The 106,979-nt window shown below is 46.3% G+C and overlaps 4 protein-coding genes and 1 long non-coding RNA gene across 8 annotated transcripts; 2 read left to right on the top strand and 3 right to left on the bottom strand.

Annotated features, from left to right (window-relative positions):
• Window positions 1-3,037: 3,037 nt before the first annotated feature.
• NTN4 (netrin 4) lies at window positions 3,038-39,551 on the bottom strand. Of its 2 annotated transcripts, none has more exons than XM_072036384.1 (10): window positions 39,325-39,551; window positions 35,891-36,420; window positions 23,692-23,964; window positions 16,200-16,326; window positions 15,603-15,791; window positions 11,694-11,910; window positions 10,970-11,085; window positions 10,028-10,096; window positions 8,306-8,476; window positions 3,038-4,681 (listed from the first exon to the last, which is right to left on the bottom strand). In XM_072036384.1, the coding sequence occupies exons 1-10, from the start codon at window positions 39,425-39,427 to the stop codon at window positions 4,545-4,547; spliced, it is 1,932 nt and encodes a 643-aa protein (XP_071892485.1). In that variant the 5' UTR covers window positions 39,428-39,551; the 3' UTR covers window positions 3,038-4,544. The 2 variants fall into 2 exon arrangements, with proteins under 2 accessions (XP_071892485.1, XP_071892488.1); XM_072036387.1 differs by having other exon boundaries at window positions 10,970-11,082.
• Window positions 39,552-41,691: 2,140 nt separating this feature from the next.
• On the bottom strand, window positions 41,692-44,298 carry LOC113842873 (uncharacterized). The gene is made up of 2 exons (XR_003495715.3): window positions 42,878-44,298; window positions 41,692-42,356 (listed from the first exon to the last, which is right to left on the bottom strand). It is a non-coding gene; the product is annotated as an uncharacterized lncRNA (long non-coding RNA).
• Window positions 44,299-73,274: 28,976 nt separating this feature from the next.
• SNRPF (small nuclear ribonucleoprotein polypeptide F) lies at window positions 73,275-74,557 on the top strand. The gene is made up of 4 exons (XM_027452307.3): window positions 73,275-73,434; window positions 73,546-73,671; window positions 73,783-73,847; window positions 74,427-74,557. Exons 1-4 carry the CDS (start codon window positions 73,432-73,434, stop codon window positions 74,491-74,493), a joined length of 261 nt encoding a protein of 86 aa, XP_027308108.1. The 5' UTR covers window positions 73,275-73,431; the 3' UTR covers window positions 74,494-74,557.
• Window positions 74,558-78,408: 3,851 nt separating this feature from the next.
• On the top strand, window positions 78,409-94,847 carry AMDHD1 (amidohydrolase domain containing 1). Of its 3 annotated transcripts, none has more exons than XM_072036372.1 (9): window positions 78,409-78,603; window positions 79,693-79,799; window positions 80,679-80,743; window positions 81,323-81,600; window positions 83,694-83,919; window positions 84,870-84,994; window positions 87,622-87,715; window positions 88,119-88,279; window positions 93,750-94,847. In XM_072036372.1, exons 1-9 carry the CDS (start codon window positions 78,467-78,469, stop codon window positions 93,787-93,789), a joined length of 1,233 nt encoding a protein of 410 aa, XP_071892473.1. In that variant the 5' UTR covers window positions 78,409-78,466; the 3' UTR covers window positions 93,790-94,847. The 3 variants fall into 3 exon arrangements, with proteins under 3 accessions (XP_071892473.1, XP_012955825.4, XP_071892474.1); XM_013100371.5 differs by lacking the exon at window positions 93,750-94,847 and adding an exon at window positions 88,782-89,055 and having other exon boundaries at window positions 78,410-78,603; XM_072036373.1 differs by lacking the exons at window positions 80,679-80,743; window positions 93,750-94,847 and adding an exon at window positions 88,782-89,055 and having other exon boundaries at window positions 78,463-78,603.
• On the bottom strand, window positions 92,057-105,566 carry HAL (histidine ammonia-lyase). The gene is made up of 20 exons (XM_005020346.5): window positions 105,189-105,566; window positions 104,678-104,738; window positions 104,474-104,501; window positions 104,093-104,167; window positions 103,916-103,988; window positions 103,752-103,818; window positions 103,529-103,566; window positions 103,324-103,449; window positions 101,750-101,889; window positions 100,261-100,308; window positions 98,657-98,804; window positions 98,480-98,575; window positions 98,304-98,362; window positions 97,736-97,816; window positions 96,784-96,849; window positions 96,532-96,697; window positions 94,965-95,099; window positions 94,050-94,158; window positions 93,875-93,944; window positions 92,057-92,888 (listed from the first exon to the last, which is right to left on the bottom strand). Exons 1-20 carry the CDS (start codon window positions 105,433-105,435, stop codon window positions 92,739-92,741), a joined length of 1,983 nt encoding a protein of 660 aa, XP_005020403.2. The 5' UTR covers window positions 105,436-105,566; the 3' UTR covers window positions 92,057-92,738.
• Window positions 105,567-106,979: the final 1,413 nt, after the last annotated feature.

Here is a 106,979-nt window from a genome sequence, read left to right as displayed (position 1 = left end):
GGAGAACCACCTCTTATGAAGAGCAGAAACAGAGCAACTGGATTTCTACAGCTATAAATTTTAAGGTTATGATGTTAAAGATATTGCCTACTGAACCACATAGAGAAGACATGTGAATCCAGCATGGGAAATACAGGCATGGGAAATACAGTGATGACAGATCTTTACTCCTGTCCTTAGAGGTTAATGCTAGCCTTATGGATGGATGCCTGATTTTAATCTCTTTTTCCTTTGTTTCAGTACCTCAGCATGTGTCCAATGCCTGAAGCTGGACTGGATTTTGCACCTGCTGAAAGGGGTGCACATCCACAGCAAATCAGTTCAGGGAAACATCATTAATGTTTTAGGAAGCAATTTTATTCTTCTCATTAATTTTCATACAGACCCAAGGGCCTTTTGCCAGCCCTGCTTTCCAGATGACTTAGAATGCAGGTCCTGTGTTCAGTGAGTGCACATGAAGTCTACGCACAGCACTGACAGAACAGACCAAAGGAAGAAATGTTGGCAGTGTGAGCAGCCTGCCCAGGCCAGCGAGCTCACAAATGTGAGCAGAGAAAAGATATATGGGAAATACAGCAGCAAGGATCCCATTGGGATGCATGGCATCCAAATTAGCCTTCTTGTATGCCTCTCCTACTGCTCAGAAAGTGTCCCCATAGAGCTTGGAAATGCCTTGAACTGCAGGTCACATTGCAGGGAACAAGACTTGGGCATGCCAACATCTTCTTCGGCCTGTGTGCATCAGTGGGGCTTCAACATATCTGTGAGCACATCACCTCTGTGGGCACATCACCTCCATGAGTACAGCACGTCTGTGAACACATCACATCTGTGAGCACTCAGCGTTGCTCTTGCTCTGAACAAGCCACTGCAGTGACAGAGCAGTGAGGGGCTGGGCACGGCCTGGAGCTGGGCTGGGCATGCAGAGCAGGTCCCCAGCGCCTGGTACTGCACGTTACCCTCTTGACCACACTAACATTTGCAATAAGCCAACAAGTTTTCCATATATAGTACATTTCCCAGCTCGTGAGTCTTGCTGAGGCCTCACTGCCCTCCCTTGCAGCAATAAAAGGCATTTGTAATGTTTCCGTGCTGAACTGTGGGAAAAGAGCGGCAAGAAGCGGTGACCCCTGGGTACAGGCATGCTTTGGAAACACCGTCATCGAAAAATCAACACATCCGTCCAGGAGGGCCACAGGCAGCCGGCCTCCTCCTGCCGTACCACAGCCAGTGCTCCTCTGGACGCCGGGGCAGCAGCCACTGGACATTTCTGAGATGTTTATTCTGTCCGCTGTTGATACTGCATGTCAATACAATAACTAAAAATAGAGATTAAAAAAATAATAAAGCAAAACAAAAACAAAAAAGCAAACCCAACCACACAACACTGCAGCTATTTGTTCCCGACTTGTTCTGTTTACCCGTACTGGCCCTGCTCTCCATTTGGGCGGTCTGGTACTACCAGATGTTCAGTCACATTCAGCAGCATGGTCGCATCCCAGAAGGTTTCTCCCTGCAGCACATCTACATTAAACACGCCTGTAACTTTCCATGGTGGCTGGAGGGGTGCCTTCCTCTGTGGCGAGCGACGCCTGGCCAGGACAGGCCCTGCGCATGTGCCACCAGCCCAGCCCTGAGCCCTGCAGAGCCAGGGGAAAGCTCACCCTGCCGGCAGGGTTTTACTTATCAAGAAACTGTGTGTGTAACATCATGTCCCTGAGGGAGGACATGGGGTATCCCAAGAACACGTGGGGTGCGGCCTTCTCCAAACACCAAGCGCCATGTTAGTGAAAACTATTGGGCAAATCTGGGTGGCCCGTCCTGCTCTTTTTTCCACAGGTAGCAGTGACTGCAGACAACAGTGGAGAAATCTGCACGTGCTCAGCAGATTATTTAGTTTAGTATGTTGTCCTGACAACCCTCATGTCACGGGATTTGGGTTTGGAGATACACAGTAGAAGGAGGGACTGAAATCCCGTAAACTTGCGCTGGCAGGGCTGGGTGTCCGCCTTCTCTGAAGAGCTTATGGGTGAACACACCAGAAAGAGCAAAGAGGTCTCCTGTGTGTATCTTGGGAAAATGTAGGTTTGGTCATACCTGAACATGCTGGGTGGGCTGGATTTGGCAACCTGGTCTGGTGGGAGGTGTCCTGCCCATGGCAGGGGAATTAGAACCAGGTGGTCTTTGAGGTTCTTTCCAACCCAAGCCATTCTATGATTCTCCATGGATCTATTTATTCTATGATAAACTCACTCAGTTGCAAAGATTTATGTCCAAATGTGCTTTTCTGGCTGGGAAGGGTTTGCCTGGCCACCTTGCTACTGTGAGGTGATCTCACATGAATGGAGGCAACTACTGATGTTGGGTTGCTTTCCTGCTTTGCAGATGGCTTAACTCTGTGCTTCACTGCAGGTACAGTCAGTTGTACTGTTGTGACTTCAGACTGCATGACAAACTTCACACCACAGGGCATGGGAGCTGAGACTGCACCCAGCTCAGTCAGCTTCAGAGTCTACATCCAGAAGTCAAGGTCCCTAACAGCACCACCAAGAGCCTCTACCTCCTCGCTGCTCATTTCTGGTACTTAATTTCACTCTGCAGTGCCCTTGAACACATTTTGCCACAGTGTTTGCTTCCTACAGTTGTTTTTTTTTTTTTTTTCCTTTATAGTTTCAAATATTTCAAATGTAGGCAGCGAGCCTGGTTTCATCTGTCCTTGACTTGGTGTTTATTGGTTACTGCTCTGCAGATCAGCCACCAGGTTTGTACAGATGCAAGGATCCAGACAGCATTGAAAATATTTAGGTAGCAATTCCCCCTCTTCTGAGAAGAGCCTATGACTAAGACTCCTCAAAGAGACCTGAAGCTAGCTTTCTGTGAGCCATCCAAGTGACTTGGCTTTTTATCATATGGCAAATGTTACCCCCCAGGGAGGAAAACATGCCCCACAGCAGCTTCTTTTCACACTTAGCTGTGCTCTTCAGTAGCACGAAGACCACAATGCCAGCAGTATAAGCAGGAGCAGGAGACCAAGATGTTGAAATCATAATATATTTATTACATAGATGAGATATAAAAACAAATTACCAAAATAGTATCATTTTTTTTTTTGTGAGTCCACAGGACCTTGAAAGAAAAATACATACGTAAAGCAGATTGGTAGACTTGTAGCTTTTATGATGTTTTAAGTCTGCCTTTTCTTTCCTCTCATACTCCAGAACAAAATACACTCTATGCAAGGTGGTTTAAAGATGCTTTACAGAAAAGATATACTTTAGTGCTGAAAACTGCAGTAAACTGTGCTATATTCCATACTGGTGTTAATGAGGAAGTATAATGGCCATATATATTGCAAACAATAACACAGAAGAAAACAAATCAAACATTCAGTTTTAAATACTAACATAAAAATAAAATAAACTCCAGGCCCATCGTGAATCACTGGGTAGGGATATGTGAATGGGAGTCCTTTCCATTCTCCGGATCCACTCCTTCTCCTGCAGGCAGAGTTTCCTCCTCTGGCAATTGCATTTTTATTCCAAAGTCTCTTCTTTTCGTACTGCTTGCCAAGTCTTGCTGGAGTCCTGCCCATGGAGTCCGAGCGCTGGTCTGAAGCTGGGACTTCAGTGCAAATGCTTACTATCTTTCAGACTGCACCCTGGGATGCTGTGAGCGGCCAGTGCCAGGCTGGCTGTTCCCTTTATGCCGTCAACGCTGTCCAGCTGGGGCGTCTTCAGGAGTGCTTCTGTTTCAAGGTTTTCTCAAGTGCCACCTTCAGCCTCTTCGTTCCCCAACACAATCCGGCCTTCCACACCGTGAAGTGGCAGGTAGTAAAGTGCTTTATACTATGAAATATTTACAAGGGGCTGGGTTCATATTTTAACACTTCAAGGACAAGTGCTCAGAGACGCCGTGCCCTGCGGAGCCGGCTCTTCTCCGCAGCGAAGGCGAAGAGCCAGCACCCGCCCTGCATCACACGTGCACGAGGGCAGAGGAATTCATGCCACCTGGCAGATCTGCCCGCATGAGCAAGAGCAGGGGCTTGAGCCCCTGCAGCCTTCAGCGGGATGGCGAGGTGAGGAGCAGGCAGCACCCAGCCCTCTGCCACGGGCGCCTGCTGCCAGCCCTGCCCGCCCTGCAGCTGCCTCTGGGAGTGACTCCAGATCCATGCTGGTGGCACTGGCAGCACTTCCCAGCTGCAGATCATGGGCAGGCTTTCCCCCTGGCAGGTGGAAAAATAGGTCGGGGTGATGGGTGGCTTCGTGGGTGTTGCTCTGGCACTGCCCTGGAGCCAGACCAGAGGCCCCCCTCCCTTCTGTTCCCCTCAAAGAGCCAGGCTCAGGGAGCGCCTGACAAGGAAGCTACAGGCGAGTGAATGGGCATTGACCAGGAAGGGTTAAATTAGACAGTGCCTACAAATCATAACGCCTCGCTACGCGTTTTGGCACTATTTTCTTACGTTCCAGTTTTCATCCTAGAGATCTTCCCTCTGTGAAGGCTTTTGCATTTTGTGCATGAAGAAATGCCCTAGGGGTTGTGCACATCTAGTTGCAGTCTCTCTTCAAAATCTCCAGGACCTTTCTTCCAAGAGCTGACTTCCACTGGTGGACAAAGCTTTTCATGTTGACGATGAGCCTGCCTGTCCGCACATCCTCGTGTCCTGCCACCAGGTACTCCAAGCCTGCAAACCAGCAAAGTGGTCAGGGACTGCACAGCGCTGTGCTCATGAGGGCTATAATTGTGGCAAACAGCCTGAACTATCTAGTCCTGAGTAAAAAAGCATTTATACAGAGAAATATTGGCATTTATGGCTTTCAACTATGCCTGCATATCTACACCTTCATCTGTATCTACGCAAAAACGATCCCAGAGGTACAGCTGTCACAGAGATGCTATAAGCAAGCTTTGATTGTGCTGGCTTCTAAATATAAATTGAATTTGAAGTCTTGGGGCTGGCAAGACAAGTTTCTGTACCTTGTTTACAAACTGATGCTGCACTCATTTGGCAGCCACCTGCCTCAGGCCTCCCTTAATACCTGGAAATTGGTCAGCTGAGCTCATTCCAGCAGTGACCGTGCAGGATGGCCCCATGCTTGTGTACTGCTCAAAATCCTCCTGATGCTGTGGGGTAAATGAAACATAGAGGGGAGAAAAACTTTCCTTTCAGCCTCCTTGTAAAAGTGCATTGCATTTTCTCAGAAATGACATTCCCAGTGATTTCCACAGTGTTTTTTTGGAGCATTCATGTGCCTGCGTATATATGAGTGGCACGCGAGCATCCTCCCTGTACCCTGGCACTGCCAGGATGTCATGCACCAGCCCAGTTTTCCAGCTGGATGCTGGTGGGAGGGTGGAAAGGTGCTCCTGGCTCTGGGGCATGGCTCACGGGGCACTTGGAGCCACGCAGAGGTTGCCTGGGGGGAGGACGGGGTGAGGCTGCCCCGGGGCAGGTGGGGACCCAGGGCCCTTCCAGTCTCCCAGCTCCAGCCCGGCCGCAGCAGGCAGTCAGCTCGTGTTTTCTTGGGTTTTTGTTTTGCTACTCATAAGGGAATGCTGTGGCAGGGGGACAGTGTCCTCTATTTAAAGGTCAAGCATGTTTTCTTTAATTCAATACAATTTGTTATCTACTCCATCTGAGCTTCTGGGCACACACATCCTCTCTTCTGCCAAGTAAAAACAGGATATGTGCCTGGCAGGAATAGCCTTTGTGAGACCTTCATTTTGGCCATGTCAATCCTGCTGCTGTAAACATCACTTTTCAAGGGCTCCTAAAACTACTTGCTTGAGAGAAAAATGTGGCACACACTCTCCAAGAGAAAGCTATTATTGCTTTGGCTGCTGATTCTCTTTCTGTAGGAAGATACAGCCCCCTAGATCATCAATTTGGCTTTACAGAAGTGTAAAACCAAAACAAAACGAACTACCGAGGTGCTACAAGCCAGCTCTAGAGGCTGTCAGCTTTGCCTGTGTTGCTAGCAGGGAGTGCTCTGCTTGTGCGTGTGTGTGGCAGAGCTGAGATTCGGACAGGTTCCTGCTCCGCGCAGACAGCCAAGATGTTGGCATCTTTCTCTGTCCTCCCAAAAACCCAGCCTGCCCTGGTGAGCCTGTGTGCAAAGGAAGGTGTGCCAGTGTGGGGAACACCCTCTCTCAGGAACCTCAGCACATTTATCATCTGGAAACAGCCTGTGGAGATCTGATAAATGCAGGGAGGTTTTATTTTGTGTCAGAACATTTAAGAGCCTACCCTCCATTTGGTATCACATCAGCACTGTAAAACACAACAAAAATTTGTTTTTCTTTCTTCTGCTTTTATATAGTTTTTAAAATTGCCTCTATGTTTTTAGGAGATGTGATCTTCATTACAGCTAGAAATTGCTTTATGTCAGCCTGGATTTTTATCCTGCTGGTGGTGGTAGTTTACTCATCTGGAGGTCACAAGCTCTACTCCAAGAGAGGGTTAAGTCTGCTAATATGGTATTGCCAACCACCCAGAAATGAATGTGGTAGCTAAAGGAAATCATGAGACTGTAAAAAATATTTGGGATCCCCCCCCCCTTTTTTTTTTTCATTTTGAAGTGATTGATTGATTGGTTCTTTAAGGTGCACTCAGCTGATGTTTTCAAGTTTCCCACCAGGACCAAGAGATATTCCGAACTCCAGCAGCTGCATTTCAAGAAAACATCAAGCTTTGTGAGGTAAGTCATGAGAGCTGGCAACACTGCAAATACAGGAACGGGCTCCCTGTTTGGGACGGGACCAAAGCAGCACGCACCACTGCCATGAACCAGCTGCTGCGACTCCTTCTGCAGCTGGCTGAAACTGGCTCCTCTGCAGCACCACGGGGAGAGGCTGGGCTGCTAAAATGTAATGGCCTGCAGTGGAGAGAGCTCAGAAGCCTAAAATATCATGGAGGTGATGGTCGTGTGGCGTGGCAGCGATGTTGTGAGTGGCCAGGAAAGGGATAGCTCCTGATGTGTCAGACGCCTGAAGACAGTCGCAGCCCCACTCCTCTGCTGATGTCTAAGCAGCAGCAATCTTAATGGACTGTGTTCGCTGCTCTCTTCTCTGCTGGGGGAAATCAGGGAAGCTCCCTGAAGCTTACAGACGCACAAAGCTGGGTGTCAGGTGCAGGGCTGCCCCGTGCAGTTGGTGTCTGAAAGCTTATGTTGCTTTCCTCCAGGTTTGTATTAAGGCAGATTATGCACTGGGCTTTCTGGCTTGTGTTTGCATTGCATACAGAAAATTAAAACATCTGTATCTATTTCATTACAGATTTATGGTGTTTTACCACTACCCAAAGTCTTGCTGTGCTTAAACAGCGAAGTCCTGCCTCATGCTGCTGATCTGTCTGACCCTTGCACCTGACCAACTGCAGCCGTGCTATCAGGGCAGGCTGCCTTCAAAGCCAAATACTCCGGTGGACATGAAAGAAGACTGCAAATGCCTCATCAATGAGTAACCTTTCTGTGTGATACAGCCTTGCAGACAGCACCATCCCCTTAAGGAAGCTCCTAATGCTGCACATGTAGAAGAAATCTCAGTACTGAAGTCAACGCTTTGATCAGTGATTGCCAGGCAATGTATCTAGAGAAAGAAAGTCTCCTTTATCTGAGTTTGTAACTCTTGGTTTGTCTTGGAGTTGTAAAGAAAGCTGTGTCAACCGTATCTTGGTTTTGCTCTGTTGAAGAAAACCCTGACTATGCATTTCCCCTCCTAATGGGACTACATGCACAGTTTAACCAGAACTGATTATACTTCATTTCAGTGAAAGATGAGAAAAAACTATGCAGCCAAAGCTTCCCTTGCACTGCATAAGAGAGGCTGTTATGAGAGCCATAAGAGAGGCTCTGAACCTTGCAGATGCTAAGTAACGTTAGTTTGAAAGAGACATCTTCCCTTGAGATTAGACTCTATCTTCAGTACAATATAATGACACAGATTAGATTTAAATGTGCTTTTATGGATTCCAATTAGCATTAGTTTTGGAAAGATCTGACATATAGTCATGGTGCAACATCCATCTACCTCCCTGTGGGAACACACTGAGACTGGTACAGCTGTAATGCTGTTACTACGCTCCAGGAAGAGCAATTGTACTTGCAAAAGTCTGCAGAATGAACCAAGGTTTTCTCTACAAAATTGAAATTTGACAGAGATTGCTGTTGGAATCCAAATGATTTAGAAGCCAATACTTTAATGAGCACTGGGTTGCAGTTTTAAACTCATTGGCATGAGGGGACTGAGGACTGAGGATGAAATCTGTGTGAATACGGTGGGGATGTATTTCCTGGGGATTCAAACCTACCAGGATTGAGGATTGGACAAGTGCAGCCTCTGTTAGTCCAGGACTCAGGGTAGAGCGTCCTCTTGCCCCGCAGGATCTTCAGCTTTGTAGATTTCAAGACTTTCTTGATCTTCACATTGACTTCAGCATGAGAGCCCTTGTCATGCGCTGACAAGATCTTTGTCTTTATCACTGAGAAGATAGGAATTAAATACAGCAATACAGCATTAGGTCAGAGGTTGGACTTGATGATCTTGAGGTCTCTTCCAACCTAGAAATTCTGTGATTCTGTGATTCTGTGATATATAAATAATTTACAGTGGTCTTTTTTGTGTCTAGTGCAGGTCTGGGTGAAATGGTGAGACAAATGACTGTGCTACACTGGTGTTAGCCAGATGCTCCTTGCTGGGGAGCACAGCTGCAGGGGGAATGCCCGTTTCCCCACAGCTGTGGGCAGGGACACCACCAGATGGTCTGGCCACGGCCCCTGGACTTGCCACGCAGGCAGTGGGAGAGGCCCCGTGACCTCATTTTCAAAACTTGTAAGAGTCAAGTGGTGGAGGCTCAGGGCCCAGGTTCCACACATCAGCCAGCCCTGGACCACACTGATGCCTCCAGCGGTGCTTTATTCAGCACTGCATGTTATGAACCACGGGGAAACCTTTCCTCTGACGGTATGGCCTCCTGAAACTCGTGATGAGCCCCATAACTCATCTGTCTCTCCAGCTGAGCTGACACCTTTGCATGTTGAGTGATGAAAGGGTGGGAAGCCTGAGTGCACTTTAGATAAGATTTATGAACTTGGGTTTTTCGTGCCTTTTTTTCATTTCTTATCTTTTGCAAGATTAAACACAGTCACTATCGCAGCCAGGAAGCAAAGCAAAACAAAATCAGATTTTTTCTAATATCACTAAGCCAGAGCTATATTTCAACAACTAGCGGCCCCTTGAACTTCTCTTTGTGGGCTGCTTCACAGCCTGCAGAGGTGTGGATTATCTCCCTGCACATTTTCAACTTTACTGCAAGACAAAACAGGTGCAAGAAACCTCTGGAAGGCTTTGACGGGAGGGAGTGCTGCACAAAGCATTCCTTGCTCTGCAGCAGTATGAGGGAGGTGGTTCGCTGGCACACACCAGAGAGGTCTTGGGGAATAAAGTGCCTCCTCTCATTCATTCAGATCCAATGTGCAATGCCCACATCACCCCACTGCATCAGCTGAGCTCTGCCAACAGGGTGAAGCTCCCAGTGGCTGCCAGAGCTGTCTTCTCTGTGTGTTGTCTTCTGTGGTGATCCCTGTCTCTTCTTCCACTCACTGTAAGTCAGATTTAGTGATTCAGTGCTCAGGGCCCTTCCAGCTCTTGCCTTCCCATGATTTCGGCACAAGGGTACTTTGGTAGCAAGAGGGGCACCTAACAGCAAGATGCTTCACCCAGCTTGACTAGGCACCATGGGATCTATGTTCCTTGGGAAGTGCAAACGTCTGTCCTGAGACTAAGTAGCCCATGGGTCTGCAGGGCAGACACACTGCATTGCTGAGTGCATGCAGAGGTGTTAGGGGACACAGGGGCTTGGGACACTGCCTCCCTTATCCCCTGCACAGTGATTGAATGTCAGACTGTGTCTGTGTGCTGGAGTTTGCTCTTAGGGGATGCTGCTCCCCTCTTCAGAGGCTTGGTCCAATACCATATACCAATACTTCTGTAGGACCTCCCTGTAGGCCCCCACCACCTCACCGCAACTCACCATAGGTATACTTCATCCCACAGAAGACCTTGGGATTGCCCAAAACTTGTTCTTTACACTCGCATTTACCTGTGGGAAGAAAGCAAAGTGAACGTCTGTGAATCATGCCTCCCAGCAGGGAGCTTCACAGGGGTCAGGAGCAGGTAGGAGACCTTTGCCACCACCTGTGGTGAGTTATGTGGGCCTGGTTGGGGAGAAAAGGAGGTGTTGGAGATGGCTGCTGTGATGGGCAGGATCATGGTCCCAGCCCCCCTGCTACAGAAGGGGCTTGGCCACACCACAGGGACCTGCCAAGGGTTTTTCATGAGGTCCACAAGCCCCTGCAAAAAGCCCTGTTTTCAGATCCAGGCTGAACACACAGCCTTAGTCCAAGGGCAATCATTCCTTGTTTACAATTTGAAGAGAAGGGAAACAAAGGCCTTATTATGTGGCCTCAGGATGCAAATAACATGCATGTCTTTCCCTGTGGTATTTTCCACACTGTAATGTACCAGACACGATTCTAGAAGGAAACGTCGCAGAGGTTAAGGCAGATTAATGACTTCCGTGCTCTTAGAACAAAGAATAACATGATATACTTATTTATGCTCCAAATTAAGTTGCCCGGACAAATGATGGAGCTCTCTCCTCAATTAACTCAATTACCGTATCTGTAAGATTTTATCGTGCCGTTCTGTGCAAACGCAGGCAGTTACACCTGCCTGCCTGGTTGTTTCGCAGGAGGCCGAGGCCGTCAGCAGCCACCAGGCCATGGCAGTGCCTCGTCCAGCCCGGCGGGGCAGGGGGCAGGAGCCTCCCCAGCTGGATCTGCAGCCGAATACCAGGCAAGGGCGACTCGGCCCCTCAGCACAGCCCGTGCCAGAGCAGGGCCTAGCGGGGCGCTGGGCACAGCTGGCTGCTGGCAGTGGGATGTGGCGGGGGCACATGGGGCCCTGGTCCTACCGGAGTGCCGCAGCGCTGAGAAGCCCTGCTCGTCCTCCCAGCCCCAGGCGGGCTCGCTCTCGTTGAACACCGGTGGGAAGGGAAGAGCTTCCTGCTGCCAGCTGGGGTCTGAGCTGCTGGGGGAAAGCAGAGGGTCAGCCAGCCGTCCTCCTGCCGCCGGCAGAAAGCAGTGTAACTAACAGCCCGTGCCGCTCCGCCACACGCCTTGGTGGTGATAAATGCACACAAGTGAAAGGGGTGACCGAGGGTTGTCAGCCTGGGCCATTAATCCAGTTTTGGTTTAAAATATGCTACAGGAACTTCTGTGCTCTAAATATCACTGGTATGGTAGAAAAGCATGCTATGAGATCCAGACAGTGGGCTATCATCCAAACATGCCGCCTTCTAGAAATCAGAGCTCAACCACCCAGCACAGTCAATGCAAACTGAGTTGCAACAGCAACTATATCGAGCCTTTGGTCTCCGTGTGCTCACGTCTCCCTGAAGCTCACAGAGAGGAAAAAGCTGTGAAGGGTATGGAGAGCACCCACTACATTCACACCAGCACCAAGCACCAGCAACACCACCGCAGCAGTGCCCACCACCCAGAAGAACCACGGCATCAATGCCCCTTCCACCCAAAACCCCAGACAGCTTCAGATGTGGTTATTTCGCAGTTATTTCACACATGAGAGCCAGGCAGGAGCCTGCCCTATGCCAGGGGACAGCCAGGACCCCCACTCACCTGCTGCTGCGGCAGTCGCCAGTGCGCGGGTGGCAGCTGCGGGCGCAGTCACAGGGCCGGCAGCCGTCAGCACCGAAGCCCCAGTACCCGGGCAGGCAGCGGTCGCAGCGGGGCCCTGCCACACCGGGCTTGCAGGGGCAGTCACCGGTGCTGGGGTCACAGAAGGTGCGGGGACCCAGGGGCAGCGCGGCCGATCCCAGCGGGTGGCAGGAGCAGGCTGCGGGGACACCGCGGGAAGAGTCAGTCTGGAGTACCAGCAGCTCTTTGGCCGCCAGGAGGTTAAAAAGCCCATGCCCAACAGTCATTTTAATTAAAGTCTGATTTTCTTTAAAAGCCATCATTTCAAAATATCAAAGGAAGAAGGATGAGGACACTAGCAGCCCAAAGAGGCACTTTTCTGCATGCTCTGAGGCATGGGGCATGGGTCTGCAGAGCATGTGTGAGCAGCTTCTCCTCCAGAACAGTGCCCACTGCTCTCCTGCCCTCCCTGGCACCCTGATCACAGGGAGATGAACTGGGAGTGCACTGGGATGTGCTGGAAGAAATGACCAGGCTCACCAGTCAGAAATAATACCCTAAAATAGGTGGTTTGTAATTTTCCTTGCCTGATTCTCTCTCTCTTTTTTTTTTTTTTTTTTTTTCAGCAGAAGCATAATTCATACCCATTGCAAAACAAGGACTGTTTTCCCTTCTAGGATATTAATCTTTTTAAAAATCAGAAATATGGTTATCAAAAGTTCAAGCCCAACGCAGGGAGGCATTACCCTGCACCCAGGCTGGGTCTCTGACCACAGCACCCTGTGTCACCCCGGTCAGCCCCGTGTGTGATGGCAAAGAGCCCAGGGGGAAAAAACCCTCTCTGAGCAGGGGAGCAGCCGCTCAGAGCATGGCCATGAAACCTACGGCATTGCTTTGTGTTCATAAATCATTCAACTTTAGCAACCCAAAAGATGAAATAAAAATAAAGATCCCCTGTGGAATACTAGAATATTTTTGTCTAAATCTCTGTTTATATATAAAAAAAAATGGATTTCCTGAGGAAATTTCATTTGGAGGGAAAATTTTCACCAAATTCTAAAAATATTTTTATTTTGCAACTGTGAAGGCAATAAAACAGAAAGGCCACTGAGTGTGACACAACCCCTCTTTTTTTTTTTAAAATCCTTACTGCTGTGCACATTTATCTAGTTTTGATCTGATGACAGGTCTGTGGTTTCAGGGCTCTGACATATCTGGAGAGCAGTTTCAAAATATTAAAGGATGAGTTAATATTGGCAGTCAACTTAGAGGAGACTGCAATTCCAAAATCTTTGCCAAAGTAATCCCCAACTTTTCCCCACCCTTTCCATTCCCAAACAAATATAATTATATAAAATTAAAAGATTAGAAAGCCTCTCTGCAAACTGCATAACTAGCTGCAGGCAGTGAACTCTGGTCCCTTTAATAGCATAGTTTTCAACAGCGCTCAGCTCGAGTCGCATACCTTTCTCCTGAAGTCTGTGAAGTTTCTTACACCTGACACATGTATCCAAATGCTCTATTTTCCTCCTAGATGCAGTGGGTATTTATGGCATTCCTCAGCCCCTCCGGGGGAAATACTGAGCCTTGACACTCTCCTGTCCCCACGCACCCAGTGCTTGGAGAGAGGGAGCCCAGTCCTGTCTCGGTTGAGTTTCAGCTGAGTTTCACTCCCAGCCCTGTTAGCGTTTTTATGTGGCTTTTTATGTTTTAGGCGATGCTTTTTCATATACTTTTTTTTCCCTAATGGAAAATTTAATGTCAATGACAACATCATGGTGAGGAAAGAACATTAAATTTACAAAAGTCCTTATGAAAAATGCAGGCCTCGTGGAAAATGCACCCACTGTTTGTGGGCTTTTGATCCTGAAGACACTGAGAGGATGCACAGGCACAGAGCACGAGTGCCAGCACGAGGCTTGGGGACAGCACCCACATGCACACCGCTGGCACCCCTCCAGGCTGGGCACTGCTGGGCTGGGACTAGGGAAAACCTGCCACAGGCTCCACCTGGCTGCTTTCCTTTCCATTCCTAAGCAGCAGCAGCATTAAGATGGCACTTTTCCCCCCTGCAATACATGGTTGCATGTGGCACAAGACCTCCACGCCCATATAAACGGAAAGCTGCCCATCCCTGCGCCCCAACGGGGACTGAGAGGCAGTGAGAGGGATTCCTGAAGGGTGGATTTCACCCCCCGACTGCTGATACTGGTGTGGTTTCTTGAGCTGACAGCTTGCCTTTGGAAATGACAAATATTTACCCTCAAAAACCTACAGTTTAAAAGCAAAAATAAACTCGGCAGCTATAAAGGCTGATTTATTGTCGTTAATCATACTGTAGCTGAGGCTTAAAAATTCATGGGGGACATAAAGAAAAGGACCGATAGGTATGGCGGGGGGAAAGAGTCATCAGATTGCTCTTTTAAACAGCAGAACGTCTTGTTCTATCTGGTACACACCTACTCCTGAGCAAATATTATATATGCTCTTCGCCTACAAGAATCTTTAAAGTATCCTTAGAGATTATGGCTTAACAACTCCTTTATTTACTTTGACCTTGGTATTTTAAAATTTTCATCACGGCTCCGCGGTTGAGCAATAACAGGGGTTTGAGCCAGAAGCAAGTAAGCAACGCTGTGGCCTTCCCTGAAAGAATAACTGGGCATCTCCCTTGTCCCGTGTTATTGCAAACCACGGCACGGTCCTTGGAAATGTTCCAGCTGAGGGCCGTAATCAGTCATATAATTTAATTTAACAGTCATTAGTCATTCGCTGTTCAGCTGGAGCTACGGTACATAGCCCTAACCTGCTGTAGGGCTTAGAAAACGTCGTGGTGGGAGAAAAAAACACCACAGCCTGGCCAGGGCAGCCCAAGGGGTAAGAGGGCTTGTGGGCAGCACCTGGCATGCACCAGGGTGGCTGCAGCAGCACCCTCCTGGCAGCCCTAAATCAGCCAGTGGGAGCCCAGGAGGGAAACTGCAAAGGGTCTTAGGGAGGAGAACATCTGTGAGGGGTTCAGAAGCCTGGGGAGAAAAGATCTGTGTGTTTGTAGCAATATGATCTTTGAAGGGACAGCATGCAGATATTCCCTGCATTTTCATGGAAGCAGTTTGTGCTGGGGAAAGTTGCCTCCCTGAAATGCTTGAGTACTTTATGCTCTGTAAATTGTCAAAAAAAAATAGATGTACTTGACAAAATCCCTCAAGCTTTGAGTGTAATTGTAAGATTTAAATGTGTTTTTTACTAATGAGATTCCAAAATAAAAATACTTTGATTAAGTTCTGACAATAATTGCTGAGGGAAAGTTGCTGATGTTTCAGATAAGGAGACGTGGGACTTCAGTGTACACAAGTAGGTAAAGAGACTTGAAAAAGTGATGACATTCACTGTCTAAAAACCGAATTTGTGTACATAATACAGCAGTGAAATAATTATTTACACAAGTAATGAAGATGTGATTCCTTCTGCAACGCCCCTTCGCTTGTGTTCCCATGTCCCCCCCATACCCACCTGCTGCTGCGTGGGCGATGCTACTCGCCAGCTGCACCCCGTGTCTGGGGTCGCAGCACCACTGAACAAGGAAGCATGCAAACATGATGCAGCTCTTGCTCTCCAAAATTAGCAGGAGAGCCAATGAATCATCTTTCTTCCCTCCACCCCCAAGCTACAGGGATCCTCTGGAGAGATTTGTCAACAGCATCTGCAGACTTTTGTCCTGCAAACTTCTCCGTTGCTTTTTGCGGACATCATCAAAAAGGAATTCAGATCCTGAGAGCTCCCATCCCTCACTGAAACCAGAAGGCTGCTCCAGGCGGGAGCAGAAGGATCTCACCTTTCCTCTGACACCCTACTCAGCGGGAGCAATTCACTGCTGAGAGGTTGCTGACTTACGTTTGCAGGCGTCGGGGGCGGAGAAGGGCTTTCGCAGGTCCCGGTAGAAGCCCGGCTTGCAGCGCTGGCAGTGCTGCCCTGCCGTGTTGTGCTGACAGTTGTCGCAGACACCGCCGCTGCGGTTGCCCGATGCCAGCCAGGCATCCATGTCAAAGTGGCAGGTGTCGGCATGCCCGTTACACTTGCACGCTGGGACGAAGCCAAAGGGAACAGGAAGGCTTGTTAAGGCAGTGAGGGAGGTTGGTTTGTGGAAGAGAGAGGCAAAAACCTGAACCAGGAACCTGTTGGAGTGCGGGTGGGACATGTTGCACACCCCGGCAACAGATGCTGCCGGTGGAAGTAAGGGCTGTGCTGCCACTGCCCTGGGGAACCGCAGCGAGGTGGGACTGCAGCCCAGCACCAGGAGGCCGTACCTCCCCAAAACGTGCCTGCCACAACGCTGGCTCCCTGTGGGCACCCACCCCACAAATGCATGGTGGCATGGGCTCTCCCCCTGCCCCTTCTCATCTGCTCTCTGGGAAACACATAAGGAAGCACGGGAGGAAGCATTTGGCTCCTGCAGAAACTCAGGGACGCTGCTCCCGGCCGGGCACTTACACTGGCACTCCCTGGGGGCTCCGGTTTTGCCGTCGGCAGCCTGCCAAGGGCGGTCGTTGTAGAGCGGGGCACAGAGCTGGCAGTGTGGCCCTGCTGTGTTGTGCTTGCACATGCACTTCCCGTGGACCTGGGGGGAAACAGAGCGAGGTCAGATCACCCGCGGCAGTGCCCGGCGCGTCCCTGGGCACCGGGACAGGGCGAGCACAGAGCCTGTCCTGGCGCCCAGAGGCAGTTCTGCAGTTACACGTTCAGTCAGACTGGTACTTGTGGGTTTGCATGTCATCCTATCATGTAATCCTTTTTTCTTGTTGAGATCTAAAAGGATCACCAGCAGAGTTTCCAGCTGCAGTATGAATTTCCAGGAGAGATTAAAAGAAGCCAAGGTCCAAAGCGTCCTTGGGAAATACTGTCAAACCTTTCTCTTTTTCTCCCTCCCAGACAGTGAGACACCTATGCCATGCTGCAGCAGCAGCGCTCACCGTCTCAATGCCAAGTGCCAACACCAGCGAGCACAAGAAAAAAGAAATGAACCCCCCAGGAACATAGACACCTACTCGTCCTTGCGTTGCAAGGGAAGAACTGGAGACAGCACAAAGATGGTGAGGGACTATACTCAGATAACTACACGACAGACAGGGAACTGACCAGCTAGAGAGCACAGTACAAGGGGGTAATTAGAGACGAAAAGCCAGCGTAGCAAGCCGGGTGCCAGCTGCCCGGTCAGCCGCTGGCATTCATCACGCTGCTGGCAAAGGCAAAGAAAACAGGACGCAGCCAGAGGGCAGGAGCCGGCAGCCCCCAGACGTGACGGCACGGAGCCTGGGGCAGTGCTCCCAGCCTGCTGAACCCCAACCTGCCCCCAGCAGGGGTTCTCGGTGCTTCTCGGTGCAGTTTCACTCAGAGCCCTCTGCTGCCCGGTGCCTCGCCACCCGCTGCCCCTTCCTTCACCACCCACGGGGAAAGCCATGGCCAAGGGGATGCAGCAAAGGGTTCCGCTTCTCCTGCTGCTGCAGAACCCTAAGGGCAGAGCAGAGGACCTGGAGCACCCAGTGAACAACCCCTGCTTGCTGCGTAGGCGCACACCCATGCACGCCACACGTGCCCTTGGCTAATGATGACTTTGTGGCTGCTTTATTTTCATGAACAGATTTCAGCTCCCATTGCAGGGGGGTCAGAAATAACCAGTGCAGATAACACTCCAAAACTGGCCTTGAAAGTCCTTGAAAGACTTTTCAGCAGCAAGGCAAATAGTGAAACCTCCTGAAAACCTTTCAAGTGGTCCTTTCCTGCCTTATTAAAATATCTGGATCACTGAAGCGGGGACAAGTAAAATGCAGCACAGCGATCAGACGGTGTAAGCAACGCACAGATACGGACAGAATTTGACAGAATGCAAAAGTGTCTGAGCTAAAGTGGCAAATGCTAAGATAACACTGCTTTCTGTGCTATTTTGGCCTCACTGCAGATATCCATTGGTCTGTCTGGCTTATGCAAGTGAGGTCACCTATATGCTTCAATGTGTGATAACGTGTGAAAAGAATGAGAAGCAAATAGAGAAAGGAAACAAAACTTATTTGCCGATGGAATATTTAACTCTCAAAGTGTGTCTTGTGCTTTCACATTTTCATTTTTGCTACCACTTCTGAACATCCTTCTTCAAACCCTCACTACCCTGAATTCTCCCCCCCCAAAAAAAAAACAAACCAAAACACAACACCTTCTCGCTCTTACACCTGCTTCAGGTAAAGCACAAACCAACATTACAAGCTACTTCACACACTTCAAAAGCATCTAGCTGCATGGAAGCAGAAATCTGCTAAACCAGCATTGCCTGTGGTTAGTGCTACCCCGGCCGTGGTAGCCTGAAGTACATCTGTGGCCAGACAAATCCTCACCAGCGTGCCCTGCTGCTTGGGCAGAGGCACCTACCAGAGCTGGGAGGTGCGTGGTGAGGAGGGGAAGGCTCCTGAGGCTGCCAGAGGTTGCTGCTGTCAAACTCAGGTGGTCCCCTGGTGCTCTGGTGAGCGTGAGGCCAAAGCAAGAGAGGCATGGGAGAGAATGTGCAAATGTAAAAAATAATAATTAAAAAAAGACCAACAGTCTGTGGAGGGGTGCTTCATCCTGCCGCCGCGAGGGCAGTTTTATGGGCTCTGAGATGGTGCAAGCCGAGGCAGCCGGCCCTGAGAGAGCCAGCAGGGCCAAGCAGGGCGTGATGCGCCTTGTAACGATGGCTTGTAATGCACTTGGGGGAGGGAAATGAGTGGTATGGGTGAAAAGCTTGAAAAGTAACTGGAGAGACACTCAGGGTGAGCTGGGGGCTCGGTGAAGGACCCCGGGAGGTGCGGAGGGGAGGGGAGGGAAGCGGGCTCTCTAAGAACCTGTTTCTCACAGACACAGTTTAGTTAATACCTTTTTTCCCTATTCCTTTTTTTCCAGAAACGTAATGAAAGTCAGACCTAAGTACTTCAAAAACCTTGCCTCGGGCTGATGTATTTATTCTCTTTCAATAGCATTATAATGATTACCCCCAAAACAGCTCTGCTTTAAAACCCTCTCCATCCTAGCTTTATCCCATTGAAAAAAAATCTCTTTTTTTCTTCTACATAATTCCAGCATGACAGAAAAGGTTTTTATGCATCGGAAACAACAAAAGAGCTGCATATTAGCAAGCCTTTTCTTGTAACCCATGGGCAGACAGGTATTTTTTTGAGTTTTCAAGCAATACTGTGATGGCTAAGGGCAAAAGAAAGGAGAAGAGGCAGCAGAAGGAAAAGAGAAATGGCAGCAGGTGAAAAACGGCCAACAGGCTGTTTGCACCGGGTGAAAATTCAGGCTGGTAAGAGGTGTGTGAGCGCCTGATGCCAGGTGAGGTGCCCTGAGCATCCCTGAGCCAGGGCTGAGAAAGCAGCCTGGCAGAGTGGTGCTGGCCTGGGGCACTTCTCTGGCATCTCAGCATCTCTCAGAAGGCAGGGTGTGAGCCACACGGGCTGACGGTGGAAAGAGCAGATTTTTCCCCCTTTTCACTCACCTCGATTTCCATGTAGCTGTAGGGCGTGCCCATTTGGGGTCATTACGGAGCACTGCTAAGTACACAAACACAATTCCCAGTGCGTCTCACCGCTCTAAGCATTCACACGGCTCTTGACTCATTTAAGCAGAAAATCCTTTTCATACCATTTTTCATTTTGTCATGGGGTCTTTACATCCCCGTTGGCTTTCACACTGCTTCCCTTCTTAGCCTGACAGCCCAGTCGCAGCGTCACTCATTAGAGGGCACAATGCAAACAGTGTTACAAAAGTTGACTTCTGTAAGATAAACGAGCGGCTGATTTCTATATACAAAGACAGTTGCTAGGGCATGCTTCCTTCCATAGCCTTTTGTTGCTGAATTATTACCTTCCAGCGCTTCCTTTCACACTGCAAACACACGGGCTTTTTGGTCGAATCTTATAAAACGCCTCCCCCCCTATTTATCGCCTTCCAAAAAGTTGCACAGGGCGAAAGAGGTGCTGCGCTGAGGATAAAACACACCGAGTCACCTGTTATGGATCCATTCGCATCACGGGAACTCACGCCTTGCAGAGAGCCCAGCAGACACACACTAAAGGCAAATTAATGTCCCAAAGGCCTGATTGTCTAAATAGGCTAAATAGCTGGGAGGGGCAACAGTTTTTAATAGACTTGCTTTCTTGGAACCGTTAAAAATGTATTGTAATTATCATTTTTTACTTTCTTGGAGAACGGGCACGATATTAGCCTAGAGGAAAACCATGCCATTCACACCGAGTCCCTAACAATGGCTTTTAAACCGTGTTGCACTCAAGCCACTGTGCCAGTTTTAGAAACTGCCTGCTGGCTGCTGCCCGCCCGCAGGAAGGTATTGTCTCCCAGAGCACCAGACAACCAAATTTATGCATGAGAAAATTCTCATATCCCATCTCGCTCTTGTGAAAGAATACAAAGTTTGTTGTTCAGGGTGTGGGGGCTGTCTTTTTTTTTTTTTTTTAATTTTATTATTATTCCTTGTACAATAGGCTTCTGTCAGAGGCTCTGGGGAAGACCTTCAGCATCTTTTGATGTCAGTAACATGACAACAATTTACAGCAGCCACTGGGCTGGCCATGTGGGAAGGGAGAGAGATATTCCCACTGCCCAGCTATGCAGCAGGGCTCTCGCAGCCTTGGACTACTAAAGAAGTGTCTAAGCACATTTGCAACAGTACCAGCTTGGTACGGTAGCAGCACCACACCAAATTTCTTTGGGCACTGCTTAAGCGTGTTGAAGCTTCTTCTTCCCTAGGTTGTCGTTTCCCATTTCCTCTCTTCAGATCAAAGATGCATACAGTATTGTGTAAAAGGGGTAAAAGCAGGTGGCTCCAGCAAGGGCACAGCCCTCTGAGACCAACAGCTCAGGCCAACCATGCAAACCACCTTGGTGCTGCAGGGCTTTGCAGTCAGGGAGGGCCAGGGAGTCTCTGAGGCAGATGAAGCCCTGCCCTCACCTTGAGACTGAACTGTGAAGCCCAGCTGAGGGACTTCTGCACTTGGTTTCCTCACTACACAATACTACACTGCAAGATCCTGCCTGTCTCCAAGCTGATCTCTTTTGCGACACTTTCTGGAGTTGCAAGCAAGCCATTGGGATGCTTTAGCTGGTAAAGGGCCAAGTAGGCACTGAAATAACTCAGTGCACAGCTCCTGAGCTGGATGGATCAGCCCCAAACCCAGTCTTTCATTGGCCGCTGAACACTGGGGGGATCGCCTGTGTCTGTGAATCCATTTCTCTACTTGCACCATGCAATCCTGCTCACAGGCTAGTGCAACTACATTGCGTGGTACGGTGTGAGGTGTGTTTGTTCATGCACTTTTTTTCTTGGCATGCATTGGGCAGATGGCAAGGTTTGGGTAGTGACCCTTTGAATAAACGATGTGGGAGGAGTGAGAAAGAAAAGGCAGAGTAGCCTTGACGTGAAATAGTTTTTTTTTTTTCTTACAGCAACTATCTGGAGTCTGTAATGCCCACTTTTTCTCTGACCTGACTCAGAGGGATCCCAGAGGAGCCTATCCCGCTCCGGTGGACAGAGCTGGACCTGCTTCTGCTGGGGTGAAACGAGCTGTTCTTCATCCACGGAGCCACCCTATTCGCATCCGCCCCCGCACCCAAGGATGTCCTAGGTCAGTATTATCTCATGGCCGAGCCAGACTTTTAGCCTCCCTTCAGCCATTCAGAACATTTTTTCTTCAGAACTGTCAGATTCCCAGCACACGATGGCCCAGCCACCGAGGAAAAATTCATACGATGGGAGGAATGCCGCAGCAGCGGGACAGGACGAGGTCTCAAGCTGAGCGGGGCACCCTGGCCCTAAACTCACCCGGGAAGCAGCCAGCAGCATCCGCGCATCCCTGCATGGCTTTGTCAGACTCTATCACCCTCACTGCCGGGGCAGGTGGCCAAAATGCTTCAGGGTTCAGGAGACCTGGCAGCCATGCCTAGTGCTACCAGGATGCGGCGGCTTACAGCCCAGCAGAAACACAAATACACTGCGTCCGGTTCTTCTGCTGGCCAAGCAGGCTCTGAAAACAAGCCTACAGATAGGATTTTGCCTCTAGGCTAAGAACAAGTGGCGGGTTGAGGAAACTTGCACACACTTTTTTGGGGAAAAGTTTCTTTTTTTTTTTTTTTGAGAAGAAGAGGAATCATAAACTCTCATGAAATTTGATGCTGTGTTTGTCTAATTTAGGGGATGTCCTTCAGGAGTGTTCTGAAGTACTAGCACAAGAACCGAGCCAGATTTTGTATTCACATCAGGAAACGGTAATGTGTTTCCCAGCTTTTGCTGTCCCTGGTTTTACAGTGAAGGTTCTGCTAAAACCCCACGTAGATACAGTTACATACAGAAGACATCTCATGCCTGAATGACTGACCATAATTCTTCAGAACTGTCACTTATGTGACTGGCTTTTTCAGGTGAAATGCACAAAAATGCTCCCTCTCTGAAATCTTCCTCTCTTTTCAGAAATTTGACTTCTTCTAGCTAGGCAGCTGCGGATCCTGCAGTCTTTCTGCTCACACACATGCGTGAACAAGTCTTGCTGCCATCTTGGACACGACACAACCCCCTGCTCCCACCTCAGAGCAACGTGCTGGCCAGCCCCTGGCACGGCTGAGGCTTGGCCTCAGGCTTCCTGGTCTTATGGTATAAAAAGGGGCAACAGGAGAGGAAACACCTCAGCACTCGAGGAGACACCTCAGCACACCCCGACCCTCCAGCAGAGCCCGTGTTGCAAAGCATGGGGCTAGGTCACCCTTAGGCTGCCCCGTGCCCCGTGGGCCATGCAGAGTAAGCTCTGAGGCACCGCAGAATGAGTCAGCCTGACTGCACACACGTCACTGTTGGGACTCTTGCCACATTTATAACTGGAGTTTACTTTCCCAGTCCCCTGGGGCTGGTGCAAGGGCTTGCTGCTATTTCTTGCTTTGTTTTTCAGCCCGATTCTGGCAGCGGCTCCTTCCCACAGCACCGCCTGCTACCTGTGCACTGTGATTTCCATGGGCTGTAGCTGTCCTGGAAGCGTATTTGGCTGCAGTCTCTGCTCTAACTCTCAGCGGTGCTCAGGGGCACACTCCCGTGCAATTGTATCACACTGAAATAATCCCAAGTAAACAGCTCCTTTCAAAGGCTTTCACTCAGGGAACATCTGGGAAAACCAGAGCAGTGCTACTTGAAACAGGCTTATCAATCATAGTGCTGCATGCTTTCAAATTTGTATATTTTCAAGATGTTGCAAGACTAGCTCTATTAGAAGGGAAACATGATGTCTGCTTCATGTTTGAGACCATAATTTAACTCAAATGAGAGTTCCCCGAAGAGCTGGAGAGATGCCAGACCTCCTTACCTCAAGTAATTGGCTTACATTTTTATGATCTTCCCCTTTTTCACATTGTTCACTGCAATATATTTAATGGCCCTGGCTTTCCCTACAGCTCCTCTGCCAGCACAGCCAGTCCCTTTAGGGCTGGCCAAGAAGAGAAGAAAGGACACAGCGCATTGGGGTGTCCCCGGGCTGGCAGGACGCAGGCACGCCGCTGCTCGGGGAGGCACTGGCATTGGCCTGCCACGTCTGGGCTTTGTGTCTTGGTCGGTCCCAAGGGATTTTAGCTCTGAGCTCCTGTGATGGGAGTGCCCTGGAAACCAGATAACAAGGTTTTTACCCACAGGTGGTATTGCAAAGTGCAATGGAAAGCCTGGGAGTGAGAGCCAGCCCTCCCGCCCCTCAGCTCAGGACCCAACCCTGTCTCTGAGGATGCTCCAGGAGCAACGGCAAGCACAAGGGTCCTGCTGCCATCGGGGCAGCTCTGCTCCCCCTCGGTCATCAAAATGCCCTTCATTTATTGTATCAGATATTGTGCTATCACTAGTTAGCATCCAGGCTGAGAAGGGAGCCAGAAACATTAACATTTTAAGGAGCCACCGCCGAGCGCGTGTACGTACCACTTGGAAAACACCGGCTGCCTTGACGGGCCGGAACCCGCTGACGGGGACGCAGCGGTCGGCGTGGCCATTGCAGAAGCAGCTGCCCTTCACGATGAAGTCGTAGACGGCGTAGTGTGGGGCCGGTGGGGCCTGCGGGGCTGGCAGGAGGCAGGGGCAGCTCTGCCGCTCCAGCAGCCGCACGCGCAGGTTGGTCACCTTCAGCTGCGCCTGGGCTTCCGCGCTGTAGGGGTCCTGGGCAGCGAGGGGCGGCGAGAGGGCTCGGTATATCACCTGCACAGAAAGGAGGTGTCAGCGGTGTGGGACCATCTCTGGGACACGTGTCCCTGTCCCCCTCATGTCTCTAGGTGCACCCAGTCTGGTCCCTGCGGTGTCACCAACTTAAATTTGGCCATTAACACACCGCGGCTGACCGGCAGCCCTGTGGGTGGTCATCGGGCGGGGGAGTCCTCACCGACATCTCTCCTTCCCTCCCCGCTTATTTTTTAACAAATAAAGCTTGGATTTCCAAATATTTGGCTCCTGTCAGTCCCGGGCCGCTTCCTAGTGGAGAAGTGACTCGGTGTGGCAATTAGTGACAGCGAGCTGATAGTCGAGGAAACCGAGATAAGAAAGAATGAAAAGTTGGGAGCTCCAGAGGCTTAAACAAATACTTATCAGTCAGTCTTTAGTTTAACTTCGGTCTGATTGAATAGGTAAATATTGTCTCAAACTGAAAATCAAGAGCACTAGATAAAAATAACTAATTTTCGTTAAGAGGTTTATTTTAAACTTGTTGGGCCGGCTGCCTGCAGTGTGACACAGAACCAGCGTGGGACCCGCGCAGCTGCCATTCACACAAAACGACACGCATATGACACATGTATTAGTCACCAGAACTTCTAATTTATGGTTTGCGCTTTTTAAATGGTTAAATACCCCTCCGCTGACTAGCTCCTGAAGGCGTGATGAATCACAATATTTGCCAGCACCAGTTAAATGAGGCTCTTGGCAATGGTTTGTGTGACACAGCCTCGTGGGTTGAGGCTCTGCTTCCAGCAGCGGCTTGAATCCACCTGAAGGGCTGGGTAGCGGTGCCCCTTGTGCGGCAGCAATGAGCCTGATAAGGGGCACTACCAAATAGCAACGCATTTCAAAAGCTGTCTTCTTTCCTCTCTTTCAGGAGCATAGGCATTTTTCCTGCTTTCCTAAAATACATATGGAGCCAGTATGAACAGAAACCCAGATGAACCAAGCGATCAGGCTCTGTGCCTCTCCCCAGTGCAAGTTATTCACCCAAACTACATCAGTGTCCTTCTGATTGCATTTGCTCACTAGTGGCTTTGTGAACACAAGATGTTTTCAAGCATGGAAAGAAAATTCCCTGGAAAACATCCACACTGGAGACATTGATGCCTTTTTAGTGGAGACGATGGAAAATGCCTGGCTGAGAATTTTCTGTAAAATCTAGCATTTTGGGTTCCTAGCATAAATTGCATCTCAGAGAAGTCTTTGTTTGTCCTGACTCAGATGGGAGTGGTGAAGGAAATACAAAAACGGGAACAATTTATGCTATATGCAGCTACAGACTTTCTTCTGATTATTTTCAGTTTAACTTGTTTATCAGTCCCATTTTAATGCATGTGACTGATGCTTGTAACCCCAGTAAAGGCAATGCGGAGAGAAATCAATAACCCTGAGCGCCTTCGCGCTGAGGAAGTTAAATCATGCTGGTGAGGAATTCAGGGGGAGTCACACCACTGATCTCCATGAAGCCAGTATTTCAGCTCAGGCCCTAAATTGTTACAAACATGTCTTTTTATGGCTGCTTGAAAACAGTGATGCTAAACATGAGCCCTATCTGCAGTCCCCAGGGGCTGCAAAGAGCAGTCTCCCAGCTGCTGCCCCGCACCGCTCCAGCCGGGCTCCAGCGAGCAGCACAGGACAGCGGGGGAGCCTGGCCTCAGCCCTGCCACTGCAGTAAACACCCCTACTCCCCCCACCCAATGCCAGTGGGTTTGTTTTAATAAGATACAAAACGGTCATTATAACATGTAAGTCGCCACACAAATCGCAATTCTCTGCTCTGTCCCAGCAGATTGAGCTGCAGCCCCTAGAGGCTGCACAATAAGGTCAAGGACGTGTTTCCCAGCAGGATTTCCCTGGTCAGCTGTTAACCCTGCGGATTCACCCCAGCCCGTCTCTGGAGCAATCCCAGCACATCACTGGGGTGACACCACCCCCATGGGGGCTGCACATGGGGGCTGGCTGCTGCCTGGCCAGGGTGTCTCTGCCTTCAAAGCCACTGTGCCTGCTACTCTTTGTATCACAAAAACACTGTAAGGAGTCGTGCCCGAGGCTCCTGCCAAAGAGAGCTTTGTCGTGATTACAGAAAGATGCATAGCTCATGAAGGTGCAGAACAACATCCTTTTTGATAAATGAAGCCATTTCTGTTCTCACAGTGCAAGGCCCCTGCCTTGGAGGGATGGAGAGTGCTCCACCGTGCACAGGGAAATGCACCTGCTCAGCAAAGGGAGCAATGGCACCAAAATCTAGTTTTCTGCACACAATGAGCCTCACCAGGAAGCACCCCACGGTGAGCAGAGCTCTGGCTTGCTGGCCTCCATGTAAGTGCTTTACTGACAATATGCCAAAAATTAGTGTTATGATGTGAGGTAGATGGTGTGATTCCTCCCACATGACAGTCAGCACCGCACATGATAGTGAAAGGTGGGAGGATTGGATCTCTACATCAGCAGCTGTTTGGTGTGTGCATTACAACTAATTTCTATTTTGTAGAAAAAGTAGGAAGTGATAACTTGAAAACTCACAGCACTTCTATGCTGCACATGCCATAATACATCCTATCAGAAAGGCATTTTCATCCCATTGCTGTGAGCTCACTGTAAATCTTTTGATGTTTGGGATTCTTCTTAAGCACATTCCCAAGAACCAAATCTTTGTCTGAGTTTCCATTTAAAAATAAGTATCTAGCAATAGGTTGTATCTGAGAAGCAAATGTCACTAGCTAGGAGGGAAACAAAATGAATATCTGTCTTCGAAACAAAATACCAAGTGATTTTCAGGGTAATGTTCCTTTGAAGCCACGTGGAATTGTGCTGTTGTCTCCCATGTCCATAAATGTGATGTTTGCAAGAAGCAATGTCAATAGAGGTGTGATTTAAGACTTGCACAAGGATATCTGTGTGTGGGGATAAGTGTCTCTGCACAGCCAGATAGGGTGCTGAGGAATCCTCATCCCCAGGAAAAATGTCCAAGGAAAAGGCAATGCTTTAATTAAAAAATGGAAATGCAGACTGAAATCCCTGCATTAGGCCATGACCCTGTGATGTGTCCTGATGCCAGACACCACAGCGTGGTGCCCGGAGCCCGCTGCCAGCCCCGGCCAGGCGCTGCTCCTCTCCCCACATCCTGGGGGTCGCATCCCAGCCAGCCCCACAGTGGTGCTTGGCTCCCAGTGGGATGGCCAGGGCTGTATGGGATGGCTGAGAGCACCCCATGCATGCTGTGGGATGGAAATGTGCTGCTCTTCAGCCAGGCTGCCTGCGGTTTGGGCACACAGAAACATTGACACCCCCTAATTAATTTTCACAGCATTTCAATTTCCTCACGGGGAAGCTCTGTCATGAGCAGCTCTTGATCTGCTGATTATTTCACGTTTTTTTGCTCGAGTGGCGCAAGAAGGCTTAGCTACTTTCCATTCCCCAGATGCAAAAATGTAGCCCTGAATATAAATAAAACGGTGGCTGCGAGCATGCTGCACTCAAGTAACCGCTTGCACCACAATGACCTTGATTTATAAATACATAAAAGTCCCTTTGCAAGAAGTACCCTACTATGTTTACACTCGAAAGGCAATGAAAGGGCATCTTTATATATATATCCACAGTGGGAAGGAAAATGCTAATGAATGATGCTGAGAACAACAAAATAGGCTCTGAAGTCACAGAGACCCAAGGAAGTCAACAAAACCAGGGCAAAGCCAGCCACATGAGTCACGGGCACATCCCAGGCCACCACAGCCTCCACCCGCCACAGGCCTTTGTTGAGATGCACGGGGCTGCAGCGATAAAGGGGGCTCTTCGGGTCAGAAAAACCCCTGAGGTTTAAGAGACACCTACAGGAGAAACAGGCACCTGTGGAGGCAGGGTGCAGGGACACACAGCTCTGCGTGCACGCCCCATGCCTGTGCTCTGCGCTTCCCAAAGGCCTCGACCCAAAGGCATCACCCTGAGCCTGGAAGGCATCAGGAGATGGTTTGCAAACAGCAATAAACAGCAGCAGCAAATAACGCAGAACGGGTAAGTGGATGGGGGAGTCAACGAGCATGGAAACAAGCCAACAAACAAGTAAAACAGCAGAAATAAAAGCAATTAACAAACATTACAAACATCACCATGCTGTTATTAGGTTGTAAAAGCCAAAGCAGTGACACTGCATGAAGTGGTCTGTGGTTTCTTTCCAACACTTTTCTTCAAGGCTGAAGAAATTTGCCTTAATGTCCAGTCCAAACCTCCCCTGCCACGACCTGAGACATTTGCCACGTTCCTTCTGTGGCTGTTCCCAGAGGCGAGGGCTGTGTCTGCAGAGCAGTAGGAGCCTTCCTGTATCTTTTAGGTTAGCTTCCTACTGAAATAGGCTTTGTGCCATTACTCCGTGTGTGTAGCTATGCAGCTGCTTATCAGTGCCCTCTTAAAAATGATGAAACTACCAGCTAACTTCAATCATATCTGACAGATATCTTAAAAGCAGTAAGTTCTTAAAAGGTTTACAGAAACAGTCTTGGTCCTTCACAGAATCAGACCTGGTGGACTCCTCTCCCCGGGAAGGCCATTACGAGCCCAATGCTGGTACCCTCAATTATTTGATGTATTACCCCCACAACAAGCAAAAGAGCTAGTAGAAAAGAAACCCACACATATCTGTGTTGTGCTGTGCTCATTGCAATGACCTGAGGCTAAAAAAAGACTCTTTGCAGGTGCTGTAAATAATTCACATGATGTGAGAAGTTCATCAGCCTAAACCAGGCAGGTGGCACCCACCAGCTCCTCCAGCACACAGCTTTGCTTCTCTGCCTGTGGGACCACACGGACTGCAGGGAGAAGGAGCCTCTCTGTTCCTTGGGGAAAGGTCTGGCCACCCCCTGCACAAGCACAGCATCACCTGGGTGAGACCAAACAGTCAGAGAAACTGGGGGACCTGCCACAGTGTGAAACACTCTGTCGACATCCCCAAGAGATGGCCGCACCACCCTGCCACGTGCCACCAACAGCAGTCCACTGAGCTCCTAGAGATGCTGGAGAAACGGCACTCCTGCAGTTATGGACATCTCATACATGTTGACAAAGAGGAACATGTGGCCTGTGCCTACAGCCCTTCTGCAATCTTTTGCAGCACATAAAATGAGGCAAATAACCCCTTGTCTCACCATCCAAGAGTTACACAATCTTACAGAGACTTCTAAAAGAAAACCCAGCTATTTCAAATAACTGTCTCCTGTGAGAGCCTTGACAAGTTAATTTATACCAGTGCAATGTTTGTCTTTTGGGAAACTCAAGGCATTGCCCTGCCATTCTCAAAAGTGAGAAGCTGTGAGGGAAAAGCTCCTACTCCTACGTGGCAACCTACACAGTGAGGGGCTGAAAAAGGCACAGGGAGAACTGGGCAAGAGCCCCAGTGTTCCTCCAGCATCCTTTACATCTCTGGCAACCATCAGTCAGGCAAGGGCCATCTTAGCTTCCACTCAAGATCCTGGTGCACAGTTTTATCAGATGAAAAGCAAACCCTGTGAGGTCGCGCCTGTCTTCATTCAAGTGATGATCACAGAAGTAATGTTTGGGTATGGAAGAGCAAGAAAACCTGGAGCTACATCCAAGGAGGCAGAGAAAGAACTGGATGTGCTCGTCCAGCTGGCTGGCTCCCCGGGGCTGCAGGACAGCCCTCACAGCCTCTGCTGCAAAAGCCTGCAAGGCAGCAGGTTAGCCTGGAGAAACAAATGCCTGCAACAGTGCTGGGGATCCAGAGGATTGCTTCCAGCCTAAGTGTAACTTGATTTCATGAATATTTTTAAACTCCTTTTGTCTATAAAGAAAAGGCTTTGTGTCATCAGAGCTGGCTGCTTATTATTGCAGTGGAAGCCATTCAGCGCCCAGGAGCTATAGTTAATTTGGGGAAGAAGAACATCTGTCTGAATTGTATGCAAATATGCACAGTCAGAAAGGCCGTGAGAAACAGCATCCCCCTTTCAACCTACACTACAGATTTTGACAATGGCAACGGGACATGGGGGATGCAGCGCAGAGACTGGTTATAGAGAGGAGAGCCATGGCTTGCGTCTCTGGTGAGTTTGCTTTGGATGTAAACTTATTTTCTTCCTGGAAATGTTGCCCAGGCAGAATTTGAGGTCTTTGACACTTGTGTGGGATGTTGAATGCTGGTAAATGCTGGAAACCTCATGCCAGTACCTGTTGTGCACGTCGATTCATCTCAGATTAAGTCCCCATCAGCTTTTGATCCAAGACTTGTGGGATGTGGCGATTCACTGCTTCAGGTTACACACCTCTCACGTGGCCATTTGTGTCCAGGAAGCCCAAAGAGAAATATGGCAGCCGCACTTTACAGCCAGCTAGCTGGGAGCTGAACAAGTGATCCAGTCTTCCCTTCATGCCAGCAAGGAGCAGTGAAGCGAGGCAGTGGGCTGCAGTGCAAGAAGAGAGGCTCCAGCTTCACGGCTAAAATCCTGCAGCCCTTTTCTCAAGGGAAGCAAGAACCCTGCTAACAAGGCCAGGTGCCAATTTAGAGAATTAAATTCTCCCTACCCAAATTCCTCTGGTTTCACGTGGGTATGGTGCTCTTTACTTCCTACATGAAGACCTAAGTTTGGAAAGGGTCTCCTGGAGCCCTGGAGCCCACTCCTCCTCTTGCTGGCAGCGGACAATATACAATATATCCCCTTTCACAGACTGGTCAAGCTCCCTCCTAGGAATAATTTGTTTTAGCCATAACTGGAGGCTGATCTTGAAGCCCTGATCTGCAGTAGTTAGAAACTTGCTGTTTTAAACAGGGGACTGCCGGCACGCACTATTAAACACTGGCTATGCGCTATGCTCCATCCCAGAGGTGGCTGCATTTCAATAGCTGGCCAAGCCGAGGGCCAAACTCCAAGTGCCAAAAACCCTGGGACAGCCAGGGAGAAAAGGAGACAATGAGGCCTTCCTGTGGGCAGGCTGCAAAGGGGGAATCAAGCGGAGGATCGCTGGGCAGGTGGGACAAGCTTCTTGCCCTGGTCCCTGGTCCACCAGCAGTGCTGAGCTCCCCAAGAGGCCCAGCAAAGGGACACATCTCTGCGCCAGGACAGCTGCAGTCCACAATAGTCCCAGCCTGGCCCAGAGACCTGGCAGGATCATCCCTGGTCCTCCATGTGTGGAAAACTTTATAAGCAGGTGTTGGTGCCCAGAAAACCGTTCTGTCACTCACTCCTGGTGATGCCCAAGCCCTTGAGGGCAGGTGCCTTTCGTGGTAAAATTCCCAGGGTACCAAAGGTTCATCTCAGCATGTTCTTGGAGCTGTCCTTGTACTGTGTTCTCTTGGACACAAGTGAAAATAAAACTGAGGTTTCCCATTTTTACCTGAATCTACCTCGCATTGAACTATCAGCCACCAAAGCCTGGGATTTTTAGGTTCCTACATCATATCATTGACTCTGACCTGACTTCATTTACTTTGTGTCATTTATATTTTCCCTAGAAATCCTCATTTTTGTACTTATGAAATAAGGACCCCTGTATTTCACAAAATTCATGGACACAATGCAAGTGCAAAGAGCTGTGCTGCATCTGGCCATCACCCCCATCACTCCCCGGGTAAACAGGCTGTCCTTCACACGCAGCACTTTTGTACAGAGCCCAGTAAGGAGCATTTTCCAGAGGATAAAATGATCAGGAAGATGCTGTTTAAAAGGTTTATTATTATTATTATTATTATTATTATTTGTATTATTTCCTTCAAAATGTACTTCTACAACTTGTAGAGATGGGACAAGGTATGAAAATGTAATTCTGCAACTATGCCCTCACCTGTCCCATGCACTACTGAACAGGACCAGCCAGGACCAGAGCAATGTATATTTACCTTCAGTTAATAATGCCAATCATAAGTTTAAAACCAAGCTTATTTAGGCCTAAAAGGCAAAAAATGGGCAAAAGCTCCTGGGCTGCAGCAGATTGTTCCTACAACCCCAACATTAGGGTACCAAAATAAAAGCCACCAAGTATCTTTAACTCCTGTTTGTGTTACCAAGTGTTAACACTGCTCGCTGTCTGTCAGGGCCAAACTTGTGAGGAGCAGGACAAAACTTAAGTTTTGCTGTGCAGAGTTAATTTCAGGTAGAACCAGTAGGGCTGGTGTGCAAATCGTTCGGGAAGGGAGGCAGGCTGCATGCAGTAACAGTGCAAGGTGAGGCACTGCAAGGTTTCTCTGCTACAGAAAGCACATGAGATCAATAAAATGCTCAGTAAGACACACACATGCACGCCCCACAGTAAAAGAGTGGTATGAGATGTTTCAAACGTCAGCAGCGTGTTAGAGTTTGTTGCTGGAAAACAGTCAAGCTGCAAATACGCCTCTCCTATTAATAGCAAATAGCAACAATGGCTAAGTCTCAAAGTGATTTATTAGCAGTATTCTGAATAGATGAACACTCAAATAAGTTACTAATTTACTAAAATCTTGTCAAGGAGACTCTGCTTCAGTAGGTCCTTTTATCCCGGAGCTTGTCTAAATGGGGACACTCAGGCGAGCTAATCTGAATTGACCACAGATGGGAATTTAAAGTGAATGAGATAATTGCATTGCAGAGTGGACAGTCACCCTCATGCACAGTTACAGAACCAACATCTGCTAAGGGCCCCTTCTAGATGAGCCTTTAACATGGATCCCTAGTCCAGGAGAGTTTTAAGATTAGCCTGTACAGGAAGAAACATTAATATGAGCCAAAATATGGGAGGGAAGATGGCCTTTTACACGTGCTAATAAAAATGGCATTCCTGTCTGAGCACAACACTGAAAGAGTTTATTTCTGCATCTTGTTTACATAGATCAGATTATATTTGGCTGGTGAATCAGTTTTGATTTCCCTTGCAGTAATGTGGCCGAAGAGTTACACCCCAGAAAACCACAAAAATACCCTGGGTTTGTGGCACATTTGTAAGATCCAGGCTAAAACTCGGTCCTAGCCTTTCTCTTAAAACACTGATAATGTAAGGCCGGCATTCAGAGGTTCCTGCCTAGGTTAAACGAACCACTGCTGAGAGACAATTCACTAAATTGAGCATGGGGAGAGTCTTCAGTGACCTCTCCGCATGCAGCTGATCCAAAATTATTCCCTGACAGGGAAGGGGTTTGTTTTCCCTTTCACAGTGGTGCAAGCCTGGCCCCTCTGCCTGGCAGGTGCCTGAGGCTTGCTGGAAAGCCGGGCTGGCTGTGGTGGGGCTTCCTCCTCCTTCCTGCCCATGCGGGAAGGGGACAGCCTGGCCGTACGTGCGGAACCACAGGAGCTCTGAGCACACGCTTACCTGGAAGCACGTGCTTAATGCCACTGACAAAACCTTTAAGACCCAAAACCGGGGCATCGGGTTCCTGAAAGGAACTGCCAAGTCCTTGGAGGGCAGAAAAAATGCAGAAGGTCTGAGTTTTCTTTCCTTAAAGAAGCACACAGTAAAAAATGAAGCAGACACACCTTTGCTCCAAATTAACACATAGGACTTGCTAAAAAGAGGCCACGACCCACTGAGTACAACGAGCTTCTGCCTCTGCTGCCCTGAAATGGGGCTTGCAGGCACCAGAAGTGTGGATCATAGAACCATAAAGGTTGGAAGAGACCTCCAAGATCATCTGGTTCATCCATCACCCTACTGCCAATGTCACCCACCAAACCATGTCCCTAAGCACCACGTCCAACCTTTCCTCGGACTCCCCCAGGGACAGTGACACCACCACCTCCCTGGGCTGCCTGCACCTTGCAGACAGTGAAAAGCAGGGACCACCAGCCCAGGTCTGCTGAACTCTGATGATCTTTAGGGGTGAGCAGCCACCTCCTGAGACCACCCCGACCTTTGCAAATTACTCATCCCAAGGGATGGGCAGCAGTCACTGAGCTGCCAGCAGCAAGCAGAAACCCCTCCGTCCCACAAAACACTGCCAGATCCTGCAGGCCCTGACTCCGTGCCTGGAAATGCACATGTGGTGTTGATATGTTTGAAGTGGGAGAAAGTGGTATATAGATGGTGTGATACGCAGTCTGGATCATGGGTTGTAGCTGTTACATGGCACTAAAAAGCTATCGAAAGTTTAAAAAGAAATCCAGTAGCACTTATGGAATTTATGTTTGTGCTTTAAAGAAAACTGTGGAAACTGAGCTGCAATTAAATAATACCCTTGGACATTTCAGATGACTGCATCTTTAAAACCACTGTTTCAAGTGAAATTACTGTTTCCATATGTCTGGAATTAGGTCCAGCCAGAAGTGGGAGTAAAGCACTGCATAACTCCGAACAGAACACAAAACTCCGATGTTTCTTTAGGTGAGATACATGTTGCTATTGGCAGTTAGGAGTAATTGCTGGAATGTAGCACACTGTAATAAATTAAATGCGATATTTGCTAAGCATGCACGCTTGCCATCTGGTCACCAGAAAGTTGCTGTTATTACTTTGCAGGTAAACAGAAGTGGTTTTTAAGTGCAGGGAACTGAAGTGTGCCATGTAAATAAAATCTTATAAGCTCCAGCCTCTTGGACTCAACTTTTGTTTAAGCCCTGGAATAATTAAATGATCTTGACTTTTACAGCTTCTCTGCAATAACACAAACTAAGGCAATGCCAGAAGAAGGGATCCTGCAGGAGCAAGCTCGGTACACAGCTTGTTTTGCAGCAGGCTACCGCAGACGCATCAAACAGTACCAGATTTCTGTCTTTCTTGAAACAGGCACTGGTTTCGACATACAAGAGCCTCAGTCCTGCTGTGCCCTCACACTGCACCGACCTGCAGAGGGATTTGCAAGGCCAGGATTTGCACAGGTTGTTGCCAGACACAGCCCTCATTCTGGGTGCTGACACATTAACTTCTATGGGAAGATGGAGGGAGAAGAAGAGAAGAGATCACTTTCTCTTGTGGATCCCTTCCAACTCAGCATATTCTATGATTTTATGTTTCTCTTGCACACCAAGTGAGTGTGTGCTACTGCCCTTTGCTAGTCGAATGGAACAAGAGTGGGCCAGTCTGGCATGTCCAGAGATCTTTGTTTCTAAGCTGACAAGAGCATTACCCAGCTTCTCCTAGAGCAGGATGTTGGCTGCATCCTGAGATGCAGCTGAGATGCAACTTGGTGAGCAGCTCCCTGCGTTTCTGCAGAGAGGGGCTCTGAGCATGGCGAAGGTGACCCTAAAAGATGGGGGTAGGGTGGGAAGCCATGAATGGGGGATTCTTCTGAGATGTGGATGCTGGTCTGCAAGGACAGGACCTTCGCCTCAAAACATGTTATCAGTGGAAAAATGCAATGACAGCATTTATCAGTGGAAAACCGGCACCCTGATTCATGAATCAGGTTTGCTCCTCTCTCTGCATGCATCGGAGTGAGGTTTTCCTTCGCCGTTCAGCCCAGCCCGTGGGATGAGGCCACTAGAGGGAGCAGCCTGGCGGCCAGCGATGGTCCCGAGGGACCCCTGCCCGGGTGGGGACCCCATGGAGCAGTGGCCAGGCTGGGTGACCAGTGTGACATTGCCAGTAATTCCCATCAGGATGGGGAAGGGTTCTGCTTGTAGCACCTCCAGATGCACCATTTACTACCTGTAGTCTCTGCTACTGAAAATATCTTGTTTTTCATGTGTATTTTTTTCTCTTATATTTTTTTTCCCACATTATTTCCACACGGGAGTAAGCGTGAAGCTGGTGAACTCCCACGTCTTTGGACCTTCTCAGTCCCCAAGCCCCCACCGTGTCCATGCTCATTCACCAGGTGAGGGATGAGCAGCTTTGGGGGAAAAACAGCGGGACTAGGAGCCCAGAGAGGCGAGGCACAGGAGGATGCCTACATTACCTGGAACACACCTTGTGAAATAAATGGGGTTAAAGGGGAGCCCAGTGCAGCAAAACGAGCAACACAAGCCCCAAACGGAGCAGAGGGCTGTCCCGGCAGACTCACCTCTCCTCCGGTGCAGGGGAAGGGGCTGGAGTATCTGGAGGTGCAGAGGGCTCCCTTCCTCGCCACGTCGTCCTCCAGCCCGAAGGCTGCGGAGCAGTTGGCAGCAAAATACTTGTAGGGCTTCCAGGTCTTGCCGAAGTCCTGCGAGCGCTCCAGCACCATGGCCGCTGGCCGGGGCGACTTGAAGACCAGGATCAGGTGCGTGAAGTAGAAGGCGGCCTCCAGGTCCAGCCGGATGGTCTCCTGCGGGGTGTCCCCGGCCGCCTGCCACCACGTGCGGGGCCGGCGGAAGGGGGAGTCGGCCATGGCGGCGGGGGGATGCGCCAGCCCCGCGTGGGCCCCGCTGCAGCGGCCGCAGGCGGGGGGCTGGCAGCGGAGCGCGGTGTCCTCGGTGTAGGCGCAGAAGGACTCGGCGGCGTGGCGCCCGCAGGCCGTCTCCGTCCGCAGTGCCCGCCCGTGTGCCAGGTTGCCCATCCGGGGGTTGCAGGCCTTCTCGCAAGGGCTGCCCGCCCCGGCTGCACTGCCCAGGCCTGGAAGGAAAATGAAGTGACTGCGGGATGTGTTTTGGGGCCCTGCCACACACCCCGAGGCTGTGCCGCGCTCAACCACCCGCCACCCGAGCACAGCTACGTGCCTGGTGCCCATCAACCCATCAAGGAGATGCACCGCCACATGGCGCTCTCCTTGCAGCTTAGCACGTCTAAAACAGCAAAACAAAGCAAAAAAAATAAAATAAAAAAATGCAACCCCACCCTCAGGGCTTCCCTGTGCTTGGGAAAATCCCAAGCAAGAGTTGTAAAGGGATGAGAAGGGAGAGAGGGCGGGAGGAGGGACGCCTGCACCTCGCCCTCCTGTCTCAGGCAGCTGGGCAGGGCAGGGAGGAGGCCCCCAGGGACTGCGGCCACCCATCCCCGAGGCCCTGGAGGGGACCCAGGCAGTGCTGGGGATGGGAGCAAGGCAGAAGAAAGGTGACGTGCTTCTGCCGCATGTGTAGTGCCCCATCTCACCATGGCATATTGGGTGTGGGGGCACGGGAGCTGCTGCGAGCATCTCCTTCAAACGGTGACCCCAAACTCTCACCCCCATTTCCCTCCCCTCCTTTCCAATCCCAGATCTCCCCACAGTCCCAATCTGCAGCACAGGTTGAATCGACACGCTGCTGAAGTTTGGGAAGCCTGTCACCGATGTGTGTAAAGCAGGGCTGGGGGGGGGAGGAATAAATCCTTGGCTGAAATGACGCTGGCAAGCTGCCTCGCAGCTGAGTCTCTGCGGGCTGTGTTCAGGTTTCTCTTGTCGGTTTAAAGATCACAGTAAGAGTGTTGAAGGAAAACAAAATCACTGTGGGGTTCGGAGTGAAACCCTCCGCACAGCAACCCTCCTGGTTCGGGAACGCGTGATGAGGGGCTTTCTCCTCTTCGTTAATAAATGTAGCAGGAGGCCAAGGCTGTATTTTATGAACCACGACTGTTTAATATAATAATAAAAAAGAAGAAGCTCTGATGACTTGGATGCAGGCAGGCCAAAATATCCGAAGTGCATAATGTCTTCTTTATCACTGGGCCAATCGTACATAATCAGCTTTGTGCACCAATTACTATGGCTTCTTCTTGGCATTTTTGTTATGTCCAAAGGTCATTTCAGTTTAGCATCCAATAAATCCTTTATTTGGGCTTTATTCAGCCTTTGTCTACAGTGTCATAGTTGCAATTAAGCTATATTATCCACTAGCAGAGACTAAGCCTCTGAAGAGCCTGACAAATTTCCCCACTCCTGCTCTTTAAGGAGAAACACCCTGGAAACAACACATTTTTACCACCATCAATCTATGCAGGTTTTCTGTGCTGGTTATTCGGAACAGATGTGGACCGCTGCTTGTTATGCACCCATCACAAAGCACTTCTCATTCCAGTCTCTGGACTTCACCAGGTAAAAAGTTTCGGGAAGTTTTTAGTGAGCTGAACAGGCTCGGTGAAGTCAGCTTCCTACAGAGACAGAAGCACTACGTGTAGAAGTGTATCTGAGATGATCTGTATTAACTGTGCAGCACACATCTGCTCCAGAAAAGTACACAAAGCTAACTGTAAAATTCACACAATGTCCCTTACATCTCCTGAAGACACTTTTCAAAGCCTCGTGTAAACACTAACTAACCTACACGGCTCTCCGGAGGGAGAGGCAAGTGTGTGCTATTATCATGTTATCAGGCTTGCCGCAAGTTGGCCTAATTTATGTGTTTGGCTGCTTTCCTAGATTCTTTGGCTACACGTAGCACAGCGCAGCTAGCCGCTAAACAACTAGGTGAGCTTTCGCTGCGGTTCCCTGAGCTGTGGGACCGTAAGGTGGGCTCGGGAAGAGGCAAACACAGCGGGGCTCAGCCAGCACCCTGAACTGGGACCAGGTTATTGCTTGTGTTTGAAACCTTTTGGTTTCTTTGCACAGCAACAATTGCTGTCCCAGGGAGGCAGTAGGGAGGGTCCCTGGGGCCCCCGGTGGTGCCAGGGCTCGGGGTGGCTGTCCCTGGGGTGGCTGTCCCGGGGGCGGCTGTCCCTGGGGCAGGGGCAATGCTGTGCCAGGGGGGCTGGCTACTGAATTCCGATGCAAGACACTGGGAGCTGAAGGTACTCGACTGCCCCCAGCAGCATTCAGCTCCTCATACCCTCCGGCCCCGGTCACTGACTGCAGCTGGTCCCTTCCTAACCTGCAGCCAGACTTGGGGCCAGGGACCTCAGCTTCAGCAAGATTTTAGGAAAGCTGCCAGCATGCAGACCCTGCTGCTCATCACCGGGGCAGGAAGGGGGGAAAGGAAACCCCCTGTAAAGGGTGTTTGTTTGCACTTGAGTTAGAGTCGCGTGACGGAGGCAGAGCACCGCATGCTATGCAAAGTGACAGCTTTCCAGTTTAGTGCCGCATGCGAGAGGAATTCGGCAGAAAGACAGATGAGAGCGTAAAGGTTTCCACGCCGTGAGCCACGAGCTCATGACTGCCGTGCCACAGCCCCGGAGCGGTGCTTTGCCTTACTTGCACTAAAAGCATCTGCCCAGCTAAATGCCCCGTTCCCTGTCCCGTGCGTGCTGCTGCCCTGGGACCTTCCGTAATGAGCAAGAGCACGCAGCGAATACCATGACTCACCTGTAAAACATCCACGGAAAATCATATGCTTCCTGCTAAAGCATTTTAGCAACCCTCGCCTGGTGATGTTCCACTTGCGCCCCGTGCCCGACCAAGCCCCCTCTCCCCAGCCGGGTTTCTCCTTCTTGCTACGGGGTCCTGGCGCTCGGCTCGCCGACACCCCGGGGATCGCAGCACAAACCTGATCACCCCCCCGAGCAGCAGGGGATCCTGCCAGGCGGACACCCCTTTCCCCCGGGGTCCCTCTCCCCTCTCCCCACTCCCCCCCTTTTCCCACGGGGCTTTCCCGGGGGGTCGCGACCCACCTGCAGCAGCGGCGCCCGGCGCCAGCAGCGCCAGCAGGACCAGCAGCGGCACCGGCAGCGCGGCCAGCAGCAGCAGCAGCAGCCGCCGCGTCCCGAGCCCCATGGCCGAGCCCCCGGCCGCGGCGCCGCCCGCCCCGCCGCCCCGCGGCGCTCCGGGCCCTGCGCGGCATCAGCGGGGGCCCCGCGCGGCCCCGCCGCCGCCCGCCCGCCGCGCTCCGCCGCCCGCCGCCGCCCCGCGCCCCGCAGCCACCGCCCCGCTCCGCCCCGCGCCGCTCCGCCCCACCCCACCCCACCACATCCCACCCCACCACATCCCATCCCATCCCACCCCATCCCATCCCATCCCATCCCATCCCATCTCATCCCACCCCACCACATCCCATCCCATCCCACCCCATCCCATCCCATCCCATCCCATCCCATCCCACCCCACCCCACCACATCCCATCCCATCCCATCCCATCCCACCCCACCCCATCCCATCCCATCCCATCCCATCCCATCCCATCCCATCCCATCCCATCCCATCCCATCCCATCCCATCCCACCCCATCCCATCCCATCCCATCCCATCCCACCCCACCCCACCCCATCCCATCCCACCCCACCCCACCCCATCCCATCCCATCCCATCCCATCCCATCCCATCCCATCCCATCCCATCCCCTCCCACCCCATGCAGGCTGGCTGATCTCAGCCACCTTTCTGATGTTTCAGCGCTACCTTGCACACCGCAGAGGCGTTTCGCTGGCATCTGCCCCGTGCGCATGCAGACAGCGACCTCCAGCCCCGGGCACATGCCGGGACCCCGCAGCCTCCTGGTGATGCTCAGAGCCCAAGCAATCGTTGCTGCACCCACACGTTCAGCACCAGCACGGGGGAGCAGCTGTCTGGGCAGGGGGAGTGGGAGATGCTGGGGGGGAGAAAAGGCTGGTGGGGCACGGGGGGCTCTGGAGGAGGCACTGGGCAGGAGGACAAGAAGTTGTCCTCAGACAACAGAGTCCTGAGAGGGGAGATGGGTGGTGGTGTCAGTGAATGGAGAGGGAGAGTGCAAGTGGACCCTGCATTGATTTAGAAATGAGTGGGAAGAGCAGCGGCCAGTGATGGGAAAATGGGAGGAGAGAGGCTGTGTGCTGGGTAAGGAATCACTGGGACAGGAGGAAGAGCGTGTGGTCAGCACATGCTCACAGCAGTGGCAGAGGAAGGCAGGCTGACACTGCTGGAATGGACCCATTGCTTGGACAACAGGCGCAAATAAAGGAAAATTTCCAGATGACCACAGGCAGGACATCCAAAAATCAGCCTTAGCATGCAAGGTCAGCTGCCCTCACCTTGCTCCTTCCAGATGTCACTGGCTCACAGGCCTTGGTGCTCAAAAGCCAAACGGGGTTGCACCTTCCTTCTTGCCCAGCAGCTCTGCAGCCTGCTAAGGCTTGCTTGTGCTTCTGGCTGAGTTTGTGCTTCCCCTTGACAGCTGTGGTCCTCCTGGCCCTTTGTCGCAGGAGCAGGAGCAGGAGCAGGGCAGGTCCCGTGGCAGCTGGACAAGCACAGCCCTGGTGGTGGCTCTGTAAAAGCCCACCACGGAGCTGTGCAAGACATCGAGCTGCTGGCACCTCCCCAAGGCAGGTGTGGGTGACTGCGGCTTCACAGATCTGGTGGGGGGTTCAGCAGAGGGTAGGAAGCCCACACGGATGTTTCAGCATGGTTTTGTTTTCTCTGTCTATCAGCATTGTCTCTTGAGGTGCTAGAAGAGGAAATCACAAAATCATGAGGACCAGAGCATTCGCCTCTCTCCAAAACTTCTTCAGGATCAGAGGCGTATAGGTTTTTCATCCCATTCTGCTGGGTCAGTAAAAATGAGATTTTTCCAGCTGTCATTTGTCTGCAAGGTGGTTGTAGATAGACAGGCAACAAATAGAAACAAACAAACAACAAACAACAACAACAAACAAACAGAAATATAAAGATCAGCCTGCCTTTTGTATTTGTGTCTCCTGACTGCACTAACCAAACCAACTGCTTGAAGAGCAATGATTTTCCCTGAATATACATGTCCCAGGAAGAAGGGGTGATGGCTTAGAGCTCATAGAGGTTCCCTCAGAGGTCCTTTGGTGTCCCACCCCTAAAGGAAGCCCTTCAGCCTTTTCCATCAAGGCGAAATCCTGGGCCATGAATCAGGTGATGTGAAAGAAGCCAACAAAAAAATTCTTCCCCCAAGCTCCCTGCCCAGGAGAAGGATGAGCTGGGACTGGCATTTTAAAATGAAGATGCAAAGCTAATTTTAGAAGCAAAACACGGATGGAATACCTCACCCCCTGCCTGGCCAGACCAGGCTGGCCTATGCTTTTGTCATAAAAACGTCAAAAATTCAAAAGATCAGATTTACTTTTAACTAGAGGCTTGTTCAAAGATCAGCATTTTGTATACTGGCACCTGTGTAAGTACGCAGGACTCCTGTTACAGTTTAACAGGAGGCCCTCGGGGCCGATGCAGCCCTTCGGGTATGTCTGGCTATTTTAAGTGGTGTCACATGCGCCAGATGTGTCTGCCCGCACGCACGGCTCCCCCGAGGGCCAGGCATGGCCCCTTCACCGTGTGCCAGGAGCAGAGGGGTTACCCCGCGGAGCATCGCCCTGTGGTGAGGAAGATGAGGGACTGGGTCCAAGAAATGTGGTCAGAGAGCTCTGGATTCCCACGCACACCGGTGTGAGGTGTGTTGTGCTGTGCTGTGCACAGAGCCACCACAGACCTGTACAGGGTCCTTCCCCACGGCAGCTTCAGCTTGCCCTTTATCATTTTGCTGATGTGTTTTGTCTTTTACCAGTGTTCCTGGTGTTCAACGTAAGGTACCAGGGTGGTGGAGGTGATATGTCTCTGTCCCTTTGCTCCACCACGTGAGATGGTGATGGTCTGCCTCAAAGAGTGGCCCACTGGATCAGCACAAAGTGCTTCAGAGAGAATGTGGCTCATCCAGGTCTGGTGGCTGCTGTTTGCAGGACATGATCCGCTCCTCCCTTCCAGAAGAGGTGTTCCTGTACCACATACATGATTTAAACATGTCAAAAGAGTTTGGTAAAAGGAATCTAAATTGATTTGTTTCAAGAAAAAAATTTGGTCTTCATTCAAAGTCTGCTGAAGTCAATGCAAGGGGATTTTGGATGGGGGCTGAAGCCACCTTCCTCTCATCTGTTTTGGTACTACATCATTAATCCGTTCTATTAAAACCCACTAATAAGTCTTGCACTTTTTTTTTTTTTCTTTAATGAGTAAGGAAAACATTTTACTGACCCATCATATTTTGAAGCAGTTTGATTCCTAAATTTTCTGCATGAAAATAAACCAAAGGATAAGCTGGAGTGATAAATACTGATTAAAGCTTCACATTCCCTTGCTTAAGTTACTGTTAAATCTGAGTTCTGCTACAGTGCAGCACTTTACAGGAGAATGAAGGAACCAAAGTGCCATTACTTTTCAATGTACCCAGGGATCAACTTCTTTGAGCCAAGTGTTTTGCATGCTGCACCAGTGTGCATGCAGGAATGAGAGCACTTACATGGGATTTAGTGTAATTGGAAGTCAAGTCACAGAAGCATCATGGCAGTGATGGCACCATTCTTCAGAAACCTGTAATAAGGATGGAAATCACCCCATTTCTTCCCTACCACAGGGAAAAATTCAAAGGATCAGTAGGGAACCTGGAAAAGGGAGGAGGGAGCAAAGCTGAGACATCCACAGTCACTTGGGTAGACTCCTGCATGTTGCTTGTCACAGTAACTCCCTTTATTGAGCACATGCAAATCCACTTACCATGTGGTCTGCTGAAGATTTGAACCCTTTTCCCTCTGATTATAGCATCGATCCTTAGCGAGGAGAAGGGTCCCCCTGTGCAAGTCGAAGGGACCCCATGCTCCAGCAAGGGTTCCTCACCTTGTCGCAAAACAGGGCAGCGCTTCCCCGTGCTGTCCTCTCTTCAGGTTCACGGGATGGAAGAGAGGGCCTGGGATTGTCCTGGTGTCCTGAAGATCCAGTAGTTGCTACACCTCTGACTAACAGCAACCAAAATGCCTCTGATAGGGCTTTGCTTTAGGAAGGTGTCTTTTAGGCTCTGTCATCCTTCTGGAAGCAAGGGCTGAGTTGGCATTTTATTCTCCAAACTGCAGTAGTTTGAAAACCGCATCAATTATTTCTCACGTGCAGCTGTTTTTTATCCACAAGCTATGGCTCCAGGCATTTTGAGTTTTTTTCTCCCCTCTCTCTCCCTCTTCTTACCGTACATTTTGAACAAGCAGGAATGAAGGGGAACCAGCTAATCTGCACATGTTCCTTTTACAGGGGATTCAGAAGAAAAAAAAAAAAAGAAAAAAGAAAAGAAAAAAAGAAAAAAAAGCAAAGCACAGGAGAGAAAGAGGTGGGAAGGACTGGCTGAAGAAAGAAAACTGTTGGTAGGCAGTCAGCGTAATTTCTGCAATGGAACCTGCACTTGCTGGATTATTGCCACCGCTGTTTACTTAGCTCCCACGTAACCTTTGCCCCTCCTGGTTCCCTACTTTTCTTGGCAATTGATATGCAGATAGCAAGACAACGATGAAATTGAAATGCCATAGAAACCCACAGCACCAATGCTTTCCGCGTCAGCTCTCCACTCCATCCCGCACTACAAGTGGTGATGGGGATTAACCTGCTGGCTGCTTCCCGTGTGCTGCCAGCCTCAGCATCTCCCGGGCAGAAAGCTGCTGGCAGCCGGGGCGAGCAGGCTCGGGCTCAGGGTCTTGTTTCAGCCCTGGCACCTGGCTCAAGCCCTGGGTGCAGCTGAGCTCCGGCAGTGATGGATAACGCAGACTTGTTCCCAGGCTCATTGTGCAGCCTTCAAAGGGGGCCAGAGCCCCCCAAGTCCTGAAGATACCAGCCCTCTCTCTCTCAGGCCATCTATTGCAATGATTGTGCCTATCCTGGCACAGAAGTCTGGCTTCTAAGTAGCCCTAAGCACCGTGACTTCATGCCCTGCCCACCATTTTGCAGCGGCTGATTCATGGTGGGATGCTCTGGGGATGCGTCTGGCAGATACATGGACCTGTGGAGCATGGGCTGTGTTTCAAATACCGAGCTCCAGCATGTTAGAGAGATGTGTCCATCTCCACAGCCCTCCCCATAGTATCAAAATCTCAGCTCAGATGCTGCTTTTACTTTTGGGTCTTGTCAGCCCTTCCATGCTGATTTAGGCATGGTTTTGCTTTCTGCTGGATGTACACGCAGGGTGACTTCATGCCTATTTCTGGTCTCTGACAACAATCTCCTCTCTTTTGCTAAGCAGAAGACAAAGCCAGTTCATATTTAAGATTCCTTGACCCATATGAGGCTGATGTACAGGAGAACGTGTACAGTAAGAGTCATCACATTGTGATGCAGTACAAGGACTCGGTGCCAGAAAGAGCTCGTGCTGGACTAAGTGCACTAATTACAGTCAGGCTTCATGGTACAGGTTACTGAGTGTGACTGTTGCTGAGGGCAGGCATAATTTGTAGCAGAAAATACTCTTTAGAGGGGGAATTTCTTCTTCTACGTGTCTAACATGCATCTACAGAGTGTCACATAGCCAAATGAATTACCTTCTTGGAAGTGGAAATGGAAGACCGCTTAGCTCTTTAAACTAGAAGGGTTTCATAATGTGGAATGTGCAGTCTGTGCTGTTGTGGCAGCGCAATGCAGCAGAGCTACGGACTCAAGTGGCTTGTGCCTACGAGTCTGCATTTAGTCAAGTCACCATTTGGCTGCTTTCGAGCTTGGATCACTAGGGAGCTTTTAAATATCATTTTTTTCTAGGTGGTTAAATATGACAACTCTGGTTCTTGGATGTGTCCGTGGATGTAGGACACGTATGGACTGGGAAGACAGCCAGGGAACCATCCTATTCCCAGCTGCCTTATTCTTACAGATATTAAAGATGCCAGGGGCCCCATGATTTCTGCTCTGGTTGAAAATTGAGGAATTAAGCTAAATTAGCCTGTATTAAGCTCCTACTTACAGCTAGTTTTGGTATCTCAAAACCATGCTGCAGGCAGCAGTGAAGACACGACATACCAGCACAGGCAGCAAAAAGCATGAACTCCTTTGAAGGAGTCCTCCAGGGGGGATCTCTATCCTCCTCAAAGCAACTCTGACTTTCAGGCCCTAGTGTGTTTGCCTCTGATTCACAACATCCAGCAGGAACGTAGGGATCTGGAGATGATTTGCAGCAGATAGCAGTAAGATGACAGATTGTTGCCAGAGGTCCCACTGGCCTTTACCCAAGAGGGTTTAGGATTTGGTTCCTAGAAGCTCTCAGAGGAGAAAAATGGTTTGACCCAGCTTCTGGGCACCTCCTTACTTGATGTGACTGTGCTTGAAAGGGGATGAAAGAGCACTCAAAAAGGGGCAGATAGCAGCCAGATGCTAATTTGTTTGAAGGAGATCATTTTATAAACAGCCCTGCAACTCTTGCTCATAAGGGTATGTGAATTCAGCAGGTAACTGGGATGTTTTTACAATATTTTTGAAGGAATTCAGGTTGCTGTATGCTTAGCCTGGGACAAGCCAAGAATGGTGGTTGTGGGGAGGATTAGTCTTTTTTTTTTGCCTTTGTTTTTGACCTGTTTCCCTGCCAGGTTTTCTGTTTAGTCTTAGGTAGGGTCTATGCTTGGGGTCCTTTAAGGTTTGATCGCTTTTTATGTTTATGGTGGAAAGATTCAGCTTGTTCATCTACTGAGACTGCTGCAGGTCCATGGAAGATATTACAGACTTACTCCTTGTGGATTTCCATGCAGTCCCAACAGTGGGTCCCTGAAATCGCTAAGGGTCAGGGTGCTTCTGTGGCACTTCCTGGCCATGGGACCATCATCTTCAAGAAAGTCAAAACCACATACCTAAGAGTGAGTCAGTAGCTGCTTTTTTTATTACTATTATTTTATTTTCATTTTTCTTCTGTTCATCATATGATCAGAAATGTGTTTGTTTTCTTCTTGGGCAATTTCACATTAAACAACAGGGACAACATTAATTGTACCAACTTCTTATCTTGAAATGAAAGTCTGCCCAGCTCTTTTAATTATTATGATTTTTGGAGCAACTTTCTGCATATCGTTAGATGTCGTCACTGACTAGGGTCCCTGAGAGTTTTGCTATTTGCTGTTTTCAGTATTCTGAAATGCCAAATTCACAAAGGAACTGAAGGGTGTGAAAGATGCCTTCACCTGTAACAGCAAGGTATTGTTTTGAGTATCAAGCAGAATTAAACTTCATTCTTAGAAAAGGATGCTAACCAACCAGCTACTGTAAGCTGAATGTTCAGATTTATTTAGCAAATTCCATTGCCTGCTGTAGCAGAGAGATTGCACATAAGAAAACAGTAATATCACCTGGCGCCTTGGGTAGAACTAGGTAGGACGTCCCATCTGTACAATAATGTATGTTCAAATGCAAAGCAAATGTATACGCCAAGTGGCACTGTGTCAGCAGAAACAAGCACAAGCGGTACACGCCAAAACACCCACCAAATCCCAGAGCAGTGTGGTAGGAGATAGGGGTACAAATGCCTGCAGGCAGTGAAAGGGCTTGAACTAAGGTCTTCCACATCCTGGATGTGCTGCTATTTCCACTGGGATGGCACCAGTAGCAGTCAGTGCCAATGCTGTTGCTGCTTCCGTTTGGTCTTCTGCCTTAATCACAAATGAGTCAAAAAAAGCTGCTGTGGATGTTATGAGATTTATTTCAGCATTTCTGAGTCATTATTTCTTGTTGCAGTGAAATCTATGTGCTTAATCTACAAACGCATTCAGCTACTCCAAACTGCATCTTTCAGTGAATGAAAGCTTTGACAAGGATTTTATTGCCCTGCCCTGAACTGATCAGCTGAAGCAAATATAGTCAACATGAAGGAGAATACATTTTGTCTCTTTGGGCTGGAAAAGAAAAAATAAAGGATCGCTCATTTCTATTGTGTCTTTTCTTGATCTCTTCTTCATGTTTTCTTTCTCAGTAACAGTTCTTGAGTCTCAAACTTTCTCTGCTTTCCCATGTTGTGGCCTAAATCCACCCTTTGCCTTCGCTTCTTGTCATCATGGTCTTTAATTCCCTCCTGTTCACAAAACTGTCCCTACTCCTGTAGCCTACACCTGATTTCTAACTGTGTTCTCAGCCCCTGACCTTTCATATACATCCATCCTATGCATCCCCACGTCTTTCTCTTTCCTCATTACCTTTCTTCTGGTATTTTTTATACCAAGCTGTTATAATATTTTGTGTAAGAAACTACCCCTGAAGAATATCAGACAATCAATCAAATAATAAAGGAAATGTTAAAGCGTGAGAGACTATACTTTTCTGGGTCATTGTAACATTCTTTACTCTGTGCTCTGAAGCATGAGTCCAGAAGCCAAATGATTCGTGGAACTCAAAACTGTGAGACAATCAGCCTTTGTGCTTTCTGTCTTTATAAATTGAGTCTAGACTTCTTGGAAAACATCCTATTGATAGCCTTGAAACCTCTCCTTCACAGCACAAGAATATTATTGCAGTGACAGTGTAATTTTCCAAACGCCCAAGCTAGGTCCCAGCACTTCAGATCTGTACCCACATCCTTACCTGATCAACAGGATAGTCCCACAGAAGCTGGTGGAGTCTCATGCCTAACATTTTGCACATGAAAGAGTGTTGCAGAGACCACTGTCTCTGTCCTTCTGTGCAGATTTGTGCTTAGCATCTAAAAATAATGAAGTACAGCAGAACAGTGGCAAGTTTCCACAATTATGCCCATAAAATCTCTGAAAGACAAACTTGGGAGCAGTCCTGGCACCGCAGGAGTGGTAGGGCAGTTTGTAAACAAGTTCATTGATCAATTCCACTCACTGCTAACTGATCTGATTCGCAGAGCAGTTTTGGTACATGAGAACTGGACTCCCCTTGAAGACCACTAAGCCCAAGGCTCTGCTCCAGGAGGGCAGCACCCAGGGGCACACGCGGGTTCGTGTGAGCGACCAGTCATTTGGGCAGCTTTCAGCAGTGTGCATGATCAGGGTGTCAGAGTACAAAGGAAAACCCCTGGACACGCTTAAGGTAGATGCTGCTCTGGTCTAATGGTCAGCCTACCACGATGAATTACCTGCTCATGTCCTGACCCACCAGTGTCCTGTCCCCTAGGGTCCCATTCCCAGGCACCTAGTGATCTCCAACCCTGTCGCAGGGAGCAAGGACAACTCAGGTCAATGTGGACCAGCAGATGGCATGACGCCTGAAAAGCAGATGTCAGGACACTCCGATTTGCAACACTTCTGTCTATTTGTGGCCCCAGTCCCAGTGGAAATTACATTCCTACTCACTGAAGCACCAACTGAGCCCTCCAACCCTGGTCCTTTAGTTTGAGTTGTATGATGCCAAGGGGATTGGGCTTATTGCCCACTGAAAGCACAGGCAATGAATTAGTGTTCCTTATGCAGTAGATCTTTTCTATAAAGAAAAAACTCCCTAGACAGTTCCTAGAGGGCTGTTCATAGCCTTGGGAACCTGTCGTTGGAAAGGGAATGCTGAAGAGAATCCATGCAGGAGCGGGAAGAATGAAAGGGGGAAGACAGACCTCTGCCAGATGGACAGAGAACTAAATCTGACCTGGATAAAGAGCAACTGAAGAGAAACCCTCCACATAACTGATGGTACATACATGCATGGTATGGTTGTTCGAGACAGTGTAGTGTACAATGCAGCTGAGCAAAAGAAAATCAGGACTGGATGCCGAAAAAAATCTAAATAAATAAATTAAAAAATGTAAGAAGAAATAAAAGAAATGAAAGCAAAACCAAGGAAGTTTAGGTGATTTCTAACTCCATTAAAATATTTTAAAGGATAGTGTAGGGATCTCACAACAGTGAGAGGCAGATGACTGTTTTTCCATTTCCAGTTTCTATGTCTTTGCAGACCATAATGTACAGAATGTACCGACCTACAAAGCTAATATTTTTGAGAAGCAAATAAACACATACATAGTTGCATATGAATGAACAGTTCATAGCTGTAGACAGGGTAAAAAACTTTTTAAAGACACAGACCAGACACTAAACTCTGGGGAATATCTCTAACTATGGTCAAATAATTTCATCGTTTTCCATTCCAGGCTCGCTTGGCTCTTCCCCAGGTCTCAGCCATTCTCAGAGATAGGATGCTGAATTAGGACTGAATTAGGACTGAGATAATGTTCTTCCTCGGTTTAAAAACAGAAAGCGCCGGAAAAGCATGAAGGGAGATAAGCAATGCTTAAGAGGAAAATTCAGAATGATCCGGAGTTAGTAAGGCTGGGAATACTTTTTATAGCTTTATAATTTTGGCACAGGGCAAAATTCTAAATACATTCCTGAGAGATGAGATCCCCAAACATCTGCAGAGATATGAGCTGATAAGACAGCACTTATTCGCATTTCATAAAAGACAAATTTAGAAATTTCTAACAGCTGGAGTGACTGTGAGACTTGGACAGAGCCCTGGATGTAAGCTGTCAGAAGCTCAGCACGGAAAGGCTCTTGCAGCCAGATGGGAGAGCAGGGCTTTACCATGAGAGCCCCGCCGGGCCGCCCGCACGGGGAGGTTTTCCCAAGCACGAGGTGGTGCAAGGGGGTAACGAGGCTCTCCCTGTGTCACTGCAGATCTGGGTGGTGGGAACTAGCTGCTGTAGCTCCTGTAGGCCAGTGGTATCCTAACATGGAACAGATTTAATAAACCCTATTTCTCTGTTTCTCCCAGTTCAGTGTTTGAAAACATGAGCCAAGGGTACCAGACACAGGAGTCCATGGACTGCAACAACAGCCACGAAACCCGACTCCTCATATTCTCCCCAAAAAGCATTGCTTTGGGGTTTCTAGCAACCCTGTCAGGGACATGGTGTGCTACCAGGTCCCCTTTTTGTGCTGGGCCCCAGTCATGGGCTCCAGCAGCCCCATGTAACCACAGCACTCACAGCCCTGAACAGCCAGGAGACAGCCAGGACAAGCCTTGGACACAAACTAGGAGGTGTTTTGGCTCCTTAGTGCCCTTGACTAAATATGTCTGAGCTTCTGGAAGCCAGGCAGGAGTGGGAACAGAACAGAACAAGTGGTTTGGATTTTTAATGGGTTTAAAATAGGTTTGAAATCAAAGCAGATGAGATCCAGTGATCCAACAATGTCAATTGACGCTTCTGAGAATCAGCCAAGAAAAACATGCTGCCGTTCAGAAACCCGCCAAAGAACAAAGAGGAGAAGAAGGAGATGAAAGGGAGAATGGAAAAAAAGCATGAAGCCATCAGCCTAGTGCATGTATCTAGTAGAGGACTGCCACATCAGCACTACTCTCTAATAAGGTCAGATGTAACGTGATTTTTTGGTTGATACAAACATGTTGATGTGTTTGAAAGTTATTCTGATTTTAATAAGAAAATAATTCCTAATGAAAATACGTGTCTCAATGCATTCAAGCCATGAATTGCCTCTCTAGGTTGGATGGAAGCAGAAAAATTTGGGGGTTTGACACAGTTTTAAGGGACTAGAAGAGGTCATTTTTCTTTCTACTCCCACCCTCCAATTTATAGAGCGGTATTGCCTTCACATTTGGTGATCTAACCTGAGGTATCTCCATTGCCATGTAGTCTATATTCCTTCCTTCTAGTGTAGAAAGTTCAGAGGAAAGGAAGAAGCAAAAATGAAAGTCATTTTTTTCTGTAAGGGCTGAAATTAAAAATAAAACAATAATGATAATTAAAAAAAGGTTTATAGTTGTCAAAAACCTTATTTTTCACTTTGAGCCATTTTACTAAAAAGCTTTTCTGAAGCGTTTCAACAGAAAATAATACTCATTTTGACCTAATGTTTTAATAAACATAGCAAGTTCTCAGTTGCTGCAGCTGTATGTCACTACATCTGAGCAAGCTCCACTGTTCTTTGAAAGGCAAGGAGATGTGGAACACATCATTTCTCTGTTTCATGAATAGGAATGCAGAGACAAAGAAAGTAATCAAACTATCCCAGCCTACACAAGAAGGCAGAGGCAGAACGAAGCACGCAGGTTCAAAACAGAGGCATGAGGAAAGCCAACAGCAGCTCGTCAGATTGCCTTTGTGAAGGGTTGGTCCTAGTCTTCATCTTCAGTGTGGTGACTCACATTTTCTTTGGACAATGTTTATTTATTTATTTATTTATTTTCTCAGTGAATAATTTTTGGCATTATGTGGCCTTGACTGAAGCCTCCTACGCACAGCAGCTCTGCATTTTGTGAAAAGTGATGTCCATTGGGAATGACGCTGAACTGTCTGATAGCAGATGTCAACGTTCAGTGAGCAGCAATGAATGCTTGTATTTTTGAAAGTAAGGATGTATACCAAACACAGTTTGGGTTTCTTTTTTCCTAGCTAGCTTTCAAGGTTATTCAAAAACCAAACAAAAACAAAACCAAACCACTACCACCAGAAAAAAAACAAAACCCAACACAAAAGCCAGAAAGAACTATCCCCCAAACTCATAATCATCAGTCTTGCATATGTCCATTTTACAACCACAACATCCATGATGTTGCAGGGATATGCAGTGTCTCTACAATATCATGGGCTCTTGGTGTAAGAATTTTAATTAATCTTAAGTTAAAGGTATAAAGCTTGTGCTAGCTTGTTCCAAAGAGCTTTTGTAATATTAACTGAATTATGTCAAGCATTTTCTGTCAGCTCTCAGATTTATCATAAATCACAAGAAATCTTGTAATAATGTAGTTCTGAGCATTATGTCTCCCCCAAACCCCTTTCATAATGGGAAATACTGTCTTATGTTTTTAATGTCTTTCTCTCCTCCCTTCCCTTGGGCTGTGCTTTTTTCTTTCATTTGTCCTTTCTAGAGAAATTAAAGCCTTCCTTTTGAATGACTGGAGAATACCAACCATTTAGTTAAAATCTGTTTGTATCTTCTCTATCTCCCTGTAATAGAGGCGATTTCCTTTCATCTGAATGAACATTTAATACACTGGACTCCACACTTACCCTTTAGCTTCTCAGTAGTTTCCCACTTGAGTTCTTTTAGCAAAGATGGGCATGAGTAAGCTTATGGAAAAGACTAATAGACCCTGGGGACATTCAGGCCAAAGCCAAAGCCAGCTCTTGTGAATGACCAACAGCACAATCATCCAAAACAAAATACCAGAACTGGGTAATGTTGTTGTGTGTTGGGGCAGATTCTCCTAACATAAAGAGATTTCCTAGAAGTTGCCCTCATTCTTGGGAGGCCCAGGGCAGTGGGTGTCATCCAACCAGCACAAGGATGTATGGAGCAAAGATGAAGAAGCTGAACTGGGCCACATGCCCATTTGCAGAATTTCATTCCCCTGGGCAGTGAGTTCCTGGGAGTGCTCAGCAGTAAGCTAGAGCTGTGCAGTTCAGCCCCTAGCACTGACAGACTATGTGAAACAGAAAAAAAAGGAAATGCTGGCATTAACTAAAGCCAGTGGACAGCTGTCTTTGAGGAGGAACCCACCCAGGACCAGCTGATGGGAGAGGCCATGTCAAGCTGACGTTACCACTCTGCGGTGACTCAAAGCAGGCAGCAATTTTGGCTAAGCTGCATGCAGCAGAGTCATTGGGATATGGCCATTTACTTGTTTTGCATCAAAGCATGAAAGGAACAGCTGCTGCAGCCTCTTCAGTTTGAGGAAAAGTCTTGCCAGTGTGTGCAAGTCTTTGCAGAATATGACTGTGCAACGCTTGCGTGTTGAGTCCTATACTGGGGGCTTTGATGTACTTCTGCAGCAGATCGAACCCTCTGGTTTGATCAAGTTGCTTCACCTTTTCTTCGTACTCCTTCAAAGAGCTGCTGGCCCTGTCACTGTATAACAGCAAGCTTTGAGGCTGTTCAGATGATCAAATGAGAGTCCTCGATGTGAAGCAGCTGGCTCCTGCTCAGAGCCACCTCTGTGTATGAACCTCACCTTCCAAGAGGGACAAGCAAGCCCACATGAGCCCACAAGCCCACATTTCATTGCTTCATGTGTCTCTGTCTCATGTGTCGTGTCACCACATGAGACAGAGACACATGAAGCAATGAAATGAAGCAGGAGCTGATACCAGGGCTCTGCTGCAGAGCCTTGTTGAATGTGGTGTTTAGGGCCTGAAGTACCCCTGAAATGTCATGTTGCCACTCAAAAAGGCCTTGAGCAGCAATTAAGAGCCTAGCGCCAGCCCTTTACAGATCCCCTAGTCAGAGCCACTCACGACAGTCATGCAGTACAGACTGTGTTATTTTGGGAAACAAGTCTGAAGCAGTTTTTTTTGCTGTTGCTCTTTGTTTAAACATTACCTGACTGTGTGGGCAAATAATTTTCCAGCTACAGATGTCCTTCAAAATGTTAGCTACCATGGTCCACTGGTAGATCTTGGGGAGTGGGGTGCCTGGCAGGTGAGCCCGTGTGATTTCTGTTCCAAGCAGTCACTGACGTTTCCTAGCATGAGCAAGTTGACTGGTGAGCAGTGACTAATGAACAGCTGGTATGAATTCTTGACACTCCTGGAATCCAGAAATATGTTGATGAATTCTGGCAGAAAACCAAGTATTTGCAAAGTAATGACTAAGGTGGTAATGAAGTACAGCTGACTGGCTTGTTTGCGCTTGGAGGCTCAGCGGTTTATTCCAGTGCATATCCAGCATCTCTGGGCCCGTTCTGGGTCACCTCTTCATGTCTGGATGATGGTGGGTGCCTGGGAGTGCTATAAGCACCACTGTAAGACAAAGTCCTCCCAGGAGGGCTGGTGCTCTACTGCATCGTGAGCATGCTCCGTCTGAAGGCTCTCGGGATCTGGGGATGTGTAAGGGCTTCACGCCCTTTCCTAGCTGCTGGGAAGAGGATTATTCTCTGGAAATACAACCCCTAGATAAACACCAGAGAAGGAAGGGAAAAATGTATGTTAAAGAGCATAGCTTCTACATTGCAAATGTACATATACAGCAGCTGACAGGCACCAATAAATCTCTTCTACTAGGTCACCTTTGAAAACAGGACCTTGGGTCACTTAAGCATTTCTGAACACACTGCCTCCTGGTGCCAGAATCATCTCCATGTCTTGATTTCTGTGGGGTTTCTCTTGATGTGCACAAAGACAAACACATATGGCCAGGACATCCCTCAGACAATCGTCCTTCATGCAGCCATCTCAAATTCACCTAAACTCAGTACATCAAATGGCCTCACTTTCCCTTTTCCATTTCCAGAAGGGATCTATTCTAATGATAAATGAATTTAACTGGTAGGACAAACCACAGATGGGTGAACATGAAAGATTGATGTAGGCAGATGGAGGCATGTTTGTTTTAATCCGCCATCAGCAGGAACAGCAGCGACAGCCTTTTAATGCTGCTTTACAGGAACCAAGCACCCTGAAACTTGATTGAAATTATGTCATGAGAAATAAATAACCCCAAGAGAGCCAGTAATAGCAGCAAGTGCAAGGCGATGGTGGTGTAACACTTTTGCAGGGGGCAAAAACACATTGAGGAGTGGTTAAGTGTGACCAGCCCAAGGGCTGGGAGGGAAAAGATGAAATCAGGGAGCCTTTTAGGGGCTGCTGGCCCCCACCAGCCATCAGTGAACATCTTTGCAGGACTCAGGAGCAATGAGGAGGTCTCTGAGCATGGCTGAATGTGCACTTGCGTGTGCAGCATGACCAGCGAGAGGTCTTCCCTCACATTAACAGAGCAGTGTGAGGCATCTGTGACGAGAACAGGAAAAAAAAAGGGATTTCAGGAAATCCACCCAGAAACAAAGCCCAGAGGGGGAAAGCCCAGGCTGTTGTGAGAAAATTTCAGCCATGTCAGCCACTGCTCCCAGGGTGGCCATGGTGGGACCCACAGGCCTGGCCTGCTGCTGGCTGCAAGTGGTGGTATGCACGGCCCAGCGTCAGCCCCTCCTTGCCGGCCACTCAGGGCTGTGGAGCTGGAGGGGAGCACAGGCCCCACATAGCAAAAGATATATCTTGGCAAGTGCCATTTTCGTGCTGTTACAATCTCCTGCCACGGGCGAGAGACCAGAGTTGTGAGCAGTGCCCCATGTGAACCCTGCGGTCAATGGGTCTTCTCCCAGGCAGGTGGCCCTTAGCTGGGGCGTCCCACCTGCACGTAGGGGCTCTGGGCTGGGGGCAGGTGAGCAGCTGGGAGCCCTTTTACTATGGGTTCACCGTGATGGAGGCCTCCCCACGCTCCTCCCCAGAGCCCCTGGTGCTCTTGTGACGAAGGAGCCCATTAGCACTTTCCAAGAAAAGCAGCGGGTTGGCTCTGGGTTTCTTTGTTAAAAGATGACAGCGCTTACGTCTTCCAGGAGAAAGAAAAGTCCTACTGACATAATAATATCATGCCAGGCAGACAGCCCTGCCTGTGTAATCCGCCGGGAGCACAATGGCGTGCTGTGGCACGGGCATTGTTCTCAGCTGACAAGTGGCCGCAGCGTGCCTGGCCGAGGACGTGATCCTGACTGACGGCTCCACAAAGGGAGAGGGAGGCCGGGGATCCCACCTGAGGTCCAGGGGATGGTGCAGGAGCCCTCAAGGCTGGAGCTTCGATACCTTATCAGAAGCGGGATGATGCCTCTGATTTGGTGCCTGCCCCAGCCGAGGCTTCTTCTCCCTGCAGCAGCCAGACTTTCCCACGTGTGCTTTGCATGGGGTTATTGCTGAAATCCTGGTATTACAGGGAAATAGCAAAGCTTTGACTTTGTGAAAGACTCCTAATGTCGCTGAGACCTTGTTCTTCCTTTCCTTCCTTTCCCAAGCATACAGAATTACTCGCCTTAGACTCTGAAATGTCCCTTTGCTCTCAGAGCTATGATCACTGAGAAAGTTTGGACATTTAAAGTGTTAATTGGTCATTGACAGTTGCCAAAGGCACTCAGGTTTAGGATGAGTTGTTTATTACTGAGGAAAAGTCAAAACTGAAATAATAGAAAAATATTAAAATACTGCCTAGCAGGCAGTTCTTTGTCATTACAATTTACCATTACTATGCTAGCACTGTCTTGTTCAGTCAGATATCCTAGAAGCCAGAGTAATCAATGGAAAACATCAGCAAAGATGTGTTAATTTTGTATACCACTAAGAAGAGAGCTTTTTATGTTCAAAGGAAAATATATTGATAGTTTCTGCCTATCTATTATTAGTGATAGCTGAATACTGAGATTTCTAAATCCAACATCAAACAGAACTAGAAACTGTATACAGAAAATTTGATTTTTACTTTGCCTTTTTTTTTTTTTTAATGAGTTTTGCTGTTTACTGGCTATTGAAAGACAAATTGGTCAACACTCTCAATAGGTGTGATGAATGTGACAGTGTTTATATAGAGCTGAAAGACAGTACTCTGACATAGGCAGGGTTTGTCTTTGGTTTAGATCTGTAAATTGCTCCTTCATCTTCTCTCTCTCTTTTTGACTTTGTCACAAGCTTGAGTGAAATTCAGCTGAAATAAGGAGGTAGCCATGATTTCAAGACATTGACCCTGGCTTGCCTTGGACCAGACATCCTTTCCTGATGAACCTTGTGGACGTTTCTATTACCAGACAGGTTGAGCTTTCTGTTTGTAACATGGCTAGGGAGTTATGGAGTTGTTAAAACCTCATATCAGAAAACTCACTGCAAAGATTTGCATGTGTAACTACTAACCATTCTCAAATTGTACAGTATTTGTATTTGGCAAAATATTGTCTTCTATGTAAAGTGGTTTATTACGGTCCCTTGTATTGTAATGACCTAAGCTGTTCGCAAAGCCTTATTTAGGGCTGAACTCAGCTATCAGGTATGCAGTGATAAATCTGTTTCCTACTGAAGTCTTTTTCAGGTAGTTCATGGGTCTCATGCCAGCTATTTACAGAGGCTGACCGTCAGGCACATGCGAGAAAGGTGTATCAGCAGCATGGTCAGATGAGTGCAGAGATCAGGAGGATAACCAAGACAAAGATATAGGGAAGAAAAATATTGTTCTCACATTTGGAGCTTGGCATTTTAATCAACGCCTTTTCTGTAGCAAAACATATTTCAATCTTTTAATGATGCTAACTGAACAGAATTTCTGTTTCTCACCTGACTTGAAGTGCATCTGTAGCATCCCAGCCTGAACACTTGGCATTTTCATTAGGTATTCAGGGGATGGCACTAGCAGTAAGTGTGGTGCAGATGGCCAGCACACATGCTCATAGCATCAAAGTCCCTCTCTGTACTCCACATAGGGAGTTTGAAGATTTAAACACCATGTAGAGCTGAGCTAGTCTTCAAAACCAGGTTGGGCTTCCCCCTTTGCATGGAAAGTAAGCACAAAGAGCTACGGACACAGTTAAAATGAGCACTGCTCCAGACATTCAGAACTGCTGAGCACTGAGAGAACTGCATCACCTGCAGCCTCTGAGACCACTCCTAGCTAAGACAGATAATTTTTGACAGCTTTCCATCCAAGTAATGACCAGGCCTGAACACGCTTAATTAGTGAGATCTGATGAGTGCGAAGCCTGAGGTTGTATTAGTCTTGTTTCTAAATTTGGACACACACTTTGAACTAGTAATAGAGGAGTTAAAAGCAGCACATAAATGGGATTAGACTTGGCTCGCAAAACCTTGGCTTCTTCTTTGTCTGAGAGAATAAGAGACAGCGAGAAAACACACGGTGTAGCAGATGCTTCATGCAAAAAAATGGCTAGCAACTCAGAAAACACACCTTTCAACAGCCATCTCTGAGCATGTAAGGACACGGCATGCCTGGGGTCCCGTGATGGGAGTCAGCATGCGCGGGCTGGAGGTGCATGGGAAGGCAGTGGCATCCAGCTGCAGCACGAAGGCAGCCTGCCTGCGACCCCGCTGAGCTGGTGTGACCGACCCCTTCAGACGTAGGAGCCGGTGATACAGCATTCACAGGCTGCAGGGCTTCCCAAAGCTCCAGCCTTCCCTCCAGAGAGCCGCAAGGCTGCCCTGCTCCAGTGCCACGGGAAGGTCTGTCATCTCGTGCAGTGGAGCAGCCTGAGAAGGTGCAGCTAGAGAGTGACTTTGTAGGAGAGCATCTTCATGGTGTAAATTCAGTGTAGCACCTGGGAATTCAGGTTCTGATCTGATCTCTTGGCACTACATGATAATTTGTCTTGTTTTCTGAATACAACCATGGATGCCCCCTAGTTTTGCAGCTCTGGGTGACATAGGTGCTCTTAGAAATACATGTTCACATTGTTTCTGTCTAGTCTCCAGAATTGATCTCTGTGAGAAAGGATGTTCCAAGCTAGCCAGAATCCTTTCATTTGCAATTCTACTACTTCGGAGAGAGCTAAATCCACGTTACGTGCTGTTTTGTCTTCTTTTCTTCTCCTCATTTATCTGATGTTTCAGGACTGGAGTAGAGTGCTTGGAAGAAATCTCCCAGCTGATGAACAAAAGACAATATTTAGTGTAGTTACTTTCAAGTAATCCACTCAAGCCATCCAGAGAGTTGGTGCCAAGGAAGATCATTGAGGCTAAGAGGCTTGTATATACTATTCCCATTTTTCCAGTGAGTTATTTGTCTTGTACTTAGAGCAGTCTGTAAACTATTTCTCTATATAATGAGAAGGAATTTTATACATGTAAAGAATTCTCCATACTTTACAGATGTGATTTTACAGTTCTTGCCATCAGAGAGCTTGGCAGAGGAATATCTGAGGTATCTAAAATATTATAGCAATGGCACTGAGAACTTAGGGCTTTTTAGGACTCGTTCAGTCTGCTACAGTGAAAGAAGTGCTTTAGCTTTGGGAAAGATGTGTAGAAATGACAAAACCAATTCCTGGACAGTGTGAAAAACATCCCCTTTTCTCTTTACATGTTTACTTTTCCATTGAAAAGTAGTTTTAGAGGAACATGTTGAAATGGCTTGCTGTGAAGGCTTTCCAAAATTATTAAAAGACCTTTCACAGAGAGCCTCCATATCATAACGTGAGAAGACTGTCCTCCTGAAATATTTTTTTTCCTGGTCTTATATACTTCCATATGATCACACATCCAGAAAGTGGAGCTATTCACACACTAGGAAAAGTAATATCAGCTCCTCCCTTTGTCCCAGTGAATATCAGATGAGTTGCTGGTTGTTGAGTTCACCAAGGTGGTGGCCCTTAGCACTAGTCTCCTCTAAGGGATTCTCTCCTCTGTGGGTTCCTGCTGACTTGTTTCCCTCCAGACTGCTGCATTTTACCAGATACTTTTGTCTTCAAGCATTGAACTCTGCCTTACTTGCAAATTTGTGGTCTCAATCACGGCGTGAAGAGTATTGACACAGATATTTGAGGCTTTAAGATGCATGTATCATGGGGGTTGCAACCAACACAGTTCTATTAGCGGCTCAGAGATGCAATGCTGAAATCTTTGCTTGTTTGGGCTATGTCTCTGTGTTGCTTTTGGATCAGCCAAGTTTTGTAGTTCCTTTTTCGCAGTCTTTTTGAATCCATTTCAAATTCAGTGCTGAAAATGAACTTGGAAACAAAGCATCTTTTTTCCTAGTTACGGCTGTACCATTGGAAGATGTGGAAACATCAGCTAGAGTCCATCCACGTGCAAATGCAGAAACCATTTCAAGCAACAACCTTTAGCAGCAGTGTAACAACTTTAAAAACTGAAGGAAATTCAAAAATGTGCAGTCATGTTCAGGAACATCAATATTTTCCACTCTAGAAGAAATTTTCACACCCAAGGAGATTGTTATTTAGAAAATACTTAAAGAAAAATAAATACAACAGATTGTGTGTATTCAGTCATGTATTATTATTATTATTATTATTAATATTTACTAAATGAGCAGGTTTTAATACTTGAAGTTAAGCTCCCTTGTTGTTAGTTTGCCAAGCTAGAAATAAAAGCTTGTTCTCTACTCTGTACTGAGCACTTAAAGGCAATCCATGAATATGAACCTGCTCCAAAAAAAAGGACACCGGAGTTGTTGGTGAATCTCCTGAAGGAAGGTCTCTGGGGGAAAGCATTTCAGCTGTACGTGACTGCCTCCCTTCCAAGACCGTTTTACTGTGTACAAAACCCCAGCTGCACTCCTGACTGCATTGCTGATCTTAATTCCTCCTTTACAAAGTTAGAATTTCTCCTTCTAGCAACTAACCCGTCTTGGTGGGAAGGACAAGGCACTCTGGTGGTTTATCCCAGCAGCAGACTGACTTTCTCTGCCTTTGACAAAACACACATTCATCTTTACAGCCATTTCTTTGCTCTCCAATTTGAGTCTTCCATGAAAGACTACATCTGGGGGCTTTTTCATGTCTTTCCCAAGCTGGACAACATGTGCCTTGTTTCCTTAGCTGTATCTGACCACTGCCTTAGACTGTTTCAGCCAGTCTTTTCATTTGGATTAATTTAGTGTTTTTTGTTTGTTCATCTGATTGATTGATTGTTTGATTTTTATTTTTTCCCCCCTCTCTCTTTGCACCGTTTTCCATTAATAGGTATGTTTCAGGCCACTGGCAAAGTACAGTTGTCCCTTGCTAACAGGCAATCTCACCTTGATGTTTGTCTCCTGGGCCTGTTTTTTTTTTTTTTTTTTTTACAGGAGATCAGTTCCCCTGGCTTTCTGGACAGATTGCATGTGTTGTAAGGAGCAAAATATTTGGTTTTCTTTTCAATAGTTAACAGTTCCTAAAATTTAATGAGTTTATATTAATTCTGCCTGATCATATTAATCTCCACATTTGTCTTTGAGCATTTTTTCTGCCTGTAACACACCCACATTTAACATTTCCTACTAATGTCATTGACATGCACCTCCCTTTCCATTTCATTAATAAAGTTGTTAAAAACCTTGCATGAGCCTTCAACATGATTTACTATGTGTTGCTGCTTCCGTGACTAAGGGGGACTGTTAGTGGGTCTGGAACATCTCCAGTGTGCCTGGAATATCTCTGTAAATGTATCTCCATAGTTTAAGGGCCTGCCCACAAGATAGACTGCTTACAAGACTGAAACAATATAATAACAGTTTTAGTCAGCTGCAAGCTTTCTTCTCATTTTCCTCCCTTCTGTCAGAAGTTGTTTCTTTGCAATTGTACATCCCCTCAAAATTTTAGCAATGTCCACAAGTCTTCTCTGGCCACAATGCTCACGTACTTTGAGAGGTATGGCTTATAAATTCTTCATTATTTTTTCCAAAGGAGCTGAGCAAAGGAAACAGCTCACACTGCAATGATTCTTCTTATTTATTTACTTTTTTTCTGGTCTGAATAGTTTTGTTCGTTTATTTGTTTTTTACATTTTTTTTTCCTGTCAACTTGGGTCTTGATGGCATTTTCTTTACAGTGACTCAATTCCTGGCAGATGGTATTTCTCACTAGTAGTGCCAAACATTACTTCCCTTAGTGAAGCTGTTTCTTGTTTCTGCACTGAAATTTGTAGAAAACTCATTAAATGTTCATTGTCTACCAGTATAAGCCACACAAAGACCTTATAAATCAACTGTTTTTCTCTTTCTGATCCTAATGATTATACTTGAAAATGTCAGAGGAAATGCACTCCAGGCTTTCAGTTTACATAGAAAATTGCCTCTCACATCACAAGATACACGTAGCAAAGGCAAAATGAAAAAATACGATTTTTTCAAAGATTTCCCATGTCTTGCTCCCATCACAAGAGTATCTCTTGCCTGTAATGAGAAATCTACTCCGTATTGCCCTTGTTGAATGTTTAGGATGAAGCCTTCACCTTTCTATGCATCACTCTCCAAGCTGGGAGTATGGTAACAACACCCGACAGCCAGAAAAATGGCTCTTCATGAAGAGCCCTCCACATCCCCTGCTGCTGAACCAGCCTAAAGAAGTTCTTGTGGGTGTTTTTTATAGGCCACGTGTGCCCCAAAAGCAAGGTGAGGAGCAGAGTCTAAGCTCAGACCTCAGAAATGCCCCACCATCTAGTGACACAGGGGAATGGGCAGGATCTCATCTGTAGTTCTTGACTGGGCCAAATATCACAGTATAGTTCAATACATCTGATTTTAAAAGACAAGCTACAGAGATCAGTGAGATGCCTATCCAAAGCCATATTTAGTAATCTTCCCAGTTCTTTTCTTAATTTCTTTTCCCAAACTGATACGCTGATCATGATGTCTTGGTCAAGCCAAAAGAGAAAGCAAGAAAGCAGTATGAAAATTAGACCCAGAACCTCAAAACTGGATTGCTACTGTAAGGGTGGACAATGTGAGCATGTGTGCCTCTGCTGATGGTAGCCTGCACCCTCCTCAGCAGCTATGGTTTCATTATAGTATCATACGACCCCCTGCTGGCCTCATTTTTCTCCTGAGCACTTCTTATGCTGCCAATTTTTCTGTTTTTCCCCTCGGGATTCTTCACAGAGCCACCCTCCTTTGTGAGGAATAAACGTCACTCCTGCAGCAGCGGAGAGCCCCGCGCCGACCAGTGCTGCCCAGTATTGTTTTGCTCCCGTTGCAGCGGTGGTGGCGATCCCCGGCAGGAACCGACTGTATCTCAGGCTAATGAGTTGTCAGAAATTCGGCTCCGTCCCTTGCCTCCTGGGCAGGTTATTATTATGAGGGCTGTCAGTGGCGGGTGAGGATGGGGCAAGCCGTCCGTTCTGCAGTCAGCGGGGAGCTGCGAATCTGTTCACAGGGGATCAGCGGGGTGCTGTGGGAACTGGCCTGCCCTGCAAGCGTCCACCAAGGACGACCATTCAAGTGGGTTCATGGCGAGCTCAGCGAGCTTGCCTCTAATGTATGCCCTAATGAGCCAGCGGAGGGTGTTCTGCCTGCCTGAATGTCTTTAGTGTGGCAAAGCGGAGTGGACATTCCCATACAATAGTGGGCTTAAATTCAGCTTCTCACCGACGCCTAATTCATGGGCGGAACAGCCTTTGTGATACCTATAGAACAGAAGTACAGTAGGTCATTTCACCAACTAATTGGAGTCGACAATTGCATATCTGTCCATATCTCAGGGCCATTTACACGCCTCTGGAAATGGAGGGGGCATTTCATCTTTCCACATGTGGTCAGCCACCGAGGAGGGAAAAATATGGGTATCCTTTTGTGCTTTAGACAGTCACAGAGCTTTGCAATAAAAACCAGTATCGCCTGGCAATGCCTCTTTCACTTCCAAAATGGCAGGTAAAAACAAACAAACAAACAAAACAAAACAAAACAAAAAACCAAAATACTTCATTTTCCCCACCCATCGTTCGATATCTCTGCAGGGGACAGCCTGGCACACTCCTCGTGTTTGTCAGGTGTCCCACACAGGGACAGATTACGATCCTCAGTCTTGCATGTCTTCTAGGTGCTATCATTGCTGTAACAATATAATGCAATGATGGTCGTAATAGCGACCAAAAATGTTCCTGCTCCACAAATGAGAACACAGAAATCTCACAGCTTGCTGAAGGCCACTTGCTAGACCAGTGGCAGGGCAGAGACCAGCCCCTGACCCCACACCTTCAATGTCAGGGTACATCAAACCACCATGTGCTGTGGTCTTTTGGGGCATAGCATGAATGGTCTCAGTAGACCATTTTGTCCTCAAAAACACAACTAAGTCCTATCTCCATGTATAGCATTCTTTCAGAAGATTTAACACCTGTTTGAGCCAGCTTAGGAGATTTCTATTTTTCACTTATATATATATATAAATATATATATATATGTATAAAAGATTGGTTTTGTCCATTTATCTTGCTGAAACCTCCAGGCTTTCTCAGTGCAGCCCTCAACTCAGTTAACAGTGTATTATGAAATCATATAATTAAATTAATGGCTTCTTCTGTTCCCTGAGAGTTTATTCCACATACGATCAGAAATGGTAAAATTGTCTGGTTTATCCTGGGGCTGAGAGAGAATGGAAATGGCATTGGGATGGAGACAAATGAACTTTATGCTTTGACCCTATCAACCCAGAAGCAATTTAGTTGTTCTTGATTTGACATGGAGGTTTTCTAAGATGCTGTAGAGATGGAAGCTGTATAAAGCCACACAACAAATAGAATAAAGGTAAGGTAAACTGCCACAACTTTTTCAAAATATGTTCATTAAGGATATTGCTTTGCTTAGGATGAAAGAATTTACAATATTTTTGCTCTTAAAAAGTAATGACCTGCTAGAAGTGTGGGAAATATGTTTTAAAAAATCCAGTAAATGGAACACACGTCAGTAAAGACAGCTCAATTTCGTTACGGTGGTGTGATCACAAAAACATTTTCTACCATGCAACTTTTAATTAGTCTCGCAAAAAATTATTCTGCTTCACTTATACAGAGTACAGTAAATGGCTACATAAATGCATAAGGAATAAAATAAATACGCTTTGTTCAAATGTGGTGACCTTTGGAGACAAAGATGATAAGAGAATGAAGTTTCTTTCTGTTCCCCCTTGTATTTATCATGCAGCAAGTCAATGTTCCCTCATGAAATACAGTAATTATGATAAAAAATAAACTGAAGTGAACTTCTTCACTTCACACTTCAACAATCTTCCAGCCATACAGACGCATTCATGCATGTATGGCTGTCATTTCCAATCCAGACAATTTTTGATAAGCTTTAGCTATTCTGAGGTGCTGCCAGTTTGAGTGACAACCTTGATACCTGCAACTAAATGGTTAATCTGTTCACCATTGTGAACGTAATCAGTGGTCTCAGACACAGCAGAATCCCACATTTTTCTGCTGTCTGAAATAAAATGGTTGTTAGTAAATAATAATAGACTATACATACACATTATGTGTAGTACATAAATATAGATTGGTATGGATGCACTGTTGTGGTATCATAGTTATATATAATACACATGTGAATATTAAATCAGAGAAAACATGGAAAGTAAAACATTTTAAAATGATATAAAGTGGATCTAACTTTTCCATAAATACAAAAATAATTACGTGATAATTTTGATTACAACAACGTTTCAGACGTACAATGTAAGTCTGAGTCATCTGTGCTCTATGGATTTTTAGTATAAGTCAACATCCAGTTCCCATGGAACTCAGGGGCATTCTGCCCTTGAAAGCACAGTGATTACTCCCATCCTGCTGCTATTTAAATGCACTTGAGATGATGTGTACTTCCAAATGTGAATAAAGCAGAAACAGTGAAGGCAAAGGTTATGTAGGCAAAGGTTGTTCAATTTCCCTCATTTGCTAAAGACATTACAGCTCTGATCAATGTGCTTAGCCTGCACCTTTTAGCCCATTATCCAAGGTTGAAGTCAACCTGGCAACTTTACAAACGGTGCATTTTTCATTTGTACGAGCTATTGTATACCCACATATTCGCTCAGCATCAGAAACACCAGTCTGCAGTATTTTTCATCTATACTTAATTTACTAATGTTGACTACTAAGGGAAAAAATCCACATTGATGCAAATGAACATCATATTTTCAGAATAAAATCACTGAAATTCTGAAAAATTTAGGACTGCGAGTAATGGACCCATAAAGAAAACCTAATGTATGACTAGCGTATCAGAGAAATGGAGATTACTTATACATAACCTCTAGAGATACCTCACAAAATTCAGGTTCTTTAGTCTGGTAAGCTTTATAGAGGTACTCCCAAACACCACAGGGAGTGCAGCTATAATATTATAGAGGTCAATGTCAGCTCATTTTTGTGGAAAAATCCCTCTGCAGACCTGCATCCAGATACTCAGTGGTGAAGGAGCACCACAGCAGTTAGGTTTCCAGCCACTCTTCTGGACGGGCAATGCATCTGCTGGGGTCTTCTGGTGGAGGTGGTGTGAGCCAGTGCCACCACCATGGTTCTCTGCAGGCAGTGCTGTGAGGCATGGGACCAGCCATCTGCTTGGCTCCAGGCTGAATCATCTTATAAGCTACTCAGCACAAAGTCATACTTCCATTAACGTTCTTGGGGTCCCAGCTGAACAGTGCTGCAAAGTAAGCTGAACCAAGATTATTCACCTGTGGATCTGATATCTATTGTTAAATACATTTTAACTGTATCATTTAATCCTCTAAATCTCCTTTCCCAGAGATAAAAAATGATAAGAGAGCCTTCTTGGAGCATTTCAAGTGAGAACCTACAAAACCACAGGTGAACCAAAGTGTTTTATGTCCAATTCACAGAAGCACGTAAATCCATAAAGTGTCGCAGGTATGAACTAGCCCCTTTCCCCTTCTAATTACAGATCTTTAACAATCTGTCAAAACAAGTAGTTGCTTGCCTTATGCATTATATAAGAGGAACACAGTATCAGTCCATTGCGACCTACAACTGATCAAACAACCTTAAAGATAATTTTAGAAACACAGCATTTGCCAGAAAATATTCAAAGCTAAGCAGGGATATTCTAAACCTTTGCTTACTGTGTAGCAAAAAAAAAAAAAAAAAAAAAAAAAAAAAAAAAAAAGTACAATAGTTTCATATCTAAGCTAGTGTTTATTATATATAATCCATATTAAATGCATCTGTTTATTAAGTGAGGTTGGCAATGTTATTATTAAGGTTTCACTGTTTTCCATTCTAAGCTCCTCTTTTTTAGCCGCTTATAACTTTGGCAGACTTTAGCCGTCTGTATAAACATTTACAAGAGGTAGATCTCTAGAAAAGCTTTCCTGGAAAGAGGGAAATATCTGTGCTGAGCTGATATTTTTCAAGAAAATTTCAGCCAAAAGGTCATTTCCAAGAATGGTGCTTGGGGAAGAAAAAAAAAGTTACTATTCATTTATTTAAAAAAGTATCGCACAATTATTCTGGAAAGATTACAGTGAGCTTTGGAGCAAAGACTTGGATGTCACAATAAATGTTCTTTGTTAAGGGTGTACCTTTGGCTGTGCTTGTGAAAATCTGCTGAAATGCGGCCACAAGCTAACCCCTGAACGTACTCTAACTCTCCAGATAATCAGTCTGCACGTGCTGGTGGGAGCAAGCTGGCTCAGATAGAGCAGTCTGTTTGTTGGCAAAGAAGCAGGCTTATTCCAATTGTTTTTGTTACCCAAACTGGCTTAAGTATCTCTATCCTGCACTGCAGTAAACAGTGCAGTCAGAGCCTAATCTCCTCTTCACTCCTCTGGCCGGTGCCAACCCTCACAAGTGCATCTGTCACTGCGCTCCTGCGCAGCAGTGTGGGTCACCTACTGACCACCTCCAAGCCCTGCTTATCCCCCTGGCTCTTCTTGTTACCCAAGGTGTCAGCTGCTGTAGGGGGAATTACCAGCAAGGCAGTGACTACAAAGAAGCTGAAAATGGGGAGAAAACATCTCATTCTCAGAGGCAGAAACAAGAGGCAACATGAGGATGCCTACCCAAAGCGTAGCTCTGGGGAAGAGAGGCACCAAATCGAGGCGAATGTCTCTGAGACCTTGCAGTGCTGCTTAGGCCATTGGTGCTGCAGGGCAGGTAGGTGACGGCAGCTGCTATAACAACCATAAAGGACAGAAAAGGGCCTGGAGGGAGCAGTATGGCAGAAGGGCCAGGTCACACGGAGTGTGCCAGGAGCACCAGGAGGTATCAGTGCCTCATGGGCAGCACTGCAGCTGCTGGTCACTGCTCTCTGGGCTCTTCATGCCCTAGCAGGGAAGCCCACGGAACACCAGAGGCCTCCTCAGAAACACCTGCTGGGCAGAGAGAGGCCAGCTCCCATCCTCTGTGCTTATCAGAAAAAAAAAGCAGTAGTTGTATAACTGAACTAAGAGAGTACTCACCGAAATGAAGGCAGACAATAGCATAAGAAATAACAATCTGAAGCATTACAGAAAGTACTCATAGGAAAGGAGAACCAGCACACAGTCTCATGGCTAGAAATGTATCATGCAGAGCTGGTTACACTGCACATCATTGCTATTAACGCAACTAAGGGAAAGTTTGCAGACCAAAACTTCAAGTTACTGAACCCTCAAAGCATCTTAGCATTTAAAAAAAAAAAAAAAAGGCATTTCTGTGGTAGCACCCTGCACACAGCACATACAGCCAGGTGCTGCCCCAAGCAGCATGCAAGTCAGGGCACTAGTAATTTGGGGTGTGTTGGCATAAACCCAGTGTAAACAGCTACGGCCATACTCTGTCTGCTGGCTCTGCATCAGATGGTGCATGCCGAACCGCGGGAATTTGAGTTACTTTCGCACTGAGCACGCCACAGTCCTTTTGTGACACCTGCCTCGAGTGCTCGGCCCTCATCCACTGGCCATCCCCACAGCCAACTCCTCATTCCCACAACCCTTCCTATCTCGGGCAGGCGAAGCCTGTGGGGTTTGTGGGTCTGGGAGAAGCTTGCCCACTACATAAGCTTGGACTCCTGCCTGCTGCAGGGCGGCTATGAGACTCCCAGAGGCTTGGCTAGCCAGCTGCTGGAAACGGGCTGTGTGGAAGCTCCTCCTGCTCCCAGCTCCGTGGGGCCATTAGCACAGACACGCCTGGCGTTACAGCAGGCCCTCGCCTCACCCTAGCCCTAGAGGGGCCCTCACCAAAGCACCGCGGGTTTGGCAGAGGGGCGGACAGCACCGGTCTCAGATGCACGGCAGGGCTTGCTGCCTCCCAGCTGAGACATGGGCCCTGGGCTCAAGTTCAAGCCAAACACGAAACGCAGACATAGCCTCTGGAACATTTTCAGAGAATGTGGGGCCAGGGATTTTTTTTTTTGTCTGCAGCCCCTTCCTGGAAAGGCTTTCTGGCCTGGCTGCCCCAGGACCAGCACTGGCTCCACTGGGAGAGGCACAGGCAGCAAACAGCCAGGCAGGCTCTGCAGAGGCTCCCACCCCAAATCCCTCTTCCCTTCAACTACCACAAGAATAGACATATCTAGCCAAATCAATAATTAATTCAGAGCCTTGCAGTGCTACGGATGGAGTTCAGGACATGTTTGTCCCTGCAGCTGCCAGTCAGCCTTGATGACTCAATGGTTTCTTTGGGAACTGTGCCCCTGTTTATTCACCTCATCACTCTGGAATATCACTTGGGCTCTGAGAGAGTTTTCTAAGAAGTTCAGGGATCCTGGATTTATCTCAGTTTTTTAACCCAGTAGTGTTTCTCTCTCTAACTTTCTCCTCTACAGCTATTTTCCTCCTGCTGTCTCTAAAATGGTGAGGGAACCTCTTGTACAAAATCTACTGTCCTTCCACCAGTGGCCCCTGGTGATCCATACACCCAACTGACCGCCCTGTTGCCTTACCACGGCTTCCTCTCCTCCCCCTCCCCAAGATTCACTGTTAAAAATGTGTTTCCTCTGTTTGTCAGGGGGACTGTTTGTCTGAGAGGGCTTCGGTATGAATAAAGGATCATTAAGGTGTAGAAACTGTTGTTGGGTTTATATCCCCATCACCAGAATTTCAGCCAGGGATAGAGGTAAAAAGACAACAGAAGAAGCAGACAAGCTCCTCTGTTAAAATAGTTTGCCACCAAACACGGGGTCTCCAACATTAGACAGGTTTTCTGAGCTCTGCTCAGACTTCTCAAAACACCAGCTCTCGAACCACTTCACTGATCTGAAGCCAGCTATTAGTTTCTATTAAGAAGTTTGTGTGAAAGCAGTTTCCAAATTCCTTCTGCACAATGCTTGGTTCCCCCTCCTTTTTTGACACGCAGAAGAATTCCAGTTTATTATTTATACAGATCACTTTGTTTTCCTCGGTACATAACTTCAATTCCAATTCATTAATGTCAAAACATAAAAGAAACAACAGCACATAAAGCAACAAAAGTTTGCCAAAACCAGAAGATAACAGCTGATAATTAAGGAAGTCCCATTATTTCTTGGCAAAGGAGTCCGTGTTTTCAGAGACACATTCTTAAAGGGCCTCCCTTTAGTGTGGCGGCATAATTCGCATGACTACTGTTTGCACGAACAAATAAAGGTTTTCAATATGCATAAAAGGAGGCTTTAATGTTCTCATAATCCTGTACAATACCCATCACATAGCATCCAAACTCTCCCCCTGCTCCTCAGCACAGTTTAGCCTGGTGGAAAGTTCATTGCAGAGCCACTCCAGAAACCCCCCCTTGTGGGGAGCAACAAGTTTTTATGACTCCACCTTTTACCTGGGCTCTTGCTAGCACACACCTACCATCCCCAGCCTCATTTCATACCAACCCCAGTATGCAGGAAAAAGGCAGAGTGATGCCTAAGATCCTGTATGCCTGCCTCACAGCTTAGCTTGGTTTTCAGCGGTGGGGATCTCAGAGCACTTGCAGACCCCTCTTTTAGATGTCACTACTGGAGCCCAGTCCACATCCCTGGTGAAGATCTGCGATGGGTGGTTATTGCCTCATTCGTGGAGATTTGGTCACAGACAGTGCCATCAAAAAAGACAAGTTGTCAGGAAAAAGATGTTTTACTGGTAGAGATCTCTGTGAAAGTCAACTGCTTGATGAGAAGTTATCATGGCAAAGCCCCAGAAGGTGATGATTATGCCTCACGTGAGGGTTGTGGACAACCTACGCATACTACCACAGCAGTTCCCCAAGTCACCAAGAGCTGATTCAGACCTTCATGTATATTTGTTTTCTTTGTTGGAAAGTTTTTTATACAAAATTTTAGTCCTACTTTTATCTGACACTTTCTACAGAAAATTTATGGGAATGAGCTGATTTCCCATTTCAGCATGTACAGCAAACCTTCTGTTATCCGGGGGTGTCTTTGGTGTGATGTCAAAGTTGGCACTGCTACTGCTCCAGTGAGGATGGACTGTGTGATATCAAAAGCAACTTGCTCAGTGTGGGAGAACACTGTAGCAGAGCAAAACCTCATTGACGCTGGCATTGCCTTGGGAAAGGTGCGGGATGGCCACGCCATACACAGTCCAAAAGTTGGAATGCGAGGCAGCTCTGGAAGTTTCCTTAAGAAATGTGTTTATGACAGGCAGCATGAGGTTATTGCAGGGAGTTCCTGTCTCAGTAAACTCAGCTCAATCAGGAAATACTTCTGGACAGCTCAGCTTTCTCTCAGCAATGTGAGAGCACAGGAGCTGGTCCCCTCTGCCCAGTATTTGGGCGACATGGTGTTTTAATGATGTCAGTGCAGATTTGCACTTACACAGATAATGCTGTCTAATGTGTCCCTCCACCAGACATGCTGCTGCCATCGGATGACCCGCTGCTTACCGCTTTTCCTTAGGAACAAAGTGTAGGCAGTCATGCTAAATGCCCACTCCTGAGCTGTACAAGGAACCCTATCCATCCACCCAAGATCTAAGGTTTGTATTAATCTACAACAAAAACTCTTTCCTGTTCATTTCCTGTTGAGCAACATCCTAAATACCCTGACCCAACGACAGAAAAGAATGCAAACTATTACTTCCCCGATTACATGGGGAAACACAATGAGGACAAAAGGTGAAATTCACTCCTGTGCTGAAGGTCAAGAGAAGACCCACGTAAGCAAACCATCTCTGACTCAGAATGATTCAGTCAACAAAGGAAACAGCAAATTCCTCATGGAGGGGGAGAAAAGCTATCTTGTTTCCTGATTGACCAAGTTACCCAGTCACCTATACCAGACGTAGTCATGCGTTGTGCTTTTGGTACTTCTTCCTACCCTACCACCACGCAACACCCAGGCAACAGCTGAAGCGATTACTGACACATGAATTCATGCACTGATTATGAAACTAGAAGTCAAGCACTCCCACTCTCTACTTTGACTTCAATACTGGTATCTGTGACCCTAAGAAACTCTTCTATTTGTTGGTGATTTTAATAACAACAGGGCTGGAATATTTACTCATCTATCAGAGGAACTGAGTGTATGAAAAACTGGAAGTAATCAGCCCTGCATTTCTTGATACACAGTTTTTCTAACACAAGTAGGTGATATTTGTGATCCAAATTGCTTCAATACCTAAAAATAAGTGTTGTTTACAGATAAAATACTGAAACTGCTACACTGTCATTCACAAATATACACGTTTATCTTTAACAATTGTCAGGAAAGTGCAAAACTGACTCCTACGGCATTATTTTATCCGAGACTCGCACTAAACTCATTGCACCCTGCTGACCCACTGTGAGTCCTGGTGTCAGAAAGCCTATTAGCTTAATTTTGATGTTGTGTCTGTTGCCCAGCCAATACATGAGGAAAACCACTTGGTTTAAATGACCAGAGAAACAAGCATCTGAGTGCATTTTTGACACTTGCTGGCTGAAAAGAATCGTAATTCCCACTCTACCCATCCATAAAAGTATCATAACAGTATCCTAGAAGTATGTAGAGCTGTAGACAGTTAGGATCTGGATAAGATAGGCTGAATCAACAGCACTACCACTCAGATTAATGCAGGTGATGATGGCTTTGCCTTCAACACTTGGGCACTAGTCATTTGGAAAGGCATGTGCACAAAAAAATGAATAGACCTATTAGGGAAATGTATTTACTGAATGTACATGATTTTCATGTTCAGCATTAAATAACAGACACAACAAATAGCAAACAGCACTAAGATTGCCTCATTTATTTGCCTGCCCAAGGTTAACAGCCACAAACGCCGGAGCAGCAGGGTGAGGTTTCAGGAACGTGAAGGGACTGACGCTCTCCACAGCCAAGGAAAAGTTGCGGCAACTCCTCCACCTGAGCCAAGCGCTCGCAGGGACAGTGCGCAGCCGCCCCCAGCCCCTCCCGCCCGCAGCCCGTGAGGCCGCAGGTGCGCACCCGAGTCCTGTACACGAACGGGAGCCCCCTGGCGGCGTCGCAGCCGCACGGAGGCGGAGCGGGGAGCACCGCTGAGGCGGCGACACCCGGCGGACGGGGCGCGAAGCCTCCGCCGGGCTCGCAGCGCCCGAGGGCTGCCCCGGGGCGGCCCCGGGGCAGCGTCGAGGAGGGGGGCGCGGAGACACCCGCCCGGCCCCGCCGCCTGCGCGAAATGGCGGCGCCCGCAGCGCTCTCGGCGCTAACTGCGGCGGCGGAGCGGCACGCGGCACCCGCTATTGGCTGCGGAGGGGCGGCGGGCGGCCGGCTCGGCCAATGGGGTGGAGCGCGCGGCCCGGCCGAGCCAATGGGAGGCCGCGCTTTTCCCCGCGGCGGGTGAGGGGTTAGAGGTCGGCGCGGCGCCCGGAAGGGGAAGCGGCCGCGGCGCCGCCTCCCATTCTCCCGCCGCTCCCGCGTGCGCCCCGCGCTGCTCGGGCCTCGCCGCGCGCCCGTTGCCATGGTGAGGGCGGGGGGGGGCGGGGGGCGGCCGTTAACGGTCGCTAACGGTCCCGGGGCGGGGAGGGGCGGGGGGGCCGCGGGCGGGCGGTGCTGACCGGCGGTGTCCCCGCAGAGCCTGCCCCTCAACCCCAAGCCGTTCCTGAACGGGCTGACGGGGAAGCCGGTGATGGTGAAGCTCAAGTGGGGGATGGAGTACAAGGGCTACCTCGTCTCCGTCGATGGCTACATGAACATGCAGGTGAGGGGCGCTTCGGGAGCGGGGCGGCCCCTCCCCGTCACTGGGGGCCGCGGGGTAGATCCGCTGGGCACGGCTCCTGCGCGGTAACTTTGCTGCTGGTTTCTTCCCAAGCTCGCCAACACAGAAGAATACATCGACGGGGCGCTGTCGGGACACCTGGGCGAGGTTTTGATAAGGTAATTGGGGTGCGTGTAGCGGGGGCAGCATCTTGCCAAACCTTTTCTTATTGTGTGTGTTAAAACTCGTAGTACCAGGTACCGTGTGTCTCATCTATTCTGAAGTGCAGAGTGCTACTGAAACGCACAAAGATTGTAATTTTTAAGCTGAGACCCCATCTGAGGCAGGAAAACAAAAGTATGCGTAAAGTATTTATGATCCCATCTTCAGGTAATTAAATACCTCCTGGGGTTACTGCAGATTTATTAATCTCTTGCCAGTAGTAGAGTATATTAGGGTACCTACTTCGCTGTTGCTGCTGAAAGCATTTTGCATACTCGCAAATTACAGCTATTGCCCATAACTGCAGACTCAAATGCAAATATTTCTTATACATCGTTATTTACTACTTCTACAAACTTTTTTTCCTATTTATAATGAACTTACTGGGAAAGCTGCATAAAGTCAACAGCATCAGTTTGTTAGGCAGGATTTGGCTGTTGCCAGGTCGCAGTGAAGTAGGAAAATGCTTAAAGCAGCGTATATGTGGGGAAAATTGAAATGCTTTCAGCTAAAGTAACTCTTGGTTCTATTTACAGGTGCAATAATGTTTTGTACATCAGAGGTGTGGAAGAAGAGGAAGAAGATGGAGAAATGAGAGAATAGGTGTTTTGTATATCTGGGAATAAACTTTTCTCTTTTTTTTTTTTATTTTCCACAACTTTTGTAATACGGTGTTTACGTGTTGTTGTTACTGTATTCTAACATGGGGGAAGTTAACCCTTTAAAAAGTCTCTAATCTTCCGTTGATGTCCAGAAAAAACAATGCTGGTGGAATAGGCAATGATGTCAACATAAAATGGAAAATTGTAGAATGAAATGCGAGTATTTTAAAAAAAAAAAGAAAGAAAGACAACACATACAAACAAAACCAAAAAACCCACAACCAAAAGTTTTTATTACTAAATATTACTAAATATTGTTAAAACAACACACTGCAAAATGGGACTGTATATACTCAGTCTCATACCTCCAAAAAAAATGAAAAGCCCTTTGTTATCATGCATCCAGGATACTAATGTTTTGGCAAGAACACAGTAACCAGTTTTCAAATGTTGAAAGCAAACACAGGTTAACTGAACCTGTTCCTTACCTGTCTGCACTTCCTGGTGAAAGGAGGCCACTGCTTTGCCAGTGCTGCCAGCACTGAGGGAGCTCAGAATCTACCTACAGGTGGCTGGCGGGGCATTCTGCAAACCAGAACCTAAGCAGCTAACTGGTGGGTACAAAGTGGGTGCAGGTCTCCCAGTACCTGGGTGAGGATCCTGTCCTTTGAGCAATGACATGTGAAAGAGTGGCAGACACAGCTGGATTTGGATATACTGATTATGTACATTGGGGGAAGAAAAAAGGCAGCTACTGCAGAGAAAAATTGCCCTGTTTCTTGTGATGGAAGTCACCCCTGTGGCTATGCACATGCTCCTCTAATATTTACAGCTGCAGGTTGCCAGAAGGAGTGAACAGCCACATTGGATGTACTTGTGAAGGGCTTTCATTATTCAGATCAGCTCCTCTTTGGCAGCCTGAAGGCTTACTTCACAATTCTTCTGAAGTATCTTACAGTCCCACTGGGAAAGGGAAATGAGCCATTTAAACTAAAACAAGCACTAGTACATGAATAAATCAGTGCTTTTAAATCAGCAATGGACTTAGGAAACCTCCAAACAAGTAGAGCAAAAGTGTTCGATGTGTTCTAGAATATTTTGAGTAGCAGTAAGGAGGGGCAAACCCATGTCTGGTTTATGATACAGCATGCGCAGTTTAACATACATGTAATTGAGAGCAGTGCGTTCTCCGTGTTCTCATTGATAATTACAGCAGGATCAGGATCAGAGGGGAAGATGCTTGGGCCTGTCATCGTAGCATCCAGCTGCTTCCTTGCCTGGAGTGGCCTGGCACTGACTGAAAACTGCTCCTCTGTATGTGGAGGAAGTGGGGCTGGAGGTGCGCTGGGTAAGGTGAGCACTGAATTCAGGTGGTGCCATCCTCACGACAGTCTTACAGCTTTTCAGAATAACTTTGGGAAGCCCTAGTGTATGCTGAACAAATTATGTATATGTGAATCAATGTGAATAGTTCCTCAGCTGAATAGAGAGAAACGTCTTGACTTGTGCTGCACGGCCAGCAGCCTAAGTCATCACCCTGAGGGTAGAGAATACGTTTTTGCCTTTTCAGAGAGAGCTAAAGCCTTCCTGTGATCCATAGCAAGCGTTCTTCCGCCCATTGCCCTCCTAAAGGGAGGGAGTTCTTCAACATAGCACAGCGATGCTTGTTGATGCTTGAGAAATATCACTGAAAAAATCTTCAAACAAGGAAGGTCCAGTAGCAGGTTAAAATGAGTAGAAAAGTTTTTTTTGTTTGTTTGTTTGTTTTTTTTTTTTTTTCCCAATAAAATCTCTGGCAGCAAAATAAATGGGAGAGCATTTTGCGTATGCTGTTCTGACCGCGGCAGACACTCCCTAACTTAAAAATGGGCTGTTGATAGTCCAGAACAGACATCCTATACCCATCAGCTGGAAAGTGGCCACATCTTTTCTGTTTGCTTTTGCAAGGGCTGCTGAGAAATGAATCAAAATGCTAAGACGTTCATGCATGACCACCATCAAAAAGAGAAGAAATCTCTTAATAACCTGATATTCCATTTACTTTTACATGTATCTTTTTTTTTTTTACCTATATTATTTCTACTATACTACTTTGCTTATTTTAGTGAAATGAGTTATTTTCTAACAAAAACTTGCAGACTCAAGAAACTTAAAATACCCAGAGATAACAACAAAACCATTATGAGCATAGGATATTATCCTTCAAGCTGATTTAAGAACACACACCTTTTCAGTAGGCCAAGACCCAAGGAACTGTCTTTCCATATGTTACTGTGAAAGGTTATATTCTTTTGATTGCTTTTATCAATATCTAAGCAATTTTGCAGAGAAAAAAACAAAAAAAAAACCAAAAAAAACCAAACAGACACTATATTTTAAAAATCTTTTCAAAAAGCACTTCCACTGTAACATTAAGGCAGTGATTTAAATGTACTACATTTATCGGACTCAGTTCCCTGGTAGATTCCTTGGGCACTCTACCTTCCCGTTTTTACTTCCAGTGAAGTCTGACATTAATGTCTTTATAATAGAGCCCAACTTATCGAATCTCTTCTATCAAATTCAAGAATTTCTTGAGGATGCAACCTAGAAACCACTTTGTCTCTCTGGGTAATACTTAAAAAAATGTATCAGACACAACACGTCATAAGCCACGGGCTTTGCAGTAGATTGACCTTGTTCTTCATTTTCTTGCCTATTAAAGAGAAGAATCCTCAACAGAAAACAAATACTATATACAATGTGTGCATACAAAACACTGAGTTTTCTGCAAGCAGAGCACAAGGCTGAGAATGAAAATACTTGCGAATACAAGGAAGGTGATTTTGCAGTACTTAAAAACTGCCATAAGACAGTGCAACGGGGAAGCAGTTCTCATTCTAAACCTCTTTATTTTCCTGCCATCCCACCACACAAGAGGTGAGCTATGTGCTGGGGTGTGCTTCAGCTCTGCTGCTTTTATGGGCAGGACTGAACCGGCAAGTGCCAGACCCCACCACAGCGTGCGGCACTGCATTCCTCACACCCCAGCTCTCACACCACCTCTGCTGCTGAAACATCATCCCATGCGGTGTCTTGCCCTTGCTATCACTCTCTTGAGAGGTTCCTCGTTAATTTCTGCTTTCATACAAACTGTGATACTGCCAGGGAAAGCCAAAATAAGCAGCAGGATCTCCTGGAAGAAGCACAGCACCACCTACCACCTCTCATGTCCACCTTTTGTATTCCTGGTGAGAGAGAATGCTCAGAAGGAAGACACAGATTATGGTGTGCAGGATTTGAGCCAACAAATCCATCTGTTTCTGCTATATAGGAGTATGTGTATGCACGGAAGTGTGTTTTAAGCATTAGACATCAAGCCCCTTTCTAAAAGATAATAGAGTGTCTGAAGATTGCCACCATCACAGAGGTGTTTGAGGGACCACCTACTCAGAAATCCACTCCGTTTGCCAGCTGGGAATTACTGGAGCCCCACACTCGCTGTGAATACCTGAAGAGAGAAGAAAATTGGAAATCCACATGGAGAGCGTTTGCTCCCCAGCTCTCCCATCCCGAGTTCTGTAGGGGGCAGCAGAATCTAACAAACCTTTGATCGTGGACTCGGATAAATTAGCATCTACCCAGATAAACGAGTGTCTGCCTGGATATCCAGGCGCTGAGAGGTGTTAGGCTCCCTCGGGGGCTGCAGCTGGCAGGCTGGCGATGCCACGGGTGCCAGCACACGCACCCAGCTCAGAAGCTCCCCATTCCCCTGCGGGGGTCTGGGCTGTGCTGTGATGGGGAAAGCAGCCCAGTGACCCTGCCAGCAGCACCCTGAGAAACCCCACTGGGGTACTGGGCACCGAGTCCCGGCCCTGCCTGCCAAGGGGGCCGCCCCGGGGCCCCCCTGGGTGCAGGAGGCGCCATTTCGCGCACCGCCCCGGGGGACTTTGAGCCGAGCGGCGGCCGCCCCCCGGCCGCCATTTGGCGCTGCCATGGCGGGGGAGCAGCGGCTGCTGCTGGAGAACGCCCGGCAGCTGGTGCTGGTGTGCGGCCGGGGCGAGAAGTACCTGCTGCAGGCCGGCATGGCCGGCCTGGCCGTGCTGCAAAACGCCAGCCTGGTGGTGGGACAGTGAGTGGCAGGGCCGGGGGGCTGCAGGGCGGCCAGGTGCCCTCGCCCCCGGTGGGCAGTGTGGGGATGGGGTCTGGGTGGGGCGAGGCTCGGGCTCCGGGGTGTGCAGCGGGATGGGAAAGAAACGATTCCTTGAAGCGTGCGCTCGTAATTCCCATCATTTCAATCAGTATCCTACCAACTTACTTTTTAATGCTGTGTGCTCATCTTTAGCCTCTTAATGATATCTTCTTGCATGCTGCAGATTGTGACTGTCACCCTGTTCTCTGCTTTACTTCTAGGTGAACTGATGTGAACTAGCAGCAATCACACAAACACTTTGTGCAATTAACAGAATCGCAGTTAACGAATGCATGTGGCTCCATCTCTTCTCTCCTGTTCCTAAGTGCTCTGGCTGTGACCGTGCCTGCCTCTTGGCAGCCCTGCTGCCTAGCATAGAGGTGCCCTCAGCGCGCTGCCTGTGATGACTCCCAGCTGCTGTCCACAATGCCTGAAAAGAGCTGGAGGAAGGCGAGGCTTAAAGAACAGAGCCTGACAGCTCCACTCGTGTGGCGAGGTCGAGCCTTGTGCATTCAGGGCATGCCCTGTGCCCAGCACAGTCTGAGATCCCCAGTACGATCCTCCAGATCCACCCTGAGAAAACGCCCATTGAACTGAAGATCAGCCCCGAGCAGATTTATCCCCACAGCTCACAGGGAGGCAAGGGGTAGCAGTGCCACTGGCTTCCTTGAGAAGAATGCCCTGCAGATACTTGCAGGAGGAATGTGTTACATTTGCTGATCCACAAGACAATAACAATGTTGTCTAGCGGAAGTTAGAACAGAGTACCAAGGTATCATCCTAAAGGAGTCTGAGGAGAGGACAAGACAAATGTTACGGCAGAGAACTAGAAATGTATAGCATAACCCATCATTTGCTGTGCCTCTGTAAGATTAGCAAGCCACCTCCTCTGTGCATCTTTAGTCCTGCTAACAGTTCTCAGTGTTCCTGCTCTGCTGCTAGAGTTGTTGCTTCAGGGGCTCTTTGACCACTTTTGGAGCTTGACCTTTAAAGAGATACAAGATTCCTTTGTTCATCATCTATTTACAGAGATGGTTATATAAAAGCTGTGGGCCCCGCAGATGTTATTCGCAATCAGTTTTCAGGAGCAACATTTGAAAGAAAAATTGACTGCACAGGGAAATGCGTATTGCCGGGTAGGTTTGTTTTGTCATATTGATGTAATGCAGAAAGGCTGCAAGTGCTTAGAGACAAAATACACATGTGAAGCGTTCCTTGGTCCTTTTTCCTCTTCATTCAGTACTGGTTTGATAATATCTTGTGGTGGGGGATAGAGTATGGTACCTTTCTCATCAGGATTGTTGGAAGGGTAAGGTTGCAGCACTCAGGGTATTTCTTTTGGCTTTGTAGTGGAGCTGTGTCTCCTGTTGTTTCACCTTACATCTGTATCGTAGATCACAGCTGTAATGTAGCTGGTTCTCTGAGTGACTTAAATCTCACATCTCTTTCTGTCCCCTTTCCATCAGCTGTTCAGCTGTGGAGCTTCATCTCTCTCGGTGCTGTTCATAGATAGTTGGAGGTCCAAGGGCAGTACAGGAGTTTGTTACATACTCTGAAACTTTACCTGGTTCTGAGCAAGTATATTGCATTTTAAACTTTCCTGGTGGTATTACCACATGAGCTGTTAGACCTCTTTTTTTTTTTTTTGAAATGCACTTTGGCATTCAGTAGTGTTGGTTTCACAGCTCTTTGAAAAAGCTCCCACTGGAGCAAGCGGGCAATTGCTGAAGTGCTAGAGTGCTGAGCCCAGCATAAACACTTTGCTTTCTTCAGAGAACACAAATAAACGGTAGTAAACAATTTCAAAGATTGTAATTTATCACTTCAACAAATAAAACATCATCAAAACAACATGAGAAACCGAGCAAGTTTCCTGGAGACATTTTGGATTTTTCTTTCTCTGTAAACAGAGGCTTTGTAGGGGAGCTTCTGTTGCCCATTTAAGTTGCTTGCATGTTAATGCTTTTCTTCTACAGTGAAATAACTTGAGTGTACGTTTGCTTTGTTTTCTTTAGGCCTGGTAGATGCACATACACATCCAGTGTGGGCTGGTGATAGGGTTCATGAGTTTGCAATGAAGGTAACAGCATGAAATTACAGAGCTGGATTTTTCTTTCTCTCTCTTTTATTTTTTTTTAATGCATAACTCTTTCTAGTGACATCTGTCTTTCATATGTAGAAAATAATGTAATTTCTGTCATGAAATACAAGTGAGGGAGGACGGCTGAGTTGTGAGGACTGATAGGCTGCAAGGGGAGTGGAACTGCAGCTTTTGCAGCCAGTCTCAGTGCACTTCTGCATTAACTGAAGCAATCCAGGAGTGTCACCTTTTGTTCCCATCTTAATCTTGAAGTCTTTTTTCTTTCATTCTTGTTTTTCCACATAAATGAATCTGTAAGCTAGAGATAGGTTTTCTCCTAGGGCCCAGGGGACATTATTTTTATGTAGCTTTTTACATTGTTTCTTTGCTTAGGTGGAGGGGAGAGAGAAGAGTAGAGAGAAGGAGGGAGGAAGGATTAATGGGGATATTTTTTATCTTTTTCTCTCTCACTGCAAAGAGACTTCAAGGCACTTTCCATAATCACTTGAAGAGAAAATACACACTTAATGGCTAATTGTATGTGTGTGGTGTTGTTTTTGTTTTCTTTTTTCTCCCAAGCTGGCAGGCGCTTCCTATATGGAAATCCACCAGGCTGGAGGAGGTATTCATTTTACTGTGGAACACACTCGGAAAGCCACAGAAGAAGAGCTGTTCAATACTTTCAAACACAGACTTGAACGCATGCGCAGAGCAGGATCTACTTTGGTTGAGTGCAAGAGTGGATATGGCTTAAATTTAGAAACGGAACTTAAAATGCTTAGAGTGATTGAACGTGCTAAGCAATCCATGGATATTGGCATTTCATCAACATACTGTGGAGCTCATTCCGTGCCAAAGTAATGTGACTTAATTTTTCTTGCTCTTTTTCAGTGTTACTGCTTTTCATTGAAATTTGGTTGTTTTCAGAAAACTTTGTTCTGCCCAGCTCTCCTAAAATGTAACAAAATATATTTGAAACAATATGTTTATGTTTCCCAGTTTGGGTCTTCTTAAATCCTCTTCTGTTTTCTTCATATGCTCATGTCCGGAATATTTTGCTTGCATTTTCTTTGACCCATCAAACTTAGATTCTGCCTCAGGTTTTTATTCTGGGAAGAATTTTGCAGTTTTCCCTGATCTAAGGCCTGAATGTTCAGAGTGGTCCTCTGCCTTTGACTGGCTCATGAACATCTGGGGCAAGTTACACGGTGAAGGTGGCATCGTGTTTTGTTGAGCTCAAGTTTTCAATTCTTAATTTCCTGCAGCTTCTGTAACAGTGGAAGATCTCAAGGGGAGCACATTGCCCACAGGTTCGGGGCTGGAAATTGCTCTTCTGAACGATTCAGATACAAATAAGTGATGAGCTTGTGGATTCTAGGATTTGTTAAACAGACATCTTCCAAGTCACATAAGCTCATGCCAGTTTCCTTTCATCTTTATATTCCATAAAAGTGTCCTGTAGATATGCATAAATCATGTAAACAAAAGGTTAAGATCGATTTGACTCTTTTTACTTAAATCTTTATGATTTATGTAAGTCTTAAAAAATAACGCTTTCTTTTGCTATAGGTTTATATAATGTTTGTTCCTCTCCATTTGACCTTGCAGAAATGTTTGCAGCATTAGAACTTCTGGACTATGAATATTGCTGGTTCTTTAAGAATCGAACCTAAAAAGCAGGCTTAAAGCAGGGGGGCAAAGAAGTAACTGATTTACCATTCCTGTAGTCATCATTTTGAATTAAATTCATGATTTTGGGGCTATCTGATTCTAATTTTTTTATTATTATTATTATTATTAGTTTATTGGTAAGGCTTTACTGGGCCCGTTTTTCATCTTTAGGAAGGAATTTTCAAAGTGATTTCCCGAGCAAAAGCCTCTTGCATTAGAACAACATCAGTTTTCAGTTTTTGGGCATTATGTCCCCAAAAACATGAGATCAAGACTGTTTTGTCTTGGCTCTGGTCCTAATTTTTAAGTCCAAAGTCCTCCAAAGACTACTGAGCCTAAAGCAGAAAAGGGAGAAGGCTTGACATGGTAAGAGCCTGAGCAAGCCCAAGAACTGTTTCTGTGAAAGGTGAACAAAAGAAGGGCAGCGTGCCAGGTTTTACTCCGCTTTATAACTGCACAACCTCATTTGTAAATCAGAGCAGACTGGGGCTTCTTGAATTTACTGCCACTGTAAAACCCTGAACTCCCCCACATATGGCACTTGTGCAGTTCTGGTCTGCGCATGCTTTACAGTGCCTGAAATGAGGATTGAGCTGTCACAGACATTTAGCTGTAGTATGTCACTTATCTTCAGATCTTAAAATTGCAAAATACTAACTCTATTACATATTTTGGGATTGTTCATTCTTTCAGAGCCATTTACCTATCTCTCCTGGGTTATCTTTTGTGTAATAGGAGGTTCATAAATGGTTCTGACATTGGCAGATCTAATCTCGGGAGGCCTCTCTGATTTAGAGATGGTTATCTAGCTATTGCTCTGAATGATATCATAAAAGGAGGAGAGGTAAAAAAAAACACTACACATACCCTTTGAGCCTTGATACTTGCATAAAAATACTGCATGAATATCATTTAAGACATTAAAATAATCATTTACATATTTTGCATGGTTGTGTTTTAGGATACAGTGCAACTGGGTCAGAATATATGAATAGGAAAGCAGAAGTATTGGTTTTTAAATGTCCCATGTTTTGGTTAGCATCCAAAGAAACCAACCTTATAAAATAAATAGTAATATAGGCTAATACTTTTGAATGGAAAGTAGCTCATGGTTTGAGTGTACATAAATTACAGCATCTTTTGTTTTTTAATCTGAAGTTTGAGTGATTTGTATTTGCATCATTTTCTAAACGATCTGGTAATTGCATGTATGATTTGAATATTTGCCAAGCTTCAAAGTTTTTGTTCTTATGGCTCTGTAACATTTTATTTTCATTAGAGGGAAAACTGCTACTGAGGCCGCAGATGACATTATCAATAACCATCTCCCTAAACTGAAAGAACTCAAACTAAGTGGTGAAATGCATGTTAACAATATAGATGTGTTCTGTGAGAAGGGAGTCTTTGATCTGGATTCTACGAGGAGAATTCTTCAAGCTGGAAAAGATATAGGGTTACAGATTAACTTCCATGGTGATGAACTCCATCCGATGAAATCTGCTGAGGTACTTCTCTCTTAATGTTCAGTTAAGCCACTTTTGGTTTTGTGTTGCTTTTGTTAGACCTCAGTCTTTGAAAGAATTGCAGTTTTCACATCCAAGGTTTTCTTTTCAAATACTTTATGAAGTAGATCATTCATAGACAATATGAATGTGCAGCCGTTGTGCAGTTTTGGACCTGGAAGGAAACCCTGACCTGTGTGACTGACATGCACTGCCTAATCAAACATCAACTTTGCTTATCTTCCACATGTGATACAGATGGGGGAGGTGGCTATCCACCCAAGGATGACAAAAAAAATAGTTTATATGCAACTGGGGAAATACTTTTTCCTCAAATGTACTGTTAGCAGTAACAAGATGTGCAGTATAGCACACTCAGAGGGTTGGTTTAACCAAGAATAGGCTCAAAATTATTTTGTTAAAGAAAGTCTGTCCCTTTCAATGTTATACCATCATTTAAAGATTTCTTCTTTCCCATGGGTTCTGTTCAGATTATTCTCTGCTATATTTTCAAGAAAATCTTAATTGATCATAAAAGCCTTCTTGGTGCTTCACCACAGAAAGCAGCAGTCACACTGCTTGTTCTGCAACCAGTGTCAGTTCTGTCAGCCCTTTTCTTCTGCTTACTTTGTGAACAGGAGTTCATAATGGTTTTATCCATAGCTGGCCAATAGTGTACACGTTCATCTGTCAAAAACACCACTGAAAGTTCCCTTCTTCTCAGGTTAATACCTTTCTCTGATTAACCTTTCATGCAGTAAAGTAGAAAATATTTTGTCTCTGTATTTCATTTGTTCTTTCAGGCACTCTTTATGATTTTTCTTTTAGTAAATTTGACATTAACAATTAGTTGTCTGCTCCACTCATTTGATAACAACATTTTTTGACTGAATTAACTGTTAACTGTTAAATTACTCACCTTAATTGAGTAATTTTCTTGATAATTCCCTCAGCTTGGAGCTGAACTAGGAGCCCAGGCTATCAGCCACCTAGAAGAAGTTAGTGATGAAGGCATTGCAGCAATAGCAAGAGCTAAGTGTGCAGCTGTCCTCTTGCCAACTACTGCCTACATGCTAAGGTAAGGCCACTAGATTGGAGGAAAAACTTTTGGAACAACAAAAACATATTTGTGGTTTAGGGTCTTCTTATGCAAAAGTGTAGGCTTGTATCTGTCTCCTAATGAGCAGGCAGGATCAGTGAAGACAAATCACAAAGAGCTGAATGAGCCTACTCATGTCGTATTTCTGGTGGACATTCCCAAAAACAAGGCAGTACCCTATTTCTGAGAAGTCTCACAGTAGATTGTGAGTGGTTTAGTCAACACTAGAATTTAGCCCTCGTGATAGGCTGACAATAATCAGGCATTCATTTAAGAAGAGAATGACTGGTTTTCATCAACACATTTAAACTTTGGAAATTGAATTGGCCTTTTTTCAGGCAATTTTTATCTGCAGTGTTTGTATTTGTTCTCTTGAAGAATTTTTTGCTGGGAAATGAGTCCTTTGGTTGTCTTAAGAGGTGAAAGACTGGGTAACATTGTAAAAAATTGATCTGATTTTACCCAGGCAATGCTGAGCAGAATTGGCTTAAATGCACTATTTTCCATGTGCAGAGATTTCAGATAAGCATAAATGGATCACTTGCTTCACTCTAGGTCATGAGGACCACAACCCAATAATGCCTTCTATTCTGTAAAGAGAAAAATCCTCAAACTGATTTTTTTTTTCAGTGGCCTGCTTTCTGAGGAGTTGGAAGGGCTTGTGCAGTTGTTATCTGTGTCATTCTGATCATGTTCACTTCTGTGTCTGTGCTTGTGCTCATATTTGTGGTTAGCATATCCTGCACCACTGCTTCTGAACCCACTGGCTAATTGCAACTAAACGCACTGCCAGAATGCAGATCTTGGAGGTAACTTCTGGTCCTGCAGGTTGACCCTGGGCAGGGAGGTAAAGGAGAGACAGCAGAACCATATCTACCTGTGGAATAGGCAGCAGCTGTAGCTCACATTGTTCCAGAGAATCCATGCAGTGAAAGGTTTATAACCTCAGGATAAGTCTCAGACTGAGATAATGATCAGCTGTGAGTAATGGTAATGAGGCCTCATTTGTTCTGGTGTCCAGTGCACTATTTATTGAACACAGATCTCCCGTTCTAATGTACTCTAAAAAGAGGAAGCCATGTTTGAGGTACAACAGATAACTAGTTAAGAGTATTAGAGGGCCAAAAGCTGCATGGCACTAATATGAGCAAAAGTTGCTGTGAGTTGATGTGGTACATCCTTTGAGATGCTGGCCTCCCTCAGCTCCACTACTAATTATGAGACTTCAGACCTCACAAGGTCCTGCCCCTGCAGTAGTCCCAGGTTTTAAGAAAAGTTGTAGCAGCCAGGGCTTCATATGATGACCAGAACTGGGCCAGAGAATGCAGCTGAAGGGTTGCTTAATGATAAACATGCTCTCAGTTTGGCCTTTGCTAACAGTTGTTTGCAGTATTCCTTAGTAGGAGTCTGGCAGTAGAGCACAGAGGACATGTGAGGACAGGGAGCAGCTTTTCAGACAAATCTTTTTAGACGCAGTTAACTCTCAGAGGGTCCTGTTGTGTACAGATCATGGTGTTTTCTCATAAATCTGCTAGGAGACTTCTATAGCAAGAGAATTGCCTTATACTAAATAAAAGCTCTTCAGAGATCTTGTTTATTGTTCTTTTCTGTTAACTGCAGTGCTTTTAAAACTACTTTTTGAGTAGCTCTTGCTCTGTGTTTTCATTTTTATTGTTACACTGGTTTATTTCTGGAAATTATGGTTGGTGCTGCTGGTGTTACAGCAGCTCTGGCTAAAAATCCTTAGTGAGTGTCTTTCCTAAGGCTGCTGACCGTCCTTGCAAACACCTATCCTGCTTTACCAAGTGTCTGAACAGTTTTGAAACAGCTATTCCTGATATTGAAGTTGATTGTAAATACGACTGTTCATAAGATCAGAGCTCAGTTGGTGGTTACTACAGAGGTACCTCCTAACTGCCAAGTAATGTAAACCAGGGACATCATGCTCATAACGTTAGTGGATTTTATCGGTGGTAGAAGGTCAGATCTATGAAGCTGGATTCCCGCATAACCCTGAAGTTACAGCACCCCGGTGGGTTGTTTATATAGAATTCAGTGGGAGCATGAGGCTTTTATGAAGCAGCTAGCTTTAGCTAGTGAAGCTAGCTATTGTTTGCATTAACACTGCTAAGTGAGAGAAATCCAATAATACATACAAATGAAACTCACACTGTCAAGTTATGTTGAATTGCCAGCAGAATCAGGAAGAGACTATTGCATTGGTTATGCCTCTGCTCATGTTTGCAAGTCTGTCTTTGAAGCTAAAAGACTAGAAAATTACTTTTTTGAGAAATGAAGATTTTCACCTTGTAAATCCTTAAGTGGCTGAGGCCTGGATAAATACCAACATTTCAGTGGCCTGCAGCGTGGTGCTTGATAGTGGTTACTGTCACATGTTATTACTGCAAAAACAGTGGATCACAGTTTCCATTTATGCTGTCCATAGGGTGATAGGTATCCAAGAGGAGGATTTGGCCTTTCATCTCCAAAAGAATTGGTGTAACTGAATGCATGGATGTAGCCAAACTGAGTGATGACTTTTGCTCTTGTAATTCATCATGTAATAACTAAGAGAATTGTACTGACAAGCGTTTTTTTCCCACTAGACTGAAGCAACCTCAAGCTAGAAAAATGTTAAATGAAGGAGTTATAGTTGCTCTTGGCAGTGATTTTAATCCTAATGCATACTGTTTTTCAATGGTAAGCTATCCCTAATACTTAAAACAACACAAAATTACAAAATCTCCCGCTAGTATGACTTGTGTGTAGATCTTACATACATAAAACATTCTTCGTATCCACAGAGTACTGCATGCGCAGCTTAGACAATTGCTCCTGCCTATTTATGTGGGTTGGTACTTTTTGCCAGAAATTCTTGAAACTTAAAGGGGGTTGATTTTTCAAATGCACTGAGGCTTCAAAAAAAAAAGCTTGCAAAGTTCCTGATTCCACATTTCTCATTTTGGAATTGGCAAGATTTACATCATGTGGGACAACTCCTTTTGTTGCATAAGGTGGGAGGAGAGTGCTGTGGGATTTGAGGCATAAACAACTTTATTTTTGTTATTGGTAACTCCCATTTTCTGCTTAATTTTCCTGCTAGCCTATGGTGATGCATCTGGCCTGTGTAAACATGAAGATGTCAATGAATGAAGCACTAGCAGCTGCCACCATTAATGCAGCTTATGCTCTGGGAAAATCAGACACGCATGGCTCCATAGAGATCGGCAAGCAGGGGGACCTTGTTATTATAAATTCATCAAGGTATGTTCTTCTGTTATCGTTTGTAATGTGATTTGACATAAGGGACTTAATTTTTCACTGTGAGGATAGTGGAGAGGTTAATGAATTCCTTGTGTTTAGAAGTTATTTTTACTTATAAAAAGGGACACAGCTAGCATTTTAGACCCACTTTCATTCTCCTTAATCCCTCCAGTGAAAGATAAAGCATCATAGTTTTAGGGCTAATATTACAAATAACCCGTGCACATTGACAAATTATCTAAAGATAATACGTGTTTATTTTGTGGAAGGATTTCTGTAATGATTTGTACATTAGTTCATTGTATTCATTCAACAAGAGACCAACATGTACATGTAAATGTGGAATTTTGAATCAACGTCAACAGGGAATAGTGTTTTCCATGGTTTAAGCAAATGGTTCCCATGGTTTAAGCAAATATTTTGTAATTGCCAGGTATACTAGGTATGTGACCTGCTTTTATGCAAGTAACAGATATTCTTAAACATCTCGTTGTCTTTTTAGGTGGGAGCATTTGATTTACCAGTTCGGGGGACATCAAACATTGATTGACTATGTTATAGTTAAAGGAGAAGTTGTCTATAAAAACGAGAGGTGTGGGATAACGAGCAGTTACTGAAGGAAGACAGTAATTTAGGAAGCTGCTATAATCAAATTGGCATGGAATATTTCAAAGTGACAGACAAATCAGATTTGTATTTACTGGTAAATTGATTGCTTGTTCATCTTACCAGCCCTTTTATTCAAATAAACGTTACCATGCATTACCTATCTGGTATATCAGCCGTCTGGTGCATCTTCATATCAGTTGTCCTTCTCTCCTTCTTCTCCGGTGCATAAAAATGATTTTAAACATGCCTGTTAGAAATAAACAGTTTTCTGTATATTTTTAAACTATAAAATTGTTATATTTGAGGAAAACAAAAACAAACAAACACAGAAAACCAACAATCTATGAATAAGGAAAGGAAGTTGTGGGAAGCTGGGTGTCAGCCTCTTCTCACATGTAACCAGTGATACAACTAGAGAGAATGGCCTCAAGTTGTGCCAGGGGAGGTTCAGGTTGGAAATGAGGAAACATTTCTGCTCAGAAAGAGCAGCCAGGCACTGGGACGGGTTGCCCAGGGAGGTGGTGGAGTTATTGTCCCTGGGGGTGTTTCAGGGAAGGTTGGACATGATGCTTGGGGACATATTTTAGTGGGTGACATTGGTGGTGGGTGAGATGGTTGGACCAGATATCTTAGAGGACTTGTCCAACCTTAATGATCCCATTTTTCTAAGAAAGAAGTTTGGATCTAGTTAAGATTAACTGGGAAGAGTAATGTTAAGAAACCTGTAACAGAGGGCCAGGGTCTTAGGTATGCACATTTGGAATGGTGCTTGTTAGTGAACTAGATTCCTGATGAGCGACAGCAGTCTCATTCTAGTTTGAAAGCCATCATAATCATGTAGGAGCTTTATGTCTTTCTGATCTCCCTGAGCACTGGGTCATCTGTTAACATCTAAAACATGCAAGCCACCCCATACAGTATCTTTCTTCATGTTTGATTTCATCCTGACTAGCCAACCAAATCATTTTATAAATTAATTTAATGGTGTTCCTGTCAGTAGATACATTTTCCTGCAAGCACATGTTGTGCCAGATGTAGGTGTGGACCTTTACTTTTATAGAACTGGGAATAACAACTGAAGCATGCTGTTGCACTGTCCATTCTGCCTGAGACAGCATTCACAAATAACGTGAATGCAGGCAGGTGGGGAAAGCTGTCGGAGTGCTGTCACATGCATTTCCGAAAAGCAGCGCACGGTCAGAGCAGTGCCCCTGAGCTTAGCAGTGCTACAGCATGTCCTGGCCATGCCTTGGTCCCTGGCAGCCCGAGGTGTGCAGTGCAGCAAGGCAGAGCTCCTCACAGGGTGCCCAGCAAGTCTGGGTGCCCCGAGGTGCTGTGCACCAGGGCAGGATGGAGGGAGGGGAAGGGCTGACGGCTGCATTTGCCACAGGCAGTTGTGAAGAGGTGAGTGGGAAGCAACACCCCTGGCCCTGCGACATCACTCCTCATAGCAAAGAGAAATACAAGTTAAAAATTTTGCTTACATTCACGCTGTTTTGGTTCTGTTTTCCCACATGGGAGCTTATGGCAGTAGGGCAGGGCAAACTGAGTGGCAGTGGTGGCAGCCCTAATATGAGCCCCAGGCTGTAATTGCCATTAATTGCTACATGCAATGGCAGAGCCTAGTGCCTATCCTCTGCTGTGCAGCGAGGCAGTACGTCTTCTCCGAAGTGCCTACAACATCTGCGGGACCACGCTGGCATAAGGAAAACCTCAAATATTCTCTTGCTGGACAGAAATAGTCATTTGTGGCCTGAAACTACTGACCTGAGGGGAATGTGCTCTCATGCACAAGCTCTGACGGGAATTTCAAACCATGTGCTTGCCTGATCAACGTGGCCAAATCCAGTAGCCATTTTGGAGCATGCCCCAGGGCTATAATTAGCGGGAGGTTTGCAGTTAGAGGATGTGGTTATCCTTCAGCAGCGTAACTGGCTTAAGTGGCTCCTGATGGCCGGCTGCATGGCCCTGCCATTGCGTGGTTTGCTGTGCTGCTGCCACTGCGTCCATGCAGCTGCCAGGGAAAGCACAGCACACTGAAACACAGAACATTTCTTTTTTGCTTGTTGTTAGTGTGGCTCACTTTGGCAACGACACTCACTGCGTTGGCTGCTGCAGCACGTGGATGTAGGTAGGAGTGGAGCAGGTAGGAGCCGTGCCTGCTGGTTTTGCTGTTGGGGAAGCTATTATGTAGCCATACCCTGAGCCTGAGGGCAAATGGATGAACAACCAGGCACATATCTCCTAGGGTCACTCTCGCAGCTGATTTTAATTAATAGCCAATTTTGTACAAAATGGAACAGCTTCAGTAGGAGGCTGAGATAGGCTTGCTGCAGAGAGCCCAGAGCTGGAGGGGTGGAGACAGACTTGGCACAGGAGGGAGAGACAGGGGCCAGGGACAGAGGGGGCCGAGCTGGGATCTCACACACGGGTGGGTACCCTCACTCCCAGCTCTACGTAGTGTTGGGCTAAGGGCCCAGCACCACGCTCGTGTTTATATCTTGATGTGACGAGTCAAAAGTCACCTGGCTCTACGCAGGGCAGGACACCCTGCAAGTCATGTTTTCTCCTGGCCAGGTTCAGTGTCTCCCTGCCAGCTTTCCAGTGGGTGTGAATCCTGTCCTTGGGGCACATTTACATTGCAGGTCCCACCCAGAGAAACACACGGGTGGCCCCAAACTAGCAATTCAACTGCTTGTGCAGCATAGCTGATGGCCAGGGAGGTTTTTTTAGTCCATGCTGAACCCACACGTGGCCATGGTTATCAGGCCTGTACTGCCAAGGCTGATGTTTTTTAACTGGTCTTTACTTGTTGTCGCTGTGCTGTTTTTTAACTGGTCTTTACTTGTTGTCACTGTGCTGTGCTGTGAAGCTAAGTCCTGAGTCCTCCTTTGCAAAATACATAGCCTGTGCCAGAGATCAGTGTTGTAACACAGAGCACGTTACCACACAAGTTTCTCCATGGGGACAAGGCCCTCCGCTGCCAGACAGATGCCCAGGAAGCCATGGAAGTGCAGGTCTCCAGCGCTGGTTCACATCCACACCACCTCTTCCTCCCCAGAAAGAGTCTGTACCCTTCCCAGGCCCCATTGCCACCTGTCCTGCTTATTTCTAGGCTAAAGCTTTGTTTCACTTTTTCATCATGACAGGAAAACACATTGCTACAGCTGTATATGAAGCCTCTCCACTTTTATTGCAGATGTGAGCCTATAGGTCTTGGAAAGCTGCATTAAATGTAGTCCATCATCAGAACACAATGTATTTGTTCTGGAGCAATGATACCCATAGCATGTTCTTTTGCACACAGCTTTTTTGATTTGTGAAGCACCTGTTCTAAAAATGCTCTCATTACACAAGAATTTGTATACCTCACGTAAAATTTGCACAGTGCTGGAGGAGCGAGAGAGAAGAATTAAGTGTCAGAGATAATTTTGCATGTGGCAGAATGAAGGGTACTGCAGCAGTTACCCAAAGGAAAAAGGAAAAAGAGGTGAGAATAACAGATCTCAGCTGTTCAGTATCCTTGGCACACATAAAGAGAAGATAAGCAAAGAGCTGAGAGAACAAATGCAAGAGACACTGAACAAAACATCCACTGGTTTCAGCAGAGGTCTGAATATTTTGTTTTCAAAAGCTCAGGAAGTTCAGTCAAATCCACACTATTATGACAGAGCTGTCTTTCACATGTGAAGAAACTAGCGAGCCATTTTTCTTCCATTGCTATGTGCTCCTGAGTGAGACAAACAGTTCTTTTGGGTCATCCGAAGAAACCACTCTGATTTTTGGTGAAACAGCCATACACAGGGAAGGTCCTGGAAAGGATCTGCTCTGTACCCGAGGAGAGCAACTATTAAAGTTCATTCTGATGTGAGTGGTCGTGGCCAATATGTGTTTTCTTTGCCAGTGATCCCAGGGAGAAGGCCGTTGGTGAACCAGGTCTTGACTCAGGGATGTGTTCTCTCCTGTACTTTTCAATGTAAGGTTTAGCTACTTCCCACACCTGTGAAATCACAAAGTGAAACAGGATTGTTGGAAGGAAAACTGAAGAATTACTCTTCATACTCAGTTAGACATCAATACTCGAGTTCAGGAAACCTTGAGGGAAAGTTACTGGGATGTAGCTGAGAATTAGACCTGCATAAATAAGCTGTAGGTGATCAGCAGAAGTAGCAAAGCAAAGAGTGGGGCTTAGGGAAGAGCATGTGGAGTTGAGAGAGGACAGGAAAAGACAGTTCTGGGGGGACGAGATGAAAGGATTCAAGGTGAAAACATTGCATCTTGTCTTGTTAGCAGGCAAATGCTTGGTGTGCAATAGCTGGGAGAGGATCACTGTCACTAGTTACCAAATCCCTGGGTCATGAAGGGGCCAAGGAAACAAAATGACAGCTCATATGCCTAAAGAAAAATGGAAGGGATAGTGTCTGGTATTTAAGGCAGACAAGGAGAGGAAAATGTTCTACAGTCTCCTGTGTCTCTTCTTTCAAGGCTGTAAGACAGACGGCTGCAAGGCACAGTCTTACAGAGGGGGGACTGGGATCTTTCATTTGCTTACACTCAATGATTGTTTGTTATTTACCTTTTACAAACAAGTGAGAGATGTTTGTGCAGTCCCATAGCTGTACAAACACTTGGCCTGGGTTAGCACTGCTAAAGCCCATGCTGTTCCCTCATGCACCTCCCCTTACCGCTTCTAGCAGCCTGCTGGGCATGGCTGGGCAGCGTGCTACCTGGGGAATGAGGATCCCTGTCCGGAGAAGGATCCCATTGGAGATGGGATCCCATGGAGATGGGCAGGGGTGTGGGACCCTGCCCTCAAGCAGCTCCCCGCCAGTTTTAGTAATGTAAACCATTTATTACACAGGACCGGGCAAATGGGAGCTGTTACTGACTCCGGCCAGTGACCACAGCGAGGGACATCCCCGGAGCAGAGCCGTGGTGTGCCCCTGAGGACAGAGCACACCGCCCCTGCCAGAAGCCAACACTCACCTTCTGCTCCACCAGCAGCCTGTGAGCCGCTTCGATGTCTGGGGCCATGAAGCGGTCCTTCATCCAAGGCCTGCAACGAGACCCAGTGAGAACATTGGCCAAACATTAACCACCAGCGGCAGCAGGTCTCCAAAGCGGCCCGTGACCTCTGCCTGTCGCGTTTATCTGATCTTACCTCACAACTGAGCGCACAAGGTCGTAGACCTTCTCCAATGGCGTTGTCGTCCTCAGAGGGCGTAGGAATTCAATGCCCTGGCAGGCAGCGAGCAGCTCGATAGCCAGAACTAGGGAATCACAACAGCAAGGGGGGTCCTATACCCATAAATATCACTTCCAGGGTATCTTGAATACCCCAAGTAATGGGCATCATGAATCAGAAAACTTTTTAGGGCTGAGATGAAAAAAAGGGGACTGAGCTGTAGAAAGGCTCAGCTTATGAAACTTTGAAGGAGATTATTCTTTCTGGAAAAATTTGAACCTTATCTGCCCACCTCAGACCTGGTGATTATGGACATTAGTTCCTCACTCTCATGAGCCAACTCACCAAAGGAGCTGGCTAAATCAGCTGGATCTAGAATATGTTGTTTCTCAACACAATGTTGAAACATGTTTCTCAGACTCACTAGTCTGCACGTGAAGAATGCAGTTCCATAAAACTAAGTCTTTAGAGCACTCACATGTATAAACTTAAATGGGCAAATGAGTTTAGTGTTTGTGACCTATGTATTACTCTGTTCTTCCACTAACAGCTGACATCTGTATCTAAGCACATCACCTGCCAAACAAATAAATAAAAGGAAAAAACAGAAAAGCAAGAGAGCAATCTGTACTTCAAAGCAAGAGACGACAGTTTTGCTGAGCATCCTGTATTGAGTAGTTTTGTTTCACAGGAAACACTTAGCCCTGGATTTACCTCATCTCTATTCCAACTGCTTGTAAAAGTATATACTTAATAAAATATTTTTAAATAGTTCTTTCAGATGCATGAAGCCTTCTTTCTAATCATCTAAACATCTAAAAAGAATGGCATTAATATCTTAATCCAGTTAAATACATAAGGTTTGTATGGAAGTCAGTGTTTTAATGTTACCTTGTTCCACATGCTCAATGACTCTCAATGCTTTTCTCGCAGACCATCCTCCCATGGATACGTGGTCCTCTGTAGCAGCACTGGTGGACAGAGAATCCACAGAGGAAGGATGGCACAAGGCTTTGTTCTCCGAAACTGCAAAAACCCAATGCAGTGAATGTTGGGCAGAAAGGGCAGTGACACCAGAAGCAACAGCCAGCCTGAAGCAAAGAGCCCATCCACCACCACAGACTGCAGTGGAGAATACAACTGCTGCTCCTCTTTGGAGAACACATCAATGTTTTAGCTGAGTTGTTTGTAATAAACACCTTGAAAACTACCACCACATCTGAAAACAGTCACCAAATACTGGTCTTTAGATACAAATATTAACCAAAGACAGAAAGTTTGCGCACTCCCCACCACAAGCCCCTGGCCTCAGCACCGTGATGGGCTGGGAGGCAGGGCTGTCCTCACCGCCGTGCTGGAGGCTGGGGAATGCCCTGGGGTCTCTTGGGTGGCAGATACAAGCTGTAAGTGTGAGGCCTGTGAGCAGAACAGATGCCCCTGGCACCTGGAGCCCAGCAGCAGCTGAGGTCTGCAGCAATCACAAACTCTGGCCAAAAGGAAAAGTTGCCAGCCTTCAAACATAGCGACGAGCCCTTCAGCTCATATTCCAGTCCCACTTCCCAAAACAGCCTCTGGGCAGAGCCGTTTTATTGCATCGATTTAGCTCATTGACTGTTTTTCTGTAGGGTATTTATCTACTTATTATCCGACGTCCTCTGTTCCTGACTGTTTGCAACTCTTACTTACATTTTACCCTCTGCTTGCGGCATGTTTATCTTCATGTGGGTTCGTGTGTCCCTGAACTGTAATATTACAGAGGCCAGCATGCTTGTTGTTGGTTTAGTCATGAGTACTAGAGGAAAAATATACTAGTGCTTTTTTTTGGTGTGCTCCTCTGATACGCAGCCCTGGAAACTCCTGCGGAGTTTGCTACTGGTGTAGATACCTGGCCATCAGATGGAGACACCGAGTGCTAAGGGTATCAGCCCAGCTTTGACACAAGTGGTGTCCCTATGAGAACTGAGGAATGAAGGTGCCTCCACTTAGAGACCATACCTATTCAAACATAGGATCTAGGTTTGGCAGAGTGGCTCAGACAGATAGAGTGTGTTGCCTGCAGAGCTTGCTGTGAATTTTACAGCCTTATCTGAGCTGATTTGCAGGCTGTTGGGTGCAGAGCTCTCACTGATTTCAGCTGGAGATCATGTGCTGGCAACTCTGTACACAGAGGACTCTCTGCCAAGCCCATCAAGATGCAAGCATTCCTGAAGTCCACCTATGGGTTTGCATGCTCAGAACACTAAATTTGCTCATGGGTCAGTGCAGAACAAAGAACCCTGAGCTGAAATAATTTGCAGCTGCACTGAATGCTCAGACATTGCACCCAGCCAGCTCAAAGCATGTGGAGAAGAGAAGGAAAGCAGGAGTGTGATCCTTTAACAACAACCACCAAATTACAACTGCCTCAGTGTAAATTGATCTTTCTAGCTTGCCCTATTGGTACTACTTAAGCACTCACCCAGGGCAGCTGCTGTGCAGTGTGCAATCATGAAGCCGGAGTTCAGGCCTCCTTCAGTGACTAAAAACGCAGGCAGTTCACTGAGTGAGGGGTTGCAGAGCCTCTCAATCCTTCTTTCACTAATTGCAGCGAGTTCATGCACACCAATTGCCAAGTAGTCCAAAGCCTATAAAAGATGTCCTCATTAAACTAGGTGACAGGAAAAAAAAATCAGAAGCAATAATGTCTTTTTTTCTATATATGCTTAATTACCTTTGCAGGATATTCACCATGAAAATTTCCTCCAGAAATGGTCTCTGCTCTTTCAGCAAACACCATCTTTAAGGAGAGGTTAAGGCACAAATATGAATTAAATACAGCTTATGTGAAAGATATCTATGAGCAATCAGAATATCTTATCTGAAGGTATGTTTGCACTAGTAGGCTTTTATTTGCAAATACACTCTATCACAACTATGTACTTTTCAGAAAATGAAGGCCCAATCTCAGTTCTCCAAACTTGTAGACACAGTTTTGACATGTATTTTTTCAAATGGACTGCATGAAAAGAGGTATTTGATTAGGGGGTGGGATTATTAGGGGTACAAATAAACACACGTGATAGATTCTCTCCAAGGCACGTACAATTTTAGACAAGTAACAAGCAGTGATGCATGTCAGCTATCTGTGGGATGTTACGTGTAACATCTTCATAATGCTGAGGAGAATCCAGCCTCGCTCAGTGCCAGCACAAGTGTGCCCACAGTTTACCAGGCTGAACTGCGAGGAGGTTTACCAGTCACATATGTTTTGTCTGCGTTCCCTGATGGAATGCAAACCTTGCCCTGGAATGCAACTCTCACCAGTGCTGCATCACCAGGTGTTTCATACAAGTCACCATTCATCTAAGTTCATTTGGTTACCAAGTCCCACCTATCTACATATGCAACAGAAGCATATAGATTATTATCTAGGAAACCTTAACATGCACTAGACTGAATGCATGGGTGGTTCCCTTGCCCCAGCACACACTTGCATGCACTGATGCAGATATGGGGAAAGGAAGAGAGGCTGCCATTGCAACCAGTGGTAGTTATTGACTAAAACCAACTAGAATTTTTTTGCCTTGTATACAAATAATTACTTAGGAGAAAAAAAAAAAAAAAAAAAAAGATAGAAAAGGACAAGTAAAATGTTACCAAGAAATAAATTCATGAAAAGATACAGGATTGTCTGTGGCACTGTTGATTTCAGTCATCATGATGTCCTTCACGAAGGCGATTGTATCGTTTACAACTCCATGGACCTAGAACAAGACATTAGCACCTGAGCTAGATTGGACACTTAGTTCATCCTCGGGGGTGCTGATCCACTTGCATGTGCTCTCTTCAACTCATGTTAAAGCTCATGGCATTGTGTTCATCCAGGATGTTTGACAGGTACCTGAACAATTTATCTCTCTGGCTGGAAACACCTTTCCCCAGTTCATGGTCTTAACTTCAGTGCAGAAGAAATACCCTCTAAAGCCTACAAATGGGGAAAACAGTGCCTTCCCCCTGCTACCAGTCTTTTTCAGACCCAAGCACAGCATTGCCAGATACTGCATGAGGGATGTGTGCATGGGATCAGCAAATTACACATCCCTACTAATATTAACTTTGAAGTAAGGGAGAAACAAAATAAAATCTCTTTCTCTAATGGTGTTAGATAATGCTTAGATAACAGTATTTTTGAGGTGGGCACTTCACCATCATTTTTCTCTTTTTATGAAAGGAAATAAATTCAGTTTTTACCTGAGGACAACAACGCATTGTGTACGCGTCCTGAACTCGGTCACAAAATCGATGGCTCTCTAGGAGGAACAATGGGATGAAAAGCAGATACTCCTCACACAAAAGCATAGGTGCTGCAGTTGGGAGACCCAGCCTGTCCTGTGCAACTTGGCAGGGTGAAGGTTGAGATTACTCACCTGCTATTTCTGATGGATGGTGGTCAGAATCCAGGAGGGACCTGAATCGAAATGCCACTTCAGCCTGCCCTTTGTGTGGGCGCACAGCGTGGATGTCTAGTAAGACAAATCAGACTGATAGGTTTTGCCTCTCTCCAATGGCTTTAAGCAAACAGTCAGGAAAGGTCCAGTACCCACCGGTATCAAAGGCCTTAGTTGTACCCTTCAGGACTTCAAGCGTAAGGGCAGCGACTATGTCTGCTTGCCTAGCGATAGCACTGGCTCTTTCAACTGCTTCACATCCCAGCGAGGTGATCATTTGTGTCCCGTTGATGAGGGCCAGACCCTTCAAAGAGAGAGCAGATGTTCAGCGAGTTCATTGCAGCTATTCCGCATGCTGTGATAATTACCCATCTCAGGGATAATTCTCTTTCTTGTATAAGGCATGTAAAGACCTTTGCTAAGCTCCCTGGGTTGTCCTGAAGAAAATCATAAAAAGCACAGCTTGACTGGGTATCTTTGCTACATAAATTGTCAATGTTCATGACCCTACTAAGTTATTATAAACACCTTTGGAACTCCAGTGGTTCCAAGAAAGAGGTTTATTTAGTTCATGTTAGTTCAAAATCTAAATCTTTTCCAAGTGCTTTGGAAGTGGAATGTTTAATAGCATTATTATTGATTTTATTTGTATTATTATTATTATTTCTTAAGTCATTAAACCAAAGAAGTTAAGAGCATGGGTAGTGCAAACAACAATGATAATAAAGAAATGGAGAGTTAAAACAGAATTAAAAATTATCACTGCTTTCAAAGATTTGTTGAGTGCAGCTAAAACGAGCCACAGGTTTGTTCTAAACAAACATGAGGCTGATCTCGGAATCACAGAACGGTTGAGGCTGGAAGGAACCTCTGAAGATCTTCTAGTCCAACCCCCTGCCAAGCAGGGTCACCTAGAGCAATGAGAGCTTGCTGTTTGACTTTTGGAGACACTGGGTTTGGCTTCTTTCCCCTGCTGTTGTTTTACAGCTTCTGAGCCCCCTCACCAGCCCTCTCATGTGCTACATTGCCATGTAAACTTTAATATTTAAGTGAGATTCATCTCACCCAGTTTTAACCAATCTAGAAGACAGATATCCGGTTCAAGTCAGTCATTTGAGCTCTTGCTATGGTCAAAGGGCTGAGAAGCACCTTCAGAGGGCTCAGATGAAGACAGATCTGAATACCAAGCCTCTAGAGACAGCAAAGTGAACTGCTGATTGGCAACCAAAAAGATAGGTCTGCACCGGTGCTGCAAGGGATAGATCTACTAGTACTGCTTGCATTGCTGTGGCTATCAGCAAAAAGAAGCCTGTCCTCATCAATGCAGTACTACACCAGGTTCCACTGGCCTGGAGACACACGGGATGGCAACTGTGATAACTTCTGCCAAAGAAGGGTCAGGAGTGGTTGGGAATACAGATCTGTACCAGTTACCACTGGCAAAAGGACTGGGTTCTATCAGTGGTGTTGAAATGGGGGTAAAGATGGAACTTTTTTTCTGCTGTCCTGAAGCCCTGCAGTCACAGCTTCTCTGATAGCTGCAATTGCCACGTAGATGGGAGTTGCAATGGGAACGCTGCCATAAACCCTGCTGGAGAATGGGGTCTTTGGTATCCCTCCCTGTGGCTGACTTCAAATACTCTTCTGTAGCTTAATTTAAAATGACTGTTAATTAATTTCAGGCTTACATAGCAAGTATAAAGCAACTAGTGATTGACTAAGCTTGTTTTTCATCAGCTGGCATCATTACACTTTATTACCTCTTTTGGTTTCAAGGTAATTGGTCTCAGACCATGGGCTTCCAGGACCTGTGAAAGAGTTTAATGAAAAGATAATTAATGATTTTTTTTTTCCCAGTAATTCAACCACCAATACTATAAAATCTTAACTGTTTCCATAAATGAATTAACAACAAAAAAAGTCCCCAAGTGAAGGAAGAAAAGCAGTTTTATATTATGAACATTTTAGGTTAATTTTTCTGCTGGGCAAAATAAAGGACAGCATTTTGGAGCTTCTAAACTATCACCTCATTTCCCAGTTCTATAAAGGAAGGCAGTAGGAGCACCAACGTGAGATACTGTCACAGCCCATGAACAGCTATGGTGTATTATCTCATGGGAAAGAGTAATATGAGAGAAGGCTGAAAACACCTTGGGAAGATGGTTCTGCCTACCCCCTACCACACAGCAGGTTTGGCTTGGTATAAACTGTTCCTTTATAGATGATTCCCTAACCCTTCCTGTAAAAAACCTCCGGTGGAAAAGAGCCCTACTCAGTTTATTCTGTGCGTATCTGTTCCATAAAATCACTCCTGTGGGAAATGGAGGAACGGTGTAACCTTGGTTTTGATGAGTCCTCTCAGCCCTTCCAGCTGAAGAGGCGACAAACCTCAGAGGTATGCAGTTGGTCCCAAACCACAGCAGATCCTCTTTCCTCTGGAAATGATACAAGGAACTATTTGGGCAATGGCAGAAGCAGGGAGAGTGAGAGGGAGAAGGTGGGAAGGCTGGATGATCTCATGTTGAACATATGTCCTGGGGAGGCTGCCTTCAATTCCATTTTTGCTACAGAGCTCTACCAGGAGCCACCGACTTGAAGAACAAAGCTCTTAATTTGTCTACTGCCCCATTTCCCCTCCCATCGTTTCCTGCATTTCCAGGGAAATGGGCAAAAGCTGAGATGGTGATGCTCCAAATATTACATAGGTGATGCTTCAAATATTACAGAGATTCATAATAAAGGTCCCTCCAACATCTGAACACAGAAGGTCTGGCACATGCTGGCCTCCTTCCTCCCTAACTCCTCTCTGTGTACTTCTACAGCCTACCATGATGGTATAATTATCAATCCTTTAATAAATCTGGTGGATAAATATTATGAACAAATATTCATGGATAGGAGTGTTAGGATTGACAGAACAAGCTACTTCTTTGAAAAACGTCGGAGAGGCCAGACTTGGAGATGTTCAACGCTAGATCAATCTGCTGATGCATTAGTGACAGGGTAACAATTAATTAATTAAAAATTAATTATATTATAATCTAGTTATAATCTGCATTATGATACTATGACTTCATATTTCTTTAAGACTTAATAACATGCTGGGTGTTCATTTCTGGTCCCCTGACATGTGGGTCACTTGTTCTATTCTCATGGATCCACCTTCCTCAAGGTAGAGGATGAGATGTTAAACACAACCCAGTCCCAATTCAAACTGGTACACAAAATCTAAAGACTTTTAAATCTTACGTATTTAGCATCAGCCCAGCCACTCTTTGGGGACCACATCTTTCCTTCTCCAATTAATCCCAGAGCAAGATGAGAGAGGGGAGCCAAGTCTCCGCTGGCCCCAACTGTCCCTTTCTCGGGGATGTAAGGCAGGCAGGATGCTGGAAAGAAAACAAAAAACAAATACAACTTCTGTTAGAGTTTCCCCTTGATATGCTCCTTGGAAAACAGAGAAGCCAGCACATGAAGGTGGTCGCAGTAACATCTTGTAATGGTTATCTGTTATCAATGGCACTAACAGGACTACTTGTCTTGCAGACAGGGGTTTGTCCACGCTCCAAGAATGGCTAAAATTTATAAAGAAATCGACTCCCTTTTGAATTCAGTTCTGTAAGGAGGGGGGACCACAGCTAGGGGTCTATAAGCACATGGCCAGGCAGCTAAAATGCCGCTCTTAGCTCCCCATCACAGGCTGACCACCAGCCAGAGCTATCTGATCATTTCCCACTTCACTAAACACCGAGTACCTCCTAGAAACCATCTCCAAACCCCTTTCCCTTGCCTCATCCCTCCGGGCACTGAATGTGTGGAAATGAAGAAATAGAGCCCAGGGAACCTGTTTATCCTCAAAGCAAGTCCTGAGCAGGGAGCAGAGGTGCTCTTTGGTCACCACTGCCACTGTAGCACCTCTTGCCAGAAGGACCATCAATGAAGAGCCACCAACAAAGAGCAGAGACACCCCTTCGGTCTCCCTGCTGCGGTGTCCATCAGGGACACTCTGCTCCAGCTGCTGTGACAGCTGTGGTGGCAATGTGCACTGCTGACCACGCTCTGCTGCGGGTCTGCCTGGTAGGCCTGCTCGTGAAAACCTGGGCACCTCTCAGGGATCTACTCACAGAAACAGGTGCATCTGCTCAGCAAACTCCAATATGAGCAGTTTTCTGTGTGGTGGTGGCCCCACCCAAAAGTCTTGGTGTCCCAAAAGGTACTGGCATGCACATCAGCATGCACCCAACCTGACAAAAAATTTAGACTTGAGTCTTTGCAAAAGAGCTCGCCTGGAGTCAGCATCGTGTTCTTCACAGACCGACTACTGATGGCAGCAGCGAGGCATCGCCATTTAGGGTGGCTAATGTCAGTGTTCAAAAGACAAGTAAATGTCTTTTAAAAGACACTTAAACACTTTAAAAGGCATTTTAAATGTCTCTCTGCTCTGCAGGGGAAGGCCTATGGCTCACCAGGGATTCAGGGACTCAAGTCAGTTGGTTTGACACCAGGGAATAGAAGAGGTCAGTGGTTAAAAAAAGAAAAAAAAAAAGGTATTTAACATTTAATATGTTAACATTTCCAGCAGGCCACCCTTCCATGAGTAGACAGTATGGAAACAGCTCTCTCTGACTGCTGGCCTCAGCCTGTTTGTGAGCAGGGTGTTATCCATGTTAACATCCATAGCTTGACTCATTGAGCTACATCCTTTAAAGAAACAGTTAAAAACAAACACAAAAACAAACAAACCACACCACCAACAATAACAGCAAAAGAGAGGGAAGCTTTCTTTCAGCATCTTTTTTTTTTTTTTTTTTTTTTCTTTTTACCATTAAATGCTTCGATAACTTGCTGGAGGGTTTCTAGGGAAATTCCGCTGTACCCTTTTGCTAGAACATTGATCCTCAGCGCCAACAGCATGCGAGACCTCTCGGGGGTCAAAGGTTTCCCCACACCTGAAACAGTAATGGGCTCAGTTACCCACCTGCTAGCAACAGCAGAGGGAAGGGAAAGCACCAAGCGATTTCTCGTTACCTGCAGAATGTGAACGAACCAGGTTCACTTGAAGCTCCCTATGAAGATAAAAAAAGTTACATAAAAAAATAAGTAAGTTTTTGAAATTCAAGTTTTATTTTGCACAAAACAGAAATACTAAAGCAGCCCCCTCTCATCTAATCATAAGCATGCAGTGTAGAGCTGCTCCATCTTCTTTCTTTCCTCAGAAGAAAGGAAGAAGAGAGCTGCACACATAACTTACATAAGTTTACTGTTTGGAATGACAGTTCTGGCAAACTTCCCAAACCCTGTGGTGATTCCATAAACAACTGCAAGAAACACACATTTCTGGGTAAGGAGAGAGCCTGAGATAGTTTTCACAGCGTCTGACAAAAACAATTAATAGTTAGTGATAAAAATATTTACCTTTCTGTTCCTTTACAATCCTTTCAATTACTTCTCGCGATCGTTTGACTTTAGCTTCAGCTTCAGGTGTGAGCTAGAAAATGAGTATTTTGAACATTAGTTTATCTATTACATCATTTAATTCTAATCATAGAAAGATAAACATGACTTTTTGCCATGTTTGTTCAGAATCTTTACCTTTATCTTGTAGAGCCCCTTTCCCAAACTGACCAGGTCCTCCGTTGTTAAGCTGTTGCCATCTAAAGAAATATACTACACCAAAGAACCACCTTTCAGTTTGGGATACATATACACATAGAATTGCCTAATGATCACAGTATTAAAACAACAACAACAAAAACAGCAAAAGCTCAGCGATGGCAGGAAGATCATGCATGTTCTCATTCATAAGATAGGAACACCATAATAAAAGTGCAATGAGCAAATCACAATTTAGATTCCCAGGCCCAGCAAACCTAACAGCCACTGATCTCATGAATATTGCAGTGGCTAACTCTCCACAAGCTCTGAAGAATATGAGGATCATTACTGAGTTGTAAGACCATTGGTAATTCCTACCTGTTCTGGTTCTCGGTATTTGCTATATCTGAAAGTCACGTAAAGGAAAAGAAATGGCAAACATGATGTCAAAAGTAGTAGAGTCCATTTGATTAAAACTGGCAATGTCTTTTAAAAATGAAGGAACACTGAAAGAACATGGAAATCTAGAAAATTATAAGTCTGGAATTATAAAAAGTTCATGGCTTGCTCAAAAAAGGATACAAATGAACTCCTTCCGGCTGAGACGGTATGAAATCTGGAGACATTATGTCTCCTTCTATAACTAGAAGAAATATCCAAAGTAAACATGAACAGGAGTAAACTGTACTCTAAGTATAGATTAATATGTTATTCTTTCCAATACACAACAGTAAGCATACTAATTTGCAGTCATCATCACCAAACAAATCTGTATGATTCTAGGAAAATAATTAGTGTATATGTAATTTATTTAAGGTTATCTAAAGACAGAAACAGGAGAGCCCAGTCCTTGGACATATGCTCCATCTCCTGAACAATCACAGAGAATATAAGACATCATATAGAGATGATACATACAGCACCCTGTAGTTTCTAAACGCTAAATAGTTCTGTTAGAATTTACATTTTGGTATTTTTCCATAAAAATCTTAGACACCATCTCTGATGCAATTTTAGATCAACTAAAACACAGCTTGCTAACTCAGGTGCCATTGCAGTCATTTCATCATGCATTGCCTAAGGTTTTGCTTACCAACTTCAACAAATTCATTGTCCTCTAGGGCATCCTCCACTGTGTCATCAAGATCCAGCAAGCCAAGACCCTTGCACCTTCGAACATAAAATTTTACTTCTTCCACCGATGTAAATCCTCCGTTATCAGGCTTGTTTTTCATGTACCGTCTCACAGCTTCCCTTCCCAGCCATCCGACTGTGTTAGCACCGTTGAGGCACGGCACTGCCAGCCATTCCCCTCGGACGTGCACCGTGTATCTTGGCATGCTTTCTCTCCAGAATTGCTCCTTGCCTGAAGGGCTGCAGTGCGAAGCAGCCTTACATTTACCACGCCACAGCCTGAGAGCAGTATCCAGCCGGATTCTGGTGTCCCAATCAGATCAAGGCAAAAATCCACCCCCAAAGATCCCCACCTTTGTAAATAAGCGAGATCGATGCATTCAGCTGACTTCAGCCAATGAAACCAAACCGAGGGAGCACACCCTTTTCCTGGAAAGGACCAGATATCCCCCCTCTTCTGATCAAAACCTTACCTGCGAGAATCTCTGATTATTTGGACAGTGCTGTAGCAGAAGCCTAATTGGATTTTGGGAGTGAAGGAAAGGAACGGTGTAAGTTCATAAACTGAAATAGAGAAACATTTTTTCAGTGAATTTTTCCACTAGAAGTTGTCACCCAGGGGGGTAGCAAGAAGAGAACTGAATGGCTCACTAAGTCCTTAACACAAAAAAGTTGTAACAATTTAGGTAGGTTTTCTGCTGCTTTATTTTAAGCTATTCTGTTTCCGAAACAGCCAGTATTTTAGTGAGTTTATTAAAAGATGACCGACACAGCATTCATAAATATGTAAACTGATTTTTGAGCCTCAGTCACACAAGAGTTAATTTTTCCATCACTTTTAATTAAACTACATAGACATATGTAGGTTAGAGCTGAATAGAAGAACTCAGCATACCTTGAACAAGTAAAATCCAACAAGGTACGTTCATGCCTTAATTTATACTAGAGCTGCTAACAGAGAAAGATTAATCTCCTGGTAAAATGCATCTTCATCTACTTGAAAGCTTATACTAATCAAAACGCAAAACAAATATATTGAATGACTCTCCAATCCTACTCTAAATCCAATCAAATCCAGACTTTTGCTGTGACTTATATATAGTATTTTTCCTCCTCCAAAACAGCTTTTTTCTTTTCTCTTTGTTGCTCCTTGACAGGGGGTTCTATGTCAACAGATTTCATTTATGTTAATTTATCATTTTCAGGTAAAGCTGTTCTGCCCAGATTCGTTTCAAAAAACAACCCCTAGATGGCAGTATTCACAACCGTTTCACTTAAACTATCGACTTGGGCTGAAATATGCAAGAAACAGCTCCTAATGCTTTTAACCTTATTTCTAACTCACAGTATCAGCGTAGAGTGGTGATGACTGGGACTGATTATAAAATGGAAATACTAAAAAAAAATCCAAATCTGTGAAGGAAAGACTTAGGTTTCAGTCCCCTGCAATAATTAGAAGTTTTAAAAATATATAGTGGGTTGAAATAATTTAAGTCTCTGAAAGCCTAGCAAGGCATTAAATATGAAATATGGTAAAATTCCAGGTTTTCTAAAGAAAGAGAACAAAAGTATTTCAGACAACTCATAATAATAGTACACAATGAAAGATCCAATAGCAATGAAAAAGTAAAACAACTGTATTGTGATTGATGTAAAGAACTGACTAATGTAACAGCCGTGATAAATGTGGCTACGCAGATTTTTTCCTCAGCTTTCAGTACAGTGCTGTAATCCGTTTAGGTCTTCAAAG

The sequence above is a fragment of the Anas platyrhynchos genome, chromosome 1 (assembly GCF_047663525.1).
Source record: "Anas platyrhynchos isolate ZD024472 breed Pekin duck chromosome 1, IASCAAS_PekinDuck_T2T, whole genome shotgun sequence".
In the NCBI taxonomy this organism is placed as follows: Eukaryota; Metazoa; Chordata; class Aves; order Anseriformes; family Anatidae; genus Anas; species Anas platyrhynchos.
The sequence above is the reverse complement of the archived record's forward strand: the minus strand, read 5'-3'. Positions and strand labels throughout refer to the sequence as shown.

Excerpts from the sequence above, each read along its gene's own strand:
- NTN4 (XM_072036384.1), bottom strand. The coding sequence starts at position 39,427 with ATGGGGCTCGGGACGCGGCGGCTGCTGCTGCTGCTGCTGGCCGCGCTG. Across the intron at positions 16,327-23,691 it reads CAGCCGGTGTTTTCCAAGTG|GTCCACGGGAAGTGCATGTG; the intron begins GTACGTACACGC and ends GTTTCCCCCCAG. Across the intron at positions 8,477-10,027 it reads TGGGATGAAGTATACCTATG|TGATAAAGACAAAGATCTTG; the intron begins GTGAGTTGCGGT and ends CTATCTTCTCAG.
- SNRPF (XM_027452307.3), top strand. Across the intron at positions 73,672-73,782 it reads ATGGCTACATGAACATGCAG|CTCGCCAACACAGAAGAATA; the intron begins GTGAGGGGCGCT and ends TTTCTTCCCAAG. Across the intron at positions 73,848-74,426 it reads CTGGGCGAGGTTTTGATAAG|GTGCAATAATGTTTTGTACA; the intron begins GTAATTGGGGTG and ends TTCTATTTACAG.
- AMDHD1 (XM_013100371.5), top strand. The coding sequence starts at position 78,467 with ATGGCGGGGGAGCAGCGGCTGCTGCTGGAGAACGCCCGGCAGCTGGTG. Across the intron at positions 78,604-79,692 it reads GCCAGCCTGGTGGTGGGACA|AGATGGTTATATAAAAGCTG; the intron begins GTGAGTGGCAGG and ends ATCTATTTACAG. Across the intron at positions 80,744-81,322 it reads TTCATGAGTTTGCAATGAAG|CTGGCAGGCGCTTCCTATAT; the intron begins GTAACAGCATGA and ends TTTTCTCCCAAG.
- HAL (XM_005020346.5), bottom strand. The coding sequence starts at position 105,435 with ATGCCAAGATACACGGTGCACGTCCGAGGGGAATGGCTGGCAGTGCCG. Across the intron at positions 94,159-94,964 it reads CATTGAGCATGTGGAACAAG|TTCTGGCTATCGAGCTGCTC; the intron begins GTAACATTAAAA and ends GTGATTCCCTAG. Across the intron at positions 92,889-93,874 it reads GGCTGCTGGTGGAGCAGAAG|GTGTGGGAAGTAGCTAAACC; the intron begins GTGAGTGTTGGC and ends GTGATTTCACAG.